The sequence below is a fragment of the Amphibalanus amphitrite genome, unplaced genomic scaffold, assembly GCF_019059575.1.
Source record: "Amphibalanus amphitrite isolate SeventyFive unplaced genomic scaffold, NRLGWU_Aamphi_draft 000923F_arrow, whole genome shotgun sequence".
Lineage (NCBI taxonomy): Eukaryota > Metazoa > Arthropoda > Thecostraca > Balanomorpha > Balanidae > Amphibalanus > Amphibalanus amphitrite.
This window is the reverse complement of record NW_024882417.1, coordinates 149-135,267: the sequence shown is the minus strand read 5'-3', so window position 1 is coordinate 135,267 and position 135,119 is coordinate 149. Positions and strand designations below refer to the sequence as shown.

The 135,119-nt window shown below is 47.9% G+C and overlaps 6 protein-coding genes and 1 long non-coding RNA gene across 9 annotated transcripts; 3 read left to right on the top strand and 4 right to left on the bottom strand.

Annotated features, from left to right (window-relative positions):
• The first annotated feature begins 26,399 nt into the window (after positions 1-26,399).
• LOC122368108 lies at positions 26,400-27,133 on the top strand. The gene is made up of 2 exons (XR_006254182.1): positions 26,400-26,637; positions 26,915-27,133. It is a non-coding gene; the product is annotated as an uncharacterized LOC122368108 (long non-coding RNA).
• Positions 27,134-34,065: 6,932 nt separating this feature from the next.
• On the bottom strand, positions 34,066-35,725 carry LOC122368107 (galactoside alpha-(1,2)-fucosyltransferase 2-like). The gene has a single exon (XM_043341754.1). The coding sequence runs from the start codon at positions 35,707-35,709 to the stop codon at positions 34,594-34,596; it is 1,116 nt and encodes a 371-aa protein (XP_043197689.1). The 5' UTR covers positions 35,710-35,725; the 3' UTR covers positions 34,066-34,593.
• A 10,825-nt stretch (positions 35,726-46,550) lies between these two features.
• Positions 46,551-48,864, bottom strand: LOC122368101 (tetra-peptide repeat homeobox protein 1-like). 2 transcript variants are annotated; one of them, XR_006254180.1, is made up of 2 exons: positions 48,292-48,359; positions 46,551-48,070 (listed from the first exon to the last, which is right to left on the bottom strand). XR_006254180.1 is itself a non-coding variant. In XM_043341741.1 (2 exons), the coding sequence occupies exons 1-2, from the start codon at positions 48,782-48,784 to the stop codon at positions 47,336-47,338; spliced, it is 741 nt and encodes a 246-aa protein (XP_043197676.1). In that variant the 5' UTR covers positions 48,785-48,864; the 3' UTR covers positions 46,551-47,335. The 2 variants fall into 2 exon arrangements, 1 of the variants encoding a protein (XP_043197676.1); XM_043341741.1 differs by lacking the exon at positions 48,292-48,359 and adding an exon at positions 48,779-48,864.
• Positions 48,865-53,450: 4,586 nt separating this feature from the next.
• LOC122368098 lies at positions 53,451-64,689 on the top strand. The gene is made up of 3 exons (XM_043341737.1): positions 53,451-53,693; positions 54,835-55,055; positions 63,044-64,689. The coding sequence occupies exons 1-3, from the start codon at positions 53,618-53,620 to the stop codon at positions 64,364-64,366; spliced, it is 1,620 nt and encodes a 539-aa protein (XP_043197672.1). The 5' UTR covers positions 53,451-53,617; the 3' UTR covers positions 64,367-64,689.
• On the bottom strand, positions 64,650-75,396 carry LOC122368100 (zinc finger protein 316-like). Of its 2 annotated transcripts, none has more exons than XM_043341740.1 (5): positions 75,158-75,396; positions 67,748-67,857; positions 67,205-67,372; positions 66,436-66,787; positions 64,650-66,112 (listed from the first exon to the last, which is right to left on the bottom strand). In XM_043341740.1, the coding sequence occupies exons 2-5, from the start codon at positions 67,830-67,832 to the stop codon at positions 65,764-65,766; spliced, it is 954 nt and encodes a 317-aa protein (XP_043197675.1). In that variant the 5' UTR covers positions 67,833-67,857; positions 75,158-75,396; the 3' UTR covers positions 64,650-65,763. The 2 variants fall into 2 exon arrangements, with proteins under 2 accessions (XP_043197675.1, XP_043197674.1); XM_043341739.1 differs by lacking the exon at positions 75,158-75,396 and adding an exon at positions 74,944-75,010.
• On the top strand, positions 70,286-72,280 carry LOC122368099 (thioredoxin domain-containing protein 5 homolog). Its single transcript, XM_043341738.1, has one exon. It carries the CDS (start codon positions 70,552-70,554, stop codon positions 71,722-71,724), a length of 1,173 nt encoding a protein of 390 aa, XP_043197673.1. The 5' UTR covers positions 70,286-70,551; the 3' UTR covers positions 71,725-72,280.
• An 18,901-nt stretch (positions 75,397-94,297) lies between the features above and the next one.
• LOC122368106 (vesicular glutamate transporter 1-like) lies at positions 94,298-134,514 on the bottom strand. Its single transcript, XM_043341753.1, has 14 exons — positions 133,614-134,514; positions 114,662-114,691; positions 114,214-114,347; positions 113,744-113,823; positions 112,857-112,975; positions 112,556-112,670; positions 110,738-110,912; positions 109,467-109,756; positions 108,731-108,974; positions 104,609-104,736; positions 103,946-104,030; positions 98,335-98,423; positions 97,714-97,920; positions 94,298-97,006 (listed from the first exon to the last, which is right to left on the bottom strand). The coding sequence occupies exons 1-14, from the start codon at positions 133,688-133,690 to the stop codon at positions 96,881-96,883; spliced, it is 1,899 nt and encodes a 632-aa protein (XP_043197688.1). The 5' UTR covers positions 133,691-134,514; the 3' UTR covers positions 94,298-96,880.
• Positions 134,515-135,119: the final 605 nt, after the last annotated feature.

Below are 135,119 nucleotides of genomic sequence, written 5' to 3'. Positions count from 1 at the left end.
TATGCTCATCCAATCAAGTTTCGATAAACCCGTTCATCATCATCTCCTGCGGTTTCGAACACGCCTGTTAGGTGGCTTCTGATGCTCGTCGAGGTCGGAATTTCCAAATACGCGTGGTGCGTCGGGCCGCGCGCTCTGAATTCGGCCAAGAAAAATGCGTCAGCTGATCATTGTCATTTCTGCCACTTGCGTGTGGTGAAATGGGGTCATAACTTATAAGACGGCTTTTTCATATCAATTATTTTACATAAAATCATATTTCAAACCATAAATAATGTTCGACAGCCAAATAAAAGAAACAATACCAATACGGGCTTACAGTTTAAGGCTCGACATTGTGTTGTCTACGATTAGACAGCTGATAACTCATTCCCGTACGTCGTATGGTCGTAACACTATAATGACCTTTGCTTATTGTCACAAGTGCGCCGCATTCGCGATTGTTGCCCGACGCCTGTTTGCAAGTGAGCCCAGTACAGTTGTTATACATATCTAAAAACCGAAAAACTTTTAGGCGAAAAAGGCACTATTCCAGGCCCATTTTTGATTTTTTTTTTGCGATATTAGGTAAAAACAGAAGCTTCTTATCCTAGGAAAAATAAAATGGGAAATCTTTCAAAGGTGGCACACTACCTTTAAATCAGCGTTTGTTATTCGAGCTATTCAGCGTCTGCAACCTTATTCCTAGACCAACAGAATTTCAGCGATATAACATGCAACAAGCTTTTAACATTTTCAGACGTGCCCGTAGCTCGAGCCCCTGATTAGCTGACCACAGAGCGTGGGTCCAGCGCCGGTGGCAACGTGCGTCTCTGTGCTGACGTATCATATTTCTGGTCCAATTTCTCATCACAAGGTTATAACATAACACTTTTTAGCTTCTTAGGCCAAAGGCTGAAGGCATTCGAACCTATAATGATTAGAAGATAGAATAAAAGCAATCTGAACAACTCATGTGAGATTTAAAGGCAAACAAGTACCTATTTTCAGTGAAATAATTGCCCTACTGTGCACGAACAACATAAGAAAGAGCGAACTGTCGTTATGTTCAGTTCAATGAAAAACAATACCGATTTCTTATCTGTATTCAATGTAAACGCGTTTCGATTATTTCTTATCAATACATTGATGCAATACAAATTTAATGAACATACACGATTCATCTAGCTGTCGTTAATAGAATTGTCGTTGTTTTGAACTGTCGTCAATCAAAGAACCGTCGTTAATCCCCCCTCTCCCAAAAAGTGGTGCAAATAAGATGCATCGTAGCCCAGAACGAAAAGTAGGTATGGGTCCGAAAGTGTTTAAAATTATGGTGTTCTTGTAACTTATCATAACTTTTATAACTTTAACTTTTTATAGGTACCCACAAAATTCTAACACTTTCTTTAAAACAGTCAGTAAAATGGTGCTCAGCTAAACGGAAAAGAGCATCTCGCTTTTTGAAAGTAGCTTACTAGGCTGTGCCTTGGCTTCCTAGTTTCTGCAAGTCGCATGTCTTAGTTTTCCTCAATCCAGAAGCTGCACAATACTGCTGGCAATTGAATAGTGACATTAATTTCAAAACATTGGGCAACCGAAGATAAAACAAGGTAGGTAAACAAAACGAAGGGAAAAACCCAAAAGCCCAACAAAGTTGGAAACTGAGGAAAACTGTCCGTACCAAACGTAGAGTTGTTGGATATAATTGAAGATGCAAGAACCCAACAAAGCACAAAATTCATTGGATATGAAATACCTGAATATAATCTTATTGATTCTGGATAATTATACCAAAATTTGGTATCAAATTGATACAAAACATATGACTAATCGTACCGCTTACGCAGCCTTATGTATGTCACTTGAGTTCGCTTCGGCATTCGTGCCTCGGTGGCGGCTAGCCAAATATGTATATATCGGCAATAACGCGTCTCCTCTTGCTACAGCATACATGTAAACGGTATGGCGGGCTTTAATCAAAGTGATATGAACAAGAGTGTGCCTCGATTAGTTCTTTTTCATCGTTCACAGTCATCAAATTGGAATCGATGAGAGATTTTAAAATTCGTTTTGTCTTGAATCTAAGGAACCTAAGAAATAAATGTTTCTTTATCTTAGCATCCTCTAACTATTCAACCATTTTTGAATGGATGTCTTCTACGAATTGGATGGTTTCGTGGTGGAGTCAGCGTGTCGTTCCGTGCAATTATTTTGGCGAATATTTATTGCAAACTGCAGCACGTGATGGTTGTTCCAAACTCCAAGAGAAAGGCTATTTTTTAGTTGGCCGCCTGCAGTTTTTCCACCGTCTGGCGACTCCCTGACAGCGCGGCTCGCAGCACCATCGATCCAGACCGCCCCTCATCAACTTCTACCCCTTAACTTGTCGCCTCCTCTGCGGCACGTGCCGGCAGGCTGGGGGTCGGCGGTGACGGCGGCGGCGCGGCGGCGGAGGGCTGACTCATAACGGCTCGAGGGCTGGCTGCAACGCGCCAACGCCTGCCCCCGCCGCACGCGCGCGCGCGTCCGACAATATAAACTGCGCCGCTCTCGACGGTCGTCGCTTTCGACGCAGTCGAGTGCAAAGAATGGATCCACGCCGGGGTTTCCTAGCGGACGTGCTCGAGAGAAAAACAGCCGATCGGCGCTGCGAGTGAGATGGCCCGCTCGGTTGGGCCGTATGGTCATTGTTCAATAGCCGGGAAAACATGCCTGCAAGTGGATGAGAAATGAAAACTGGCCGGCGCAAGCATGTGGGCACTGGGCGTGATAAGTACTTTTTACCCACGCATGTGTTATGATCGCACCTTTCATTTATGAATCACAACCTGAGCTATGAAACATATTGTACAATGTCAAACCCGAAGTGAGGTTTGTCTGAAGACACTTTTACAAAGAAATCATGATTTGTTGGTGAAATACATGTTTCGATGTTTTCTTCTCAAGAATAAATTACGGCTAATGTTCGCTCGCGAGGCACGAAACTTATTAAGCTACTCATAAAATGTCCCATTCTGCTACATAATAGCAGCTGAAAATGCTGTTCTACATAGATCGCAGCTAATTTCATTTGCACTAAACGGGTGTCATTTTTTATGTCAAACAGGACCCAGTAGCTCACAGTTCTTCACTTTTAGTCACCTACTACGTCCATTATACTTCAACAAGCATAGGCGGCGGAACGGGAAGGGCACCGGGGGCGGGGCACCGTGCCCCCCTTTGATTTTGGCATTTTAACATTAGCCCTATGGGCGTTGCATGGAAAGAATGGGACCAAAAGTCGGCAGTGACCCCCTTAATTGAAGGTGTTCCACCGCTACTGTCAACAAGATGTGCAACTGCCAATTGATTGTATTGTTTATAACACTTATAATAACAATGTAACTAACTATGTAATGTGTGATGTCGATGAAGATAAGAATGTTTCAATGCAATGCTTAATGAACTTAGGCAGCCAGTGTTTCAACGTTGCCTGCTAGAACCCATGTCCCAAGATTTTCCTTACGGATTGCTCTCCCTCCCTCCCTCTCCCCCTCTCTCTCTCTCTCTCCCTCTCTCTCTCTCTCTCTCTCTCTCTCTCTCTCTCTCTCTCTCTGTCTCTCTCTCCTTCCCTCCCTCCCTCCCTCCCTCCCTCCCTCCCTCTCTCTCTCTCTCTCTCTCTCTCTCTCTCTCTCTCTCTCTCTCTCTCTCTCTCTCTCTCTCTCTTTCTGTAGCATTTTGAGCACGACCAACATAATATTTTGTGTCCTCAAGTATTGAGGCAAATACAGAGCGTCCGGACAATTCATCACTTTAAGGAATCAAGTCACACCAAGCAATCCTAAAATTTGTATGCATAAATGCAAGATAAATAACTGATCTCAGTTCTTGCCGGATGGGAGGCTGGATACGAGCATCCCTGTTGATTTAACAATAAATAATGAAATATGACGCAAACACCACAGTTGAACACGGTCACAAATTGTCAACGCGTTCGATCCCAGATCCATCCTGTCCTAGTCGGGAAGTTTTGAATTTTCCGTTCATTCGCACGACCTGGGCTTGGCGTCACAGTGCCTTAGACGTGCCAGAGCTGAGAGCCAAGTGTCGCTCCGCGAAAGTGTTGTTAGAAGTAACATATAGTCTTGAAGAGTTTTCTAGATCTCTCAAAGTTTCTATGGAAACTCTGCCAAACTTAAGACTGCCCTAATGCCTTGGGTGAAGTGTCTGAGAAAAGGATGTCGGCCGCCGCCATTCGAGTGTTCCGGTTTCTAACGGAAAATACCCGCACATTGTCATCCACTGCCGCCAGCTGCTCTCTACTATAACAGATTCGTGGTTCTGACATTGTCGTCGACGCTGACAAGGGAATCACCGTCCGCCCAGACAGCTGATGCCGTTTTTTAAACTGATCGCCCGTCAGCACTGCCCCCAGTCTGCCCCCTCTCATCCAACCCTCAGTTCGTTAGCAAACTATCAACTCTTCGCCGCCGCCGCCGCCACCGCCGCCGCCACACGTCGGCTGGCGGCGGCGGGCGGCGGAATATCGACCGGCGGCGCGGCGGCAGCGGCGGTGGGGGCGGGGCCTGCGCATTACTTCCAGCTGAGTGGCTGGACGCGTCACCACCGTCCCAATCACGATCGAGACGGCGTCGGCCGACAGATAAAAATGGATGCGCGCCCGTGGCGTGTTGGCCGAGAGTTCAGAGGTAGCTGCTGAGACTACGGCTGTTGGAACTGTCGCAGCAGTCTCCAAGCTCCTAGCAATGATCCTGCAGCTCGTGGTTTCACGCGGAACGCTACTTTATTAGAAATGTCCTACCGAAAGGCGCTATTTGCCTGATTCGGAGTATCAAGTGTAGTTTGATTATCGTGATCGCTACATGGCACGCTTGCATCATCACTTGTAGGGCGCTGTCGCGATCAAGGGCGGAGAAGCATGAAAATTGTAGTACGTGCTCGGCTAGTAAAAGTTCATGGTATGCGACTGACTGTCGGGCGCAGTGGTGATATTGTTGGAGCCGGATGGAATGTAGTTGCGGGCAAATTAGGTGTTATTCTCACAGAGAACAGCGTTAACATTGAAAGCGCAGAAAATGGAAAGACAAGCGTAAAACCGCAACAACCCAGAGCAGAGGATGTAGAAATGTGCATATTATGTGTGGGTGCATATGCAAAACAAGCATTCATGTAAAACTGTAAGTAGGGGAGAGTGGGGTAAGATGCCCAGGGTGGGAAAGACGCCCCACCCCCTCTAGCGGCGAAACAAAAAATCGAACCTGGAAATTAATGTTCTTAGCGTAAAGCGGAAGCCTGCCTTGTTAACTGCACACAATTCACAAATTTGCGAAGCTCAGTTGGACAGCGGCTGGCTGGTGATTGCATGTTTTTTATTTGCTGTTTTCAAAAAATATTTTGGTGTCAAAACATTGTAAATATCAAAGAAGGTAGATAATTTTTGCGTCCCTTGCTATAGTCGTGATACATTAACATGCGTGTACTACTGTACTGTGTCCTAAATAGTTTGTTTCAGGGTGTAGTTTTATGGCTAACAAATTGTACTGATTTAATGTTACTTCGGTACCTTGGGGTAAGATGCCCCCTCTTCTGATGGGGAAAGACGCCCCCCTAAATCCGTAGGCTGTCCATCAAGCAGCCCGTCAAATCGTTTATTACATACTTGTGATGAGAGACAAAAGCCGATCTGGGACTATTGAGAGTCCAGTACGGTCGGGTGCTCCCCATGCCGGTCTCTCGGCCCACACAGCGACTTTTTGGGCGGCATCTGACTCTGAGAGCCCTCACGACGGCCTCTGTGGGCCCCATTATTGGCTCCAGGGCCCCTCACGACATCCTTTGAGGGCTCCCACGTTGGCTCCACGGGCCTCGCTGGCATCTGAGGTCCACACGATGGGCTCGAGGGCCCTCAAGCATCATGAAGACCTAGTTATAAGGGCCCCACAGTGGTCTCCGAACGCTACCACGGAGGCTTGTTTGGCGGCGCTGGACTATGATGGCCCTAACGATGACCTCTGAAGCCCCTTAAGCCTACTTTTGAGGGCCCTTACGATGAGGTTTGGTGTCTACTGCAGGCTCGAAGGGACTACTGATTCGTTCAGGCGATTCACGTGCTCATTTATGTCATTTATAGTGCAGGGGGCATCTTCCCCAACGCCAGGGGACGTCTTTCCCACCCTGTGGGGTAAGATGCCCCCTTTCACTTCTTCAGGAAAATGCTTAATAGCAAAAAAAGTTATCATATTTCAGGCACGAAAGTGTGATATTTTTGGAGAAAAATGATGTCGGCTTCCGTAGAAACTCCAAGTTTTTGCTTTCCGATCGTCATTTTCGAATAATATATGACATAGCAAAACCCTGGGCATCTTTCCCCACTCTCCCCTACCTACTCGCTACTCACTGCTCAGTGCTCATGTTTCGCATTTAGGTATTTTTTTCTTCTAGTAGGTAGGGCTCACTTATCAAGGGTTTACTTCTCTGCACTGGATTACTTTACGAAAGCTAATGCATCCAGCTTGTAACTTAACAAATGTTATCACAATAGTTGGAGCAAAACTGAGACTATATGATTGCACTAGGAAATGGCTCACCTAATACCCACCGGCGAACTGACAATTTGCGAATGAGTGGTGCCTGCAGTTTTCATTCATTTATCGCACGAAGAGCGATGGAGGCAAGTTGACAACCCGGATGGAAGTTCTGTTGTCGACCGAAACACTTCAAATAAGGTCATGCATGATGTTGAATTTAGTTGATTTAACTTTAGGTAACATCAATGGGCAAGGTCATGTGCTAGCCCAATACAGATCAAGCCATACGGTCAAGAAGCGCAGACTTCCCATAAAGAAGTCAACATGAAATCGTTCTTCCTTTTAGACAGACATCATGAAGGGCGCTTCATTTTTATTTCGCACAACAGATTTCGCCATCTTATTTGGTAACGACATTTATCTTTTTCCGAAAAGTGTTCTAACCACTCAGCTTTAATGTATACCTTTCCATATTTTTTATCATGACATCTGCATTTTCATGACCAACTAGCAGGCACCTATTTAAAGCACACTTTCCCTGCTCAGCTCACGTCTGGCCGTTTCTGGAGCAGGACTGTCGGCACCCGACCTTTCCCGCTCCTGGCCACCGTCTCCAATTTCTGTAAATCCGGCCGCGTCTCTGGTCGCCTCTGATCTCCCCGCTCTGGCCAGATGCCGCCGCCTGACCCCCAGACTCCGAGGGAGGCCAGACGACACCGTCCGCCGCCGTCAGCGACACGATAAAATCACCGCGCCGACGGGGACGACCCTGCGCGCGACGCCGCGCCAAGATTTGTCCGCCTCGCATTTCACGCACTCTCTCACCCTTTCGCAGGTAAGCCGGTCTGATCCGCAGGCGAACGGCCAGCGCCGAGGGCGGCCGCGGCTGAGCTGCAGAGGCGTCGGCCTGTGCGCGATCCCAGATGGAGGCTGGAGAGCTGCGCCCGCCCTCGGGTGCCGTTTTTACTGCACAGGGGACTAAGCCGACTCCCAATGGGTGTCACGGCTCTGAGAGTTCGCAGTGTGACGGACCGAGTGGTAAGCCACCTACAGCGGTGTGATGAGGGCCGTGAGGCAGGGGGATCGCAGATGATATCGGGCGATAAAAGGGTATGCGTGTGAAAAGAGAATAGTCACTCATATGTTTCAGTATGTATAGAACTGCAAAAAAAACCTGAGAGGACATCTCTGTAATGGCCTCGGGATAAATCGAGTACTTAGCATGCTATAAGGAAACCTCTCTTCAGAGCTCGAACTGATTTGTGACTGGCGAACTTTTAACTGCTTATTCATACGAGCAGAAACTTTTAATTAAACCGGCTAAATTGAAGTCGCTTGTCATATGCCTAATAAGCGAAATTAAACCAAAAGTCAGCATTGCTGACTAACAAGTTGGTGCTCGCTCCACTTGAGTTAGTGAAGCTACAATTGTAGGGGAAGTTGGGGGAACGCCGAAGACTTTTTTTCTGACGCCCGTAGCACGCAAGGTAGACAACATACGCTATTCTTGTTGGCATCATTCGAGAGGCCAGTCTTTTGCCTTTCAAACATACCAGGCGCATTTGATGAATTCGCATACCGTTAAGCGCACAAACTAAAAATATCAAAGAAGTGACTTTTTCGGCGTTGCCCCGGACTGCGGGGAAAGCCGAAAATGGGAGAAATGATCTACGGGGAATGCCGACATTGATGTTTTGCCATTTTATCTCAAACTTTATCCAGAATTCATCAAAGCTGACACACGTTTCAAGAGCTTGAGGACGCGGTGCACACTGGAAGTTATAATTGTGTGATATAATAAGAAAATGCCAGGTAAATCATTCCTTATAGGTAACAGGCCGTTGTGTCGGTTGAAAGTGTAATTTGTGTGACTAAAAATACGCGTTGCTATTCTACAGCAGTAAAGTCCACGTAGCGTGCTTTTAACACGTGCGTAATCGCACGTTTTCGGCATTACCCCAGCCAGCCATACTTTCATTTGCAGGCCCATAACTTTTCAACGTGCTGTATAAATTTCAAATAGGCAGCACACTTATGCAAAGACATGCTAAAGATTACTTGACCGAATTGGCCAGACAAACGGTAGCATAATGAGTAAAAAATGCAGCTTCAAAGGCGCATGTAGTACAAGGGAAACGTACCTTGAAAACGCTCTTGGCGCCCTCACAGTCGAAGTATTCCGAATGACGACTCGTAACAAACATGCGATAATTGTAGTCACTTAAGCTTCAGAGCATCACTGACAGGTGGCATCCATGTTTTACGGTTTTCGAAATATCTCGAATTTCGGCTTTGCCCCAACTCCGGCATTGCCCCAACTTCCCCTACTTTTAGTTCTTTGGACGCTTTTTGTAGCGCATTTTGAGACGCAAAACGATCATCCATATTACTTACTCTCAGCTGGAGATGACATTTTGAATGGCATCGGTTTTTATCGTCCACTGAGCGCCGCCATAACAAGCCAATTAGAGTCGGTTTTCCGAGCGACCTCCTCTCGAGCCGCCATCATGGACAGAATTCGACTGTGGCCTGGGGCAGTCCGGACCGAATTTGACTGAAGTGACGATCCGGATTTCGGATAGAATTCGACTGTGGCTAGCGGCAGTGCGGGCGAAATTCGACTGGAGCCGGCGGCAGTCCGGAGAGACTTCGACTGTGGCCGGCGGCAGTTTGGACAGCGACGGAATCTGGTGCGGCCTAACCGATAGTAGTTCTTCTCGGGGCCTTCATTTATCAGGTGGTGCTGGGTTCCGGGCATTATGGCATAGCACGATATGCCTGTCGGATGCATTCATGGACTGTAATATGTTGTGATTTCTTTTTTCTCCCATTATTTAGTCTTGCACTGGCCCTAGCAATGTCCAATCTCCATCATTCTTTCTCATTTTTTTTTCATGGCTGATCAAATTCAGTAACAACGTCGCTGGGGTAATCACATGACAAAAAGTGGCTAGGAACGAAACCTATCATACTGACTTCAAACGTAACTGAGTTTAAGTAAATTTGATGTGCTTTTTACACATACCTATCAAAATTCAAATAACCACAACCACCGCTTAGGGTCATCTGTCCAGTCTTTCGCTGATATGCAGTCAGAAAACAGTCCTTTATTTGCTCGGAGGCAGAGAGCAGACGAGACTTTCATCGAGTTGCCGTCAAGTACTTTCAGTTTCCCCTATCGGGAAAGTTTTTGAGAGTATCAACACGGATATCCGTACAAAGTTTGTGATTTTCCATCAAACGTGACTTGACTGTGTTTTGTTTTAGTTAGTGAAGCTGGTGTGATGGCGCATTGATCGAAGCAGGTTTATCTTACGTTGCGTCGGTCGTTTATCGGAGCTCTGGCCTGCATTATTTGCCTTTTTATTTTATGTTTTGATAATTAAGTACACAGTGCACTTAAATTTAAGATAACCATCTCTTCATGCATAATGAATTGTCCTACTTGTGCATAATTGAGCGAAAACCTCACGAATTCCAGTTGAATATGAATTTATTAATTCTATGAAGGTGACATTTTCTCATGTGTTTGTTCCACACCACCCGTGATATCTCAGCAACCACTTATTTTTATTGTGCTATTTAACAGAAAGTACAAGCTCACATGCATAAACACATTAACCACATGTACCCATACGAACCGCCGGTGCCGCTCAGAGCCTGTGCTCCCTGGCGCGGCGGTTACAGCGCCCCGCCGGCTCCCTCTGCGCTGACCACTTGGTTATATAGGTCTTTGTGGAGGTAGAAGAATATGTAGCCGTTTCTCTGGTGTCCCTCGCCCATAATGTCGGCCTCCACTGATATCATCCACTCACGACCATACTGCTGTCAGCAAACCGCAACATTGTACTTACCTACCTCGTCGACGGGGTTGAACGCGAGAGCATCGGGGCGTTTCAAACACGAACTACCAACTGAAAACTGACAAACAAGCAGCCCAGGAACAGCCAATTCCTACCTCTTGGTTACCAGAACGCATTACATAGCATTATAATTGCATGTGTTTTGCCTTTCATTTGGACACTGTGTCGAAACAGGGACCGTGCCAGTGAAAATAAAATGCCTTAACATTGGTAAAGCGTGAGAGCTACACGTGTTTAAAGTGTAAAACACGCAGTGGTTTCGCCCATCGCCACGGCAACTGAGCACGCCCAGCTACCTGGAGATTCCGGCTACAGTGCGGCGGGGCCGGCGCAGCGCGGGCGCCATGTTGCAATGACCGGTGACCGTGTGACCCGGCTGGTCACTCCGCGGCGGTCGGCGGCGGTGACGGGATGATCCGTCTAGTGTCGGTGGTGTCACCGGTGTCACTCTGCCGTGTCACTCAGCCGCGACACTAGGTGATAATCGCGTCAGCTTTGCCAGCGCTGCAATGCGGAAAAGCAAAAAGTGGGCAGTCATGGCGCTTGGGAAACAAACATCCTGGTCTTTAGAATAATACTTTTAAACAAAATGTTTTGGAAATTTCGGCTTTCGAGAACGGGCTGTGAGTACCAGATTTATATTTATCGCACGTGTCTCATGAACCAGGATCAATTCTGAAGTCGGTTTTGTTTGATCCTTTTCTTGCCTGTCTCATTAAAATGGGTACCTACCTAATGCAGCAGGTGCGCCGTATAGATATAGGTAAGGAAGCGCAATTACCTGGCCCGTAAGCAGAAATGCCTACCTACCAACCTCAATTATTACTCATTTAAACGATATCACTACTCCACAAGGCGTGCTGATTTCTCAGAATACACATGTGTGTGGTTCGAGGGATGTTTGCCACAAGTGCACGTCGTTGGCGGTTTTGCGACTGTCACTTTCTGAGGCCCCACGTTCCTGCTGTTCCACCACAGACCACCGTGTCTCCGCCGGCGTTCAGCCTTTCGGCGTCTACATTTCCCTCCCATATGCGCGACACAATCTAATCTCACCATCTTCAATGGAGATCATTCCGATTGTGAGGGATCCATTTTCACAAACAAGGCAAATCCCCTGCTGTCGGCGCTCGGTGTCTCTCAAACTTCTGCTGCTCCAACGACACAGCGCGACACCCGCAGGTGGTTTGAGAGCCTCAGAAGACCACACCCAGCGGGGGAAGCGAACCGTGCTGCTCGCTCCAAATGCGACAACCTGAGCTTATGAAAACGGTTAGATGGAGACAGTTTTTGACGCGATGGAAATCGTTTCGCCTGTGTGATGTATAAGAACTGGGAGAGTGTTGTGGGGTAAGAATTGCTTTATTCACTTTTGCACAAATGAAAATGGCACAAATGACTGAAAGAATGTTGCGCACGCATGCTTGTTCCATTGAAGGCTTTGAAGCGCATGACAGATGGCTTAAAGTTTGGGTGCATCTGGTACATCTAACAATTACTTATTTAAAACGAAAGCAAATATAATTCAAAATCAACCACCAAAGATACGAGCCAAGCAATGTGCTTCTCACTTTCATATTTGAATGATTCAGCTCCGTTTAACAGCCACCTGCATAATGATATCATACAAACATAGCGTCCAGCATTTTTGCATGGAGTGGTGCTGCCCAGCCCATGTTCGTTCTATCAAATGGTGCGTCCCTAAATTTATACCCTAAACATGCTGTCAGACTTTGTGCATCACACACTTTGACTCTCGGAATATTTCCCTTGCATGAGTCCTGCCATGTTCTTGCCTTCTTGTTTTGTTAACTTTTATCGGTTGTGGAGCCTGTTCAAGTTTGGCAGCAACGACCAGCTCAAAATTCAAATCAAAATGTATGTACTTTGTAGTCGCAGATTAGTTGAGAGTTTGCGAGCAACAAAACTGATCCTTTGTCTTTGTAAATTGCCTCTTTATCAATGAATTATCTACGAACCACTGCAATCGCCGAGGCTAGCTGGGCCGAAACCAGTGCTCGTCCAAACAGCCAAAACCTAACTGGACGGGATGCTGTCACTTGTCTCAATTGAGATCACTTGGGTTGTGTGACTCAGTACCTACTAGTTAGCTTGTGCTTTGTGCTGAGGTGGGTTTACCGTCCTGATGAATCGGTGCCTTTTGCTGTGCGCATGCATTGCTGACCCCGTATATAAAGCGACCCTTAACCCTCGCCCGCACATGGGGGGGGGGGGGGTGGTTGCCACCCCCCCCCAGGTAGTCTTTCTGCTCTGCACTCAACATTTTTTAAACTAGAGAGCTGATTTTTGGTATAGCTGCTCCTCTATCCTTTCTTGATGTCCACTGAAAATTTCAAGTTTCTGTGTTTTTTGGTTTTGGAGATATGACATTGTTTGTCAGGTCATGTCATGACCCAAATGGCCAATTCTCAACATCTTGCGTTTGCCATGGGCCTTGTGAGCTTTTGACACCTTGATTTCGGCCATTTTTGCCAGTCTTACCTCCCACCTATCATGGAACATGTTGTTCGACGATGTACAGGGGTCAAGGTCATGGTCAAGGTCAACCTAGGTCATCTAAGATAATTGCGTTTTAGGCAAGCTGAATTTACTTTTTGTGAAGTTTTTTTGCCTGCATTTTTGGTAAAAGCTTCTCAGATCATGATTTCATGTAATATGGACACAAAAACAATCGGTGCACACATCAGTATACACACAGACACACACAGACATACAAACACATATAACTGACCTTGACCTAACTTGACCTGAAATGACCTCAGCAGCAAAAATCTGGTCGGGTAGTGTGACAAAGAGGTTCTAGCTGGCTTGGCACCAGAAAACGGCATCGTCATCGGTATATGATAAGCAGCGCACTTGATATCCAACGGTGACCCAAAACAGCAACATTTTTTAATTTGACCTGACCTGGAAGGTCAATGACTGACCTGAGAAGGTAAAATCGGGTATCATTGGATTCGTCTCTTCCCAAAGAATCTTTTTGGTCTTTACCGCTAAGCTCTATCTCCAACAGGAACGAAACGGCGCGGGGGGGGGGGTTGCAACCACCCCCCCCCCATGTGCGTTCTAGGATGGGAAAATGGCATGTGCGGGCGAGGGTTAAACCAGACAACTGGTGTCCATTGCTAGCACAAAAGTGCTGGCGCCCCAGTTCATACATTTTTGTATCACTGTTAAAATGAAAGAGTCTCTGGCTCATCGTTCTGTAGCGGCAAGTACAGATTTATCTGACCCTCTTTTTCTTAGTTTTTCTATATGAAACTTATGGAAACTGAAGTTTACAGACTTCTTGATTCATCAATACGTCTCAGTACCCGAGACTCTCCACTCTGCATTTCAGCTATCACTATGCACACACACACACACACACACACACACACACACACACACACACACACACACACACACACACACACACACACACACACACACACACACACACACACACACACACACACACACACACACACACACACACACACACACACACACACACACACACACACACACACACACACACACACACACACACACACACACACACACAGCCAGCGTCTCATCCTCTCCCACCTCTCTCTCTCTCTCTCTCTCTCTCTCTCTCTCTCTCTTCTCTCTCTCTCTCTCTCTCTCTCTCTCTCTCTCTCTCTCTCTCTCTCTCTTTCTCTCTCTCTCTCTCTCTCTCTCTCTCTCTCTCTCTCTCTCTCTCTCTCTCTCTCTCTCTCTCTCTCTCCCCCACATCTCCCTCTCTCAGTGGGAAGTGCGCCCTGTCACCAGGTAGGGGCGATGACAGGCCGACTGATCCGGCAAATACCCATCCGATTATCACCGGCCAGCTCTGTCGGCGCCCTTTGAGCGGACCAGAGGGCCACTCGGGGGCGGCGGGCGCCTCTGATCCGACCCATGAGACCGCCGGACCCATTGTCAGGGGAGCATCTCACCGCAGACACTCGCCAGAAGACGCAAAGACGAGCCAGCCAGACGACCCAGCCGCTGACGGGTAGGGATGTGGGAGAAGGGTGTTGATCGCTCTTTGACGAGCGAAGATATGGCAAAGTGAGATCGGCTTGAATTCGAAGATCAGTAAAGACCTGGTGTTGATTGATCTAAATACCGAAATGTAGAGCGTGATACACTAGCCTAATATGTGCAGAGCTTGTTCAATGTTCATGTTCCGTAAGCAATTGATTGGAGTGGCCAATCAAAAGTCTGTCGGGACAACCGTCTTATGAAACTCTATCTAGCGTTTGTGCATCCATAACGCTCGATCTGAGGTTGTCAGCCAGTCGTTCTGCCATCGTGTCCGACCTTCACCTGGCCACACCGGCAGCCAGATCACGCCCTCAGTCAGCACGGCGCGCCGCAGCAGACCCGGCGCATTGTCAGCTAATGCGGCGCACTGGAGCGACGCCCGCCCGTTCGAAGCCAATGGCTCGTGAGCTAATAACGAGCCAGAGCCCGGAGGCGGCGGACGTGGCGCACACAGTCGTCGCGGCTATATGAAGCCGGGAATGCGGCCGTTCAAAGGTAGCAGTGTGCCTTATAAAGAGGGCACGGCTCCGAGACATTTAATGAGCTAATAAGGCGGTGGGAGGTTCATATTCGAGGGCAGTCAGCCGCACCAGCTGACGGTCCCGATGGACAGGGTGGTTTCTAGAACAGCAGGTGGCTGATGCTGCTGAAGGCTGAAAAAGCTCGGAGCTTTTGTGATCTTGAAAGAAGTGAGCTTCATAAAGTTCCTTGGCTTGGCCCGCTGTAAGTCTGATATTGTTAAAAGGCACCTACTTATTGTTCGTGTATTGTGCAAGCGCTTTGAAAGCCGAAATACGTGTTCTTGTTCACTTTAGATCCAGTCCTTTCAAAATACAATAATCATTATAGGTGGCAGTCAATGTAGTAGGCAGCAACCAATAAATTTATGAATAGAACGTCTTCCAATACCGTTCCAATAAGGCATTGTCACGCTTAGGCCAAGAAGTCGAGGAACTAAAATCCGTAGACTTGTGATATTTGGCAATGCCTGATGTCGAGAAAGCTGTTCTGGTGTTCGACCGAACGCAGCACATTGCCCACAAATGTTACTGAAAACAAAATATTGTGAGCTATATAAAATAAGTTGACGAATACTTGTGCTATGTAAATATATGCCAAATGGTGCACTCCATCGACGACCAGTTCCAGATGGCACTGGTCTCTCTCAGCTGCATCCTTGCATACAGCTACGTCTCCACGGCTCGATCCCCCGCAGCCTCTCCCGTCTATCTTCGTCTTCCCGTCTTCCCACTCATGGGTCTCCCGCCTGTCTGTCTCCCCATATGCGTGTCTTCCGCCCATCTCCCAGTCTCCCGTCCCCACCTATGTGTCTCCAGTCGGTGATCTCTGTGGCAGTCTCGGTACACCGACTATCAGATGGCCCCCGGACGGCTGAATGCGGCTACCTCTGACAGCCGTCACCGGCCACCACGTGACGTCACACTGACAGCCGTCAGTCGCGCCGTCCAGGTGACGTCACACTGACAGCCATCACTCGCGCCGTCCCCGATGGAACACAGTGATACGGCCCCAAATCCTTGGCCGCCGCGGTCGGACAGAAGTTCCCAGGCCGGTCAGCTTCTCCACTGGGACAGAGTGGGGGAGGGAGGACTGGGAAGAGTGACAGGATGGGGATATTGCATATAGGATGGTGCAGCGAGGAATAGGGGGAGGGAGGGGCCATGAGTAGGTAGTAGAAAGTGATCGTGACTGCCACATTGCACTCCTGCATATGCCTTTTTACTTATTTCTTGTCGTTATCTCCTGAAAGCAATGAGTGAGATGAAATGAAAGCAATAAATGAGACTCCCATGCTTCCTATGTGTATTGTGTAGGTCTGCATAAAAACCTATGCACCCCAGGGACGTAGCCAAGGGGGGGGGCGGAGGGGGCGCCCGCCCCTCCCTTGGGGTTTTCAGGAGGCCCCCCGAAAGGATTCAGGCCAACGTGGGCCGAAGGCCCACGTTGGCCTGAATCCTTTCGGCCTGAATCCAACGTGGGCCGAAGCCCACGTTACCCGAAATCACGTCGGAGGCGAACGAAATTCACGCGGGAATCTAAAAAAAATGACGTCAGAACAATCAGGGCCCTCTGACCAGCCTGACAAGTGACAGCTAGGGCCCTTCTCATCTCCTGTGAATAACCACTAGTGTCTGTGTCTGACCGCTAGGGCCCCTCTGACTCCTCAGTAGAGAGGAGGCCCTCTGTGGGTAGGAGGCCCTGTGTAGAGAGGAGGCCCCCTTAGAGAGGAGACCCCCTGTAGAGAGGAGGCCCTCTGCAAAATGAGGCCCTCTGTAAAAAAGAGGCACTCTGTAAAAAGGAGGCCCTCTGTAGAGAGCAGGTCCTCTGTAAAGAGGAAATCGTCTGAAATAAGAAGGCCCTTTGAAGAGAGGAGGCCCTCTGTAGAGAGGAGATCGTCTGAAGAGAGGAGGCCCTCTGTAGAGGAGGACTCCCTCAGTAGAAAGGAGGTCCTCTGTAGGTAGTAGGCCCTCAGTAGAGTGAAGGCCCTCTGAAGAGAGGAGGCCCTTTGCAGAGATGAGGTCCTCTGTATAGAGGAGGTCCTGTGTAGAAACGAGACTCTGAAGAGAGGAGGCCCTACATAGATAGGAAGCCCTCTGTAGAGAGGAGGTCCCTGTAGAGACTAGAGAGGAGGCCCTCTGTAGAGAGGATGCCCTCTGTAAAGGAGGCCCTCTGGAGAGAAAGACACCCTCAGCAGAGAGGAGGCCCTCTGTAGATAAGAGGCAATCTGTAGAGAGGAAGCCCTCTGTAGATAAGAGGCCCTCTGTGGGCAGGAGGCCCCCGGTAGTCAAAGACAGCGTCGTATATTAAGTACATAGAGTGGAGGCCCACTGTAAGCAAATTACCTTCTGGTTTCTGTTCCCTGCTACTCTCTATAGAGAGTTCTCAGTTCTCACTATAGTAAGAACTGAGAACTCAGGAAACTGTACAGAATAGACTCCCAACTGCGTCGCCGCCCACTGTAGGAAGGGACAGGGGAGGAGGTCCTCTGTAAACAGAAGGCCCTATCCTATGTAGACAAATTATTTGTATAAATGCGCTCAGAGAAATCATGCCGGGTGCAGTCAACGGTTTTGCCGTCAACGGTTTTACCTGCAGTGGCCGCAAAAACTGCCAAAATAGCCGATATTTTCGGAAACCAGTTTTCGGCAATAACTTTCGTCTCAAAATTTGCACGAACTTCCCTTTACCAGCATCGTGTTCCTCTCGTCAAGACGTGTGGAATGAACTATCAATTGACCTTGAAAGGTCAACTTGAAAATTTGGCCTCAGGTCAAGGTCATGACCTGACCGATAAGGGCTAAGATCCATATCAGTCCATCCGTATCGTCGAGCCAAACACATGAACTAAGGTGTATTCATCGCTCTAGCATGCCTTTATCAAAAGTTATTCGCGAAAAAGTCAGATACCATTGGTGAACTGAGATGACCTCAGGGTTATAAAAAGGGGTCACGGGTGCCATTTTCATGCTCAGTGTGTCAAAGATACTAGTAATTCAGTGTTTTAGAGTGTTTATAAGGACTTCCGTCTAAAAAGGCGACTTTCAATTTAAGGTGGCAAAATTGACCTGACCTTATGTCATCGATATCAAAATTCCAAGACATACATTTTTTTGCATTTTGTCGCTCTTGTGCATTTGCATCTCTGAAAGTTTCAAAGCGTCAACTCCGTGTAGCTTTGGCAGACATTGAACTTTTTATGTAGTGAGGTCATTTGACCTGACCTGGTGACCTGACTTTAAGTGACCAGGGTCTGAAATTTTCACAATATATGTAGAAATGATGTAGGATAAAGTGTGCCGCGCCGCCGTTTTTTGAGATATTCACGGTAAACTGCAGGGGGTGTTTAACACCCCCCCCCCCCGGCAGGGCGCGGGTTAATGCATGAACACAGCAGCCCATTTCTGTAATATATAGGTACCTATGGCTATGTTGGTATTTTTACGATGGATGCAATTACCCAAAACATTTATCAGACCGTGATGATATTCCCATAGCCATGCTTCGCACAACTCATAATAATTTATTTGACCGGGAAATTAATATATACCTATCCATCGATCGTTTGTTTCATCTACGGCGTAAATGAAGCAAACCACCTGGACCTAGGAAAATTTACTAACGAAACCATGTTTTACAGCAAGTAAACGTGGCATCATTCACACAGAAAAAAAAAATTGATAACCGTATAGTTTCAATCTCGCAGACGTCAGTCAGGTCAGAATCGTGACAAGCCTATTGGAAAATATAATGAACTGTGTCCTGCTTCGAGAAAACGAGTCAAAACCACCCAATTCTTTCTGAATTACGTCAGATTATCTGATCTGTAAGCGGCAAGCGCCCAGGTGGCATTTACTGACAGGGGCACCGGGAAGGATCATCTGAGGTGAGGTGAGGTCATCAACAGTTTTTAGCCCATAAATCACGACATGATGGGTCTAAATAGTTGTTAGTGTACCAAACCGTTCGCCTGGTCATGACGCGCCGATTGGTACCCAGCGTGACCTTCCTAGGTCAGATTTTGAAGTTGACTTATCTATGTAGGTCGTTATAAACCATGTTATTTGTTATGACCTCTGGTGACCTCAATATTGACCTGACCCAAAAAAGTTGTTTACAAAAGTTGTAAGTCGTTCAACGAACTATCAAACGCCGTTGCCGTTTGTCGCTACGATTCGTGCTTTTCGAGTTCTGACGGGGGCCAAAAAGGCCCCCGCCCGATTCAGAGTCTTTCAGAGCCCGCCCGGAATACGGCTAAGCGCTTGAACGATATATGATAATACACAAAGTATTAAGGGGCCCTGACACTTGCATGATTTTGAGGCACGCATTGGCACGAATCGAATCGTGCCCGTGCGCAAACTAGTCGTGAACTGACGTGAAGTGTGCGTTAACTCGTCGTGACTTCGTGCCATGTCGCGGCAAAAACTTTGAAATGTTCAAAGTTTTGGTCACGACAAAATTTCGCAACCGGATCGTGAACTATGCGCAAACTGTTCGTGAACTCGTCGTGAACTCGTCGGGACGGTGCGGGAAGTGCGTAAACTATGCGCAAACTATGCGAAAAATATTCGTGAACTCGTCCTACCAGCCCGTGCCAATCTGTGGATCTCGGCTTGCTTCGCAGCGCGAAATTTGGGATTGTTTGGTGTTTTTCCCGAGTCGATTGGACGCCTGGATGGGAAGTAATGACCGAAAATGTATTTAACGGGTCATTTCAGGTCAAAGAGGTCAAACTAGGTCACACGGGCTCATGTTAGGTCACAGAGGTCAAATTAGGTCACACGGTGTCAGGTTAGGTCACAGAGGTCACCATGAGGTCACGATGGGTCACGCCAGGTCGCAGAGGTCAGCCAAGATCACGATAGGTCAGTCCAGGTCAAACTGGTCACATTAGGCACGGTCAGGACATTTGTGTCACTGGAGGTCACGATGGGTCTTGTCAGGACACGGAGCTTACAGCTTTACATTAGTGAATGGGAGGTCCCATTTCTATATGGCATCCCCAAGTCGGCACAAATTGCGCAAACTTGTCGTGCCATTGCGTGAAGTGCGTAAACTATGCGCAAACTATGCGGAAAGTATGCGTGAACTCGTCGTACCAGTCCGTGCCAATGTGGACACTGATGGGCACGCATTCGTAAATTATTCGTGAAATCGTCGTGAACTGGTCGTGCACTAGTCGTGAACAGTGCGGGAGCCATCCCAGTTCGTGCACGAAAATGGCACGGCCTGCCACGACAAAATCGTGACCAAAAGTCGTGCAAGTGTCAGGGCACCTTTAAGCCCTTGTTACACTGCCGAATTTTGGTACACGAATGTGCACGAATATGCAAGTCATCCTATGTCGCGGATCGATTCGGGATCTTTCTTCCACGGTCTTGGCATTTCGCAGACCAGTCGGTGCCCACCGCGCGACTTTTACGGTTCGTCACGACCGCCACGAATATTTCATGAAAAATGAAAATTTCGTGGCCGTTCGCCGAACTTATAATAAACGAACATGATCGCCAAACACTCGCCGAGTCACCGCCGACATGTCGCTACGTGCGCCGACTTGTTGCCAAGGTATCGCCGACTATTCGCAACAGATTCGCCATTCATTCGCGATGTTCGCCGAATCATGGATCAGCTTCGACCCGCGCACGATTAGGGGGGCCCCCACCCGTTGTCTGCAAATCGGGCTCTGTCGGCGAACTGTTCGCCTCTGTCGGTGAACTGTTCGCCGATTTCCTACACGACGTGATTCGGCGACAGGGTCGTGGCCAAAATTCGGCAGTGTAACACGGCCTTAAAGGCCGTGATCTCTGACCGTCATCCAGTATCCACCCATTCCTCGCAGATCATCCCCCTCGGCTGCGGTCCGGCCGCCGCCGCCGCCGCCGCCGCCGGCGCCCGAGTTTTTTTTTTTTTGCCAGTTACCATGCCACTCGGAGACTTGTGATATGCGTATGTTTCTTACCGCGACAGCGGTAAGAATAAAGAAACATACCAGTGCGCTGGCCATATGAAAGCTGAACAAAAGTCTGCATTATGTTGTATGTAATTATGTAGGCATGAGACCCTCTGTAGAAAGGAGGCCCCTTTCGGGAGGAGGCCCTCTGTAGCAGGGCGTATTTTAACATGTTAACTGGGTCGGCAATTGCCGACCCAGTCACGGAGAATGCCGACCCAGTGACAGCCGTTTGCCGACCCAGTTGCCGCCCCCTCTAGGATGCAGCACGCACATGCAGGCCAGGTGCCGTCATTCATAGTGAGGCTGCTGGCCTCCAAAATGATAATGCCGCCTCTTAAAGTGAACCAGCCGTCTATAGAAAGTGATCATCGCGCAACTCAATGTGACAGTGCCGCCCCTAAATCTGTTAGTAGCCCCACTCAATGTAATGGTGCCGCCCTTCTAAGCATCTGTGGAGCCCCTCAATGTGATGATACCGCCCCTCAAGAAGATGATGCCGCCCCTTTCAGTATCGGTGGCGCCCCTCAATGTGATGGTGCCGCCCTCAAAGTGCCGGTGGCGCCCCTGAATGTGATGGTGCTGCCCGCCAACGAGTCGCTGGCGCCCCTTAACCCTCGCCCATGTAGGGGGGGGGTTGGTGCAACCCCCCCCTGAGGTTTTTCGGAAATAGTGCAAAAACGGCGGCGCGCAGCGCCGCCAAATTTTGGGTACCTTATGGGGCAAGCCTTGCGCATCTTTTGATAAAAAAAATTTGACCGGGTCATGTCAGGTCACGGAGTTATGACGTCACAAAGGGAACAGCCTCCGGCCGGATTTTCACAAACTGAGTGCCAACGCCCGAGGTTTCCTGCCGGTGGTACGGACATCGGTTGATGGATCGTGATGAAACTTCCCATGCATGTTGGGGCAAGTATTGGCTATCATATGGTATAAGAAACTTGACCGGGTCAGGTCAGGTCACGGAGCTATGACGTCACAAGAGGAACAGCGTCCGGTACTATTTTTGAAAAGCGCCCGAACCACTATTTTGCTAATTCTTGTCACCTCAATGGGAATATGCAGCAATATTAGCTTCTATAGGGAGCAAATAGACCTCCCAAATCCAAAAATACAATCAGATTTCAAAAATTTAAATTTTGATTTTTCGAATTTCTGCCGCCGACTGTGACCTTGCCGACTTCCGGCCGCTCCCAACGCGCCATTTTTAGAGCTAGGGAAACGAAATACATACCAAACGATAGAGAATTGATCAAGGAACACGATAGTGAAGGTTTCAAGTCGATATCTCCCACTGTTTTGCCGCAATCGCCGCGGAAAGTTGACAAAAGTCTATTTTTCCGAAAATTTGACCTTTGACCGGTCAAAAGTAGGTCAAATGTTGACCTAGGACCAAAAAATATACCACCAATCGCGAGATCTCGTTGAGAGCAATCCGTTGGTCTTTTCCGCTAAGCTCTACGACGCTCCGTTTTCAAACGCCAAGGGGGGGGTCGCACCAACCCCCCCCCCCCTGCATGGGCGAAGGTGGCAGATCGCCGTTTACGGGCGAGGGTTAAAATGATGCTGCCGCCCCTAATAGTGTCAGTGACGCCCTTCGAAGTGTCGGAGGAACCAACCAATATGATGGTGCCGCCCCTCTAGATATCCACATAGCCCCTCATTGTGATGGAGCCGCCCCTCAAGCAGATGATGCCGCCCCTCAAGAAGATGATGCCGCCCCTGAATGTGATGGTGCTGCCCGCTAACGAGTCGATGGCGCCTCTCAAAATGATGCTGCCGCCCCTTAAGTGTTAGTGCCGCCCCTTATAGTGTCAGTGACGCTCTTCGAAGTGTCAGAGGAACCCACCAATGTAATGGTGCCGCCCCTCTAGGTATCCACATAGCCCCTCATTGTGATGGAGCTGCCCCTCAAGCAGATGATGCCGCCCCTCAAGAAGATGATGCCGCCCCTTTCAGTATCGGTGGCGCCCCTCAATGTGATGGTGCCTCCCTCAAAGTGCCAGTGGCGCCCCTAAATGTGATGGTGTCTCCTGTCAACGAGTCGGTGGCGCCCCTCAAAATGATGCTGCCGCCCCTAAAAGTGCTGGTGCCGCCCCTTAAAGTGTTAGTGGCGCCCTTCAAAGTTTTGGAGGAACTCATCAGTCATCAATACAATGTTGCCGCCCTCTAACTTTCTGTAGCGCCCCTCCATATACATAATGCTTCTCAAACCATCCGTGGCGCCCCTCAAAGTGATGGTGCCGCCCCTTACAGTGTCGGTGGTTTCTCCTCAAAAGTCAAGGTACCGCCTCTCAAAGAAATGCTGGTGTCCCTCGAAGTGTCGGAGGCGCTCCTCAATGATGTTGCCGCCCCTCAAACCTTCCGTAACGCCCCTCCACGTCATGGTGCCGCCCCCCAATGTGCTCATGGCGCCCTTAAATGTGATAGTAACGCCGGTCAAAGTGCTCCTGGCAGTGTCGGTGGCGCCCCTTATAGTGTCGGTGGCGCCCCGAACAGTATCGGTGGTGCCCCTCAAAGTGATGATGTCACCCTCAAACAAACGGTGGCGCCCTTCGAAGTATCGGAGTCCCTAAATATCATACCTATTGCCACCCATTAACCATCTGTAGCGCCCCTCCATATGATGAAGCCGCCCCTTAAAGTATCCGCGGCGTTCCTTAAAGTTACAGTGCCGCCCCTTACAATGTGGGTGGCGTCCTCAAAATAAAAGTGATGTTGCCCCCCTCCCCCCCCGAGTAATGTTGGCGTCTCTTCTTTAAGTATCGGAGGCGCTCCTCATTGTCAACTGCTCACATGGCGCGCTTCAATGTAATGGTGCCACCCCTCAACGCTCAAAGAGATAATTGCGCTCCTCACAGTGTCGGTGGTGTCCCTCAAAGTGGTTTAAGTGCCCTAAAAAAAAATTGGTGGCGCGCCTCAAAATGATGCTGTCGTCCCTTAGCATATCTGCAGCGCCCCCAAAATGATAGTGCCTTCCCTTAACCGGCGCCGGGCTGAGGTTGTTTGAACCCCCCTCCCGACCCCTGTAACTTGGCTACTTGGGCCACGTAGCGACACGCGGTAAGCGGTATTCGAAGGAGTGTTAAAACTACTTGGGTTAGTTGGTTAACCGTACTTTGGTTAGGTCAAGTCAAATGTCAAAAATCAGGTGACCAGAGGTCATCAATGGTGAAATGTGGGTGAAATGTTGTCTGTTTAAACATTTATTGACAAACTGGCGCATAACTCGTGGAAGAATAGAACTACAGCACCGCGAAAAAGCGCATTCGATAGCTCTTCAACGTTCCTATAAAGTCCTCAGACTTGACCTAACATCAACGACTTAACCTCCAGAGCACAACTTGTTTAACCCGTGTCGGGCCGGGGAGGGTTAAAAGGGACAGTGGACCCCCTCCGCTCCTCTACTGAGCTGTTTTAATGAAGAACCTTTTTACTTTAATAATTATTGACTCACGAAAGTTATGACATCGTTTTTTTTCAGTACTGCGCTCCTCTCGTCGAGATGCGTCGAATGAACTATAATTTGACATTCAAATGTCATTTGGGAAATTTGAGCTCAGGTCCAGGTCATGACCTGACTGGTAAAGGTCATGTTGCATATCAGTCGATTTGTATCGTCAAACTGAAATCATCTAAGGTGTTTTCATCGCTCAGGCATATCGCATGTCTCTATCAGAGTTATTGAAAAAAAACCTGCTGAAGGCCTACCAATCCATGACCTGACATGACCTCAAGGACATAACGAGGGGTCGTGGGTGGCATTTTTCCGATTAAGTGTGTCATTTTTAATTGTTTTCTGATGTTTAAATTCGTTAACTTTGACATTTGTCTACCTATAAAAAGAGGCGCATGCCCCGACTTTCTCCCATTTCCTTATACCTAATGGAAGGGTCGCAAAATTGTCCTTACCTTTGGTCAAAGACATCGCAATTTCGAGACTTACATTTTATGTACTTACAGTGACACACTGTTTGTCTTATCAATCGCTGAAGTTATAAAGGGATCGTTCAGTCGGTATATCTATGGTGAGCATTTGCCTGTTCCGTAGCTCAGTTGGTAGAGCACCGGACTCCCCGCATTGTCTCCGCTTGCGTTTTGTCCGCCGGCCGAGCCGGAGAGAAAGTTACCGAGTGAAGGTCATTCAAATTTCAAAAATTCAATGACAATGTCACTGGGGTCACCAAAATGTTTGAGTAGGTAGGTATAACATTCATTAACTGGGGGGGGGGAGGGATGAACTTATCTGTGCAATACGCTGTTCATTACGCGAGTAACTAATAAATAAAAAATGTATGAGTTCATCCTTACTCCACCCGCTCTCCCTCTCCATAAAAAGAGAGTTTAAATGTGTTGCATTTTATTTATACCTATGCAGAAAAATAGAGACGTCTAAGGATATGGCCGAATATCAGCGACCCTTGCTGTGTAAGCAATGAGGTATGACAAGTGGGGTAATGGCCCCGTCCAGCGCCCATAAAGTGGGCACCACTCGTGCGACCTGCCGACCACTGTTCTAGATAGAGCCATAAAACGCGTGAATGTTTTAAGCTTGACGATACGGATCGACTGGTATGCAACATGTTCTTTTTCTGGTGAGGTCATGAACTTGACCTCAGGTAAAATTTTAATTTTTTTTTGTAAAATCAAATTGTATTTCATTTATCGCATTATGATGAGAGAAAAACTATATCCCGGAAATATCGCTGAGCTTAGGTTGAATCTGAAATCATTACTTAGAAAGAGTTATAAAAGAACCGTCGAATGTGTCTTTTTTGGTCATTAAATATCAGTAGGTATGCCGCCCCCTCAGATGCCAAGTGCCGCCCCTATGAGTGCAAAATGCCGCCCCTAATTGTGATTGCCGACCCAGTGAAAATCCCTTAAAATACGCCCTGCTCTGTAGAAAGGAGGCCCCCGGGATTCCTCCGCCCCTCCCTTGGCCAAATCCTAGCTACGTGCCTGATGCACCCACTTATGTGTGATTTTTTTGCAGCTTCAGTCGTCTAAACTGTGTCGCGAGGCTCCATCCGCGGCAGAGACCTATTGCACGAGCTGTCTCCTCTTCAAATGGCCCGTGCTCACTCAGGTGGGTACAGTTATCGGATTCGCCGTCCGTGCTTAGCGCGGGGCGCTCGAGCCCCTTGACCCACGTGTAATTATCGATTTCTTTCAGCCTCCTTAGATCAGTGAAACCGGCCCTGTATCGATTTTCCTCGTGCCTGGCTTTGAATGGCTCCGCCAAGCGGCAGTAATGGTCTGAGGCCGACCGGAGCCGCGCCGAGACAGAGGGTGGAACTGAGACGGAGACAGAGAGCTGAACTGAGACTCAGACAGAGTGCGAAACTGAGCACTGAGACGAAAGGCGGAACTGAAAAATGAGGCAGCATTCGCGTTACACTCGGAACTGATAATTCAGACAACGTATGTACATTCGTACTACATTCGGAACTGAGAACTGAGGCAGTGCTCATACACACACTACCTACCTACTGGGCCCAGTTTCACCAAGCTCTGTTTGGGGTAGTTTCGGCGAAACTACCCCAAACCAGTTTCACCAAATGGGGTAGGTTCTGATTGGCCACTTCCAAACTACCCCATGGGGTAGTTTTTATTTTACCCCAAATTTGCCATGCAAACAGATGCTCACGGTCCGTGAGCATCTGAACAAGCCAATCAATCAGCTGTTTGCCGGCAATTCTACCCCAAATATCCGACCAAAATTACGGCTGACATTCGTGGGGTAATCTGTGAATATGATACGAATTGTGAGCAACAATTGACAGTAAAATAGTAATAAGAACATATTTTATTGAAGTCCAATCACCTGTCATGTTTGAGTATGCATTATTCATAGCATAGATACTTCAAGTTTCATCCAAATATTTTACTGCATGTAGCCTGCACCACCTATGCTTGTGATCTGCATTGCAACACCCAAAAGAAGCATTATAGATGTCGCCGATAGCTGAATGCCAGGATTTTTACTTTTTTAACTATTAAAGGTTTTCCTTCAACAGTGACCTTGAATACCGGATGAGGAAGCCTTGAAATATAAACAATAAAAATGCACATTCTTCACGGTGGTTATCTACATGCTGACGATGTGTCTTGTTGAAATGATCATAGTACTTCAACTTGTGTGATCTATTCAAATTATCATTCGAGGTATCTATATGCCTTACGGTCAATGTGCAAATATCCAGCAAATGTCAAGACGCTAACAACTGAAATAAAAACCAGTATAGCGCCTTTTGGGGCGACTAACGGAGCGAGCGAGAGGGTGAGCCTTGCACGTGCGAAATTTCGAGGGGGTACCTCCAACTGACTTGTGCACGGCACCCTACTAACCGGTCTCTAGCGATGTGCCAAATTTGAGCACAATCGGCCCAGCCGTTCTCGAGATCTGGAAGCGGCACCCTGCACGTGCGCACGTGCAAAATGGGTCCCAACTGACTTGTGCACGGCACCCTACTAACTGGTCCCTAGCCGTGTACCAAATTTGAGCGCCATCGGTCCAGCCGTTCTCGAGATCTGGAAACGACCCCTGCACGTGCGCACGTGCAGCAGCACCCCAACTCTGGCACATGGATATGCAGTGCCTAGTGGGTGCCTACCTACATGCCAACTTTCAGCGCAATCGGCCAAGTAGTTACCGAGATATTGCAACAATTACAAAACTGACACCTCTTCGTTTTGCACGTGGCACGTGCATAAGGGGTCACCCACATGCATCGGGAATAGTCCAATGCTTGGTAGAAGGAATGAAGCTACCCTACAAAAATTACCCCGTGTAAATCGGTCAAGTGGTTGCTGAGATATAAGCCTCGCAAAAGCGTCCGCACGGCCGGCCGGCCGGCCGGCCGGCCGGCCGGCCGGCCGCTCATACTCAGAAATTTCCGTTAATCTAAGGAAAGACTACGCTCGCTTCGCTCGCTCCGTAATAAAAATGCCGTACCTAAATCAGCAAGAGAATGTCGTGCATACCTAGGTAATTCTCATTAGAAATAAAAAGCAAATGGTGCAAGTAATGCGTAATAAGCAGTTGTTAAAAATACCAGGCCAAGTGGATTCGATACTTTCCATATCTATTTTTTTATTTTTGTCGCTGTTGTGCATATCTCAATAAAGTTGCGTTAAATGGGCCGTGCATCTGTAGGTACTGTATGTATTTTGTAATGCACATTAGAAATAAAAGCATCTGGTGCAAAAGATTCGTAGTTAAAAGTCGCCAAAAATACCAAGCAAGGTGTATTCGATACTAGTAAAACATGCACTAATTTACTGAAACATTCTAATTATAAAACACTAGGTAAACATCTAATCTAATCTAAATCATCTAATTTAAACCACGGTGACTATAAATAATTTAAACATCTAATATAAACATCAAATTTACTAAAACACTTATTAATTTTAAAACATTCGATACTATTCGATAATAAAACATGCCATTGTTCTGTAACCTATCCATCAAGATTCGCGGTTGTGCATTGCCATTCCTTTCTCAATAAAGTTGTGAATCTTGGAAACTGAGGTGCCATTGTGCCATCGTTACCAAGGTGATTGGTAGACAAATACAAGAAGCCAAATCAAATGTGTTCTTCATTTCACGCCGTCGTGAAATGAAATTCTCGACCAATCAAAACGTTCCGTTGTTTTGCTGATGCTGCTTGCTTAGCAAACATTCACAAGAGACGCCGAAACTACCCCATGGGGGTAGTTTGAGCTGGGCCCAGTTTCACCAAGCTCTGTTTGGGGTAGTTTCGGCGAAACTACCCCAAACCAGTTTCACCAAATGGGGTAGGTTCTGATTGGCCACTTCCAAACTACCCCATGAAGTAGTTCTTATTTTACCCCAAATTTGCCATGCAAACAGATGCTCACGGTCCGTGAGCAACTGAACAAGCCAATCAATCAGCTGATTATCGTCGGTTCTACCCCAAATATCCGACCAAAATTACGGCAGACATTCGTGGGGTAATCTGTGAATATGATACCAATTGTGAGCAAGAATTGACAGTAAAATAGTAATAAGAACATAATTTATTGACGTCCAATCACCTGTCACACTTACACATTATTCATAGCATACCTACTTCAAATTTCATCCAAGTATTTTACTGCATGTAGCCTGCGCCACCTATGCTTGTGATCTACAACCCCAAAAGAAGCATTATAGATGTCGCCCATAGCTGAATGCCAGGAATTTTACTTTTTTAACTATTTAAGGTCTTCTTCAACAGTGACCTTGAATACCGGATGAGGAAGCCTTGAAATTATATAAACAATAAAAATGCACATTCTTCACGGTGGTTACATGCTGCGTCTTGTTGAAATGATCCAAGTACTTGTGTGATCTATTCATAAGCGTAGGAACCATGGGTGCAAGGGTGCAGCTGCACCCACAATATTTCTCAAGTGGGTGCAGACAATGTATTCTGCACCCACAATAATCTGAACAAAAACCCCTTTTCTCATCAGCACTACTTCTCATGCAGCACGGCAAATTCAGGATATGTTGCCTACTATCCATCTTTCGAAGCATTTGCTTCTTTGATGGTCTTCAAAACTTACATTTGTGCTGAAAAAAGGGAAATGGAGCATGTGATTGAACACATACCTATCGAACCGATGACCCGCTGTCAACATTTTTAGCCCGATATCTTCGAAAATGGCTAAGTTGGCCGCTTTAACTTTTTGCGGTAGTCAATATTGACAATATTAGCCCTCGCATGTGTGCGGCGTTTTCCAGCTTCTAATGTGTAGGGGGAGGGGGGGGGGGGTCGGTCGGACCCTTCTGCCGTTCGGCCCCTGATCGAGCTAGAGCTTCGCAGAAAAAACGAGGGTGCTGCCCGTGACGAGAGGAAGCCGATGATACCCAATTTTAAGGTCCTAGGTCATTGGTTGACCTTCCAGGTCAGGTCAATATTCCAAAAGTCGCGGAAATCGGGACCTGCTATAGAACTGCGTAAAGTAAAGCTGTTATCGGGTTTTTCGGGGTGCTGATCACGAATATCTGATGTTAGTTTTGATCACAGATGATTTCTTCATGCATTTAGGCCAGATCGGGTCAGGTCAGGTCAGGTCAGCCATTAGGCGTCCTACCGGCTATCCATAGTAGGTGTCAACTACCACTGACGGCGTCGTAGCATGTTACGAAGGCACTAAAACTACTTTGTAAACGTTCAAATGGATGCTAAATTCGAAATCAGCCCGATAAACTACCCTAGAAACATGTAAAACTCGAAAAAGTGAACCGAGGTCATCAAAGGTCAATGACCTGACCTGACCTTCAGGTGACCTTGACACCCACCGTGATGCATGGTAAGAACATCATTTCACATGTTTGGACGTCTACAATCACAAAAAGACTGGAAACGCGCGGATAATGTGAGCTGACATACGCCCAATCGCGATTCCGGCCGAACATGGTCTCGAGAATCAGGTCACAGGTCAAAGGTCTTTTGGGTCAGGGTCATGAAATTTTCAGAGTAGGTGTAAAACGGATCAACTCGAGGGTATTAAAAGTTTTTTCGCGATCGGCCGCTTTTTGCGCGAGTTATTTGCAAAAAAAAAAACATGGGGTTCATCTGACCACCCTACACATGCGAGGGTCAATGCTTCCAAATGCACTTATCGGTCGGTACTTTAACGACATGGTACACCCTCAAAGCTCGTAGCGAGCCTTCGCTCGGGTGTCGCTCCCTACCCCCCCCCCCCGCTTTACCGGCCATGGTTGGATTTCTGCAGTCTGCAGTTGCACCCATGCACCCACAATGTTCCAGCCGTTCCTACGCCCATGTCTATTCAAATTATCATTTGAGCCTATATATGGCCTTGATTTGAGGCATCTATGTATTACGGTCAATGTGCAAATATCCAGCAAATATCAAGACGCTAACAACTGAAATCAATATAAAAATGCCGTACCTAAATCAGCAAGAGGATGTGTCGTGCATACCTAGGTAATTCTCATTAGAAATAAAAAGCATATGGTGCACGAAATTCGTAAGAAGCAGTTGTTAAAAATACCAGGCCAAGTGGATTCGGTACTTTCCATATTTTTTTTTTTTGTCGCTGTTGTGCATATCTCAATTAAGTTGCGTTATGTGCCGTGCATCTGTAATGTATGTATTTTGTAATGCACATTAGAAATGAAAAGCATATGGTGCAAAAGATTCGTAGTTAAAAATCGTCAAAAATACCAAGCAAGGTGTATTCGATACTAAAACATGCACTAATTTACTAAAACATTCTAATTATAAAACACTAAACATCTAATCTAATTTAACATCTAATCTAATCTTAAATATCTAATCTAAACATCTAATCTAAGCATCTAATTTACTAAAACACTAATTAATATTAAAACATTCGATACTATTCGATAATAAAACTAGATAAATAGATAGGTATTCGATACTGTAACCTATCCATCAAGATTCGCGGTTGTGCATTGCATTCCTTTCTCAATAAAGTTGTGAATCTTGGAAACTGAGGTGCCATGGTGCCATCGTTACCAAGGTGATTGGTAGACAAATACAAGAAGCCAAATCGAATGTGTTCTTCATTCCACGCCGTCGTGAAATGAAATTCTCGACCAATCAAAACGTTCCGTTGTTTTGCTGATGCTGCTTGCTTAGCAAACATTCACAAGAGATGCCGAAACTACCCCATGGGGGTAGTTTGAGCTGGTGAAACTGGATTTTATCCCATGGGGTAGAATGGAAATCTACCCCATACCGAAATTACCCCACTTGGTGAAACTGGGCCCTGGTGAAACTGGATTTTACCCCATGGGGCAGAATGGAAATCTACCCCATGCCGAAATTACCCCACTTGGTGAAACTGGGCCCAGGTGATAGTAAAGCGCATAGCACTGATAACTAAAAAAAAGGCCTCGAAACTGCAAACCATACTAGCTCATGCAGTGTCCAAAGTCAAACCACGCAAGGAACCGTGAACTAAGAAGGTATACGTATCGCATTTAAAACTGAAAGCTTAGACAGCATATTATGCCAACTTCACTAACAAATTATGGCCAAATGGATTTCGAATTCAGACAGACAACCAATCAAAGTCAAAATCTGAAACGGCCTTGCATAAGACGGTATGATATGATAACACATTTGGGCATGTAAATATTTAAGGTCTGCGCTCCTTCTGTGACGAGTCATCAGCAATAAGCGTTGTCTGACCTCAGTTGACCTTAGCTGGCCACTCCCTTGGGTAAGCGGCGCGCATAAATCAAAACCTTAGTCAGAGGTGGAGAGAGACTTTAACACAAAGGCAGCATAAGAAATGATGAAATTATCGGATATCCACGATGTTGTCAGGATCCGTTATTTTATAATTTCCCGTCAGTTTTAACATTATAAGCCAACGCCTGTAGATGATCTCAGGCCAGCAACTTAGAAAACGTGAACTTCCTAGTTCTTACAATTTGGTAAGCACTGCTTAATCTAAAAGTGCGCATGAAATCGACTGAAAATTGCGTGCTGACCAGGAGAATAAGAGTTTTTCGAATCTGACTATGTGCCGGGTCTATAGGTGACATAAGTTATCAATTACCACCAAGACTTCTTATTAGCAGTACCTAATTATGTTTCCCCTTAGGTGCCTCAAAGGGAATGCGAAATTTTGTGTCATGCATTTAGGTACTTACGTGCCACTGGCATTGGTCCTTACTCGTGCCGCGAATGCTTAGATTCTGCATGCGCCCCCTGGTCGGGGGCGAGGTCGGAGTCCCCCAATGCTCATGTGCTAGGAGTCCCCCCATACCCTCCCCCCTCTTCAGGGTGGCTGGTGGCAGCGTCCATTTCACAATCCACAATGCACATTATCGGTCTTCAACACAAACGATAGATATGATGGGGTGGATCCAAGGGATGGATCAACACAAGCCTTTACCTACTGAGCGAGACTGCGCTTGGCATAGATGTCGCTAGCTACTGGCTCATATGAGCTGTGTGAAACAGGCATTCAACCGAATTTACTATAGATGTCGCTAGCTACCGGTACTAGCAGGATTGCGACTACAGAATGGTCTCGGTCGGGTCGGTCGTCATGGATTGAAGGCTGAACTGAAGGTATGTGCATACAATATGCATACAGTAAACATCCTACATACAGACCTTAACTTACATGCTTCCCCTGGGCTCAGGTGCGTTTTTGCGTTCGTCCATCCAGTCCTCCGTTCGTTCGTCCGTTCGTTCGTCCGTCCGTCCGTCCGACCGACCGTTTGTTCGTCCGCCCATCCATCTATCCATCCATAGACATATGCATGCATAGGCACACAAATGCACAGGCCGTCCGTTGTGTCCATCCACAGAACATTCAAATCCTTCTCCTCGACGCTGCAACCCTCAGTCCGGGCTGAACAGGCAACTTTATCTCATGCGGGCTGCTCCCTTGGAGCGGCACCGCTGCTCCCGAGGGAGCACACCCGTAGACGGGTGCAGCGAGTACTTGGGGGGGGGGGGGGGGGCTGGCCCCGGTGACTCGCTAGGGTGTCTGCCCAGACCAATGTCTCCCCCTAATTCCTATCATCCTTCCGGCTCTGAAATGGTCTTGTTAGACCGAAAGGTATAACCCAACAAAACAAACAACACAAACGCACACATGATAACTCACTTGTGTATCGTGGTTAGGAAATGAACTATATAGTATGTACAACTACTTCTCATGCTAATGGCGGAGAAGGTTCGTCTACGTATTTGCATCACATAATAAAGTACATATACATTCTTGTGTGACTTTGTCGGCATCGGCCTCAATTCGCTAGCTCGAATATTCTGCGGCGATTCGTTACATTGGTATGCCTTCACTAATATCGCGGTCCTTTGTGCTTTGTTACCGTTATCTGCAGGAAAAATTGCGTAAGCTCAATGAGTTGCCCCATTGGTAAAAGCCATGAGTATCAAAAGTTGCGTTGACTCTTGCGCAATTTTCCGGGCTCGATCATTTATTTGTATTAGTTGGGAGCAAGGCTCTTTCGGTCTAACGCGACCCTTGTATTGTTATGAGATGGAAGGGTAGGGCGGATACATTGCGGCTGAGCGGATCATCAATTCTGGTGTGCCGCAGCGGCAGAGACCGTCCCGGAGCCGTGAGACGGAAGTGTCCCGCTGGGACCGGCGGTAACACCCCACCCTGCCACTCGAACGGTCAAGTGCGCCACACACAAGATTTTCCTCATCTTTGGAATGATACAACTCATAGCCACCGCTGCACCGGGCTGTTTGGCGTGGATTACCGTCAGCCAGAAAAAGGTAATGTGAGCTAGTCTGATTCAGTGTGGCCAAATTGGTGATGTTGCGGGGAAAGTCACCCCTAATGAAAAGTATAATGACATCCTCAGAAATTTTAAAATTACATCATCACCACGTTTTTGTCGTGAAAGCATACCTAGTGTAGGAATAAAGACTAAAAATGTTCCAATGTACGATTCGCACCGCCATACTCGTATTGTCGCGCTTGCAATGTTGTTTTTGTTACATCTTTAATGACAATATTTGGAGTTTTTTTTTTGTACTTTCCACCAGAACTTGATGTCAGGTATAGTTTTTCCACATTACCTGTAAAAACTGCACCTAAAATGAGGCTGAAGACGAGTTTTTTTTTAAGACATCCTAGTACGACTTTTTTAATACATCCTCCCCCTAACGCTAAACCAATTTGGCCACACTGGTCTGATTCAGTGTCGTATAACGGGTTCTGCGGTCGTTCCTTTACTGCTCCGTCTACCTCCGACGATCTCGGCGGCCTCCGCGGTAGTCTGCGAAGTAAACGCCTCGATCCAGGTCCAGTTGAGGCCGGCGTGCCGCACGTTATTCTCCACCCCCGTCTTCCGCTGGCCGTAGCCGGTCGGTTTAACCACCTCACCGCCACTCATATACGCCCCCCAGAACCCGAACGTGCCGTGGGTGATGATGAAGTGGTTACAGGCAGCCAGCAGTGCCAGGTCGGCACCGGGACGTGACTGAACCCCATCACCGGCCAGCACAATGTCTGAGGAGTTCGCTCGGGACACGAGCTCGCGTCGACACCACTCCAGATCATCGGAAACGACCACAAACAGCGCGTCTCGGTGGCGGCTCCTCATCAGTGCCAGGGCACGCTCCAGGAAATCTCTATCCACTAGCCTGCCTTCTACCATCTTGGGCAGCCACTGGGCGTAGTCAGTGCGGCGGACGTGCACGCCGATAAAGGTGGGTGAGGTCATGTTGACTTGGCGAGCCAGCTCGGCCAGGCGTCGATCAGCACTCAGGGGTAGCTCCGGTCGGAAGGTGAACTCTCGCAGAACCCGGTCACGTATTGGGTGGAACAGATGTACTGAGGTCGGGTACCCTCCGATTAGATAGCTCTGTTCGTCGTCTTTTGACGCGTTCTTAATCAGCGCATCGATGCTTATCTCCGTCCAGTTGTACTCACACCCGCGGGGCAGGGCTGGGGTCGATAGCGGTTCGAAGTACTTTTCGAGAATGTCTTTCATCTCAGCAAGCAGCCAGACCGGTCGCTGAAGGATGTGACTCGCCGCCAGAAGCGTGGCGTACTCAAACATGATGTTACCGAGTCGACCACCCTTGGCGGCGGAGATCAGGCACTCTGACGGCGGACAGGCTGGGGCTGCTGACCTCTCCAACCGCTGCTCATCCTCCGGCGAGGGGCGCGGTCCTTCCAACACCTGAGGTCGGCTCTTAGAGAGCGCGTACAGTGCCAGCAGGGCAGCACAGATCAGGAACAGGCGAGCGATGGACCTCCGTCGACCCGCTGTCAGACACCAGCTTCCGAGGTGTCCCAGCGCAGACATCGGGCACCGGGACGGAGATTGCGGCGGCTGGACACCTGGCAAACTTGGCACTGATGCTGAAAGGAGAAAACAGTTTGAAAACTCTGCATAGTTAAGACTGTGTGGCTTCTAACTGATGCCTAAAATTGCTTCTAGATGTATTAGATAGCCTTGTTACACGCGCATAAGCGATGGGTTCGGTCGCATGTGGGCCGTAGCACTTTTATTTATAAGAACTACAAAGGAGAATCAAGCAGCGTGGTGAAACAGATTAACGGTTTGGGTATTTCACCAACAACATATGTTCCTTCTCAGTACACTTTTTGCCTGTGCTCTTTTCCGTTTTATTATGCCATGGTACGCGCTGCAATCCCCGGTCCTCGGTGTTATGTTTCGATGGTGCGTTGCAGTCTCCACTCTGTTGGGTTATGTTGCGATGATCTGTTGCAGTCTCCTGCCTGTAGCGTTATGGAGCGATGGTTTATTGTAGTTACCTGTCTGTGGTGCTACGTTGTAGTGGGTAGCTACGGTCTCCTTTCTGTAGTGTTGTGTTCTGATGGTATGTTGCAGTCCTCTGGTGTTATGCTGTGGTGATCAGCTGCAGTCCCCAGTCTGTGGTGTTACGGTGCGGTGATGTGTCGCAGTCTCCCGTCTCTGGTGCTAGAGTGCAATGGTCTGTCGCAGTCTTAGGCTGTGGTACGCTATGATTCGATGATTTGTCGTACTTTCCAGGCTGCCGTGCAATGGTCTGTTCCAGTCTCCATGCTTTGGTGTTACAGCGTGGTGATTAATGGCAGTGGTGAATTTAGTGCTCAGTTGTCTCGCATTTCGTGATAGTCAGTTGCAGTCTCTATATGTGATCTTGTGGTTCATCGCATTAACCAAGCCGCGTTGTTATGGTCTGTTCCTGTGGTCTCCGTGCTTTGTTGCTCTTGTATAATGTCATGTGATGCTTTGGTAGCCAACGGAGGTAATTAGGGTGCCCACCACCATTCAACTCTTTGCCACCAAGGTAAGCTAGGAAGTCAGAAAGCTAGGAGGCCTAGATCACATAGAACCTTGCATCCATCGCTGATTTTGACCTCACCTTCACTTGGCTTTCGAAAACTTAAACAAAGTATGCCAATGGATCGTCCTTTGAAAACCTATGAATGGCGTTTTCCCAACATTTCTATGGCCGTCTGATCGGAAGGTAGACTTTTGGCAAAGACTTCTTCCACCAGCAGTGCGCGTTTGACTTCATGGGCCCCAGCGGTACGTGGGTTAACCCTCGCCCGCACATGGGGGGGGGGGGTGGTTGCCACCCCCCAGGTAGTCTTTCTGCTCTGCACTCAATATTTTTAGAGCTAGAAAGCTGATTTTTCGTATAGCTGCTTCTCTATCCTTTCTTGATGTCCACTGAAAATTTCAAGTTTCTGTGGTTTTTTGTTTCGGAGATATGACCTTGTTTTTCAGGTCATGTCATGACCCAAATGGCCAATTCTCAACATCTTGCGTTGGCTATGGGCCTTGTGAGCTTTTAACACCTTGATTTCGGCCTTTTATACCAATCCTACCTCCCACCTATCATGAAACATGTTGTTCGACGATGTACTATTGGTCTCAAGATAAGGGTCCAGGCGGCCTGTAGGTTTGATGCGGTGAATACCTTCACCCTCGCCACAGCTCGAGTGGGGGTAGGGGAGGGGGTGCATTCGGCCCGAGTCTGACAGCGGGGTCGTTCGCCGCAGTGTGGTGTCCAGCGGCGCAGTCGGAATCAGGCGGAATTATGCCGGCGGCGGTAACCGGTCGAAGGGCCTGGCTCAGTCGCGTCTCGAGACGAGTTACCGAGCAGGGTGTCAGCGATAGATGGGAGGGGGTGTGGTCAGGGCGCCGTTTGCCCACCAAATCGGCATGCTGTCAGTTTGCTGGCGTTTCTCATCTTCTCATTGGTCATTGATGGACCACACGTGGTGTGTGCGATTGACCAATGAGAGACTAAGAGACGCCTGTAGGCTGTAACTGGCTTCCATGTATTGGAAAACCGACAGCAAGCTGAAAAACGACAGTGCATGGGGCGCACTAGCTTTGAAGGTCACTCCGCAAAAGCATAACTTTCCATGGTTGAGGGTGACGGGTGTTACCTACCCCAGACTTCTTGCGGCCGATTACTCTCAACAAGGCAACCATAGAAAGCTGAAAAATAGCACACCTGACTTGATTCAAGCCGATTCTCTGGTGACACCAACGACCAATTACATTTTCAATTCTTGTCGAGTCACTGACCTATTACCTCATAAAAGACTTCACTCGGTTCTAAAACATTAGGGCTTGGCAACTCCGTCATTGCTAGGTCAACTTCTGCAGGCAAATAAAATTCTTTTATATTTATATTATATTTATATTACTTTTATATTATATTTATTAATTTTTTATAAAGCAGTCAGGTAAAGCTAGGTCAATGACGTGACCTCACCATCGTAATTCAACAAGGGAAATATTAAAATTTATTTTGCTGAAAAAATGATTTAAGACTATCTTTGGACATGGAGTCGTGCTCGTATCGCTTCACTCCTTGCAAGATCGATGCTCAACTTTTGCGTTTTGAACCATGTGCAACGTCATAAATGACGTTACATAGATATCGGTGTTTTTTGTCATTAACTACCGTTCCAACTGAAATACAGGGTGGTTATATATTAAACCGCGAGTAGGCAGAACAAATCTTTTAAACGTCGAGCCGTTAGGCGAGACGTTTAAATGATTTTTCTACCTACGAGCGGTTTAATAATTTTATTCCCTACCGCCGATATCTTTCGAGCGCTAAATGATAAGGAATACATTTTATATAAAAATACAACAGATTTCGTACTAGACGAAATGTCTACTAGACGTTTAACAGTTTATTAATCGCCTAAACGTTTTACAAACCAATACACAATATTACACAATATACACAAAGTTACACAATATCTGATAGTTTTCTCTCTTTGCACGTGAAGCAATTGTAAACACTGTCTATGGTGCGGGATAAACGCATTTAAACATCCACGCGCTATCCTCTAAATTACAGGGTGATCAATAAAAGATGACATAAAGTGAGCCCCCGCCAGAGGCGTAAGACAATGTATTGCATAAACAGCTCACCGTTGGAATGATAAATCTTAGACATTTTACATCGCACAAACAGAAATCAGTTGTGACACTGGCCTTGGATGTCTTCAGTGGCCGTATTCACAATCACGGGTTAAGGGTAGGGTAGGAGTAACGGGTAACGGGTTATTTTTGTGGTCATATTCACAATCGAAGTTTACTCCTGATGGTCGCCCGGCGCCACGCAGACGGCACCTGGCCTGTGTGGTGCCGTCTGCGTATGATGATGACGAGATGTCAATCGAATACCAACTTTTTGGCATACCGATACCAAACCGATACCAACTTGGTATTTGGCGTTTCGAGGCTAAAACATTTGGTATTTTGTTGGTGTTGTGAATCCTCGCTAATGTAAAAGAGACTGTGACTTTGGTAAAAAGTTGGCATTTCCCTGATATTCCCAAGTCGGTTCGGTTTCGGTATTTTCCCACGGTTCCTGTTGGTATTTGGTTTGGTATCGGTATCACGACTTTCTGTAATTGACAGCACTAGTCCATATATTCAAAAAAATGCCTTCCCAGGTTTCTATCCATTGCGAACGTGAATACTGGACAGATTACTGAAGAATTGCTAGACTCTCTTCACCTTCGAGCAACTGAACAAGATCCAGCACCCCTGGTCACTCTGCAGTCTGGATTTTTCGTGCTTGGACCTCACCGTTTAACCTCAAGCAACTCAAGTTGCGGAGCGAACTCAAGAGTCCAAGACCCTTGATGAACTGAACGCTGCCGTGAGTCGTCGAAGGTTCGTCTGCACGATAGCCGGCGATCATTTGGGGCTCCAGCGGGGGCTTACTTTATGTCATTCACTAATGAACACCCTGCACTAGTGCACGTGACCTGACCTCAGAGGTCACATGTTCATCTGACACTTTTAACATGATTGTGAATCGCTGGGTGTTGTTTTTGTTTGCAAGGCTTTTAGCTTAATTATGGGCGAAACGGCGTCGAGGGTCCAGCACCCCCCCCCCCCACACACACACACTCTAGACCCCTCTCGGTATTCAGGAAGTCGATAGGTCCGACGAGGAATAACGGATACAACGACAACGAGGCACGTGCACTCTTGAAATATGCTTGTTCAGTATGGATTTGATTTTTGAGAACGTTTCCTTGCCTTGTCTATAAGCTGAAATTCGCCAATCAGTCTTATGTATTACCTAGCTGCATCGTTTCGAGTCCCATCAGTGGGAATGGCTTCTACACTCTACACTATTAGTGCTTTCTTGGAATGATATCACGTTCGATAGAAGCATAAAGCGAACACATAACGAACGGGGCGAGATTAAGATATTGTTTAATGGTTAACCCTACCGAAGGTTTAACAATGCAGTTATTGAAATGAACTGTTCAACAGTTGTTCAGCGCAATAAATGAGATTATACGAAACAGTAGGAAATTAATAGTTATGAAGGTTGAAATATGCCACCGTTAAGATAATGATATAAACAGCGACGTTGGCGGCGGTATGCCGATCATGACAACATTATAATTGCTACGTCTTAAACAAATTGCCACGTATTGCAGCCTAAGTTGAAACTGCAATGAATGATGCGTGAGCTATATGGTCCGGCATAAGTTTTATCCTCTAAAAAAATATTCTCTCTAAGTTGCTACATAGGGGACAGCGAATCTTTTGCGTTCAGTTTATTCCCCACGAACAGGGATTTACATTACGAACGCAAATTTGCATGTTGGTAACTAGGTTGTGCAGTAAATACGGCTGGATTTTTTTTCCTGCCCGTTTGAGCTGTAACGACAAGGCGCCGAGGCTAGCAGCCGGCTTCTGTTTGTCCAGGTCCTGCTGGACGATAGCCCGAAGTTCGTCGATCAGGATGAGGTCTGGATGGCAGCCGGCTAGCATGTCTTTCCTTCAGAAGTCTGGCACGTTCAATTCGCACCACCGCTAGGCCTTGGCAGAGCGATGAGCTGGCGCGCCGTCCTGATTGAAAATGCATGTCAACATGTCATTGACCATGCGTTGGCCTAGCATTGGGCCAAAGGTAGGTAATGAGCCTCGGAGAGCTCTTCCAATAGCGTCTCACGGTCCTGTTTGGAGATGTGATAGCGCTTCAGCGCGAGCCGTTTGGCCAATTTTGTCGCGAACTATTGGCCCCTCTTCCCGGCCGCCTTTTTCAATGCGACTTCTGTAACGTTTGAAATGGTAGGCCCACTCTGCAAACTGGAACGATCAGTGACACTGCCAGCAGCCGTATGCTTATCCCACCAACACCGGGCTGTGCAGATAGTTCGTCTATAATTAAGACTTGCAAACAAAAACAACAGGCAGATGTCCCAACCAATCAGCAATGACACGCTGTGTCATTTCGGCCTGGAACATGCCGACTGTCTGGTTCAGCTCCCTTGATAGAAATGTCAGACCTTCATGTAGCGACGCAGCCTTTCAGGTGGACAATCTCTGTGAAAATGGCCGTAGCTCGGTGATCCGTGACCCGAGGTCCGTTCGTCACCTCATGTTCTGCCGCCAAGGACCGTGCAATGCAGGAGTGCAGCCTGAATCGTCATCCCTCAGGTGTAGACACGATTAGGAACCGGAAAGTGTTGTCATGGGTAGTGGACATAACTTTTGCCGACCCATGTAGTGTCGTCCTGTAGCGTCTTTCATTGTCAGCGAGACGCTACATGGAGTTAAAATGGCGAGCGGCTCTCCCGCCGGAATGGTAAGCGCCCTTCTCTGTCAAACGCGGCGCTAGTTTCCGCCTAAGCTCCACTGGCCCGCTCAACTGCTATGTCATGCGGCACAGTCTACAAGTACAGGTGACCGGTCGCGAGATCGGAGCTCCGTAGCACCGAGCGAGTGTGGCGAAGGTGGGGGTATTCACCGCATCAAACCTACAGGTCGCCTGGACCCTTATCTTGAGACCAATAGTACAGAGGTCAAGGTCAGGGTCAAGGTCAACCTAGGTCATCTAAGATAATTGCGCTTTAGGCAAGCTGAATTTACTTTTTTTGAAATTTTTTGACTTCATTTTTGGTAAAAGCTTCTCAGATCATGATTTCATGTAATATGGACACATAAACAATCGGTGCACACATCAGTATACACCAGGGATGCGGAGCCGGAGCCGGAGCCGGAGCCGGAGCCGCCGGAGCCGGCATATTTTGCCCGGAGCCGGAGCCGGAGCCGGAGCCGTGAAACAATATAGCCCGGAGCCGGAGCCGGAGCCGGAGCCGCCAAAAAAGGGGGCGACTCCGGCTCCTTTTTATTTTTTTTGAAGAGGAAAAACAAAATAATTGACCTATGTAGTTCGGTTTGACAGTATAAGGCAGTAAAACATATGGTACTATTGGTTTCAAGATAAGGGCCCAGGCGACCTGTAGTTTTGATGCGGTGAATACCCTCACCCTCGCCACAACTCGAGTGGGTGTGGCGCTGGCTGGTAGGAGGGGTGCACTCGGCCCGAGTTATGGCGAGGGTAAGGGTATTCACCGCATCAAAACTACAGGTCGCCTGGGCCCTTATCTTGAGACCAATAGTACGTCATGGGCCATCAAGTGAATGAAAAAAGCCGAATATCCCCAGCATCCCACAGTACGCAATCAACGTCCTGTCTGCTCCTCCCCCCCCCCCCCCCACCCACGTCTACTGCATCCCCAGAACATGAGGACCGGTCATCAGGTGACGGCCATTGTTTTGAAGCCAGTGCAGTGGACTGCGACTCCCAACACCGTCTCTTCCCACCCCACCCTACCCCCCCCCCCCACACCCCCAACCCCCAATGCAGCCGAGACGGGTGTCAGCTTACGATGGTTCAGTGAACTCCGATTCGCGGCGACTGCGTTTCCAATGTCCTTTCCAATGCTTTCTAGTCCTTTGTTCTGCCAGTTCTCTACGAGGTGCGTTTGCGCGGGGACGCGGTGAGCCGGTCATGGCAAAGAGTAACGCGGCCGTATAGTCATAACATTTTGCCACGTGCTTATATACCCTGTTCGCTGATTGCATGTGCTGTTGAGAAAAATAGCCTTAGTTGTTAGTTGTTATGCAAATACAGAAGCTACGTACACCAATCCAATTTTTCTTCCACCCGTATTTAATTGATTGCATAGGAGATGTACTGAGTCGGAGCCGGAGCCGCCGGAGCCGGAGCCGCCGGAGCCGGACCATTTTACTCGGAGCCGGAGCCGGAGCCGGAGCCGCCATAACATTTCACCCGGAGCCGGAGCCGGAGCCGGAGCCGATTTTTTTCTCCGGAGCCGGAGCCGGAGCCGGAGCCGTCTGAAATTTCCACGGCTCCGCATCCCTGGTATACACACAGACACACACAGACATACAAACACATATTATTGACCTTGACCTAACTTGACCTGAGATGACCTCAGCAGCAAAAACCTGGTCGGGTAGTGTGACAAAGAGGTTCTAGCTGGCTTGGCACCAGAAAACGGCATCGTCATCGGTATATGACAAGCAGCGCGCTTGATATCCAACGGTGACCTAAAACAGCAACATTTTTTAGTTTGACCTGACCTGGAAGGTCAATGACTGACTTGAGAAGGTAAAACTGGGTATCATTGGATTCGTCTCTTCCCAAAAAATCTTTTTGGTCTTTACCACTAAGCTCTATCTCCAACAGGAACGAAATGGCGCGGGGGTGGCAACCACCCCCCCATGTGCGTTCTAGGATGGGAAAATGGCATGTGCGGGCGAGGGTTAAGATCGACGCTGATTTGAAAAAAATCGCATGGTTAAAAAATATGCATTGCTGAAAAAAACGAATAAACAGCCTAGCATAAAGTTAGAACGGCACTTAGGGGAATAAAACAAAACATAAAAAGTTTACACATTTTACAGGTGAATTTAGGGTAAAAGCACCCAGGCAAATCATACATGAACACACACTTGCCATTATCATAATTCAGTAGTTTCAATTACTCACCTGTGCCTTTAATAATACGAATACACCTCGCACAGTAAAACTTTGCTGACCGAATCAGTCAGCCTCCGTCGCTCAACTGAACTGTTGTCCATCTTTTGCAGACGGTGACCTTCAAACCAAAACAGGATCTGGCCGGTGCTGATGGCTCGTAACCTTTCTGCACAGGGTTGAGCCACTTAAGTGGTGGGGTGGGAGCCACAAATGATTACACTGTGCTGCAGCACATGCAGACTGACAATATAGCTAGTGATTCATTGGTAAGGTACTCGAGCTGAACGGCTCATGGAGACGCCAGAGTAAGCAAACGAACAAAATGATTGTCACCCGGCGATGACAACAATCGATGTCTGACAATGAGAACATATATATTTGTTCCAATCATTGACAGCCGAGGCTATAAGATAAGTAAGTGCAAGTCGGTAGTAAGGCTAAGTATCCGTTCAATGTAACTTATGTAACGGCGCTAACGGCGTAGTCCGGTCTATTTCATTGGGAACTTCAACGCGCTGTTCGAAGGTATCCCGGCAGGTGGCGTTCCAATCTAACCACGACAGATGTCGCTGCGAACAGAAACAAGGCTCTTCGACCTCGAGAATGGAGCCTCGATTGGACAAGAATGCTAGATATTACCATTTAATTGACCGCCTTTGAAGTACGTAAGAACAAACGACCCAATCGTTGGCAAAATGAAATAATCAAAAGCTCCTTTATGCGTAGGTATGTAAGCGTACGCTTGGTTTGTTTGTTTGTTTGTTTGTTTGTTTGTTTGTCGTTTCGGTAAGAGGAATGATGCGGTTATACCGCATATTTATTGCTTGCGTCCAAACATTTTTCTCCTTCCTCATCTGGCGTATATGCCTGTTATCAAACATATCGCTATTATGTAATTATGTTGGCACATGACCTTGAAAAGATTAACGGGTTTTCAAGTTTGCCACGGTGTGAGACCCTCGTATCGATGTGCTGAGCTATCCGGTTTTCACTTTCCGATACATCTTGAACTGAAATACACGCCAGCTTCAGAAATCATCATCGTGCTGTCTTATGGTTTCGTGAGATATCGCTCCAATGTGGCATCGCGCTTGTTGAATTTATATTGAAGATCACATGACAATTATTGAATTCTGTACATGAACAATTTTAGGTACTTGCACATACTAAGGTGGCTATGGAGTTTCCACTTAACCCTATTCCTGGCGGGCTCCGCCGGGACAAGAAACTGGCGGGGGGGGGGGCCGATTCGGCCCCCCCCCCTGAGATCTCGAGAACGAAGCAAGATAGCGACAAGCGGTAAACGGCATCGGATACGCACGGCCAAGATCTACAATTTTTACAAAGGTCATTTTCAGGTCAGGTCAAAGATGACGTCACAGGGGTCGAAAAAGTCAAAATGGCGGCACTAGATATGGAGAGAGTTTTTCTCGAATAACTTTCGAATTAGTCAAGATAGGAACAAACTAAGGGCATCATCGTGATCCTCTCGTCAATCCGCATCGAATGATATATATGTTGACCTCGAAAGGTCAAGGTCAAAGGTTGACCTCAGGTCACGTGACCTCGAGGTCATCATGTATATCATTCGATGCGTCTTGACGAGCTGAACACAATGAGACCATCCACGCGTCTGTATCTTGTTCCTGTACGGAGTTATTGGCCAAAAACCTTTGGTGACCTTTGATGACGTCACATGACCTCACAGCTGCCCAACAGCAAAACAGACTTCAAGGTAGTGAAGGTTGATCGTATATGAAGTCATGTATGGTATATGGGGCCATTCCGACCCGTTTTAGTGGTAAAAACAGGGAGTTGATTTTTCCCCCATTGACTTATAATGGGGAGGTCGCGAAATTGACCTGACCTTAGGTCACCGATATCAAAATTCCGAGATATACAAATTGCACATACTGGTACCCTAACCAAACCCTGAAGAGAAGAAATTGATCGGTCAAAAACTCTAGCTCTGGCGTGATTGCAAACTTTTCTGAGGTAGCGTCACCAAACCGCCTCTGGTGACCTGACCTGAGGTCAGATCAACTCAAAATTTTCAGACATGTTGCGTAGAAGCCTTTTAGGAAAAGTCAGAAAATTTGAGCTTCCTAGCTCAACGCGTTTGGGAGATATAACCAAAAAACCTCAGGGGGGGCTCCTGAGGCCCCCCCCCCCCGCCAGGAATAGGGTTAATGAACTGCAAAGTGCAAAGGGCAGGCTAGTCCTGTAAATATTACGCAAATTGATTATCAATTTTTCTTTACCTTAACAAATTTTACTACATCAAGGAAAAAAGTAGTGTTTACAACACTGGTGGAACCAGCCGTTTTCAAAGGGAGAGGCTAAAGCTGGCCAAAAGGTCAGGTTTCCGAAGGTTATTGATGACAAAATTTCCCGCGTTTGATATACGTGCACTAATTGCAATTAGTGCATGTTCGATCCCATGGGATCGAACATGAGGATTAATGGCTTATCTCACATGCATGTCATCATTTTTTTATGAATTGCGGTCCAGGAGAGATTTTAAAGTGGCGAATTCGATTTGGAAAGGGGGAGCGACCGCCCCCCCCCCTTTGCTTTGACCGCCCCTAGCCCTGTCTTTGGCCCTTGGATCCGCCAGTGGCTTGCAGTACCTATTTTTATCATGATTATATCAAAAGTAGTTACCAATAATAAGGCATCATGATAAAAATAGAAACAAAAATGTACATATCGACAAAATGCAAATTATACTCATTACAGATGGAATGGGCATTTTATACAATATTACAGGAACTTAAGAAAGTAGCTGATGTTCAATGGCTTTAAGTAGGCATCCTAGATAGAATGATAAACGATTTTGTATTTGTCTCTTGGCAAATAGAAATTTGCTGCTTTATTAAAACATGGATGACATTCAGACTGTCCATTGCAAACACTAAAACACAATAGTGTAATGTCATCCAGCTCAACAATGATGTATCTAGTCCATGATGATCAAATACAGCAAATTGAACGCTACACATTCATTGCATGTTCTATGTGCATTTTGCATGCCTGTATACTTGTGCATATGCTCACATGTAGATGCGTTGCTTAGGTTTTTTCTCTCTTTTTCTAAATGGTATGCGGGACATAGGTACACATGCATGTGAATGCAGTTATACACATTCCGTACGTGAACATGTTTGACACACAACATGAGCAGATGGCCGTTTTTACGACTGAAGGCACGTAGTACGTACAATGACACTGCGAAGTCAGTCTCCGTTCCCACATTGATAGCATCGGTCTCATCCATCCGGGTTGGCCAGCTAATCTCATGAGGCAAAAGTCCAGTATCTGTCGCTGTGCTTTCACGTTTCAGTCCAGACCGCAAGCGCCATCACATGAGCCCACACGAGTTCGGCAAGGCCAGATTATCACCACTCACAGGCGATGGTCTATCTTGAGGCTATCTTGAGGCAAGACATTTTTCTCCCGTTTGCACTTCGGAGTAAGGGTAAGCTTCCAATGTCTCCGTCTAAGAATCCCACGTCTCGGAGACTTGGATTATCAAAAGGCAGTGAATTGTATCTCGTTACCAACTCCTCTGCGATTTGCTGCGCCCCTCTAATGGTGCTTTATCTCTCGTTGGAGGGCGGTTTGAGTGTTTTATTTCTCGTACGAGGGCGGGTCGTTGGTAAAGCTCGGCACCCAGACCGGGGTGCCGGTGATTGTGCGCAGCGCTGGCCTCGGTAGACTGTCCTTCACTGGCGCGCGACCGTTAACTCCGACTCGATTGGCTGGATCGTCTCTGAGCCGAATCAGACTGTGGTTGGGCACACCAGCCGGGCCACCGATTGGGCCGTCCAGAGGACCGTTCAGTGGTCCATCCAATGGACCATCCAGTGGTCCATTCAGCGGTCCGGGCTGGACCAGACGAGCTCCGATAGGTCCAGACGGTCCATTCAGTCCTCCCGGTCCTCCCGGTCCTCTTGGTCCTCTTGGTCCTCCTGGTCCTCCAAAGCCACCAGGACCAGCCAACGGTCCACCCACACTCGGACCCACCAGACCCACCGGCCCCCCAGAGACGCCGTTCGGTCCTAGAGGACCTCCTGCGAACCCTGACAGCTGCGCTGGCTGCGGGTGGACCGGGACCGGTGGTGGCCCGGAGCCGCGTCTCAGAGGACCTGGCGCCGGTCCCAGGGTGTTGCCCTGGAGCACCTGCACGCGTGCAGTGCCGGGACCGGCAGGATCGCCGTGCTGAATGCCGTACGAGGTGGAACTGTGACCGTGAGCGCCGTCATTTTTCCGGATAGTGACGAAAGAGACGGCTCCGCCGCTGATGGGTTTGGTCACTGCCGACAGCAGGAGGGCCAGCGCCGGCAGGAATAGTGACCGCACGAGCTGGGGGACAGTGGGGGATGAACGATGTGTCAGTTACATTCATGGAGGAGGAACATCGGTGCAGATACTAATTTTTACAGGGTTCTGATTCGTTTGCTTTGGGACACATATATTTCTTTCAATGCGATATTTTCAAACACGTGGTAGCGCTCCGATTGGAAGCAATAACATTGGGGAAATGGCGCATTAGTTTGAGCAAACTCGAGTTTACTTAGCCTTACTTTCTTTTATCAATATATCTGCGTGTCTTCCCGTCTATTCAAAACAAAATCGAGCTATTCGTTTTTCCAGTCTACTCCACTTCTTAGTCAAACAAAATTAAACACAAAAGTAAAGATATATTCACTGCCAATTTGCTGAAGGCAAAATTGCTACATTTTTTTGACACATACCTATCTTTCTACCAAAATAAAGTAGCCTTTTATTAGCTTGTTTTAACTTTGTAGCTTCTTAAACTTAATAACTTTTTAGCTGAGCCTTTTACATAACAAATTCAACTGTATTCGATAAGCACGTGTATAAGCATGCAACTACCGAAGTAATACGCGAACGTAAAATAAACATAGACAAGCATTTAACGCTTGTTTTGGCTCCTCTTCCTTGCATATTTCCATGAGTTTCCTTAGACTGCTAAACGATAAAGTCTAATTCCATCTTCCCATGAATAACTCTTTCCCCTCGCACCAAGAAACCCCTACACCTGCTTACCTTCATCTTATCACCTCAGTGCGGATCACTAGACCAGCCAGACTGCCGATGACGGTTCGTTTAGCAGCACCGGCCCCAGGAGCACTGGACCGGTCCCTTCGAGTGGACGCCGCTTTTGACCGATCTCCACGTAACCGGTTTGGCCGCATCATTGGCCGACGCAGCTGCAGAGAATCGTCTCCGATTGCGGAGTTTTGGTGTTCTGGTAAGTACAGGTGGTCCTCATTGAGCCCGCGGTGGTCCTGCCTGGAAATTTTGCCAGAGAATTGAGCCGGAGAGCCCTTCAATACTTAACCTGTGGCTGTAGCATTATTACCATCGCTAAAATTCGTTATTGTAATGGTAGCCACATTGAATCTGGTAACGGTTAGTTTGTTTGTATGTGTTATGTAATGGCCCTTCTATAACGTTGAGAAAATGGTGAGCTTTCATATTTCTGGTGGTCTTTCCCCTCTCAGTTTAATCCTTTTGATATCGAGCCGTTCCCGTCATTATTCGAGCTGGTCGGTTTACCACAGTCGTACACGTATCGCAAAACGGAGTGGGTGGGGCTTGATCACTGTTTGTTTTGTATTTATAACTGTTGTGCACAATGTGATTAACACATACTGCATTTTTACTCATGCACTGCAAGCTGCTTTCATTTGACTGCTTGCCGTCTCAAGCAACATATTTTTTTTAGAACGAAACGGCGGCTAGTGTTTTTCTAAGGGCTATAAGACTCAATTATTTGTCTAAATATACTAGCAGGAAGTAAAATACATGTCTCTTTATGCTTATCTGCGAGTAGAAACTATCCGGGATTTGTCTCTCACTAAACGAGCATGGGTGCTCATTAGGTTATTATAAATGGTGTTAATCACAAAGACTAGAGAGAGAGAGAGAGAGAGAGAGAGAGAGAGAGAGAGAGAGAGAGAGAGAGAGAGAGAGAGAGGGGGAGGGAGAGAGATAGAGAGAGAGAGAGGGAGGGAGGGAGAGAGGGAGAGATCAGAGAGATAAAGAGATAGATAGGTGGAGAGAGAGAAAAAAATAGAGAGAGAGAGAGAGAGAGAGAGAGAGAGAGAGAGAGAGAGAGAGAGAGAGAGAGAGAGAGAGAGAAAGAGAGAGGGAGAGAGAGAGGGAGAGAGAGAGAGAGGGAGAAGAGCACCTTCACAAGTATGTTAGAGTTCAGTTATGCAGCGCAATAGACGATGTCTGTCGAATTGATAACAGGAACCGAAGATACCAATAAAACAGGGATGCTATGATGCAATTGCAAGCTTGTCCGATTCGAATCATGAAGCCGAAACAGCGTTCCGTCTCTAGCTCCAAAGGGCGTGTTTGCTTGAGCCATTTTTGAACTCAACTCCGAAGTATGATTAAAAAACACACTGTGAAAAAATGTGAAAAAAGAAATTTACAGAAATTCATAATCAAGCTATGCAGTATTCTCATTTTTCAAAATTGGTAATTGTTTAACATTTTGATAACATTGCACACCAAAAAGTGATAGGCAATGAAAATGGTTTAAGATTTCTTATCGTAAGTTATCATTTCATTTATTAAAGTCATGCTGAGGGTGCAGTACCTGTGTTCTTCCACGTTCAGTGACGTCTGCAGACTCGCACCGCTATTCGCAAACCGGTTTCTTTGATAACGGATGAAAGATACGATCAATTTACAATCACCAACTCGTTGGTTAAAAGTGACAGCTCCTTGGTTGCTCACCGCGCTATACCATCTACAAAAGTGACGATACAACGAACGTTCGACACGGTACCATTCCTGACGATAATTCAATTACAAACTTGATGTGCGTTGCGTGCGTGCGTGTTCGTGTGTGTGCGTGAGTGGTGTCCAGGAGCTGCGTGTACGATGGTTTATAGCTCACCAACGTGGCATACGTGGGAATCCTGTGCCGCTGATACGAGTATTCACTTGATTGATGTTCCAATATATTGAAGAATTTGTCGACGAAGAAATGGATAAAACGGGTTCGACACGCATGCATAGTGCGTAGTGTCCATACGCGTACGCGCCTGTGAGAGCCTTCGTTATAACAAAGACGCAGTTGTTTCCCACCAAAAACCTCCAAGCCGTGTTTGCCTTCTTTTACAGCTTGCCTTTGGATGATGAACATTGAATAACATGAATCAATAAAAAAAATCTTCTAAAGATAGATAAATTGTTACAAAAATGTCAGCCATTACTTCATACATAGCTCAGCAAATCTAACTTACATAGGACAGTAATAAGCGCTGGGTCTAATTCCTGCGACATATGCTCATTTCGAAACCTGGGAAGTCATGTTTGCGCACAAACCACCTGAATGTAATAACATCATCATTTCTCTGTAACATGTTACTAATCCCTGTGTGAAACCGGATTCAACGTCACAGAATAACAGGCATATCTTACGGATAACTTTACTGTCTATGCAGCTCGCGCGATAGAAAGCTTGTCGCACAGGACCTCAGGACGTTTTTTTGGGTTTTCCCCCTGGTGGCATCTTCCCTTTTCCGGCTATTCCACTTATTCTATCGCTGAACTCTCCCTGAAAGCTCCACAACCTCTCTCTCTCTCTCTCTCTCTCTCTCTCTCTCTCTCTCTCTCTCTCTCTCTCTCTCTCTCTCTCTCTCTCTCTCTCTCTCTCTCTCTCTCTCTCTCTCTCTCTCTCTCTCTCTCTCTCTCTCTCTCTCTCTCTCTCTCTCTCTCTCTCTCTCTCTCTCTCTCTCTCTCTCTCTCTCTCTCTCTCTCTCTCTCTCTCTCTCTCTCTCTCTCTCTCTCTCTCTCTCTCTCTCTCTACTCTAACAGTTACCACCGTCGCTAAATCTCTCGACTCCACGGCTCGATCATCAGTGAAGCACTTCTTCCGTAGACGGCCGTATACTCGTGACCCAAAGACCGACAAAACTCGTACTTTCGGAGCTGCTCGTGACTGTCGGCTTGGGCTTAGCGCTGGAAGAATGCGCGACTTGATGACCGACAGCGTAACGGTTGTCTCTGCAGATAATGTTCTGGCACGACATTTAGGCCTTTTCTGCTAAGAAGGATCGATAGGGTAGAAATATATTGAATACACCATTTCAACAGCGCTGAACAGAAAACTGCAAACTTTACACTGAGCAGTAATAGTTACATTACCTACCTGTTTTAGCATCAGTCAACTCAGAGCACAATTGTGAGGTAGCCCTTTGTCTTGGTCTAGCGCTGACTGCATTCTTTTCGCAGTTTACCTGAAGCTGGTGGCGATTCTCGGTTACCAAGGGAGAAAGCATATTCGTCTTAGTGACACCTAATGACATTATTCGGTTTATAAAAATGCGCATCATACTTTAGCAATAGCTTCTGTGGGCAATTACGTCATGCAAACTATTCATGGATTGTGAAATTTGCTGATTTAAGGATAGGCATGCACTATGCAACTGCATACCGGTCAGGTCCTTCTAGCATAGCTGATCAGTGATCACTTTCGTTTCGGTGATTAAAACTTTGGTTATCGAAACTGGTTTACTTCCTAGTGGTAAAGGAAAATGTTGGAGCAGCATGAGCAAAATACTGTGATGCTTTGCACACCCTGCTAGATGTTGTCGACCCATTGCACGAATGCAATCTCAATTCAATCAACTTTTATCAATTATCGCTTCCACTCACCCATTGATCTAATCCGGAATGAGTTCGATGCCCTCCAGCGTCAAGCAATCTGCATTCTGAGACTTCCATGGCCCATTCATAACCCACCTGCTTTCATTCCTTGGTGAATATGAGCATATCTCCAATAAAACTGGCGGTACCGATTTTTACTGCAAGCTCGCCTGTTTCGTACCACAGAAAATCTGTACCTACATTATTCCACGGTCTGACCCTCAAACGGTGCGTCGTGGGACATCGTGCGACGCAGTGTGACGTCACGTCTCTCCCATTGACGACTCTCGCCGCTCGCGCAGCGGCTGCACACGATTCTGGATAGGACGGCCGATAATCCACACAGCATCAGCAGTTATAAGCATCTAGCAACATCTGACACTCGTGACTGAGAAGGGAAGAGATGGCTAGCGCAGATAAGCCGAAGACGACGGAAGAAATGCTGAATGTGAATTTCCAGCTAGTTCACATACAAAACATTTCTTGTTTGCCCTTGAAGCTGCATTCACATTGAAAAGTGAAATCACAAGGCTATCAAACGCAAGTTCAAGGGAACAAAATAACATTGAATTTTACCATGGCATTTGACTAGTGGAAATTAATCATGTAATGAAAACTTAAGGTTTATCTTGACTTATCGTTCCTGACATAACCCCAAAATAACGTGTTTCATTAGACAAGTGCTTTACAAGCCTAGCTATTGTTTAATTCTGGTCATGGAATCATACCCCGCGCTCGCAGTATCCCGGACGACGAAAATTCTACGTCGTCCGGCCAATCCCGTTCGAAGTCGGCGGGGGCTGGGCCGCGGTTATCGAACGCTATTGGCAGGACGACGTAGAATCTTCGTCGACCGAGAGACTGCAAACGCGGAGATAGACTTTAGGAAATTTCGAAAAACAATTCTCTTCCAGTGATGCATGCGTATATCAAATCAAATATTCGGACGAATTCCGGTCGGCTACAAACCTCCCTTTTGTCAACAGTCAGCAGACATGTCACGCACAGGGCGGCATTGAGATGGGGTATTGGACGGGGTGAGGGGAGGGGCGCCGGGTCGGGTCGGGTCAGTCAGCTGGCTGGCCAAGGTCAGGGCCGGCCGGGCTGGCATACACCGCCGTGACACCGCCCGTTTAGTGACCGGGCATTGACGAGCGCCGGTGGGGCGAGGGGTGTCTGTGCGCTGCGTGCGGGTGCCATGGCGGACCCGGCGGCATGATCTTCATACCCGAGACGAGCTCGATGGCCAGTGCAGCGGCGCCTGAGCCAGCGGTCAACTGCTCCAGTCATGGTAAGTGGCAGTGCCGCAGGGAACTTGTTCTTTGACTCGCTTACGGGACGTAATTGCTGCCCAGATTGTGCTCTTATGCTCCTTGCTTATGTTGGGCTTACGGCACTTCCCAGGTATATGTTATATCGGACGACGGTGAAAACAGGGCGCCTGGGGCGATTTGATCTAGGTTCGTGAAATTTACACGTGACGTTTGGCATGTAGAAGGCCGACAAAGGGGGAGAAGTTCCAAATGTCACGTGACTAATATGCCCTCCGGCGCCCTGTTTTCACCGGCGTCCGTTATATCTACCTAAACTTTTATAGAAATAAGATATAAGGTAGATGACTCAAAGCTGACCATTTAAATAAACAACCGTTAGCATGGATTTTTATCCTGGACCTGGCAAGCACAGCACATAAAAAGGCCATTTGGCATTTATTTGTGTGATAAGCATGAACATATTGTTATCAGGCTTTGCTTTACGGGCAATCAGCGTGTTCCCTGTTACCGCTAAACTACTTGTAACCTCTTAACGCCTTTGCTGAACCTTTGCATCACCGACGGTTTGGGAGCGTATCCGTTTCTAGAAATTCAAGTGACGTCCACTTCCTCATTCAAACACTCCTCTGCTGTCAGTTTTCAGGGCCCTCCATTCGTGACTCTCATATCAATTCCGAGTCCTCCATTGCTGAGTAGCATGTTTCGCGAAGTATGACAGTGAGCTTCATTTTATCGGCCAATTGAATAGCAGTATTGTAACATTTCGGCATGCCAAAATAGTTAGTCGATGGAGACTGCGATACTAGCTCGGCCACTAACATTACGCTTTCGTCTGTTACGTTCTTTAAAATAAAAAAATGTGCAATTATCCCGTATCCGACCGAAATTGTCCTTTATATCCACCACCAATCCCAATCGATTGCCATTCAGCGTCCTAGGCAGCCAGGCTGCTGATGCCACAGTCCACACCTATCCCGTATCATACTTCCGTAGGGCTATGGTGGCAGCCCGGCTGACAATCTTCAGTACATCCACTTCCACAGCATCAGCCCGACTTACGAGTACTCGTATATGCTCCTCTTCCCTCTCCTCCCCACAGCATAGATGGCGGCCCAGCTCTTTAGTAATCTCGGCCCGACTGACGTTCCCCTCCCCCAGCATCCGATGGCGGCCCGGCTGACGTCGCCTTCACGGTCGGCGTCATCACAGTGGCGGCGGCTTTCTGCGTCATCAGCGTGGTGTCGCTCTGCCACTGTGTACGGCACGTGCTGGCCGGTAGCGCGACCAAGGACCCGGCCGCTCCGGAGACCCTGTTCTACACAGAGGATGAGGTGGAGATGGCGGAACTGAGGCACTTCCCGCTGCCCCACGCGGGCCAGGTGAGACGAGAGACTGGGGAAGGTGACGGTGGGTTATGGGAATCATTGCGGTTGGATCAAATGAGAGAAGTTGGCGTTATGGTCTAATTTCTAATCACTTAAGTAGGCGATGGTGTTATGATGTTTGGTGTGATCTTGTGTGCATTGGGCACCTCACTTTGTCAAACGCCATTGCTTTTGCCATTCCGATTCGATTACATAGCCTGTATACTGTCAACTGCTTTCAGGCTTCAGTTCATTTTATAAAAGCGTTTCGTCGGTATAGTTTATTTTACGAGCAACATGATGATACACGATTATTACCCGTCCATTTACGTGCAATTCTATATTCAAGTTACAGTGAACAGTAAACACCTCATAGTATCATGAATTTCAACTAGTGAAACCATAATAGACAGCAGCTCGCACTGACCTCGCACACTGATCATGACTTCACCACAACAATGGCAAATCGATATGTAGAGCCGACAAGTCATCGTTGAGACCCGAGAATGGATCAAAACTCGCTAGCGGCAGTGAGTGAAGGTCTGAGTATCGGAGGCTAGGGCCACTAAATCGGCGGTGACCGACCAATGGTGACTGGTAGAGGCCACCAGAGAGGTAGGAATCATCAGAGTGGTAATAGGACGCCTTCGGAGCGTACCTTGCCGGTTTGGAGTAACGCGGTCTGAAGGCAGGTCTCACCCTCTGTCGGCGACCAATGACCGGAGCTGAATTCACCAGCGGACCCCTAGGTGTTAGGGGACCCACGGAGCCCAGGTGACCCACTGGGCCTGCTGGAAAGTAACGAGTCGGACGATTGGGGATTTGATTTGGGAGCTGATGTGATTTCACATCGACATTACCATCATCGTTTGAGTGGACGACATTGAAGCTGCTTTGCGAATTTATAACGTTCTGACCAGGGTTAGTAAAAAGCACCTGATTTCCTTGGTTCGGAAAGGGAGCTCTAACGTTCCTTCCCCTACCAGAGATGATCGCCTGTCCCACTTCCTCCAAGGAAAGGCCATCGTCTTGAGATGTGCTGAAACTTTTCTTATCTCGAGAAAAATCACCGGGAGTTACGGAGGGGATCTGAGGGACCCTGTTGCTGAAGTCGGGACGAAGAATGCCGTTCAAGTGACCGACCGCGGGTGGAAGTATGTTGACCTTGTTGCCTGTGGAGGGGCTGGAAGTGCCTCCGTCGTCTCCCGATCCAGAGCTGACGCCCTGCTGGGGCCCCGATAGCGGCACAGGTCCCGGCAGAGGGACAGATCCTTGAGCACCCGGTCCCGGTGCAAAGATGATCTGCTTCTGGTCGTCTAGCTGCCGAGACAGGATGTCACTACCGTGAAGTCTGTGAGCGAGAAAATCCAGCGAAGGACGAGCACCTCTCAGCACGTTATTGGTCGAGCCGTCGTCTTGAAACGCACTATTTGTTAGCTGGATTCCGGCTTGAAGGCTGTTTGGTGTTCGCAATAGATTATGCTGACCGACGAAGGGAGCGCCCAGAAAGTTCGGGACACCGTTCACGGATGATGGCCCGGTTTGCGCTGCAGCTCCGACATTCGTCTGGTTCTTTTTGGAAAAACTGTCGGCTCGGACCAGCGAGAGAAAAGCCAGAACGATATAAACCTGAAATGGAGAAAGGAAAATATTTATGACTGCTTCTGTAGGCATTTAAGCCAAACATAATCGATGAGAAACACATTTACATTCCATGCTTATGGTAATTAGGTGAAGGCATTTGCACAATAATTTCGATTGCTCTTAACAAATTAGGTAATTATTGGAATATAATGATTGTTAAATCTTTTTATGCTCGTAAAATATGCATACGTTTGGCGATGGCACATAACATGGCACACATGAGCTGCTAAAATTTCCTCCAAGCGAGTGAAGTGGCAGTAAGAAAGTACGGTACTCTATCTTTAGGTCTCGCGGAAGCTGAATTACCTTCATGGTGGTGCCGGTACTGCCGAGGACGATGAACAGTGACAACTGATAGCAGTATCGATGGACCCTTAAATATAAATCCTCGAAGAAAGACCGTCTTCCACTGGGCAGGAAAACGGATCAGAGTCGCCCAGCAACGCTGGTATGCGATCGGAATAGATCGCCAACGCATTTTATCAGTGTTGGAGCTGCGGCAGCACGCAATCACCTGCCGGGATCTGCCCTGGGTCTGCACGTGCGGTGTTTTCCCTCGACCAGAAGCTGTAACGTCATTATCTGACGTATTGCACACCTTTGGCGAACAATGCGTAGAATTGTAACAATTGTAATATATCAGAACATATCTTATACCCTGTTTTTGAAGCCAAGCTAACATGAAAATAAGCATCAATTAAAGGTAGTGTGCCAGCTTTCTTGGACCATATGGAGTTAATGACCCGGATAAGGAGAACCGGATTTTTAGAACTTATCCATACCTTCAAAACTTATGGAAACGTCTTAAATTCTTCAAATTTTGAGTACCCCAGTGCGAAATTCGCCCCGACGGGTTGTCGGTCGTACCCCAACCACATTTCACACCACTATGAACAATAAATGCACACACTAAAATCGCTATTACCGATATGCTCATCCAATCAAGTTTCGATAAACCCGTTCATCATCATCTCTTGCGGTTTCGAACACACCTGTTAGGTGGCTTCTGATGCTCGTCGAGGTCGGAATTTCCAAATACGCGTGGTGCGTCGGGCCGCGCGCTCTGACTTCGGCCAAGAAAAATGCGTCAGCTGATCATTGTCATTTCTGCCACTTGCGTGTGGTGTAATGGGGTCATAAATTAAGAGACGGCTGTTTCATATCAATTATTTTACATAAAATCATATTTCAAACCACAAATTAATGTTCGACAGCCAAATTTAAGAAACAATACCAATACAGGCTTACAGTTTAAGGCTCGACATTGTGTTGTCTACGATTAGACAGCTGATAACTCATTCCCGTACGTCGTATGGTCGTAACACTATAATGACCTTTGCTTATTGTCACAAGTGCGCCGCATTCGCGATTGTTGCCCGACGCCTGTTTGCAGGTGAGCCCACTACAGTTGTTATACATATCTAAAAACCGATAAACTTTTAGGCGAAAAAGGCACTATTCCAGGCCCATTTTTGATTTTTTTGCGATATTAGGTAAAAACAGAAGCTTCTTATCCTAGGAAAAATAAAACGGGAAATCTTTCAAAGGTGGCACACTACCTTTAAGCCGAAAGGCAATTAAGCTTCAAATGATGATTTGAAAACGGAGCGATGAAACCCTTTGCTTGATCTTCCATGGCTTTTAATTTGATTTGGTGGGTAGCGACTGAACTTTTTTCGTGACTCAAACCCTCAGGCCTCACCGGACCTATTGGTCTCCTACATAAGCCCCGGCCGAATGGAGGATGGGGGAGGGGTGTACAACCCTCCTCGCCGTTTCGCCATTTATTAGGTTAGAGCCTGGCGAATAAAACGAGCGTGTGTGCCACTACGGTACCCAATTTTAAGGTATCAGGTCAACCGGTGACATGTGGTCAGGTCAAGTACCGTAAAGTGGGGCTATTTGAGACAGTGGGGCTATTTGAGACAGTGGGGCTATTTGAGACAGTACGGCAGTGGCTTAGTAAAATTGCTGTAAAATTAAAACCGTTTGATATTTCTTATCAATTTTTGCTCAAGCTGATGTGGAATTTAACACGAATTCCATGGATAGGATTTTTGAGAATTTTTGAAAATTTTTGAAAGAAATTTGGCATCAAATGAGAAATACAGAAAAACCACAATTTAAGTTATACGAAAAGCACCCCTACCTGCAGCTTAACATGGTTGAAGTTTAAAAACTTCGCAACCGAATCTATCGTAACTATCGGATTACTTATGGGCTAAGCACATATTACATGAAGACATTAGATATTGTTAGCGGTAGTGACAGTTGTGTAACCCGATGTCTCAGAATCCCGATGATACCCACCTCGTCAAACCTCAACGTATACCAAATACAGCTGATGATTGTGATGCCAAGGCCCTAAAACAGGTGATATGATGCATCCTAAAGACTTACCGCCATCTGCCTAAGGTGTATCAAACGTTCTACCTAAGGAACACCGATGAATCGGCCATGGTTCATGGCACTGTTAGCAGCAAGGTAAGTTGTAACTTAATACGACCATCCAGTTTGTGACGATAGCATATGTGCATTGTGCAATGTGCATAGAATGTGTTTCATCAGTCACTGACGTGGTCGGTAATCGACCCATGTTTACTCTGGTTGACCATAAGCACCATTGAAGGTTATTTATCATACATACTTACTGTTAGGTTAGCCTTCAGTATACGTACTTGATGCGGTGCGGTAACCGGCCATTCGATACAACATACAGTGATCTAGGAAAATCGATATAAAATCAAAACCGTTTAACCTTTTTCTGTTAATTCTTCACAGGCTGATGTGCAATGGAACAATTGATCATGCATATCATTCATTCAACCATTTTGGAAACTCGGCTTTCCCCTTTTTAATGCATTACGGTGCGTTTAATGCAGTAGCGAGCCTGTCTCAAATAGCCCCACCAACTTTCGGCCTATATGTTTTACGCCGCCAGATACAAACACAACAATTTTATTTGAAAATTTCACTATCGCTTATCTTAGAAATAGTCCTAGTTAATCATCCTGTGATTTTTAGAGCTTAGGATCACATCATATTATGACAGCCCTAGCATAAAGTAATGCAATTTTTTAGCAGACCGAAATGCCGTGTCCAACGAAAAACGAAAAATTTGATTATAAGGGTTATATAGCAGTGGTTGAAAGAAATACTTTTTGCCATAAGTATCAAAATTTAATTTCCAATCGCATGGCATTAAAAGAATTATCCCTAGCTTGACCAATTTTCTTCAATTTCCTTGCAACTAAAACTGTCTCAAATAGCCCCACACTATGGGGCTATTTGAAACAGGCTTCAAGTAAAAAACTAACTTTATTTATGGTTACTAGCTGAACCAAAATTGACCTATCTGAAAGCGGTTACAGTGAACTACGTTTTTGCAATTTACATGCTATAGGAAATATCAACCGTTTTGAAGGGAGAGGCCAAAAACAGTAAAATCCGTTTCAAATAGCCCCACTTTACGGTACCCCAAAGCAAGGCACGGCTTGAATCAACGGTCAGGATATGCCAGTTTTCAGCTCCCTATCCCTGTTCTTTTCGAGCTATTGCGAAAAAAAACTACGGAGGGGTTCAGGCACCCATTTGGTGGGGTTGCGCCCCCTTGGATCGGCGAGGCCTAATATTTTTTCCGCTTTATATATGGTGTCACGTTAATCTGTGTGCTTGTGGTGCAGCAATTATTACGGATCATAATTGAATAAAAATGCGCTTCTGCAAGAAATTAGTTAAAGGGACTATCCCACCTTTAACATGGGGTTTGAACTTTGAGTTGAGATAGCCAAGTTTGCGGCGAGGTTCAGAAACCACTATCTATCTAGGTTGCAACCCCCGCGGCCTCTTGGTGTTGAAGAAATTCGTTCCCTTCATTTGAAAATGGGTCTTGTACAAGGCCCTATCTTCAACATGGAGCGACCGTTAGTGTGACGTCACCTCGTTTAGTCATTCTGATTTAAATGGGTTTGTTCGTTGAAAAATCGCTTAAAACTTGGTCTGAACTTTGTTGTGGTGCCTACAGAGTAAAAAGAATCAGCTTTATGACAGTAATGTGGCCTGGGGAAGGAGGTAATTTTGGGCTGTGACGTCACATATTTGAAAGTTTGTGTTTGGAATATGGGAAGCCTAAGATGTTTAATGAAAAATAAATGCCAGAACCATGTTCCTGGTTATCCAATCTATAAAGTCGGGCACAATTTAACTGGTTTTAACAACATTTTAGAAGGTGGGATAGTCCCTTTAAGATGATAAATAATAGAATTAAACCATTGAATGAAAAAAGTTTTCTTAATTTTCACAGTCCTGTCGAACTGGACACATCTTTCTCGCAGTGGCCTGAAGTGAATGCGTAGCTTTATACAGACACCAGCATTGCGTTTTTTTATCAACTGCAGACCGGGGGTTTTGCGCGTCCATGTGATAACATCTGACCGTTAGTGATCGCTGTGGAATTAAGGATGTTTGATGAAAAAATCGCCCCAAAGCGAGTGGGCTAATTCCTCGGCGAGACAGTATACACCCACATTACATGTGTCAGTTTGGAACAGTTCAAAGCCAAGTGCAACGGGTGCAAGTCATAAAACAGACACTTTTACCTAAAATCTGCCACTGTAAGTGCCACCACTACGTCATCGATGACGCTGCAATTGATTGAGGAAAGGAAATGTGCCCGCAGAATACGACTGAGAAACTTCCCCTGTTCCTAAAAAGGCCAGGAGACATACGGATGTAGCTGGTTTTAGAGGTCAGCTACCGTTACGCTAAATGCCGTCTGGGGAAAATCGATCAGTATGATCGCATTCCCCGACGGTATAAGGATCCGCTGTGAAAATATTCATAACGATTACGGTTCATCACTAAAGCGGTGACGTGATCCGAACCCTGGAAGGATTCTGTTAGCCCAGGCGGGACACGGGTCGGTAACAATTAGCAACATACTCCTACGTTTTTGGAATTGTCAGACACATATTCATTTCAGAGTAGCCATCAGTTAAGCTTTAGCGTCGAGTCTATAGGCTTTCTCACACAGACAGAACGAGATGAAAGGCGTGCAATGCTCCTCATCGTTTCTCCTCTAAACGCGCTAGAGCTTCAGAGGATAAAACAAGTGCGTTGCCGTTACCAGACTGCGCATATGGTGCTAGAGTTTTAGATCTTCGGTCGCCCGATGATTTCTGGCCTCAGGTCAACGACCCAATTAAGGGTCGGGGTCCGGTTTTTAGAAACAATCTCGGCAAAAATGGTCGCAGGGCTTCGGTTCTGATACCATCGCATTTGTCGGGCACAATGGAGTCCAATTATATGCATATTGTGGAGGAGGTCGGCTGGACACAATCCACCACAAACTGGACCCCTACCTTGCGCCGTTTGACCCGACCTCAGAAGTCATCGTTTGACTTGAGGCATGCAGATTACCGATGATTAGTCGCTGCGTCTCTCATGGCGCACACGATTTTTTTTTTCTCGCGAAGATCTATAGCTCATAAGCCAGCTTAAGAAGTTAACGATAACTTCTATGTCTTAAAACCAACCGGCCAAGCCGAAGCTAAAAATGAGAATTTGCCGAAGATGGGGAAGGTGAAACAGCGATAGTTCATGGTTGAATGTCTTTCCACGTACTGCAATGGGTTTATGGTAAACAATAAGGCGCATGGTTGTCGGTTGACCTCGGTCCCCAAACGATGCAAGGTTTGGATGATGTCTGTTGTCATCGTTTTCGTTGTGATGAACCTTGCCGCGCCAATATTTTTCTTTTGGTATCGACAAACGTCCGTAAATCATGGTTAAAATCATACAGTGCTTCAGGTTCGCACGGTCCGCTTGTCCTATATCATTTCGTGCGTATATACCGGATTCTGTCTCGGGCACCTAATCCAACTACACTTGGACATAGACTGGTATTTCGCTCAGACATCCGGTTCATGTACCCAGACACCTGCAGCTCGTCCCTGCTTTGTCTTAGCAACTGTTGTTAGCGTCGTTTCGCGTGCGGCGATCGACAATATCAAGATGACCCACATTACGCAAACAATGAACACAATGCACATAGAGAAACTGATCGCATGTCATTTCTGACATCTTTCTGATACAACCGATCAATCATAAATTCACAATGCCTCTTGGACATGCTCCTGTCATGATTCATGTTCGAAGGCGAGCTTACCGAATTCCATACTATTCAGTGAGCAGAGGTCCAGGTGCATTTGCTGATTCATGACTTTTGTAATACGGCCGCGGGCCGACACATCATATTATGAGACACAAGTTCAACAGAGGATTTTAACCCATATGTGCCGGTGTCCAGGTCACTCGGCAGCTTTTTATCAGGACGCTGACAAGCGCGTCCGTCTTTCCAGGTGCCGCGAGTTCGCACGCCCCCTAGCCCGAGTCCGAGCCCGATGAAGTTCCTGCTGTCGCCGCCAGAGGCGCGGCTGTCGCAGACTCGGCTCATGTCCAGCCGGGCGGCCCACCAGGCGGCGGCGGCGGCTCGCCGAGACCCGGCGCGGCTCACCTGCTCTCTCCCCAGCCTCCACACTCTGTCCGGCAGCCGGGCGGCGCACGGCGCGGTGGAACACTACGTCGAGATGGCGCTGGTGTCTGCCATGACGGCCTCCTCCAACCACGATCTACCCGGCCTGGCACCGGAGGAACCAGACGCCAGTGAGCCCCTGCTGCCCCAGCCGGCGCCGCCTAGCATCCCACCACGTGACTCATCCTCTCGTGGCAGGCGCCGGCTGCAGCGGAGACGCTACCCACGCACACCTCTGCCCCGCGCCGCGCTGGCACCGGCGGCCTCTGCTCCACCCGGGCCATCGCATGGCTCCGTCGACACCGACTACCAGTCTGCCTACGCTCCGAGTCACATTACCGACAGCGACGAACAGACAACGAAGGGCGCGGTGGCACCGGCGGCGCCAAGATCGGCGGCGAGCAAGGTGTCTACTACGAGGAAGGGCGGCAGACCGGGCGCACGGGGAGCGGGAGGACCAACAGAGCCGAAGAGGGAGGGCTCTGAGCTGATCTTGGTGAGCCGGAGAGCTCTGGAGAGGCTGCTCCGTCGACCTCTGACGGCCGCCGAACTGCACACGGGCGGGCCGGGTCGTAGCGTACAGGACCAGGGCACGGGACGGAAACGGCACAGGACCGACGACAAAGGCAAGAACTGGGAGCTCAATGGGATACAGGAACAGAATCGAAATGGGAACCATGAGCAAGATAGGAACCAGGAGCGGTGTAAAAACGGAAATCAGGAGCAGGATGACACAATGCACATCTCTGGACTTCAGCCTCTGGAAGACAGCGCAGTTGCCAATGAGGACAGCATCCCGATTCGGTACGAAACTGCCGGAGTTTTGGCAGACACGGAAGACAATCTTGCTGACTCGGTCGGGACTCTTGGAGAAGCTGGAAACACGGGTGACACCATCACAATAGCTCTGGAGGGTACTGAGACACTCGCCGACACCACGGAAACACTCAGAGGTACCAGCGAGACACTCGAGAGTGTCTTCGAGGGCACACCGGAGACTCTGGGAGACACGACGGCAGCTGCGGAAGGGTCGGAGACGGGATGGATACCGGAGCCGCCCTCACCAGAGTGGGACCCGAGTACGGAACCTCGTCACCGACCGGCGACGCTGCTGCTGGCGGTGGCGACTCGTAGTCACAGCGTCGTGTAGACCTCACATCACCAGGAAGAGCGGTCAGTAGCTGTTAGGACCACAGGCACGGTCAGACATTGAGCTGTACGGCCCAGTTGAGCGTTGCCATTTACTAAGGTACGTTGTCAGGGGTGCGTGGTGAGTTATGTGGCCCGAAGATGACCGATGGAGACCTGTCAGTATTCCCAGTTCCCGATGGTAGTGCTCTTAGTAATTGAATACAGTTGGACAACCAGACATCCTTCAAAAGGAATACTGCTGTGGATTTGAAGCCGGTCATTGTTATATTACACGCTGTATGTTGCACAACTGTTTGTAAATATATTTATATTCAGCAATCATTTCACATTTTTGACATGTGCCATAACGATGATGACGAAAATCAAAGCTTTGTTCAGGGGACCTCGATTCAAACGGTGGTTTGACGGAACACTGGACTTTGGGTTACCTCCGATTCTATGTAGTATAACACTTCGTGCCATCCCGACCCACAGGAAGACAACGTTCCTATCGTAGTATCCCTCCCGAAATCGTAAACCCCCGGCCCAACTTATAGCTGCACTATTTGGTACAACACAGATTGTTGTTGATCTCAACAAACGGTACAGCTGTCATGGACATACGCAAACACAAGGCAATCTACTAAAATGTTATCAATGAGTTAAAATATTGCAGCCATCCTCGGCAAACGCCCACCAAAATCCAGTCAGATAAAGAACTAAGGACCTAAGGGACACAAAAATCTGGCCCTTCAGCAATCAAATAGTCATGCGCAATAGGTATGGCACAGTAAAGAAGTGGAAGTTTGTATATAAAGGAGCGAGCAGTACCTGCATTCGAGAAGGGGTACCATTTGGGTATGTCGCAGGTAAGCTGCTCGATAGAAGACTCTACTTGCTGAAAATCACGCAGATCAGAACTGCAGGTCACACTGGCGTCACATCGCTCGTCGCACGACAATATAAGCAGCTGGCTCAAAATGGCCCACCTGCCCAATAAAGACGACTAAAGCAGCCGACTAATATGGCACGATACCTGTAGTCATGCAAGATATTAGACATTCCACCAGCCGGTATCTGTCGCAGAAGATAGCCTATCTATGGAGTCGATGGCACTAAAAGTACAATCCTAGCAATAAAACTGTTAATCAGCTAAAGGCAGCCTGCAGTGAATTGTGGCAGTAAAACAACGCCACTTTGTAGATACAATAACAGCTGCATGTCATGACTACCGAAAAGAACTCCAGATCACAAAAATTACATCAAAACAGCAAACATCAGCTGCACTACAGCGTTTCATCTCTAAAACACACCATAGCTAAAGATCGGGACTGGTATACAAGCAAATCACAATCCCTGCACAATGAAGTATGAACCACCATCCTACCGACCCCTCCCACCTCCACCCACTCCCCACTACTGATCATTAAGCTCCATTTCCACACCTACCATGGGCACTCGTTCGTCCAGAACCATCGCGCCGGGATCCGTACCGTCCAGTACCCCCGCCGCCGCCTCAGCGAACAGCTGGTCTGCCAGGGACGGCGCGCCGGCCGGGGGAGAGTCGGGTCGCGCCGCCAGCAGCTGTCCGCCGGCGTCGGCGTCCTCGCGGCCGGCGGCCGACGTTAGAGTGACGTTGTCGAGCAGACGGCAGCCGCTCGTGGTGTCGTCATCCTCCAGGAAGGCGTCGTGACGCGCCAGACCGGGAGGGAGTGATAGGTCGAACCCGGACGAGCTGTGCTGGTCGGTGGTGTCGGTCGATTGACTGTGGAAGAAGGGGGTAGGTTAGCTAATTAAAATTGATTAAAAGACGGCGCTCATCAAATTTAGGGTAATCAGTGTCAATGCATGATCAGTTTCTAGGTTCCTGCCTCGCGAGCAACACAACAAAATGAGCTGCGGGATCGCTTACCTGAGCTACATACATGCACGTAAACCCTGGTAATCCCGGATATATAATTTCTCACCTCAACCAAACATTAAATCACAGACCCCCCCTCCCCCCATTATCCCTGGTCTGTCCCACACCTCTCCCACCCTCATCCCTGACCTGGCCTACCCCATCCCCATCCCTTCCCCATTTCTCACCTATCCGTCTCCAGCTCCGCCCCATCCGCGTCTCCATCCGTCGGGGACCTCACAGGATCGTCCTCAATCTCACTGTCCTCCCCCGCCGGAGGACCGTCCTCCGTCCTCGTCTCCTCGGCGGGGGCGGGGGCGGGGGCGGGGGCGGCGAGCGCCAGGAGCAGTGTGGCAGAGTGACGCCGGTGCCGCCGCCGCCGGTGACTCTGGAGGTTCTGACGCGTGAGGAAGCGTAGCGGACACTCGGGGCACGGGTGAGGTCGCTGATCGGGCGCCGCGTGGGTCTTCTTGTGACGAGCCAGCCCTGAGAGGAAGGAGGCCGAGTAGCTGCACTGGTCGCAACGGTACGGCTTTATACCTGTCGGGAGAAAGGGAACAGTTCAATGAAAGTACTCGTTTGCTGTGCTCAACAGCACCAGGGCCAGGCAAGGTAAATTGTGAAATAGCATCGATAAATAAAAACAGATGAAATAAAAGCGAGACATATGCAAATAAAGTCAATGAACAAAATGTGATGGCTCAACATAGACGAGTCGGTGCCACATTTCCACAAACTATGAGACAATGCATCACTCATTTTCGTTATCCGAAGTAGGCAGTACGACTACCTACTTGATACGATGGCTTTGTCACCTCTTATTATTCACTAATACGTAAGTCCAAATTCCTATGCATTGACCCAGCTGAGCGTTTTCAGAAGAGCCAAACGTATAATAACGCACACACCAGCCAAGAGCTGAAGGATCTGCCTTACTAGCCGGGAAGTTATACTAACCCTTATGCAGGACGGCGTGCACCCTTAGCTGCTTCCTGTGCTTGAAGCGGCGTCCGCACACGTCACACAGGTGGTCGTAGGTGGTTGAGTGGGAGCTCATGTGGTCGGCCAGGTGGGAGACGATGAGGTACGACTTGTCACACTGCTGGCAGCGGAACCGGCCGCCTTCTGACGGAGCAGGGGAGTGAGGTTAGTGTTAGAGTCACGGTAGACAGTGTAGCGTTACGGTTAGGATTTAGGGAGTTGGAGGCAGACACAGCTCACGCGTAGCTGGGGGGGGGGGGGGGACTGTGGGTGTCATTTTGACATACTGTGGGGTACTACGACCTTACACAGTGAATATTCAAGACATCCAGCTACATCGCCACCAGATGCTACCAGAAGACACCAGACACAAGATAGAAGCAATGTGATAAAAATGAATAAACTGGACAATATGAATTTGTATCATCTGGCAAATAAAAAATAGCAATCCCCAGTGGCAGCTCTTAAGTTCAACTCCTGTGGAAAGTGAGGAGAGTGGAGAGAGGAAAGATTTCTCACCTCCTGAGTGAGCCAGCACGTGCTGATTCAGGTAGTGTTTGGATGCGAAGCTGCGGCCACACAGCGGGCACGGGAAGGCTCCCATCGTGACCCGACCGTCAGCTGCCCAACTGAAAATCGGCACAGACAGACGGTGAGGCAAACTAGAACAATTGTGATCCTAAAATGTAGGAAACATAGGGTCTCGTATAAAATGTAAAAAGTGTTCCGGAACTGCTAAGCAGAAAGGTAATTATCGATTGGTCTTACTCGACATAATGTAGTTAGCGCACGCATAATCACACCGACCGACCAAATCAAGTTAGGTTGACGCATGAGTGAGCTGCGCTAGTTCAGGGGTAGATAGCCTCCGGTCTGCAGGACAGATGACACCCGGGACTGTCTGACGTCCACTTTGCCGCTAGCGTCTGCAAAATTTGAAACTGGCTTCTACTGACCAAGTCTGTCCAAACTATTGAATGATACATCGTAACACATATGATTTATTCTAAGTAAGCAGCACATTTGATGCTATGCTTGGTTTCTAAATATTGCGTCTCATTGCGGTACATTGTACGAGCTGTAATTGTACGGCCGTTGAAGCTGTTTACCACATGGTTCGCCCGTCCCACCGAACGCTTCCTGTCGGTTTCATCCGGTCCACGCACAAAAAAGGCTATCGACCCTGCCCTAGTTGATATCCCTATCTGGGACTGAATCACACCCATCCTTCCTGTCGCAATAATAAGCACGGGGGCAGGAAGTAAGAGCACACGTTTGATCGGTAGCCATTGTTACCAACGGAAAAATAGGCGGTTGCGGTTATTTGGAGGCGTGTGAGTTACCCACAACTTTCGACAACCACGCAAAAAAATGGCGTGAATACAAGGAGTCTGGCTGATAATATAATAACCCACATCCAGAGATTTATCTGGCGGCAAAACTGGCTTTAAAAAAATAGGTGAAATAATTTCGTCACAATCACAGAGAGCTTTGGTTGAAGTCGCAAAAGGTGAGTGATACTTTACCTACAGACTACAGTGTTTTCTGAAAGTCCCCACAAGACGGCTATCAACGCCAAATACAATTTCCTATTCTGAACACTGAACAGAACGTGACTATACATGATACATCAATCCCATTCCCACACCATTGTATTTGTAAAAAGGGAGATTGATACAACACGATACATCACGTACAATATACGTGGCGCAATACACATTGCGATGCATAGTGCATACCCGATAACAACCTACTTCAGCATGCAAAGTTTGCATGCTGAAGTCGGGCATGCAAACACTGTTGGTTGGACCTGATCAGCCAGATAAGTTGCGGCTCTGTACTGGCCCAGCACTATTAGCAGGCAAGTACCGTAAATAAATGAGAACATAAATTATGAAGGCTACAACTTTTGGTATCGCATATTTTTTGCTGTATTATTTCCATTATATTTTACCATTAAATAATTGTTCAAAAGCAATGAAGACTTTGAAAATATTTGATCCAAAAAAGTATCTGACTTCCTTATAGTTCTGTGACGTGTTGTGTATGCGCCGAGATTGTCGAAGGCGGAGCCGGCCTCTGTAGCGCGTTGATACTGATAGCGCCAAGATACCTATAAGAAACAGGTAGGTCCGATGTTTTGAGTAAAGCCACAGTAAAGCCCTGGTGACGTCACAGACGTTTCTTAAATGGAGAATTTCGCCTATAAGAAAAATATTTTACAAACGAAAATTTGTGTTCTATTAGGAAAAAATACAATCTTTCAATTTCATCATGAAACTTATATAAATTAATTACAAAACTTGAAATCCTGTGAGTGTTTGTCCCAACCCCCTGCTATACCTTTGGTCATGTGACTGCCATGATAAACTTTGCGTTTTGCAATGTTATGACTAAAACTTTAGTAATAAATGTTACACGTGTATTATTTATGATGTCTTAGGCAGCAATCGTGTAATTATATTCCTAAAATATATACAATCTGTTGAAAAGAGGTCACGTGATGTTACCAAATTGTGCTCGGACAGCATCTTCTTGAACTTCGATTTTGAGTACTTTGTACCTTCATTGAGGCCTAATAACTGACGTTTTTAGTTATGAAATGAAGCAGCGAAGCTAACGAGGGCAAAATTTAATCATTTTTGCACTTTCAGGCCGGGCTATCCTGGCATGAACTTCAGCCAGTTTGTGTGTTAAGCCTATGGTGAAGGGAAAACTTCACGCCCGGCTGACGTCACAGACCTCGGCTACCAAATCGTGTCAGCGCTCGTTCACTTTGGGCCTGTTCCAGCGCCTCCAGTAGAAATTCTTGACTGGAGGCTCTACCAGAGGTTTTACTGGAGGCGCTGGAACGCAATCTGGAGATTTCTGGAGATTGGCATCACATATACCAAAAGAATGACGATTGTTCTCTCTTGAAACACAAAATTTGTTTTCAATTTTATTAAGAAAGATTAACAAAATTATAGCAATGTAATTTTCTTTACATTCAAGTTGTAAATTAATCAGTCAAAAGTCCTTTGTTTACATTCGTGATTGTCACATGTGCGCCATAATTGTAGACCAGAGCCTCCAGAGAAATTTGGACCTCCCAACTCTCTGGAGGCTACTGGAGGTTTCTGGAGCTTTGGCGAGAGCTTTCTGGAGCTTTCTGGAGGCGCTGGAACGCTCTCTGGAGGTTTCTAGAGCTTTCTGGAGCTTTCTGGAGGTTTCTGGAGGCGCTGGAACAGACCCTTTGTTGCCGGTGTTCAGTGGTAGTGGAGGTTGAACTTACTCAAGTATTTTGCTACACAAAAGTGCACATCAACATTAGAATAATCACGATGAAGATAGTTTTGTTATCACTTATCTGTATTTACGTACGCTGTTTCGCCGAAGAAGCTGAGGTCTCGACAAAGCAATACGTCTCGACTGACTTTGAAAGCAAAGTGAAGGAAAACAATCATTTTGTTAAGTTTTTTGCCCCTTGGTGTGGCCACTGCAAACGACTGGAACCTACGTGGGAGGAGCTGAGCAAGAAGTACAACACTGATGACTCAGAAGTCACCATAGCAAGGGTAGATTGCACCACTGACTCCTCGGTTTGCTCAGATAATGAAGTCACAGGATATCCCACTCTAAAATTCTTCAGCAAGGATGGTGGTGAACCCGTGAAGTACAAGGGTGCTAGAGATCTGCCATCTCTGGAAAAGTTCATCAAAGAACAACTGGGTCAGGAGTCTGACGAGGATGAGGATGAGGAATCCGCTGAGGTGCCAGAGCCTGTGAAAGGTCTGACCGAGCTAACTGGGAAGACATTCAAGAAGGCCACTGAGAGCGGCAGCTACTTCGTCAAGTTCTACGCTCCTTGGTGTGGTCATTGTCAGAAACTTGCCCCCACTTGGGAGAAACTGGCTGAATCTCTTGCTGATGACAAGTCTGTCAACATTGCAAAGATTGATTGTACCACCAACAGGGATACTTGCTCTGAGTATGAGGTCAAGGGATACCCTACACTTCTTTGGATCCAGGATGGAAAGAAAGTCGCAAAGTATCAGGGGGATCGCTCTTCAGAGGACCTGAAGAAGTTCATCACCAAGATGACTGGTGCTGGTTCTGAAGAAGAGCCAAAAACTGAGGAGAAGGAAACTGAAGAGAAAGGAAAGGCCCCAGTGGTAGTTCTGATGGCTGATACCTTTGAGAACAGCATCAGCCGTGATTACACCTTCATCAAGTTCTATGCTCCATGGTGTGGCCACTGCAAGCGTCTTGCACCTACATGGGATCAGCTAGCAGTGAAGATGGTGTCCAACCCCTCAATCAAGGTTGCCAAGGTTGACTGCACTGAGAACGACAACAGGCCTCTCTGCTCCAAAGAGGGTGTTTCAGGATTCCCGACAATCTTCCTGTACCATGATGGAGACAAAGTCACAGAGTATGAGGGAAACAGATCACTGGATGACATGGCCAATTTCCTCAAGTCCAACATGAAGCCTGCTGCCAAAGATGAGCTCTAGACTGTGCCAGTTTCATTCCACAGTTTTCAAAACCAGATCTGTCATTGAAGGTCATAAGTGTTGAACTCAATGGTTGACTGGCTTCATTAGACTGCTGGTCAATGGTCAGTTAAAACTGTGCCTGCTCTGCTACAGCAATATATGATGAAATGTGAACATCATGCTACTGAAAAATACTTGAGCTTACCTACCTTGCTTATTGCTGCTTCAAATAATTTCCCAATGTTATGTTATGGTCTTGGGGGCTGGGGCACATCTAGGTACTCATGCGTAGAAGTGATTATGATCATGAGCATTGGCAGAATAGTTGGATCAACTTGAGATTGTGACTGTGCTGTGGGCCACTGAAGGCCAAATGCTAGCAGTTCCATGCACAATTATGCCCATGCTGAAAAAGTTGTAATTCAGATTTCAGAGTTGGGCGCCTGTCAGGCTGTGTGATAGTGTGACAACTCATTTGGCATACTCAATATTTGGTCAGCAACTTCACCATGCACTGAAGACAGTTTGTCATGCCATTCATATTTGGTGTTAAAATACATGTTCCATGATTCACTTTTTTAGCTGAATGGTGTGTGGTGGACAGCCTTGTCATTGAACAGCAGAAGATGAGAATGGAAAATTTATTATGGGAAGAATAGTACGTTTCAGGTAGAAGCCCTTATATATTGGAAACTTGAATCATCATCTTGAACATGCGTTTTTTTTTTAGTCACATTTAGGAACCTATCAATTTATTGAACTTCCTTTCCTTGGACAAGTGAATTAAAAGTGCACACTGTTGGAGGAGTGTAATCGCCACGCCGATTGTGGATTGCTCTTGATCGTCAATACATACATACATACATACAGGTTTGGGTACCTTAAAGTATTTATCACAATTACACGAATTGTTTGTTTTTAAGATTCATTTGGGTTCATTCGTTCATTTGAGTGACAGATTTAAGTGATTAGAGTGATAGCAGATAATGTTAACCCTCGCATGTGTGCGGCGTTTGCCAGCTTCTAATGTGTAGGGAGGGGGGGTCGGTTGGACCCCCCCTTGCCGTTTGGCCCCTCATCGAGCTAGAGCTTCGCGGAAAAAACGAGCGTGTTGCCCGTGACGAGAGGAAGCCGATGATACCCAATTTTAAGGTCCTAGGTCATTGGGTGACCTTCCAGGTCAGGTCAATGACCCAAAATCGGGAAAATCGGGACCTGTTAGAAAGTCGTAAAGTGTGGCTGCTAAGGGGTTTTTCGGGGTGCTGATCACGAATATCGTGTTGGTTTTGATCACAAATGATGTCTTTAAGCATTTAGACCAGGTCGGGTCAGGTCAGGTCAGGTCAACCAGTAGGCATCGTGACGGGTATTCGTAGTACGTGTCAACCGCCTCTGACAGCTTCGTAACATGTTACGAAGGCACCAAAACTACTTCGTAAATGTTCAAATGGTTGCTAAATTCGAATTCAGCTCCAAAAACTAGCCTAGAAACATGTACAGCTCGAAAAAGTGAACCGAGGTCACCCGAGGTCACCAAAGGTCAATGACCTGACCTGACCTTCAGGTGACCTTGACACCCACCCTAATGCATGGAAGCAACATCAAATCACATGTTTGAACGTTTGAAACCACGAAAAGCTTGCAAACGCGCGGCTAATGCGAGCCGACATACGCAGAATCGCGATTCCGGCCAAGCATGGTCTCGGAAAAGAGGTCACAGGTCAAAGGTCATTTGGGTCAGGGTCATGAAATTTTCAGGGTAGGTGTAAAATTGATCGATGTGAGGGTACTGAAAGTTTCGTCGCGATCGGCCGCTTTTTACGCGAGTTATTCGCGAAAAACCATGGGGGGTCCATCCGACCCCCCCTACACATGCGAGGGTTAAATAAGTACGTAATAAATAAATAGGAAAAGAGACGGATAAAAATGTTCAGAGCCTTATGCTCATGTCAAATACAGTACCTACTTTTCATCATTTATGAGGGCCAGCCAATAATTTAAATGCATCTTATGACTGGTTTCACTGCATTGAAACGGCAAAAAGCAAATAAATGGTTTTGTTCAATTTTATCTTGTGTTCCTATCATTTTAGTGACCTTTGAAAATGGAAAGGTCACCCTCCCACAACATCCAATTTCGATGTAAAATGAATCAATATGAGCTGAAGATGAAGTAGAATTAGAATGAAAATTAACTCCTAAATAACAAGTTATAGAAATGTGTCAGCCAGAAGTGTCTGAAAATAACTAGATTGTCATTGTCACCTACAGGCCAGTTTATGTAGCCTTGTACACACTCTGATGCATAACATTTGATCCCAACCTTTTTTGTCAAATTTCACTTGAAAACTTTCTAGCTGATTTTGGTAAGTTTTGCTTGCATTTGCATTCTTACATACTTCATCATTTGAAAAACACTTGTTGCCAAGAACTTACATTTAATAATGCTTATATGCTTAATATACTGCTTTAAGGGAAAGAAGACAATGCATTTGATTAAAATACCATTTGTTGTTCATTTAAAGACAGCTCCAAAACTGTCACAGACTTCAACTTTATCAAAAGTAAAAAGGCCCAGAGTGCATTGAGATTGAAATTTGAAGCAGTTTCAAATATGTGCATATTGTTAATGAAGGTCAGGTGTATACATGCATATATGAGACCCAATAAGTGGGAAAAAGGGCTAGTCGTGTCAGTGGTCCATCAAAATAGATCAAAATATGTATTAAACATTTTTATCAATGTCCAACTGGAAGCAATGCAATTTGGATCAAGCACCATAACCTAACCAGTGGATCAAGTGATAACCAGGACTCTCATGCTGCTCCAAGCAGCCAGGTAGTGGCAACTGGCAATGCTATGTGCATTGGCCAGGAATTGAACCTGGATGGCTGAATCTGGACTTGGAGTGGCCATTCGGGATAGGCCAAGGCCCTAAAACATAGGAGAGGCGGAAGAGGTGCCCTCAGAGCTCATAGAAGCGTACACATCACTGAATTATCCAAAAGTAAATAGAAGAAACTAAAAAAGTAATTTGCCTATGGACCCTAATAATTTGCAAGCTACATAATTTGAAATAATATTATTTAAGTTTCCCAATTTGTGTTGGGATACTCCAAATACAAGCCCTCAGGTCCTTCATCAGAACCTTCATCACATCACTTCATCACAACCTTCTGACGCAACATGGCTACAACTTCCCCTGCATGGCCACCAAATCTGGAGGCAATGAATTTACTGCATACCCCTAAGCCCTAGACCAGAATGCTCCCCATCCAACTGGTTGTGGTAGGGTCTGACAAGATTCATTTATTTCATTTCATACACTGACACAGGGCTACAAAATGAGCTTTACAGCAATAAAGGTGACAATTGACAGAGTTGGGCCAACAACATATTCTCTTTTTGCAGTAACCAATTCTTAATGCCCTAGATACTCTTCCGATACCCACCTCTAAAAAATTCAAATTTGCAATATCTAACTATGCTGATGCACTTCTTGCCTTTGCTCTTGCATTTCTGTCCTGCTTATTGAGAATCATTGGAAGAAAATGGCATGACAGCAAAACCGTCGTTAGAAACCCTATTTTCTTCAATGTACTGCCGTCCAGTTTCATTGCCATTGTATAAAGTAAAACAGTTTAATTAATAATTGTAACATATCTTGATCTATATTGATATTGATAGGGATAAAATATTTTTGTTTCACATATGTCTAGAGAGCGTCAGATCTGTCACCGATCAAGATAAACATTAGATGGTGTGAGCGCCTCAAGTGTTCCATGAAGAAATTAGTAGTTGCTAGGTGGCAGCACAATACAGTCAAGTTTTAAGATACGCGCACCGGTAGCATGGATGAGTAATGAGTATCGATGTCCAGTATTAGGTATAGCTCCCTCTCAACTTGTGACGGAGTAGGAGCTAGTAGGTAGTAGGTAAACACCATAATCGAACCTTGGCTTACTCGGGAAGCCTCTGTCAGGCCTTCGGGGCCCTCTCGGTTGCTGAAAACCAGGGGCGCGGGAACTACTTTCCGATCCGACTGGGGGGCACACCATAATAGAGATTAACCTAGGGTACAGGGACCCGCAGTTGCTACTGTACACATATATTACCAATTTAGAATTGTGCTATTATTTGCTAAGTGTTGGCCATTGGAGAAAAGAAATGTAGCGCAAAGTATGGAGGAATACCACATGTTTGCTCCTAGGACGTATGTTTTGTATAATTCCTCTTACGGCAACAGATATTCTTTCAAAACTACAATCGTGCTATTTTTCTGTGCCGGTTGCCTCCCCAGAGCCCGTCCGTGGTATCGCCTATAGCTTCCGTTCCCGCTACGTGAATGAAAGTCACGTGACTACTACACGTTTGCGCTCAGTACTAACACACCTAGCCCGAGGGCCGGTCCGTAGCGGGGAGGGGTAGAACGCCAGAGCTCCAGTGCAGTGGAGGTGGTGGTGGCCCGTATCATAAAGAGGCAACCGTAAGCAGAACTACAATTGCCGCAGTATGAAATTATGATAAGGTTTTCTTTAAATGTATTGATTGACAAGAAAGTGCAATGCTTATCCGATATAATAAAACGGTGTCCAAGGCCTTGGAAGAACTGTAATGCATATTCAGGAACGTATAAATTTCTGATACAGGCCATGACCTTTCACCTTGCCTCCGGGGAGGACCGCTCAGGAATCCACACGGCCGAACGAATCGAGGCCTCGCAGCGCGGTGGCAGACGAGGTGGATAAACCATCGCCAGATCTTTCGGTTACTTATGTTTCCAGAAGAAGGGGGTGGAGGGTGAGGGCTGTTTTCAACCCACTCATCAATCCTTTCCTTATTAAGTTATAGCTTACCGAAAAAATGCAACACAAGGCCGTCACGAGATGTAGCGAAGTGCCTCAGCCACACCGGTTTTGAGTAAACCTTAAGCATTGGAATTCAGGCCAGTGATCCTGAAGCATTATTTTATTTTTGTCGTGCATAAGCTGGGGTGACGTGGGCCAAGTTAATTGCAAAGAAACGGTTTTAGTTTCAGAACATTTCTGAGGCTAGTCGCGCCAAATAGTATACGTTTGTTGCAAAATATCAAATAGAATGTTGACGTGCTATCCAGATGATGGAATTTATGACACAACAAGTCCAAAAGTGGCATCGTTAGTCATCCTGCATACCATATAAATCGATTCGTCACCTCGGTTTGAGCTCTTCTTTTCGCGGATGATCGATTTCGTTTTTTTTTGGAGGGGGGGGGGGGTGACAGGTTATGAGCCAGCAACCACCCTCCCCAGTCCCCCCCAACAGCAATTGTTGACAAATACTGTGATGATTTGTCTATTTATTATAAAAGCTGTCAAATTTACCGTATCATTAAACTTTTATTGAGTTTGTATTTCACACTTATCTAAAATGAAAATTTTTATCACTGGCCTTTTTATGAATGGATGGTCGCATGAATGAACGAATGAATAGCTTTACATCATTTCAGCAGCAGCTGAAATCAATCCTAAAATTTGATCTACCAGTCTGCAACGGAAAGGTTTAAAAACCAGTGCAAGTTAAGTTATTAAGTGTCTCATAGCTCCTCAATCTTGAGCCGCTTCTCTCACGATTCATTTTATGTGATGCTTACATTGTTCAAGAAGTCATAGCATTCGAGCTCGTTGGTCTTAAAAACTGCTATCGAAGTAAATTTAAGCCTTCGGCTTTGGCAATTAAAAACCAATCGATATTAAATCCTCACCCATTAAGGCATTTTTTCAGCGTCTTACATGTAACGGAGGGGCGTAGAAGCCCTCAGCCATTCGGCCCTTGATAAAAGAGCCAGATCTTCGCTGAAAAAGAAAAAAAAAAGAAAGAAAAAAGAGCGTGCTGCTCGTGACGAGAGAAATCCAATGTTTTTAGGGTCCTGGTCATCGCTGACGAGAGAAAGCCAATTATTTTATGTCCTGATCAATGTTGAGATCCTAGGTCATTGGTTGACCTCCCAGATCAGGTATATAACCCAAACGCACGGAAAATTGGGTCCTGCTAGAATTTCTACAAGTGAAGTTTGCTGGGACTTGGCTTGCTTCTGACTCCGAATTTGCACTTGCTTTGATCAAAGATGATGTATCAAAGCATTTGGGGTAGGACGGGTCACGCCAGATCACCCATTAGGCGTTCCGCCGGCCATCCATAGAATGTTAACCAGCTCTGACAGCCTTGCAACATGTTGCATAGGCACTATAACTGATACCTAAGTATGCCTAGTTTTCATATGCTAAAATGGGTGCTAAATTTCAAACCAACACTTCCTAAAAACCACAGTAAAAAGGTGTAAATTTAAGGAAGTTAGCCGAGATCATTTCAAGTAAATGACCTTAACCTGAGTTTCACGTGACCGTGGCACCCACAACAATCAATGAGACAAACATTAGATAGTATATTTCACAATCACATGTTGTCACGTCCCTAATCATGAAACGACTATGGAAACACACAGAAGATGTGCGCTGACTTTCAATTGCTATTCTAGCCTGACATGATCTTGAGAAAAATAATCACAGGTCAAAGGTAATTTGGTTCAGGGATTTAAAATTCTCGGAGAAGATGCAAAAATTATAAGGGCTATTTAATTTTCCGGGAAGTTGTAAAATTGATTACCTCCAGGGCACCAAAGAATCGTCGCAATCCTTCGCTTTGCCGCGATTTATTGGTGAAAAACAGGGGGCTACTTACCTCTACTTAGGTATATGTGTGGTGAGGGTTAATATTCATTTTATCCATGTTGATGAATGTGCGACAATTTCTACATGGACTGAGACCAGTCCATATGAGTATGTTTTTCTCACGGACAATGACAATATAAAAACAAAGCGAATAAAACCAAACGTTTCGGACAACAACATGCGTTCGTCAGTGAAGAAAAATAAGTGTAGGTTTAAAGGCTGAAACAGACTCTTTCCGCGTTCAGGAAATCGCATGCGAGAGCCTATTCAAATACATTATAATTCTTCTCGCATCAATCGCTTGCGATTGCGTGCGATTGAGGCGAGCGTGCTTCCATGCATTTGAATAGGCTCTCGCATGCGATTTCCTGACTGCGGAAAGAGTCTGTTTCAGTTTTAACATCGATGAGAACTATATGCGGCACCGTCTCGGTCTGGCCAGCCGGGTTGCCGATAAAATACACAAATGTTTATAAGCTTCCATGATGTGCTTAAAAAACTGTTGAAAATATATATTTAAAAAATAAAGATTACTACATCATCGATTTTATCGAAAGAAAACATCTATGCCTAGTTACTTATTTCTCGCCACTGACGGAGGCACTTTTTTGTGCGAAACGTCTGGTTTTATTCGTATTGTTATTGTCTTGTCATTCCCTGCGAGAAAAAAGGATAACTCTTCAGTTATCAAACCATAAGAGTGAAACGGCTTAATGTAACACTTCAGTGTGTATACGAAACCTATAAGTCCCTAAAAATAATTCTATTTACAGCTTTTAAAAAGATACAGCTTATACAGCTTAGGCATAATTTTTTTCTGCATTAAGATAATATTCATTTATCTCCACAGAATATGTTCAATTAGTGCTGCTGAAGTTCGCTTTCGAAGCGTCTCCTCCAGGCATTCCACAGCCCTCTAGTGCCATTTTGGATCACGGAACATGGCTGGGCGCGGGACAGGTTGTCTGCGAGCTTGGACGGACCACGTGACCACCTCCTCCCCTCCCCCTCACTCCCGTCCCCTTCCCCAGCAGGGCGTCCGATCTAACCGCGCCCCAGGCAGTCGGCTCGGTCCGACCCTCACTGGTCGAGCCACGGCCCGGTGCCGCCTGAGTTTGTGCCGGGTGCAAAACTGGAGCAGTAACTAGCGCTGGAACTAGTAATCAGCACGACCATCGTCAGATGGCAGGAGTGAATGGAATAAGCGGTTCCAGGTTTCAGAAGGAATGGGGCAGGAAAAAGCGCTGAAAACAATGTTTTGCTGATACAGCCATAAAAAGTTCACTGAATTAGGAGAGCAGCACATCAGTTTAAAGCCCGTCAGATGGTGGTTTTAATAAGCACACAATCATTTCCCAATTCGCCTCCAACGGTGTCACAGGCCAAGAATACGCTGAAATACTAGTGTGTACAGAAGCAACTGCGGGTCCCTGTACCCCCAAATCTAGTTTTCTCACCGGTTTTAGGCCACTTATTTTTCACCCCTCGGCCTTTTTAACAAAAAAAAAGAAAACATTTGCAAACAAAGTGTGGTATTCCGTCTCAAAGCTGTGGGGGCACCGCCCCCACGGCCCCAGAGTTGGGGGGGGGGGCAAGCTGCCCCCACTGCCCCCCCGGCTCCCGCGCCTATGCTGAAAACTCCCAACGACCAGCAAGCATATGGAACGGGCGGCGACCCTGCGTGCTTCGGTAGGTACTAGGTAGTTCAGGCCAGAGTAGGTATATAGATCACCGTTCATGGGCCCTATCCATAGGCGCGGGGGCCGGGGGGGGGGGGCAGTGGGGGAAGCTTGCCCTCCCAACTCTGGGGCCGTGGGGGCGATGCCCCCACAGATTTGAGACGTAATAGGTACCACACTTTTTTGCAAATGTCTTCTTTTTTGTTGTAAATAAAAGCCAAGGGATGAAAAATAAGTGACCTAAAACCGGTGAGAAAACTGGATTTGGGGGTACCCGAGGTTGATCTCTATTATGGTGTGCCCCCCCCCCCCCCCAGTCTGAACGTAGTTCCCGCGCCCCTGGCCTTATCAGTAAAGTAATCTTGGCTCAGGCGGCACTGCCTCGCGCTAGCTCAAGGGCCTTTTGCTAGCTCATATAGCTTATGCCTGGCGCCCACAGGGCTATGTCACGCACTTGGAGGCCCTCTGGCTGCTGTTCGGCGCCTGGAGCGTCTTTTGGCAGATCTCGGGGCCTCTTACGCTTGGGTCGTTCCGTGGTTTCGGTCACGGTGACTGTTTCGGTATTCTACGCAATGATATGTAGGCGCATATACGCGTGTGCCTACCCTACACGCACTTTGGTGGTAATTCGGTGGTCTGGAAGATCAATCCTTGCAAGCTGCATACGCTCGGAGGGTGCTCAGGGGGCAATGTCTCTGGCACAGAAATCGGAGGGCCTCTTTATTGCTCATATAAAAACATCGATCGATGGGGCCAACCCCTTGAAAAGGCCTCCCATCTAGCTTCACATTTATGCCGCCTATTGTCAGCCTAATATTTAACCCGCGCCGGGCCATTGCTACGCGACTTCCGCGCCGGGCCGGGGGGAGGGGGTGTCTGAACAGTGAACACCGCCCGTCTAACTCGGCTCCTGGGCCACGTAGCGACATGCAGTAAGCGGCATTCGAAAGAGCGTCAAAAATAATGACGGAAACACTTCCGTCATTTTTTGGTCAGGTCAAAGGTCAGGTCGCCAAAGGTCATCAAAGGTCAAATGCAGTCAATTTCAACAACTTTGGAAACTGCCAACGGCTAACTCGGGAACCAGTAAAGCTACAGCGCTGCGGAAAAGCGCATTCGATAGCCCTTTTACGGAAATTTCTGAGTATTGTTCTCAGATTTGATCCCAGGTCAACGTTTAGCCTCCAGAGGGCAAAAACTGTAAAAATAGCAGTTTTCACGAAAATGGGGTTTCGTCAATAATTTTTGACTCAAGAGAGACACGACATTACTTTTGGCAGCATCGTATTCCTCTCGTCGTAACGCGTCGAAGAAACTATTTTTTGACCTTGAAAGGTCATTTTGAGAATTTGACCTCAGGTCAAGGTCATGTCCTGACCGGAAAGGGTCATGCTGCATATCAGTCGATCCGTATCGTCGAGCTGAATACATCTGACGTGTTTTCATCGCTCTAGCACGTCTTTATCAAAAGTTCTAGCCAAAAAACTGCTGGTGAGTGGTGACCCTTATGACCTGAGATGACCTCAGGGGCAGACAGAGGGGTCACAGTTGCATTTTTTCCGATTCAGTGTGTCATTTTTACCTAAGAACCGATGTTTGAGAGGGTTTTGAACATCATTTGTCCAAAAAAAGGCGCATTTCAATTTTCTCCCATTGACTTATAATGGGGAGGTCGCAAAATTTACCCGACCTTAGGTCAACGATATCAAAATTCCGAGATTAACACTTTGTACCTACATACTGTTACTCTTATCAATCGCTGAAAGTTTCAAGGCGATCGTTCAGTTGGTGTAGCTATGACGAGGATTGAAACTTTTTCTGAGGTGAGGTCACTTGACCTGACCTGGTGCCCTGACCTTGAGAGCCCTGGGTCTGAAATTTGCACAACATATGCGGAAAAGATGCATAAACAGGTGTGTCAAAAACGGCGGCGCTTCGCGCCGCTGTTTTTGAAATATCTGCGTAAAACCGCAGGGGGGGGGGTGTTCAAACACCCCGGCCCGGCGCGGGACGGAGGCCGTATCCATGACATGGTTTCCGCCGTTACTTACGGCGCCAGGGAAACCGACTCGTGATTGAGATTGATTGATGATTGACTCGTGATTGAATATCAGCGGGACTCGTACTGATTGACGCGACTCGTGATTGAATATCAGCGGCTCAGTGTTGCACTTCTAATTATATTATTGGCTCTATGTATGTTTACGAGTATAATTATTTTTTTTTATCCGTAAAATTTGACCTCCGTAGCTGCTGTTCCTAGGCACACAACAATCAACATGAGCTTTAGAGTGCAGCTAAAAACAACTTCCTCGCGTCTCCCCATCCTCCCAGAATGGACGAAGTTTAGAGCCGCTAGTCCATTGCCGTTTATTGGGTACTGATTACTGAACTATCTATCGAAGACACCGGCTCAGATCGGTTTCTGTTTCAGTATCGGTGTATCGTTGTTACTTTTACCGAAAAAAAAAATACAGAACATCGGCTAAAAAATGGTAGGCATCTAGGTACTCGTAGGTGTTAAGTGTAACAGTACAACAACAGTGTATCGTTTAAACAAAGCGTCCCTCTTAACTCTAAACAGCTGAGCTCAGTGAAGCTCTCGCACAGCCAATGTCAGCCGTTTTTGACCCCGCCGTCTAATTGGCTGAAACAAGCTCTAGTAAAGCGTCCTGTCTTCCTGCACAGCTACATTGAAACCGCGTGGTATGTCCTTCACAGTCCGCTTCAAGTTTCGACGAACCGACCGACGGTGAGTCATGCGTCTTTGGAAGGGCCTCCGGTTTCTTCTGTTTGCATTCCCGCCGACCCTGCCCCTCCAGAACCATCGTCGAAGACCCGACCTGCCCTTCCTGTGATCGTTTCCGTGCCGCAACTGTTTCTCTTCATGCTCCCCCGAGGTTGTCCTGCGTTCACTGCGGAGATGTGGTTCAATCCTGTCACCGTATTCTCTCAGACTCTGCCTGGCTGTTGATGTCCAACCATCGCTGCTTGAGGTCCCAGAACGACCAAGTTGTTCTCCCTGGTTCTTGAAGTCATCTTCAGGGCTCCGGAACTCGTGATCAAGGTTCGGATCTTCGCTCTCCTTATTCTGGTGCTCGTCCTCTGGGTTCTCAAACTCGCTCATCAGCCGCTTATGGCGGTCCCAGGCCTGGATGCTGGCTGAAGGTCGTGGATCTCCTCCTGGGAACCAGCGTATTGAGCCTCGATGGGACAGCCGCTGGTGGCTTTTTGTCCTGGACGAAAGTGATGCGCGACCTGGCTCAGAGTCAATGAATGCAACGTCTCTAATCTCGGATGGCGGGACATTTTTGTCATTCTTGTCACCAACAGCAGCAGAAGCATCCACAGCGCGACTCTTGTCTTCTACAACTCTCTTGTCTCCATGCAAAGGCTTCGATCTCTTCACAAGCGCGTCAAGCGCCGCGTAAATCTCGTCAGGCGTGGTCTTGCCGCTCCTGAGCATCTCTGCCATCATGTGACTGAGCGTGGGTTCGAATCCCAGCTGGATCACGTTATTTCCGGCGACCTGACTGTGCCTCTCGCCGCTGTAGTGCTCCCTCAACCAGTTCCAGTTGTGCCACCTTCGGTGTTCGAACGCCTCCTTGTCCCATGTTTCTTCGATACGAATGTCCACCTGAGAAAGGACACGGAAAAGAGTCACTGAGGCTCAGCTGAAGATGGGAATGTCGATCGGCCATATATGAAAATTAATGCGAATTTTAGTTTGTTTTCCTGCGTTGCAGCGTATGCACTTATATCATACATCATAACAGCCTTCTAAGTGACGTACCAATCATAGCCTTACGAACGTCTCCGTAAGTGCATTTTATCTGGTGCTTTAGGGTGCATTCTATCTGACCCCACCTTCCTGAGTACGTCCTCTTCTTTGACCAGCCTCCGGAGGTTGCCGTGCTCGTCTCTGATCGGTGGAGCGGCCGGCAGTCTCTCCTCGGTGACGTTGTGCAGCACCTCAATGACATAGTTGTAGGGACCTTCGTCCTGAAACAATCAGTGCAGGATCTGTAGTGACACGGTGCTTTCAGAGGTTGTACGGAGGTTGTCTAAACCAGTTGCCCGATCAATTTGCCTGTCCAACAAGCTAAAAGGATGCTTGCATGCACTGCAACGTGTTCTTACTTCAGATGCTAACGAGTGTTTTCCAGCACAGTATAACCACAAGCGATTGAAATATGTAGGGGAGAGTGGGGAAAGATGCCCATTGCCCAGCCCAGGGTTTGACTATGTCATATATTATTTGAAAATGACGATCAGAAAGCCAAAACTTGGAGTTTCAACGGAAGCCGACATCATTTTTCTCCAAAAATATCACACTTTCGTGCCTGAAATATGATAATTGATAACTTTTTTTGCTATTAAGCATTTTCCTGAAGAAGTGAAAGGGGGCATCTTACCCCACAGGGTGGAAAAGACGCCCCTGGCGCTGGGTAAGATGCCCCCTGCACTAAAAGTGACATAAATAGGCACGTGAATCGCCTGAACGAATCAGTAGTCCCTTCGAGCCTGCAGTAGACACCAAACGTCATCGAAAGGGCCCTCAAAAGTAGTCGTAAGGGGCTTCAGAGGTCATCGTTAGGGTCATCATAGTCCAGCGTGGCCAAACAAGCCTCCGTGGTGGCGTTCGGAGACCACTGTGGGGCCCTTATAGGTCTTCATGATGCTTGAGGGCCCTCGAGCCCATCGTGGGGACCTCAGATGCCAGCGCGGCCCGTGGAGCCAACGTGGGAGCCCTCAAAGAATGTCGTGAGGGGCCCAAGAACCAATAATGGGGCCCACAGAGGCCGTCGTGAGGGCTCTCAGAGTCAGATGCCGCCCAAAAAGTCGCTGTGTGGGCCGAGAGACCGGCATGGGGAGCACCCGACCGTACCGGACTCTCAATAGTCCCAGGTCGGCTTTTGTCTCTCATCACAAGTATGTAATAAATGATTTGACGGGCTGCTTGAAGGACAGCCTACGGATTTAGGGGGGCGTCTTTCCCCATCAGGACCGGGGGCATCTTACCCCAAGGTACCGAAGTAACATTAAATCAGCACAATTTGTTAGCCATAAAACTACACCCTGAAACAAACTGTTTGGGACACAGTACACGCATGTTAATGTATCACGACTATAGCAAGGGACGCAAAAATTATCTACCTTTTTTGATATTTACAATGTTTTGACGCCAAAATATTTTTTGAAAGCAGCAAATAAAAAACATGCAATCACCAGCCAGCCGTTGCCCAACTGAGCTTCGCAAATTTTTGTGCAGTTAACAAGGCAGGCTTCTGCTTTACGCTAAGAACATTAATTTCCAGGTTCGATTCTTTGTTTCCCCGCTAGAGGGGGTGGGGCGTCTTTCCCACCCTGGGCATCTTACCCCACTCTCCCCTACTCTGAAGGCAAGGTGGTTGTTCACCGTTCGGAAATCTACATAGACACACGCACCGAACAAATCACCATGTGTAGAGTAAATATTTGATTGCTGAACATATAAAATGGTGTGGAAGGCACACTATCAGCTCAACGACAAACCTGCGATATCTGCCTCTGTTTGCGCGCCATTTCGCGGTTACGGCTGGCATCCATAGGCGGTGCTGGTGTCAGCTGGCGAACGCCACCGTGGGTTCTCAGTAGACAGTTGGCACATCGAGGTCGGAACGGGCGGCCCGCGCCATACACAGCCAGCACGTCATCCATTTTACGCCGGCGTCGTTCGTCCTCAGACGGGTAGAGAGATTCTTCCACGTCTCTCTCCAGCTCACCTGAGGGCCAACGAGATAAGGAGCGCAGTCAAAGACGAAAACGCAATAACGGATAGACAACCGGACGTATGTATAACTAACCGCTGATAAAATCTGCTCTTGTGCATGTATAGTCAGACGTCCAGCCGTATAAGCCGTGATATGGTGGACAGAGGATATTTAAACCCACACCATCACATTTTTGCTGATATGAAACGTTCATCCTAATTTTCAACGTTTATGACCTAAGGTCATGTCAATTTTGTGGCCTCGCCATTTTAAGTCAATAAGGAGGTGAAAATGCACCTCTTTTGGGCAAACTCTTTTATCATCATTTCTATTTTTCCGGACTTTGAATGGGCAAATTCATATGTGGCTCCCCATTATACCTCAGAGGTCATGCCAGGTCATTAATGGTCACCAAAGCATTTCGACAATAGATTGTGATAAATAATATGGATGATAAAAACACCGTAAATAGGCTTATTTCAACAATAGGAGTTTGCTAATATGCAACGTGATCTTTTCCGGTCAATTCATATCCTTGACCTGAGGGCCATTCAGGCTGACCTTTGAAGGTCATATGAATAACATCCAGCGCGTCTCAAGAAAAGTAAAAAGATGGTGGAATAGGCGATCCATGCATTTGCACCAAAAACTTGTTCACAAAAAAAAAATCTACACAACATCTATTTGTACAGTCTTCTCCCCTGTGAGCTAAAATGCTCACCGAGATGCAAAAAAAGAAGGAGAATGTTTATGCAATAATTACATCAGCCATACAGTGCAGTCAATGTAACAGAGGTGCTTCTTCCGTTTCTCACCTATGTAGGTCTCCGGCTCTGACGTGTCAAACCCAGCTGCCACCGCCTCCACATCACTGATCAACACCGGTCTGACGTCATCTCCTACGTCATCGTCCGGGATCAGGAACGGTCCGCTGACCCTAGCCTCTGCTCGGGGCAGCGGCTCAGCCGGTGGACCACCGACCCTAGCCTCTGCCTGGGGTAGCGGCTCGGCTGTCGAGCCGTCAGCTCTTGGGTCGCCTGAATTCGTAGCCTGTGAGGTCCCCCATCCATCGGAGGATACCGTAGTTGTGTATTGAGATTCCCGCGTCTGTCGGTAGATGGCAACACTGCGGGAGCTGCAGCTGTTAGCAGTAGGGAGCAGCATCAGCAGTAGCAGACAGGGCAGTGCCCTGGCCGGTTGTTGACCATAGCGATTGCTGTGATTTGTTTCCATAATACCGAATCCCTTGTCTTCGGAAGAGTTCGCTCATCGCACTACAGAAAATTTCATAATTGACCTATTTTATCCCACACATCTTGATGCTACTCGTGCCATTTTTTTCCTTTACCGTCTCTTTTGCATCTTGCATCATTCGTCCAGCTACATTACGGTTTTCCTCTTAAGTTTCTCTGATACGTTATTTTGTTTCACCACTGGTCACTTTTGTCCCCGTAACGCAACCGTCTTTCCAGTGTCACCACGCACCTTCTGAATGGTCGCACCAGAGACACTATCAATTCCGTTCGTCAATTTCCTGTCCACGCACCACAGCAGAAGCCAGATGTCTGCCCCCTGTCTCACTGCCACTGTTCCACCGACGGCCACTCTATCCACACTGTGTCCAGACATCTGACACACTGCGCTCACGTGGCGCCGCGCGTGGTCTCACTGTCCACATAGCGTGTCGATCCGAGCCACGCGCGCTCAGTGAAGCACACAACGTCGGTCAGCCCGCTTCCGCTTTCTGTCCAGAGACGCACAGGCGCGGGTTATGTCACAGGTCGTGACATCATGACCCGGTGACGTGACTGGTCGTGACTCGTGACGTTTTAAGGCCAGTTCAAAGGTCGTGACCGTAACTCGTGGAGTTAGCAAGAGGTCGCGATGTTAGCAATGGTCGTGGTTGTATTTGATACAATGACTTCAATACATTTTGCAAGGCCGTAAAATATTTTGCCACGTATTGGTATTTCGTCAAGGCGCTATTTCATCTATTCCTCCACATTTTATCATGTAAAATATGTCGTAATCTGCTTAAATATGCCGTTAAATACAACATATTTTTTCCGCTTACTAATTGATATCAAAATAAAATTACTCTTGCAACCAAAATAACCAATGTCACATAAATAAAACCAGCCACTGTCATGAGGGGAGCTTTGGCTTAAGACTCTAACCAGCTGGGCAAGAACTGCAATTTTTCATAGTCTCTTCCACCCCGATGTGGCTGAGAACGAGTTACTCAACCGGTCGCGGGGTTAGTAACGCCTCTCTGCGTCTGCATTCGTGATCCGTCCTTTTCCGTGACATGCAACTGGTCGCGGTGATGACGATCGTGCCCGAAAGTGCGCCGTGCAGTGCTTGCCACGGAGCTCATAGCACGAGCTTTGGAAAGGTGATGTAGTTTAATTAAATTGTCACCAGCCTCCCGTCTATCCCCAGTAAGGCAGATACTGGACAGTCGCCAGCCTTCAGCCTGTCACTAATCAGTTGCAACGTCAACAGTGAACAGGCATTGTCCTGTCACCAGTAGCAGACACTGGACGCCTACAGTCACCAGCCTCCCGTCTTCTAACAGTCTGTCACCAGTAGGGCAGCCACTGTCCTGCATATGTAGTCACCAGTAGGTTAGACATTAAAACCAAACAGTCACCAGCCTCCAGCCTGTCACTAATCAGTCGGACTGTCACCATCCTCCGGGCTGTCACCAGTCGGGACAGACGCTATCCTGTCACCAGTATAGGACAGTCACTGGACACTGACAGTCACCAGCCTCCATCCTCTCACCATTCGGCGGTCGGCTGCCGTCAGCCGTCGGCAGCCGACCGCGAGGAGTCCATTAGACCCACCGGCCCTTTGTCTGTCGCTGGCGACGGGCTACGCTGGTGCTGCGGTGGCAACAGCCCCGGCCCGGCTGACGCCGCACAGACAGGGACCGGTCGGTGCAGCGAACAACAGCGACGAACAACCCTTACAGACATGGGGAGAGAGAGAGAGAGAGAGAGAGAGAGAGAGAGAGAGAGAGAGAGAGAGAGAGAGAGAGAGAGAGAGAGAGAGAGAGAGAGAGAGAGAGAGAAGAATAGGGAGAGAGAGGGAGGGAGAGAGAGAGAGAGGGATAGGAGAGAAGAGACTGAGAGATAGGAGAAAGAGAATGGAGAGAAAGAGAAAAAGATCGGAAAGGAGAGAGGGATTGATGGAAGAGGGCTGTCCTTAGGGCTGCGCCCTTGTCGATCGAATTCATTTTGTGACTCCCCGTTCATTGTTCAATCCTATCATTTTACTAAAAAATAACTTTTTTTGAAAGCTTTCTCTTCATGCTTAGACCCTTTCCCTTCCTTAACCCTCGCCCGCACATGCTATTTTCCCATCCAAGAACGCACATGCGGGGGGGGGGGGTTGCCACCCCCCGCGCCATTTCGTTCCTGTTGGAGATAGAGCTTAGCGGTAAAGACCAAAAAGATTCTTTGGGAAGAGACGAATCCAATGATACCCAGTTTTACCTTCTCAGGTCAGTCATTGACCTCCCAGGTCAGGTCAAACTAAAAAATGTTGCTGTTTTGGGTCATCGTTGGATATCAAGTGCGCTGCTTAGCATATACCGATGACGATGCCGTTTTCTGGTGTCAAGCCAGCTAGAACCTCTTTGTCACACTACCCGACCAGGTTTTTGCTGCTGAGTTCATTTCAGGTCAAGTTAGGTCAAGGTCAATTATATGTGTTTGTATGTCTGTGTGTGTCTGTGTGTATACTGATGTGTGCACCGATTGTTTATATGTCCATATTACATGAAATCATGATCTGAGAGGCTTTTACCAAAAATGCAGTAAAAAAAACTTTACAAAAAGTAAATTCCGCTTGCCTAAAACGCAATTATCTTAGATGACCTAGGTTGACCTTGACCTTGACCTTGACATCTGTACATCGTCGAACAACATGTTCCATGATAGGTGGGAGGTAAGACTGGCAAAAAAGGCCGAAATCAAGGTTTCAAAAGCTCACAAGGCCCATAGCCAACGCAAGATGTTGAGAATTGGCCATTTGGGTCATGACATGACCTGAAAAACAAGGTCATATATCCAAAATTAAAAACTACAGAAACTTGAAATTTTCAGTGGACATCAAGAAAGGATAGAGGAGCAGCTATACGAAAAATCAGCCTTCTAGCTCTAAAAATGTTGAGTGCAGAGCAGAAAGACTACCTGGAGGGGGGTGGCAACCACCCCCCCCCCCATGTGCGGGCGAGGGTTAATCTTATACATCACGCTTGTACTTCATATCGTCTACTTCCTCCATCCCCATTTCGTCTTTTCCTGCTCCACCTCTTCTCCCTCTACCTCAATCTCTCTTTCCTCCCTCATTTTTGCTCTCTCTCTCTCCCTCTTCCTGCCTCTCTCCCTCTTCCTCCCTCCCCTCTCTCTCTCTCTCTCTCTCTCTCTCTCTCTCTCTCTCTCTCTCTCTCTCTCTCTCTCTCTCTCTCTCTCTCTCTCTCTCTCTTTCCCTGTCTCTTCCCCTCGTTGTTCCCGGCGCTATATCTGTATCCCTGCCGCCGTGGCTCCCCAGCCGAAGCTGTCGCGATACGCCGGCTCGTCTTATCACCTTACACTTGGCTGCCTCCGGATACGGGCCGCCGTCAGACCGGGGCCGACGACGCCCGATCGCGGCCCACAGCTCCGCCTCTGAGGGAGCTGGGAGCTGGAGCTGCCGGAGCTGGCTGCTGGAGCGGGCTTCGGAAACCGGCTTTTTAGTTTAGTTTAGTTTATTTAGCATATCATCCACGGGTAAGATGACCCATTTATAGACAAAGTCATCAGAATAAAAACACACAAACGCAGCAAGGTGAATAACAATGCAAAACAGACACAATATCGACACAAACACACCTCTGTTGGTCTACTTCTCGCGCACATAGGTGATCACATGCTTTTTGAAGTTCAGAGCGCTGTGGTTCCATATGTCAATAGCCCGGTTTCGGTCGAGAAACGCGTTACAAAGCTTCGGCAAGCGACAGAATGGACTATTTCTGACCGTGTTGACCCGAGCATACGGCACATGGAACAGCGTCCTATTCCGGAGCGGGCGAGGAGGCACTGCCAGCGGAAACTGTTCCAACAGGTATGACGAGTCCACAGCATGACGGTGAATGTTGCGGATGAACATGATGTCATGCTGTTCACGCCGCGCTGCGAGGGGGGCCATGTGGAAGCGCTTCATCAGGGCGTCGTACTCAAGGGACACGTCTGTGTCTCGACATCTACCGCTCAGCCACATCAAAAACTTATGCTGAACGCGCTCAATGCGTTTCATGTGCGTCTCTGCCGCCCCTCCCCACACCACGCCTGCGAACTCGAAAATGGAACGAACATTTGCGCAGTATGAAGCCAGCACAGCCTTTACATTGCACTCACGGAGTGACCTGCCACGCTTGCCAGTTTGGAATGATCGCATGAGCACGCCTAGCGCCCTGTTAGCCTTACGAACAGTAACATCTACATGTTCACCAAATGTTAGCTTCTCATCAAGGTACACACCCAGGTCTCGCATCACACCAACTCTCTCCAACTGCTCGCCTCCCACAGTGTACACACCGACAGTTGGAGCATGCCGAAGTGTTAACGTTAACACTTTACACTTGGCCGGGTTTAGTGTGAGTCTCCATAGTGTAGACCAACGATGCAAACTGTCCAACTGCCGCTGTAAGAAGTCCGCATCAGCAGGACAGTCTACCTTGCCATACAGCTTGACATCGTCGGCGAATAGCACACAATCAGTTTTCACGCAGTCAGGTAAGTCGTTAATGAAGCAGGCGAACAATAACGGGGAAATTAGTCCGCCCTCCGGGGTGCCTGACGGTGCCGACGCCCACTGCGAACACTTGCCCTTCACAACAACGCGCTGTTCTCTTTCCGAAAGGTACGACTCAAACCATGCAAAAGCTTTGCCTGAAATTTGATATGAATTTTTGAGTTTGTGAAGAAGTAGTTTGTGGTTAACACTTTGGAAGGCCGAACTAAAGTCTGCACACACAGAAATATTGAGCGATGTCAAGCTCAATATACTCGTAAATAGTTCAATTAGCTTCAAAGTTCTGCTTCACTTAGTAAGATATCTTTAGTTTAAGTATTTTCGTGATAAATAAGCAAGGTATCCGTCGCACAACGCCATAATAAGTAAAGGCATCAAGAATAAGTTTGTTTTTATACGACGTTTATTGGTTATCTAACAAACATCGGCAGTTTTATTACACCACACAAGCATCTTTACGCAAAACAGGATAATGTAACAGCATAACAGATGTTCAAATACCTAACTGATATGTTTCCATGCAAAGCAAGTGTATCCATACGCGAATGAGTGTTGTGTCGCACTGGTAATTGCGGTACACATCCAGAGTACCGTTCGTTTACGTCAACCAGTGTAAATTTAGCGAAATTTTGAGCTATATGCTGACGGCGGCGGCGCCATTTTCGCAATCTGTCAGTTATGCGCCGGGGACCGCGGGGGCCGGCGGGGGAGTGTTGTGGCTGCAGTGCGCAGAGTGGGTTTGCCCATTCTTGTGCGATCAGTGAGATAAAACAGTGCTGTGGTGTTTATCTAGTTCGATAATAAGCTGAGTAATGAGTGACTAAGTGAATAATAAGTGAAATACTGCATTGTGGTCATCGTCCGATAACTGCAATCAAGACCGAGTCTGAAATCTGAAGCGGAGCGACATTGGAGGAGCTGCTGGAAATTATCCAGCTTTGTCGGAGTGCTAAGGTGGGCTTGTAATTTTTCAACTGAGCTGCTGTCGTGTTATGAAAATAATGGATGCACTTTCATGCTTTTCTAGGGTTAATTAGGTATAGGTATGCTAATATTTTGACAGATAGACAACAGAGAGCCGATGGCTAATTAAATGAACGATAATTTTGGCGCAGTGAAGTAGTGCGTACAGATGATATATTTTTTATCTATTAATTAATTACAGGCAGTTGACGGGAGACGGGCGGTGGCTGCGACCTGTAGCGGCGCCCATGCGTTGTGAAATATCAGCTTGTATACATGATAAGATATATACGCTAATCTAACTTTTATTTCCGTCAGATGTGATGTCGATTCTTAACAATAAACGACAAACAAACAAACGTGTTTGCAGCATGGGGTAGGCATTGAGCATCACAATGTTTCGTTGCATTTAGCTTGGCTCGCGGCTGGCGACAACGTCCCGCCGCGTGTCGCTTGCGTTACAAATTTTGCGGGCCCAACATTAGCTTTACCAGAAAAAATCGTTATAATAACCGTCATATTTGTGTAAATTTACCGTCATGAATTTGTGTACGATTATCACGCGAGTGTTCCTTTTGGTACTTTTTACCAAAAACACATATTTGTGCGTAAATGTAACGCGAGATCCGCGGTAAAGTTACACTGAAAGCGGTTCTCCTACACAATAGTGAAGCACTCCGAAGCTAGCAAAACACACATATAAGTGTTCTTTTACCCAGAAAACAGAGTAATTTTACACCAAAAAATGTTCCTTTTGGTACTTTCAATTACACCGTTTTTCCGCTCAATATTTCTGTGTGTGTGTATAAATCACATCAGTTTGAGAACCAGCAGCGATGTTGTTCCAGGCAGCGTTCAGCATTGTGAGCAGGTTCGATGCACAAGAGCGGCCCGGCATGAACCCGTGCTGTCGGTCTGACAGAACAGGCTTTACATGTGCGTACAGAACCTCACAAACAACACGTTCCACCACTTTCCCAAACATCGGCAGTAGCGATACGGAGCGGTAGTTGAGCGGTGAGCTTTTTGTACCTTTCTTATGGATCGGCACAATGTTTGCACGCTTCCACACCTTGGGAAATACGCCCTGGTCAAAAGACAGCCTGCACAGTATCGCCAGCGGCGCCGCCAACTCGTCAGAACACTCTCTAATGACACGAGCGCTGACATTATCAGGACCGCACGCTTTTCCAGGGTTCATGCCCTTGAGAATGTTCCTGATGTTCTCCGACGATACATGTAATTCCCGCAGTGGGTTCAGGTCATATACAGGCGCTTGAGGTACATCGCTGACAGACGTGTCTGCAAACTTGCAAGCAACAACTCTGCTTTGGCAGTGTCGTCCGCTACTTTCTCGTTGCCGTTTACAAGTGGTGGGATTTCACTGTTTCTACCTTTGACGGTTTTTACATACGACCAAAAACGCTTAGGGTTGGTTTTAAGATCATCGGTGAGATTCTTCAGGTATCTTCAGGCTGAGGTTATTTCGGTTCGTTTTGTAGGTCTTCCACGGTAAATATGAATCTGAACATGGAATAAAATTGGTCACTGCAACATAACCTATGCATTCGTCGAAAGCCATGCTTAGCGAGGCGAGTGGATGTTCTTCACTGTCCGTTCAGCCAAGTCAAGGGCGTGCATTGTGAAATCATTTTGTCTCCGAGGAACCAGATAAACTCTTTATAGCCATTGCACAACATGTATTCATATACATTCCACGCCAACTAGAGGACACATAGCGCCTGTTGTGCTGACAGTTTTCGGAACACACGCTGGCAGACTGCGTTCTGGGGCCGGCGGTGACCTCCGGCCCCACTTACCACATCACTTATCAACTGTGGGTTTGAGTGGTGTCAGGTCGAGTGACCCGCCCCTCACCAGGGTAACCGGTATGGGCTGGCTGAGGAGGCGACACCGAACACTGTTATTGCTTCCGTAGACATTGATACAGACGGTCTAAGGAAAGGACAACTGCAAACACGCACACACACAGAGCGAATAAGACAGCGAGAGGAAGGAAGAGAAGGGGTAGAGAGAGGACACAGGTAAGGCGAGGTTATACACAGACGATTAGTGGCTACCTATGCGACGGCATTTGAGTCGATTAGTTGATTCAGTGGGGAGCTGATTAGAATGTATCTAAAGCACCGGTGAAAGCGATTGATTAGAGTTGGAGGCTGGACACTTATGACTGGCTAACATAAGACCTAGGACGGGCAGTGCGTTTCCCAATAACATCTTCCAAACACCGGACGCAGTTTGCTGAAGGCTTACTCACACGTGACCAGAGATGTTGATTTCGCACACATGTGTCATGATGCTGGCATCTGCAGATGCCAGATTCACTTTCAAACTTCTTGAAAACATTTACCTATATATAGAGCACACCCTACAGCGCACCACTACGGGCCTGATGCTATCTGCCGTAGTTTCTGCTTACGAAAGAATATGTTCCGTATTAAGTCTATAAAGCAGTCCGTTGCCTGATAGCCCAACAAAACACTGTATAACATCTATACATTTAGAAAATGTTCAGATGATCTAGCAACCAGTGAATAACACTTTAATTTTAACACTGAGACACATGAAGACGTCGTAAACCCACGCTCATTCATAAAATGTCTGTTGAACACCACAGCGAGACAAAGAAACACACACCGAGTACTCTTACTAAGCCTACAACTATAGTCAAACAAAGTGACTCTTTCAGAAACGCATCACACAATTACCTGTATGCAAAGTACTTGTTGATTTTTCATACAATCAACAGAAGTTGATAACAGAAGTTCATTTTCTCCATACCCTTGCACACACGATAGCATGTTCACAATGATACGAATGCGGCGAGCGCATCAACAATAACAGTGTCATCAAGACAATTCGACCGAGTTTCGTAGTAGGGCAACATTGCAGGAATGATCCTGAATGTTTTTCATCATCGCCTTCTCCCCAGCATCATCGCTTAGATCATCAACTTGAAAATCAACAGTGTAAGCACATCGCGCACATGCAACTCTTCAATGCAAACGCGCACACACGAACACATTTACTTGCTCTACGCGCGCACGTGTTCGCCACTCACTCATAAATATTCAGCGTTACATGTCTTAGTTCTTAAGAACCATGTTATCACACATCCTCTAAAAAATGAAAGAATGCCGAAACTGGCTAAAAGAAAATTAAAAAAGAAAACATTTTGTTTGGTTCAAATATAAGCTGATGTAATGACTAACAGCATTTGTTATAGTGAATCATTTGCGTAATGAAAAAAAAACTAAACTAAACAAAGATGCATTTACCTGGTACACATCACACCAAACGTTACAATCCTGCAAGCACATGCTTTAAACGTGAAAACCACTATCACAGAGGCTTCAGACGCTCAACTTTAAACATCTTACAGATATTTTAAACGCAACATTTTTCTACAAAAGGAATATCGGATCATACAGAGGGAAGTCTTGAGATTTTTCACCCTACCACCTATTCTTACTGAGAAAGACAATTAGTTTCAGTTTCATCCCTGCAGATACTGAAATAAAATGGTAGGTATTCAAAGATAAAAAAGCGCAGATGAAGGCTACTTTTCAAAATCAATGATTACTTAAAAGAAAAAAACAAAAATGACTATATAGGTTGACACAAATTGGGCATAGCATGCTTTGGTAAGCTGCCGATCTCAGTTCCATATAAAAGTCATAGAAACGTTCACAGAAAATACCACATCAAAGTCATAAAGCGGGTAAATGATGAGCGAAAATGATAAACCGCAAAATATTATCGCAAATCGTAAAAAAAACGTTTAATCAAATGAATGATCATAGACAAATTAACCGCTTCTATGTTCACGACAGTTTCGGGTGCCATTAAAAAAAGAGAAGACGTTTTGCCTCATGCTGCGGTATTTATGAATATACGAACAACTGGAAGCTCTTTGGATTTGCCTGCAGTGGATTTGAGGGCTCTAGCAGGAGCCAATCCGCGACACAGCACTACCGAAGACGACGGAGCCTAAGCTGTTGTTTCGCAGCTGCACTGTCGCTGCTGGGTCGTATGGCTGTCTGCAGAGAGCACTGTTTAATCCCGTCCCGCAGCGTCCCTGCACATTTTCCCTATGTATTTACTAGGAGCCTACAGCGAGCGAACCGTACCCAGACCAACTGGAGCCACCACGGCGCAACTAACGCTGTGTCGACTGTCAGAGAGGCAGTGCTCGTCCGCCGATTTTGAGTCCGATGTCCTATGACCGGAGCAGAGGCTTGTTATGCTCATCTGAAGCTCTGGCCGGTGTAGTCGGCGGCCGGCGGAGCGCCGCTCGCGAAGGGGTTGGTGGGGTTGGCGCTGAACACCGGCGCCTGGGGCTGCTCGAACTGACCCGGGGCGGTCATCGCTCCCTGTGAACACAACGCGTCGGTGTAAACAAAATAATGTTCCATGAAGTGGCATGAGGAAAGATATATGAAACAGACTAGTGGTGTCAATCGGAACTTGAATCTTCGGAATTCCGATTTTGTCCCATGTCCAATTCGGAATTCGGTTGGACAATGACGGCAGGCGTTGGACAACTTTGCACAATCACTTGCTACACCTCAGCATTTTTATAAAGCAATCGTGTTTAACACTGATTGGCGAATAGACAGCTCAGCTTTTGAGATGATTAACACGTTAAAGCTGGTAATAGTAAATTAGGTAAATAACAGTGTTGAGTGTAAACTATTGCGTAGGTTTCGGACATCTTTGGACAAATGGCTGGCTTGGACATTTTTGGACGGACAATCGACGTAAGCATTGAAAATTGGACGGACATTGGACATACATTTTCTGGAACTGACACCAGTAAAACAGACGTTGCGATTTGTCAATGTAGCATAACACAATATCACTCAATTGGCATAACTACGTGCGATCAGCTTCGCAGAAAACGTCATAAATAAACGCACAAACAACATGTATTGATGCCAAGAACGTTTATCAGATATGTTCAATGTTCATATATCATTGCTTAGATCGTATACCTCAGCAAGCTTCATAAGATTATCTTAACGTTCTAGCAAATGCCAACAAAGATAACAATAAAACGTCGCAATATTTCCCACCCTACCTGAGCATATGCAGTCTGTTGGATGTATTGAGCCTGTTGGTTGTACGGATTGGTGGCCGGTATGGGCGCAGCGGGCTGGGGGTACTCGGCTGGAGCCGTGTGACTGAAATCGGCCGCAAACTCTGGGGCCGAGCCGTCCTGGCCCTGACCGTCCAGAGCTCCATAGGTGATGACCCGACCGGACCCAGCAGGATGCCCGTTTGGCTCCTAAAGGGACGAACACAAAAAAATAGTCAGCAGTGCACACACTGTGCAAGGGGGGAGGAACAGGTTGATATGCGCATACATTCTCAGTTTTACCGTACCGTACCACTTTGAGTCACTGTGAAACTGAATTCATTCACTGCTGTTTATTGCTGCCTTTATTATAGTTTACGTCACGTTACTGGTGCTGCTGGTGATATAAAAGTGTTTCTATGGCGTTACTTGACTGCAGGGGTCTGTATGACGTCATATGAATACCGCCAACAAATGATAAGCCTCCGCCCCGTTGAAGACATTTATGCAAATAGCTCGCGTACTGCCACGAGGTAAAAATATACAGGCTTCCTATGACTATTGCCCATTACCCAATGACTTAATGACCACTATGACATATTCATAAAAGGTCAGTGTTGTTACCATGGGCGGTTTTTTGTCGAGCTGCTCCTCCTGTCCCAGCTGAGTATGTGCCGCTTCATCGGGTGGAACCGCCCAGGGCTGCAGCTCTCCTAAAAAGACATCGGCGCATTGTCATCAAGACATTACACAAATCCACGAATTGTTCGATACATAAAGTACATATAGGTTCATAATCTTGTATATTTTTATCAAAATTGATTTGATCAGTGTTGTGTTGCCTCTTCACTGTGGCCTCGTGAGAGGCGGGCGGCCGAAAACAATCACCGGAACTGCCGGACATGTATTCTGCCGCCGCACAACAAGATGCCAAAAACCCACGTGACCAACGCCTACGCCGCCATTCCCGGAAGTCCACCCCGGACTTAGTAGTGGGCCGATGCCGGTGACTAAACACGAGACGAGAGGGCGGTGAGCGTTCTTACAATCGTAGTGCCTATCAAATAAGAAACTAAGCACGACTACAACGCGTGGGCATGAAACGTCTACATTTTACAAATCACCTTGGCGCCGGTTCGGAATTTGCAATCAGCTGACACGACTTGGGTCTTCCCTAAAAATAACAAAGCAACCTCGCACAATTCTGGCGCAGCTGATACGAACACTGAACAGCGCAACTAAATTCACGACACAACACCACCCCTCTCTTTGAGGGAAAACACACCCTATGAAAACACCCAGGCACAGGTACGGTGCTGAGCTAAACTGTACACGCGCAAACTCGCCTAACCTACGGCGAGAAACGCTTCCGCGGCCTACGCACCCTACGGCTGCGGCGCGGGGCCGCATGCTCGTCAGGGGCGGCACCGACTGGCGCCGCTGGGACAGGACTGGTACCCCTGGGCGGCTCGGGACACACATCATCGGTAGGAGCGGGGTCCACGGTCACAGGGGCTGGGCCAGTAGGCTCGGGCTCGCCCCCGACTGGGTAAAAGGTCACCGGCACCTCGCGATCAGCTTCCCCCGGGCGGCCCGGTACCAGGCGCCTGGCATGCACCCGCTCACCTGTGGCCAGCCTGTCGCTCACCTGTGGCCAGCCTGTAGCTGACCGGACCGGTCCTGCGGCTCACCTGCACAGAGCGCTGCCCCTCGACCCGGCCCGTCCCGGGCTTCCGTACTCGCACCCAGTCGCCAGCTTCCCATCGCGGGGCGGCCGTGGCGGTGCGGTCATACCGGGCCCTGTAGGTCTCCTGGTACGACTGGTGATGCTGCCGGACAGCTCGATCCTCGGCAGCACGGCCGGACGGGGTCACATCGGACGGGGTCACATCGAGAATCGTCCGCGCCTCCCGCCCCCTCATCAAAACAAAGGGCGACACTCCGGTCGCCGGGTGGACCGTGACCCGGTACTCACCCAGGAACTTTCTGACAAACGTCGAGCGCGGCTCCCTCGCCAGGCGAGCCGACTGGATGGCTTCCTTAACCGTCCGGTTCAGCCGCTCGACCATGCCGTTGGTCTGCGGCGAATAGGGCGAACTAAACGTCTGTTTGACGCCCATGCGACCCAAAAACTCGGCGAGTCGGCCCGACCGGAACGCAGGGCCGTTATCTGACAGTAGCTCCAGCGGCACACCTTCGCGAGCGAACACTGTCTCCAGGAACTGGCAGATACTGTCTGCCGTCGCGTCCTGGCAGAGCGCGACCTCCGGCCACCGGCTGTACATATCGACGAGCACAATGCCGTAGCGCTCAGACGACGGACCTCTCATGGGACCGATCACGTCCACCATGAGGCGCTGCCACGGTCCATCTGGAAGTGGGATGGGCTGGAGGGGCGGCCTCTCCCTCCGCACGTGCCCATCGTGCTGAGAGCAGACCTCACAGCTCTTCAGCAGGTCACGCACCTGCCGGTCCAGGCGCGGCCACCAGAAACGCTCACGAAGCCGCTGTTTTGTGCGGACCACCCCCTGGTGGCCCGCGTGCGCGTTAGTCAGAACGCGCTCGCGCAGCGCCGCTGGCACCACCAGCCGGTCACCGCGGAGCAGCAGCTGGCCATGTACGGACAGCTCGTCCCGTACCTGAAAGAAACCAGCTGCTCGGGGGTCAACGTCCCTCTGGCGGGGCCACTGCCCGGACACGTACCCACGGACGACGCTGAGACACTCGTCGGCCGCCGAGGCGTCACTGAGCTCCTCCTCAGAGATGGCTGCTGCCACCGTCAGAGCTGCAATCTGGAGATCGTCATCATCCGGCCACCAGGTCTCGGCTACCGGCAGCCGTGACAGGCCGTCGGCCACGGTGTTCCGCTCCGAGCGGACGTACTCAACGTCGAAAGAAAACTCGAGCAGGCGGGCCTCCCACCGCGCGACACGCCGGCCGACGCGCGTGGAACCCTTGGGACCGAAAATAGTACACAGAGCCTGATGATCCGTGCGCAGAGTGAATTTCCGCCCCCAGAGATAGTGGCGAAACTTCTCACAGGCCCACACCACGGCCAGCGCCTCCTTCTCCACAGTGGAGTAGTTACGCTCGGCCGGAGAGAACGACTTAGACGCGTACGCGATGACCCTGGGCGACCCCGAGGCGTCGATCTGCGTCACACACGCGCCTGCTCCGACGTCGCTGGCGTCGGTCGTCAGCACCGTGGCGAGCGCGGGGTCGAACATACCCAGCGCCGGTGACTGACGGATGGCGTCCTTGACGCGCTGGACGGCGCTGGACAGCGCCGGCGACCACTCGAACTTGTCAGCGCGCAGCGCAGCTCGCAGCGGCTCGACCAGGTCCGAGTACCGCGGCATGAAACGGGCGTGGTAGCCCGTGGCTCCCAGGAAGGCGCGGAGGCCCTTCTCGTCCTGTGGCTCTGGAGCCTCCAGCAGCGGACTGATCCGCTCTGGGTCGATCTGCACACCGGCCGCTGAGATCCTGTAACCGAGGAAATCAATGTCACGGCAGCCGGTGGCACTCTTGGACCAGTTCACTTTCACACGGTGGTCCTCCAACCGCCGCAGCACCTGCTTCAGGCGAGCGTCATGCTCCGCCTGGGACGGTGCGTGGATGATGATGTCGTCGAGGTACACCTCCACCCCGGGGATGCCCTCCAGCATCGACGTCATCACCCTCTGAAAACAAGGGCCGGCACTCGCCAGACCAAAGTTTACACGGCGGAACCGGTACAAACCCTTGTGGCTGACAAACGTGGTCAGGTTCTGGCTGTCGGGATGCAGCTCCAGCTGGTGGTACGCGTCCTTCAGGTCCAGCCTGGAGAACATCAGCGAACCACGGAGCCGATCGAGAACGTCCTCAATCCTCGGGAGAGGATGACCATCCGTGATGACCGCCTGGTTCACCCTCCTCATGTCAACGCAGAGGCGGATGGCACCGTCCCGTTTCCTGCCAACGACCAGTGGTGAGATCCAGGGAGACGCGCTCACCTTCTCAATCACACCCTGGGCCTCCAGCTCATCAATCCGGGCACTCACTGCGTCCAGCACAGCCAAAGGCAGGCGGCGCAGTGGCTGGCGCACTGGTGGTACCCCTGGGTCAACTGTCACTCGGTGCTGGTACCCAAGGATAGCGGGTTGGGCCCCCGGAGAGGCTGGTAGCTCGTCAGGAGGGCTGGTGGGTTGGGCAGGCTCAGGAGAGGACACACAGGTGGGGTTGGTGGACACACTGCACACACGGTTGCCCACAATACAAACATCAAACACTTCCATCAGGTCAAGGCCCATCAGAGCGCGTCCTGACGGCACAACATACACTTTGACCAACTCGGTTTTCCCCCGGCATGACACATGAACACTTTTCACCCCCAGCACATTTAGCACGCTCCCCCCGTAGGCACAAAGGCTCTCCTCGGCTGCCCCGAGATCACCCTGCACAGAGTCCCTCGGCAGGATGGAAACTGGAGACCCTGAGTCCACAGTGAAAGTTACCTTGAGCCCCTCTACCTCAGCATCAAGGGTCAGCGGCACGGCACTAGCCCCAACAGCTAGCACCTGGACACTAGAAACCACACTAGCACCGCAGTGCTGGGCAAAGTGGTTGGTCTTACCGCACTTGGAGCACTTCCTACCGAACGCTGGGCAGCTGCGGTCACCTCTGCGATGTCCAGGGCGCCCGCAGCCCCAGCACTCAGGGCCTGCTGTCTGCTGCTGTGGTTGCTGCCGTCTCGGCTGCTGCTGCCTCCCCTGCGGAAGCTGCTGCCGTCCTTCCTGCTGCTGGGCTGGGACCGGGCCGAAGCGTCGGCGTCTGGACCCCCCTCGCTGAAACTTCTGTGGCTGCAGGGCCTGGACAGGCACAGGCACGGCTGGTCCCTCGATCACCCTTGCTTCTCGTTCAGCAGACTCCAGGGTGTCGGCCAGAGTCAGGGTCTTCTCCAGAGTCAGACCTGACCCTTCCATGAGAAGCCGCTGCCTCAGCTTAGAGCTCACGGTCTTCTCAATCACCTGGTCTCTGATAAACTCGTCCATCTGGGCACCGTACTCACACGTGCTGGCCAACTGGCGCAGCACGGAGACCCACTGGCTGGTGGTCTCACCTGGTTGCTGCCCCCGGCTGCGAAAGCGGTAGCGCTCAACACAAACATTCTGTTTGGGAGCGAAATGGGCCTCGAGGCGGCGCAGGCACCATTGGAAGTCGTCCTCGCTTTCCAGCTTCTCCATGGGTGGCAGATTCTCAAACACCCGCTGCCCCTCCGTCCCTAGACAAGTCAGGAGGACAGCTTGGCGACGTGCGGGAGGGAAAGCGTCACCTCCGACCGCACACAAAAAGTTCTCAAACATCCTGACCCACCGAGGCCAGGGAATCGCCGGCTCAGCTCCAGCGGTGGGCAAAAACGGCGCGGGAGCCGCCGCGAAATCCATGGTGAAAAATCACTGTTCGAAGTCCTCAGTCGCCACTTTGTTGTGTTGCCTCTTCACTGTGGCCTCGTGAGAGGCGGGCGGCCGAAAACAATCACCGGAACTGCCGGACATGTATTCTGCCGCCGCACAACAAGATGCCAAAAACCCACGTGACCAACGCCTACGCCGCCATTCCCGGAAGTCCACCCCGGACTTAGTAGTGGGCCGATGCCGGTGACTAAACACGAGACGAGAGGGCGGTGAGCGTTCTTACAATCGTAGTGCCTATCAAATAAGAAACTAAGCACGACTACAACGCGTGGGCATGAAACGTCTACATTTTACAAATCACCTTGGCGCCGGTTCGGAATTTGCAATCAGCTGACACGACTTGGGTCTTCCCTAAAAATAACAAAGCAACCTCGCACAATTCTGGCGCAGCTGATACGAACACTGAACAGCGCAACTAAATTCACGACACAACAATCAGCCAAGTCTGTTATATGCAATTTGTTTCTGAACAAGAATGCCAGACTGGAGGGTGTTAACTTTATTAAATGTAATGGTAAGGCTTGAAAGTTTGATTTTAGGGGAGAAAAACCATTATTTTCATCAAATGCTTTCCGGGCAGTGATAAAGTGCAGAAAGTTTTGGCAAGGCGCGGGTCTTATTCCTCTAGATAAACGTAAAACAGCACATGTGCCTAGGCTAAGTATCCATACAAGTAATTTGCTCGGACAAAAAAAATGTCATCCTAATATCATTGGGGAGCACGACGTTTTTGAACAAGTATGCAATTGACTTTTCTTCTGCCTAATTATTACATTACTTACCTGAAGCGAAGAGTCCGTAGAATATGATGCCGATGAAGTGAATGACACCGGCCACGATGAACACCTTCTGCCATTCTTCTCTGGACTGAAAATTGACACAAACACAGCGTGACTGGCAGGTTCAGCGAACTAACCACACAGGCCATGGTCGATGGGCTCAGTAAATGCAAACAGCCATTAACCGGGCGTGTGCACAAGAGTCATACAGCCATGTCCATGGCGGCAAATACTGGCGACGTCAGAAAAACAACCGCCAATAGATGGACTTATTCGCTGTCATCCAGGATGAAGTGCTGCCCTATTGAGCTCCAATGTTTTCCATGGTGCAGTTGCTAATTCATTGTGCGATGTGTACCAGCCCGCTGATCTAAATATTGATAGAGTACTTATGACTCAGAACCATTGCCGAAGACTCAATATTTGAGTTTTCCTCAGTTATACTTTTAACGTTAAGTTACTAATGTGTGATCTTTTTTTAATATTCACTGAGTTGAACCAGCACAAAAGAAAACGTATGTGCAAAATGACTCAATCGAATTTATATACATAGACCTAAATGAAGTTTAAATTCAGTAAGTTATATTCCTTATCCATTTAGCTACTTGTTGCTTTCGTATATTTTTTTCCTTCAGGGTCCCACCGATGTATCACCTCCTGGCTCACCTTATGCATTGTCATGTTGGAGGTGACGATGGGGCAGATGAGGCCGGACAGGGTGCCGCAGCCGTTAGTGATACCCATCAGGATACTGGCGTACCGTGGAGCAATATCCAGGTGGTTCACGTTGAATCCTGTACAAAACAGGTCATAGTTAGCTGCGCGGAAGGCGTCTGAAATTGACGCAATTTGCTGTAATATTGGCTAGATTGTTTGGTTTATTTACTCGCGAGTCTTAATGCTACTCAATATCTTCTTCAGTATAACATAGAGAAAAATTCATCTTGGAAATAAACGAAACGGTCTATTATTTTCAGCAATACTAATAATTTTAAGTCACTTTCCTTATTTTCCGCCTCCCCTCTTCCTCCCTAGCTTAATTCTCTTCTGCATTCATTATTTATCTTCTCCTTATTTCCCTACCAAAATATAAAGCTATGCTTATCCTGTTAGACGCACCATAAATCAACCTCTACTGATTGATCGACATCATAAAATGCTGTCGCCTGTTATGCACAGTCACTGTGGTTCGAGCTTGTTTAGAGCCTCTGTCGGGACTCGGTCGGGCCCGGCAAATGACGTATGACACGCGGCGTGGGTCGAGCTCAGCTGACGCGCAGCGCGGCTGCCAGCGCGGCCGCTCGTTACGGGGGACTGATTGGGCCCGCCGGAGGCCGCGGCGGCCGCAGGGGACACATCGGACCGTCCGCTGTCGCCTCCGCACCGCGGCACTAACAATCTGCCGCAGACCGCGGCTGCTGCAGCTGCTGCTGCCACACACCGTTGTTACGCTATACGCAGGAGAGATACGCAAGACTTGAGATGGCCATAACTTATATGGACCACTGTAAGTACCGGCGGCACCTCGCATGATACCAAGACCCTGTTTCAAGGACTCTGCTGACAGGCTACTGGCGTATTTTGCGAGCTGACGTCAGCACTGGGGTAATTTTGGCGCATGATTGCCGCAGTATTGATTGACGTCATCAGTTTAGTAGATGAAGTTGACGTCCAAACATCTCCAGTAGTGTCAAATTTTACTTCTAAGCTGAGGACATCACTCAATATCGAGGCAAGCATGCGCCGCTGCAGCCCCAGTGCTGGCATCAGCTAGCGAAATACGCTAGGAGCGTGCTGGCAACGGTCGTGAGACACCGCCCAGCTTTCAATGGCGGTGGACGCAGGTAGCCCGCAAGGCACGTATGCAGTGCGGTACAGTCTACTTCCCAGGCAAAGCACTGCTGCCATCTGTCGGCAGAACAAACAACTTATACCTCTGCCTGCCGCGCCGCATAACATCACAGTATTGCGGTACAGTCTACCGGTCAGTGAAGACTGCTCCTGTCATCTAGCGGGAGATCACATAACTTCATGCCTACGTCGGCTGTGTGTTTTCCTTTCCCATAGATAAGAACATGGGAACAAGTTGCTGCCATTCCCTAATGTCCTTTGCATAGACGTCACCATCAAATTGAATTCGTTGTAAGCAGTAAGCACTTTACTTATCCCACTTGTCTGTCATTGAAGTCATTGCCTGCAAAACGCTGCTTGTTACATGCGTTCAAATTATATGATGTAAATATAAATGAGCCTTGCTTTATGACCACAAATTTCAGTGCTCAAAATGCGAATTGTGATTAAACAGGCATGGACATAATGCATTTAAGCAGTTAAAACTCAGTCAAACGATAAATATCATCACCTCCTAGAAGTTCTGACAGTTTGGGGAACGGCTCCGGATCTGAGAGGCGTTTCCCCCGTGGCCTTCTGAGTGAGCCATTAAGCTGTTGATCTCAATTTCCTCGCCGTAATTGTGCCGTTGAAATAACGTCTGCAATCAGGCGATAATCGGCCGGATAAAAACGTCTCGCCATTCTGGTCGGCAGAGATTGTCTGAATTGGGTCGCCAGATATCCTGTGGCAATCTTCTTCGCCACCTTTCTCGCTAGACGGATTTATTATTGAGCGGCAAAAGCAATCGCATCGTCGTCGATAAAGGACCGGAAATGACTGCCGGCTGGAAAGGCGAGCGCGCGACGCCGCGGCCGCCGCGGGGAAGGGGCTGTCGCATCGCGCTGCTGTCTCCGCATTTCTGGGAGGCGAGCAGCGGTGCAGCGGCGGCGATCAATATATGCGGCGTCCGCCGGGCGCGCCGCAGTTGACTCGACGGATCGCTCGTCCGGCCATCAGCGCGAATCGTCATCGGTCTCTCCCGACCGGTCACGATGACAGCCGGCGGCCGAGTGCTCAATGAAACCCGAGATTCGCCTTCGGTCGTCAAGCTAAGCGGCGACCTCGCCTGGACGCCGAACTCTCCTCGCCGATAGAGCTGCGGCCAGTCCACCTCTCTACGGCTGATTTACTGCACCGCATTTGCCGCGATTGCCAGAAACTGCGCCACATCAGTCGTGCCGACCCGACCTGTCGCGCAGCGGCCGCTCCCATTAACCCTGAGCGGGTGCTAATAGTCCTCACCGTTTGAATAATGAGCTAGAGGTGACAACAGGGCGACGGCTACCGTAATTGAATCGCTTGGGAGGCGGCTCTATCAAATCACTCGTTCTTACTGTCGTCTTTATCTGGCGTGCCGGTCCCCCGGGAGCGCATTAGAGCAGTTCCAAACCGATCGGAGCGGCCGGCGTGAGGAGAAATCAGAGGAGCGGAGGGGCGACCACGGACCGGACCGACGACTGGACCGACGGATTGGACTGTTTTTGGGTTGTGGGTGGATTGGTGCTCGAACAAAGGCCTTTTGTTAAAAGTTAGTGGTAAGGTTGTGATATGTGTATTTATCTTGCAATATGAATGCATACCAAAACAATCTGGTGCCTTAACTGAAAATAATTTCTAGTTTTTTTTTTTTTGTTGAAGCGCATTCATTCATTGAAAATGGATTAAACGGGCACTTGAAACATGGACGGGCAATCATTGTCGCAATAACTTCCCTGCGTCATCTTATGCATGATATTTATTCACTTCCATCAACTTACAGCAAAAAAAAAAAAAAAACAGCACAATATCAAGAACTGCTTCCGTGGAAAGCAATCAAGGTCATCCCCAGTGAATCAGCAAAACATCGCTGGTGCCATTTTCGAAATGCCTGTGCCAATTGTTTTGCCTGTGTCGGTAGCATCGCGGTCCACGTCTTCTTTGCTTATCCTGAGGAACGCTTGTCTATTATTTTAGCGCGTCACGCCTATCTGGAAGTGACTGGCAATGGCAAGCTCTAAATGTTGTTGAGTTTGCATGCATATTATCAAACGTTTCCAGAGTGTAATAATACACCTTCCACTTCCGTCAAGAATCTTCAGCCGGTGGCTGCTCCCACCCGTTGGGCTCTCAGTGCCACTCACTCCGATTTTTGTCCTCACTAAGCGATGTTCTATATGCACGAGCACGTGCTGGCATCAGCGGGCCCGCGCCTGGCTTGATCCGGCGCATTTGACGAGGCGCCCTCCCATTACCCGTTGGACACGCGGTGCCGGTGTCAGCGCGGCGCCGTCGAACACGACAGCGACACGCGTCTCCCGTCGTCGGGTCGCCCTCCTCTCCTCCCCGCGGCGGCGGCGGCGGCGGCGGAGCGCAGGGGAGGCTGTCTGGAGATGGTCCAGACCCTAGCCGGTCGATAGTTTTCGGCGGAGGGTGGGCCTGGCCCGGCCCGGCCCGGCCCGCCCGTCCCGGTCCACATATCTGGGTCACTGACGCTATTGATCCGGCCCGGAGAGGCCCTCCGAGAAGACGATGGCGAATTCGCGCGATCCCGTCCCTCCGGAGTAAGCCAATTTCATATACGCACGGCTAATAGGGAAGATGATTATTAAGATGGTCGTAGTAACGACCAATGTCCGAATTAAATGGATTTGCAATGACTGTTCGAGATAGTCGAGATGATTTTAGCCACACGTGTTCTGAAAACATATTCAGAGACACATTCATGAATGGTTCTAAAAACATAACTTTCTCTATTCAAAGATTACGGATTACATATCTTAATCTTAATAATCTTATGAATTATTAGTGTCGTACGGCTAATATGCATTAATTACAATGCAATAATAGGGCAACGAACGATCATTGTCGCAACTAAAACCTCTCATAGGACTGCAATGAAGGGAGCTAATCCCTCACCTGAGATAGCGAATCCGGAGAATCCGACGGCCAGCATGAGCGCCACGGTGGCTCCTGTGGACGTAGTCGAGTAGGCTACCACCAGCAGGAAGGTGCCCTCCATGCCGAACCCGCCGCAGTTGAACAGCTTGCGCACGTTCGTGGTGGAGAGCAGGTTGTTGCGTCGCAGGTAGTCGGCCAGTTGGCCGCCGATGGGTACCACCAGGGTCATCAGCAGGTGGGGCAATGCTGATAATATGCCTGACTGTGGATGGAAGGGGCGAGAGACTGGTCAGTCGTCGAAAGTTAGGAGTTGGGGAGTGTTAAGACAATTAAAATGCTATATGAAGGATTTTGACAAGGTGTCCGCAAGCCAGGTCGATTTCGATTTGATAAGGTTTTAGCATAGTTAGTGTGTTTTAGCATTGCTGCAGGAATTAAATGTTGTCAAATTGGTAGAGCCGTTGTCCAGCGTATTTGGCGTGGATAAATTGTGCAGCGAATGCCACCATAAAACTGTTGACGACCAAAGTATGATTTTAGGAATCAGATAAATAAAGGTAAGGAAACATAAAAACTGTTTCATATTCACAACGGATATCTCTTGACGGTCATTACTGGCATTATTCATGTGTTGTCAGGAATACGAATGCATGAATACATGATAACGTACAATAGTAAATGATATTGGACGGGCGACTTTGGCTTAGAGCTGAGGACATAACAACATGCTTAGGAAGCTGATGTCGGTGCTTACCTCGCTGGTGTCATAGTGGAACACCTCCTCGAAGTAGCGGACCTGCAGCAGGATGAGCAAGTAGAACGTCCAGGACCGGGCGATGTTGGCCACCAGGATCGCCCACAGCGGCATCGACGTGAAGAAGGCCATCCACGGCGTGGTAGACAGCGTGGGGATGCTCTGACCCTTCTGGCCGGCCAGACTGTCCTCGATGAAGCTCAGCTCGCGCTCGCTGATGTTCGGGTGGATTGCTGGCTTCTCGAAGGACAGCCACAGCCAGAAGACGTACCAGACCAGCGCCACAAAACCTACGTGAGGAAGTGAGGATGTCATAGTTGCTAGCAGTGGGGTTTTAGCTTAAAATAAATTTTATAAAGAGTCTTACGTTGTAAAAATCACGTTCGTGCAAAAGTAGACACTACGTTAGTTCCCATACCATCAGCTCATTCTGGTCGCAACTATTAACGTCATCACTGAACTTCTCCCCAGAAAGGGAAACACTGACAACGACCCGCCAATCACGCTTTTCAAAGGCAGCCACGCGCTAAAGTCGGCGAGCGACTCCACCACCGTTTCAGCCACCGCGGTGCGGGGGAGCTGGGGGAGCCGACCCTCCTCCCTCTCCCTCTTCCTCTCTGCTCTGTCTGCTCCCTCGGCGTCGGACCCTCTGCTGCGGTGTTTATCCGTCATATGGAGCCGGGATGTCGACGGGGCGCCATTGACGGAACGGTGCCGGCACGCTGATCTGCCTACTAGCCCCCGTCCGGCCCGACCGCAGTCATCAGACCTCGTTTTGCCGCCGCGCCGCCCCCCGGCCCATTCTGTGTGGACTGCAAGTCAACAGAGCGCCGCGCCCGCCGGCTGCGAGGCGCCGATATTAAACGGTCCAACATGCCGCGGTCGCCGCCACCGAACGGGAACGGCGTCCACGCAGCGCCCTTCCCTGCATAGTGACCGCCCGCGGCCACTACACAGGGACGCTGGATGGGCTCACGTGTTTTGCTTATGAACAGGACGTTTCTAGGAAGATGTTCGTTGCCTGGCTAGTGAAGTAACAATTACCGCAGAATTAAGAAGCAATATTATTGACTGCTAAGATCCAAAACGTTATGTTGAATCAAAACGGCGCGAATTTTACACACCTAGCCCATTTCGATATATTTTCATACATCAGAAAACTTTGAGTTTCCCTAGATGCTTACAGCTTGTAGGTCTACTGTCATAAAAATAAACATAGCAAAGCTTTATGAAGATATTAGAGATAACGGTTACCCCGCCCACTAACTGACCGTAGAAGTAGAATGGCGCCGGCCAACTTATGTTGTCCGTGAGCAGGGCCGATATGGGCATTCCGAACACAGCTCCGGCATACGAGCCGCAGAAGGCCAGCGTGGCCAGGCGGGAGCGCTCCAGGGGCGGCGCCCAGTTGCGCCACATGCCGTGGCAGGCCGGGTAGGTCACTCCCTGCAGGAGACACAGCGGGGTGATGGGTGGGGCTGTCATACCTAAAACACAGGGAGAGGTGTGGCCAGATATTTATATGAGCTAGCAATTTTTGGAGTACGGTATAGATACTAGATAGTGCAGATCACTTTTACGTTCTTGAAAAAAGTGGCCTTGAGATGCGAGTTGAATCTCTCAATACGGAGAACAATAGAAACCCCAACAACCTCTCTCCGAGTATGCAATGCGGGCTCGCCCGGTCGGTAACGGGTTCGGGCGCCGTCGGCCGACCAGTACACCGGCCACGGTCTCTGAGCTAATGGTATCCACCGCCGACGAGCCGCTGGCACCAATTAGCGACCGTCTGTGCTTAGTCACCGTCTGTCACACTGGATCTTGTCACTGTCAGCAGGGCCCGGCCACTGTCAGCAGGTCGCTGTCACTGTCAGCAGGTCGCTGTCACTGTCAGCAGGGTCCCGGCCACTGTAAGCAGGTCACTGTCACTGTCAGCAGGTCGCTGTCACTAGGTTGTCACTGTCAGCAGGTCGCTGTCACTGTCAGCAGGCCACGTGGAGCCCTGCCACTGTCAGCAGGTCACTTGGAGCCCTACTGTCACATTTGATCGTATCTTTTTTCAGCAGGTCACTCGGAGCCCTACTGTCACATTTGATCGTATCTTTTTTTCAGCAGGTCACGTGAAGCCCAACTGTCGGCAGGCTACTGATGATGCAGGGCCCTGTCTAACGTAGAATCATGTTACTGTCAGAAGGTCGCGCGAGTAAATTTCGTTGTCAGCAGCTCAAGTGGGGCCCGGTAACCGTGACACGGCCCGTCACGCGGCTCACTAAACACTGGCTGCCCAAAACCGCCTCCTAACGGATTTGTGCTATCAAACAGTCATTGTTTGTTATCATTAGGCTTTAAATCTAGCTTACATATCTTCCATAGCTGCGTATGGCTACTGGTGCAGCGCGTAGGCACTCGCTACCAAATGCACACGCATCAACGGTAAAATACATTTTACACATATCGCGGAATATTACCCACAGTTCAATTTTCAGTTAGACCGAAATTCGGCATCAAAGGGTATCCCAGCTCCGAGGGGAAGTCAAGAGGGTTGAGCTGTATTTCATTCAGCGTTGGACTGTCGGCGGGCGGCCCTCGGAACGACTGCAGCGGCGCCGGTGACTGGGATCTTTTGAGAGCTCGGCGGGCGTTCATCAGGGTCCGCTATCATCCTGATCCCCAGACAATCGCTACCGAAATGGGTGACAGATATGATCCGTGGTGGAGCGCGCCGCCAGCCACCGGCACCGCCGCCGTAATGAAGCCATCCATAATTTCACGGGCTCTTCGCCACCGCGCGCCGGCCGCCCTCCTCAATCCTTTCTCCTCTCCCCTTTCCATAGAGGAACCGCGGGCATGAGAGGCGGGAAGTCATCTGGGAGTCAATTTAACGACATTGATTTGATGTGTCTGTTATTATGTCGGTCAGCATGCCGGCATTTGTTCTTCGAAAGATTGGATTATTTTAACAAGTACAACGTTTGCAAATCCCTCAATGCTTTTTCTGGATCCTGCTCCTTGCTTTTTTGGTAAAACTGGCTTCTGATCTAATGTGGCAGGATTGGGTGCATTTTATTGTATGACTGCATGTTACTCACCTCCACCAAGCCCTGCAGTATCCTGAGAACGATGAAGATGCCGGAGCCGGCCATAGCAGCCGAGGGAAGAAAGAAGTTGAGCAGGCCAGACATCGCAATGGCGGTTCCAAACACCCTGCAAAGTACAATTATTCTTATTATGAGCGCAATGCATGCAATCAAAGACGAGCAGTATACAGCGTGTCAACGAAATTTTTACACTGAAATGAAAAAAAAAACTTTGGCAAGACATCAGCACACTAAATAAATCAGTTATTAAATAATTCATCTAATCTGGTTTCATAGTGACTTGTTTGTTTACCTGTTCGGTGGCCATTTCGACGCCAGGAAGCCTCCGGGGATTTGTGTGACCAGATAACCCCAGAAGAACGCACTATCCACGACGCCCTGCTGTCCCGTGCCCCAATCGACATCGGGTAACTGGAACAGACGCGAATTGGTTGTTATACAATACAATACATAATGGTTGTAGTTCTTTTCAATTCATATTGAGCACGTCTACTCCGTAATCCTTTTCTTCACTTTTTCATTATCTCATCTATCTCTTTTTATCTCCATTTCCTCACTCTTCCTTTCTAAGGCACATAACTACATAGAGAGGCACACTGACAAACATTCATATGCTGCTGTTGGCGCTCTCGGAAGCATGGTACACTGCACGTGCAAATACAAGCTTCTTTCCATTCTTTTGTGACATCTTTTTATTTTCACCCTTCTCGGAAACCCAATAACTTTCGTATTAACCACGCCACGCTACCTTCTATTTGTGAAACCACAGGGAGCTTCTTTAATCGTCTTTGATGAACTCTTTGCTTTGAACGGAGAATGCAATTTTCTGTGGCGAAGCTACGTGACAGCTTAAAAAGTGACATTTTGAAACAGGAATGGTGGAAATGTCGGTAATAATGTTTGCTGTATGAGATATTCAATTATACTACACAAATTAAACGACTTTTCTTCCAAATGCATCATGAAACAGAGAAGAATCAGCGCACCACATAACCCCAACGCTCTAATGATCATTTCAACATTGTGAGGACTGCATAAATGTTCATCTAAAGCTTAGGTCTACATCAAATTTCAAAACAATTGGCAGAGCCCTTAGAAGAGTTGCAGCAAGCAAATTAGCGTAATAAATATAAAACAAAATTTACAAAGATAGACATTTGAATAAGAGAACATACTTACACCTGTTATTGTTTCGTTTGATGTCATCTTTCCCATGGCCACGCCCAAGTTGCACCGGATTCCGAACGATATGAGGAAGCCTGAAAATAGAACATCATCGATGCGTGTTTCGGGAGATAAGACCTGCAGGCTCGTGCAATTCAGTCGGTCGGCATTATTTCTTAGTCATTATGAGCTCTCAGCATCATCAAAGTATCCCATTTCGCCCGATATCCCCGGCCAATCATCGATATAATGCTGTTAGGAGCATAATAAAACGGATCAGTCCGATAAACGCTAAATGAGATGCGTGGAGTATTAGCGAAATTGTTTGCGCATCGTACCATTTCATTTAGAAGGACGCAACGCAAGGAAGCTGCGTTACGTTGTCTTTTGGCTTTACAAAGGCATCATGGATATTGACAACAATGATTAATTAAGACGGCCGGCAATGCGCGTTTTTAGGCCTTTAGCAGCTCAGTCTTACTCACCAATAGAAGCCAGCCACGCCAGAGTGTATCGTTTTGACATGTTTGGTCGGCATGGGCAGTTGGGTTCCACGAACTGGTCGACCTTGCGTACTTTTGGCTTGTCATGATTAACAGGAATCCGCTCCCCGTTTGGCCTTGAGAGAAGAACAAGTTTAGGTGTGACTTTGTCAGAGCATGGTTATTATGGTGAATAGCTTGTTGCCTACATACATAAAAGAAAAGTTGCTTATTTTGTCTTGCAATGAATATTTGAAGTTCTTTCTCTCATGCAAAATACATCATCTCACTTTATTGAGCCGTTACATGCCTCACAGTGTAAAATAAATGTTACTTATCATACGTATAATAGAATACAAGTCATACAAAGTTTTATTTTAGGATAGTACAGCCGTTTGTCAGCTGCCTTGGGTGTAAGATGCATTGTAAGTTGTAGCTTCGAAGTACTTACCCCAGTTCAAATTCCTCGTAATTTTCTTGTCTGGAAGAGGAAAAAAATCAGTCAATTTGATGAACAGTCGTCGATAAGAGCGGAACGTTAATTTCAATGTTTTGCAAAACTAAATTTTCCATCAATCTAGAAAAGAGACTAATCCATAGCCGACACACACACCAACGTAAAGCATACCGTCCCTCAAATAGCCTCAGCTGACGTCACTGTCTATTTTGGACATACGTCAGGATTCATTGTATCAGTGCACATCGCCTGCATCGTCACGCTCCGTCGATATAAAAGCTCATCTGATTGCTGTCCATTATCATCGGTCCGCAATTTTCACCGCTAATGTCTTTTGTCCGGACAGATCAGGTCTGTGAGGCGTGTCACGCGATACCTCGGAGCCCTGCCCGGCACTGCTTCTCCCCTCTCGGAGCACGAGAGCCTTTCGAGCTCGTCAGCAGATGCAGTGCTAACGCAGGGCAATATGGGATGATGAACAGAGGCGAGGAGGAAACGACGATATCAGCACTTTGAACGGGTGCCTGTGTAAGGCGACGTGTTGGCTGGCTGCTGTGGAACTTGAGTCCGGAATGCTGAGCAGGGAGCACGATACATAATATATGTGTGATGCGCTACTTATCATGATCACCTGAGATAAACCTGGCTCTCAGGTATAAATATACCTTTTTACTACGGACGACGTTTTTAGGACAGCTATTACGGTCAACTACTTTGGGATGGTTCAAATGTCCACCCATTAGCCATTACCGGCGGCCGGCCAGATAGTTATCATTGGAAAATGGAAGATTGATAAGGATAATTCTAAATTGATAAGTGACGCATGAATAAAGCAAGAACTGGAACCTTAGCATGAATGAAAAATGATGTGCACGGGTTATGTCGTAAAAATGTAGTTTTCTCATGTCTAAATCGATGTAAAATTAAGGCAGTCATTGGTCGCTGCGTGTGCTCAGTCGCTCTTTTTCACGGAAAAGTCTACCCGATAAACCCATCTAGGTTCCGTTCGAGTTGGACCGGATTAATGGCGCTACATCAGCGTTTAATCTCCAGTTAACAAAGCCCACCCGATCAATCACATCGCAGGCCGTCGCCCACGGCTTTTCGCCAGCCGGACGCTGTCGGCCGCCGCCACTGAATGTAATGAACGTCGAATATCTCCTCAACGCCGGCGCCCGATTCCAATTCCACCTTTAATTGCGTCCGCCAGTCGACTCAATAGACAGTGTTGGGAAAGAACTGGGAGCAATATTCGCTGAGAGCAAACAATGCGGGCAGCGAAGCGCGTCGCTATTACCATGACAACGGCAGCTGTCAACAACGCGCCGCCGTCGCCGCAGCGCGCCACGTCGGCCGCACGGAGACGAGCCGGGCTTTTTGTGACGGCCGCGCCCCGTTGGCACGTGCCCCGAAGACAGCCGCACGTGCCCCGGAGGCCGGGGAGATATTGGGCTTGTCATGTGGGGAGGAGATGGGGACCGAGACAGAGCAAGGTCCCGATCAGTCGCGGCTCGCTTTTTTGGTAGTGTTTCTTGGTTCCTTGCTTCTATTGCCATCAATTATCGACGTCAGTTATTTACTTCTTTGTCTCACCCTCATCAAAAGCTGAATGCCATTTTAACGCAATTTGAAGAAACCTTAGGTACTGATAAGACTATATTCAAGAGCAAGCAAATTAGCTATAGCAAAAATGCACTATTTTCATGTTTCCGAGAATTCGGTTGCTAATATCGCTACAAAGGCAGCATGTTTTCATCGCATACCTACTGATACACCTCTGAAAGACTTCAAGTGGCATTCCTTATGAACTGCAATGAACCTCGCTAGTTGCTCGATATAAATGAGCCAAATATACTACTTTTGGGAGTGTAACACCCCGTATCTCTATTCCCCAATCAAATGTCAATTGCCCTAGCAAATTGCTGAACTGAGCAAGCGGCTGACAATCGGTCGCTTTGTTGGACAGTTCAGTGAGACATCACCACCAGCTCACCCTACACCCGAAACGCCTGTGAGCCCTCCTCACTGCTTTTTCCGATGGTTTAAGCGTGCAACTATCGGTCACAGCGGGCGCCGCAGTCAGCGCCGGCTTATAATAGCGGCAAAAACGGGCTCTCGCCTCGATTACCGAAGATTGATGCACGGTACGGTGGTAGGGAGCCATGCGGGAGGGGAGGGACACTGACTCTGGGTCTCAGGGAAGCGGGGTGGGTGTGCCGACCGACCTTATGAAGACATATCGATATGCGTGGGCCGCGGGCGCTCTACGGTGCTAGCCGAGTGGGCACCTCAGCATACATTTGCGGCATTAGCCCTAATGATCTTGTGACCAACTGCATCGAGTGTATTCGTTAACTTGTGTACCACATTAATCCGATAAGAAATGTTTCAAATGGTGTGAATTTTAATCCCCGATCACATAAGAATAAGGAAAAACTATTTTGGTTCTTATTTCTTTGTCGTTGAGTCACTACTGAATTGCTGAAAAAATCGACTGTCTCGTGCTGCTTGCTCGTCATTGTCATAGGTGTTTGATCAATGGTCATTGGAGTATTTGTTCATGGCTGGATCCGGTTTGGTCAAGGGAAAGCCATGAACGAAATATAATGCATCTAACTATTACTGCATAATGATTTGTTTATATAATGAAACGCCTCAAGATAAACTAAATATACGACATTTAGCGTGTTACTGATGCACGGCAGACATGCTAAGTTACATATGATTGTAATTTTATGCTCGTTAAGAACTACAGCGAATAATAATAGGTAATATTTACCCCTAATTGAATATACCCTGATATTTACCTGCCAACTAGCATAAGTGTTTCTGCCTTTAATGCCCCTTCCATCCACAGGTCAGTGCGACTCGGTCAAAAACTGACCAACCGCGGGAGCGGGGAGGGTTCCGGTTGGCTCATTGTTATTCACGGGTGGATATTTTTCCCGTTACCAGCCGCCATGCCAATACCAGGCCTGTATCCGAGCCGACTTATTGAGAGGTGCAGTCTAGACGTTATGAACGAGCGCGTGGTTTATGACAGGGGCCAATGTCGTCGGAAGGGAGGGGCACTGTACTGGTTATGAAGAACAAGGTATGCTCAATTGCTCAATGACTATAGGCGGTGGACGGTAGATGGCGAAACGATGGCAGTGGACGGCAAACGACCAATAGTGGATGAAGAGGCCGCGCGTGGACGTTGGATAGTAGGGAAGAAAGAGTGGAAGACAAACAACACAAGATCGTAAAGCTTTCGGTCGTAAGTAATGATAAACGCGCAGAGTTTTAACCTACTCTGAGACGTTTCCACGCAAGAAGAGGACGACGCAAAGACACTTCTGATTTGTTATGCGTCGTAAGTCCATTTTGCTCAAACCCCGATCTAGCGAAGTATGCTATGCTCTTAGCTAACGACCTCTCACCGTGTTTTTATCTCTCTGGCCATGTCGAAGACTTTAAGAAGGCTTCATTGCAGCTTGGGGTTGATCCCTAATCGTGTTCAGCAGATTAAATCTGCATAAAACAGTGATAAATATTTCCCGGATCCACCGGCGGAGGAGTCGAATGGGGCCTTTAGTTACCGAGCGGAGGCGGGGACGCTGAAATTTGGACCTCATTCAGCTGGAACAAAAGGACTTTATGCCGACGGCAGTACTGGAAGAAGAACTGATACTGCCCCCATTAGCTTTTAGGAGCATCAGCAAACCTGCGGGGCAAGTTTTAGATACATCTTCGGCTTAAGACTTATATGAAGGGGAAAATGAACTATCATCTTACTAAGCTATAAAATAGTCGTCACCGTTATTTTGCCGAACCATTCACAGCAGTTGCAATCGTTTCCAACTTCTAATTCCCGTTACATAACCCTATCTCCCAGCCTCCCGAGCTGCCCAGCTCCAACAAAGGCTGGCCGACGCGTCGGTGGGCTGTGGGGAGCGGTGGGTGAGGAACGACCACTCCCCAAATCACCCACCCGGCCCACCCCGGCCCGGCCCGGCCCGGCCCGGTCCGGGCCTCGTCTCTCTCCCAACCCGAATCTGGCGGTCGATACGGGGCCTATGACGTCACCGTCCGGCGGAAGTTTGGACGCGCCGTCGGGCAATAGACTAATGCAGGCCGAGGGGAAGGCTCCGCGCCCTCCGAGCCGCCGCCCTCCGCCGCTCCGTCGCCCGGCCCGCGACACCCTAATGAATTCTATGTGGTATCAGGCCGAATGTGGCGTGGGCGTTGTCGAAGGAAAGTGCAGCTGAAATGAATCGCAGCGACCCCGGTGATGGAGTGAATGAGCCAGAGAGCACTGGAGAGAGCTGGGGTGGCCGTCTGCCCGCCTCCGTCCAAACCCTGATGGCTCCTCTGTTTAGCATAACGCTGCCCCAAATGTACTGTGACGACCCCAAATTCAAACCAACGTTCAAGAAGTGGCTTCAGGTGGGTCTGGGGATGTCTCACAAAATTAGGTCTCTTGGGAAAAGCTGGGGTCTTCTAGCTCGAGGCAGAAGCTAGGCCGTCGAAATGGAAATTAGAGGTCGACTGTTCACGCGAAATGACCGACGGCGGCGCGGCTCGGGCTGTGGGCTGTGGGCGGTGAGCGGTGGGCGGCGGGCGATGGAGTGGGCGTTGGGCGTTGGGCGGTGGGCGTTGGGCGATGGAAGGTGGACGGTGGGCGGTGGACCCCGGGCGGTGGGCGGTGGGCGGTAGACGGTGGGCGGTAGACGGTGGGCGGTGGGGATGAGCAGTGGGCTGTGGAGCGACGACTGGGACAGCCGCGTTGGGCGGTGGGTGGTGGTCGGTGGGCGCTAAGTATTGGTGGGAAGCGATGGACACTGGGCAGCAAACGGTGGTGGAAGCGGTGGTGGTTTCGATGGGTGCTGATGGCTGACGAGTGACGATGATCACTGGATAGTGGGCGGTGCCGGTAACGGGGACGGCAAGCTATATGCGGGCTGGAATGACTTGCACTGGTCGTGGACGTTGACGAGCTTCAGACGACAGACGACAGACGACAGACGACAAACGACAAACGACAAACGACAAACAACAGAGGCCAAACGGCAGACGGCAGAGACCATGCAGAGTGCAGACGGCCGAACGGTGGACGGAGATGGCAGCGGAGTCCTGGGTGCCACCATCCACCACCATACGCCACCGTACGCCACCGTACGGGCGGCAATCACTCTGTGCAAACAGCACCGGACACGGCCCGCCACTCGCGGCACGGCAAAATAAACAGCATCGCGATCAGCGATCAGCGGCGGGGAGGGGACGATTGGGGAGGGACGCAGGGGGAGGGGTGACGAGCGCGCAGAAGGGATTGGACAGAGGACTGGGAGTGGGCAGAGGAGAAAACAGGCGATTTGATAACGGTGTGAGTTATTGTTTTGTTTTTTTAAATGGGTCAATGAAAGTTGGGGATGATAGCATCACTGCTCTGCATCCAGCTGGTGGCTAGCGCTTAGTTGCCTTCCTAATATCTAATTAAAACACCTCTTCAGATGATAAGGGAATGATCTAGTAAAATGGAGCAAAAATATGAGCCACAATTTTCATTTAGCATGGTTTACCATAGTTTTCTTTCAACTGCATTGGTTTGTTAGATACGCCTGCATAGCCCTTTCGTTGACCAACGTCCTCAAACTTCTATCTCCAGCCTCAACATTCTGCGCCCCTAGCTTCTCGAACTTTCCATCAGCGCCTGAGCCACGCGGAGCCTGTGGCGATATCTCATCTCCGGGACCGCCGACAGGCTGCAGCGACGCGACGCGCGACGGACAGAGCGGGGGGCCTGGCGAGCCATTTCCAGCGGCAGAGCGTCTCCGTCCCCGCCCCCGCCTCCCCCCTCGCGTGGGGGAGGAGGCTGTCATACCGTCTTCCTCTGTCAATCCAGGGCTCAGCGTCGGATCAGTTGGCCCCATGGCGGCAGATACGGTCGCCGCAGTGCCTTCGTGTGCGTGCAGTCATTAGATGAGTCAGATGAGTCAGATGAGTGGTTGGAGAGTCAGATGACTGACCAGATGAGCTAGATGGCTGGTCGGAAAGTTTGACGGCCGATATCTGTCTAGATGCAACACTGCTGAATTAGCAAAGTCAGATAATAAGCCCTATATGAGTCAGTCAAACTGGTCAAAGTCTCATGACTGTGTTGATAATTCCAATAACTAGCCAGATGGGTCAGATGACTGACAGGAAGAGTCAGATGACTCGCTGAATGAGTCATATATGCGTCAGTTGGTGCCACGGCGATGTTGGCCAAGATCAGGCGTTATTACGGCTCCCCATGAAGATCGGAATGTCCCCAGGGCCAGATCGATCCTCGCACGTCGTCTCTGCACAGCACGGGGATAGGACAGCGATTAGATGCCGGGAGGACAGCTGTTGGGAGTCGGTTGGACAACGACTACCTTGTTATTTGTTAAATCTTACTTCATTATCAAACCATGCAGCATTTGGTTCTGCTCAAATACCTATTAGTTCATCATCATTTCAAACTCATTATACTGATGAAAATGTAACCAAAGAAACCGAGACCGATTACCAATCTTATTATAGGCACGTTCTGTTGTCATAAGGCAGCTGACTATCGACAGCACATGCATCAGGTGTAATAGACAAACACCGCCCCCGTGTGTCCCCGCACGGCCCCTGTTGACAAAGTACCGGCGGGGCTCGGTGACAAGCCGTTTGGCCGAGCACAGTGCCATTGAGCGGGCTGCTGTTCTCACACAACTGGACATTGTCCAGCGGGAAGGCGGGCAATACACATCATCGATCATAGTACCGACGAATAAGGCGCAGAACAGCGTAGGAAAGACGTAACGGATCAAAGAATGTGTCGCCAAAGCGCGGCGACCGACGGCAGTCAGCGGTGGGGGTGTTAATGGAGGGCAGGTTAGGGTGCGTATTGCGCAGTCAGTACACATTACGCAAATCACCTATGGAAACCAAAGCAAGAAACATCGATAGCAGACATAACTGCGTATGCCTTTACAACCTCTGGCAAAGTGCGAGTTCATATTGAATAATGGGCGTTGCGGTTAGCACTTTAGTTATTTCCCCAAAATAGTTCACATTATAAAGTTAAATAAATGTACTTCCATCACTTTTGAAAGTTCTGAAACTATAAATCTGTCAGAAGTAATGAAACAAAAAGTAATTAAACTCTTTACTAAAAATGAAAGGCTGCATATGCCGAAAAAAGGCACCTGCGAATGAATGCAGCATCCCAGTGTCAATGCCAGCTCGTGCTTTTCATCCACAGAGGCTAATGGTTAACCCGCGCCCCAGTGGCGGTCTCAGCCATCTTCGCCCTAGTGGGGGGGGGGCATATGTTACCACCCACCTCTAACTCAAAAACTAAGAGGGCTAGAAAAAACACTCGGTAAAAAGCAATCGATAGCTCTTAACCCGCGAGTTGCTGGGGGGGGGGGGCGTTAAACGCCCCCACTTTTTTCGCCGGGCCATAGCATAAAAACGGCGCGCCGCAGGCGCGCCAAATTTTGGGTACCTGTAGGGAATTGATTGAAGTTTGTTGTGACAAAGTTTCAAAAAATCGGTCGGAAATTTTTTGAGATATCGAGGTTTTAGTGACGTCATGATTTCTGAGTTTTCGACCAAAAACGGCATATGTTCAAAAAATCATATAAAATCACAGAATAGACATACAGACATGCCGTAAACGCCATTAGACTGCCAATACCATAAACAATCAAATGGCTATCTTCGATTGTTGATTATCGTTCCGCATTTTCCAAAATCTTGAAGTGAATCTTGGCAATTTCTCGTGACTACTTCACGACCATGATACATGCATTTCCTAAATTGAACTTTTTAGCCATACACGTACACATATGGTAAAATGAATGTCACCATCGTGTTCTACGCCCCAAATTACCCATAAAACATGTGTCACAGGCTGCGAATATCAGTTTTGATTTTCGGGGATATGTGCCTACCCGGTTGACCTGACCTTGACCCTGACCTATGCTTGACTGACCCCTACATGGAGCTGACACTCTTGTAGGCCTTATATGATGGATTGTGCACCGTTTTGACAGAGTTTATGACGAGAGGCGCCCTTTGCGAAGTCCTGAAGTCCATGCTACTGAAAGCCCGATTTCAGGTGTTTGACCTGACCTTGACCTGACCTGTGACCTTAAAATTCAACTTTAAAGTACTCATCTGAAGCGTCTCGTCGCGTTCTTTCGTTTGCCGCCTCGTGCGTTTCGCTGCGCCTATTGGTTCTCGAGTTATCGGCTGGGGGCGTTTAACGCCCCCCCCCCCCAGCAAACGGTGGGTGGCGAAATACCCCAGCAACTGCCGGGTTAATGCGTACGTTTGAAAGTATTTCGTTCATTTTTCATCTTAGAGCAATATTGGGGTCACTGGAGGTCATCAAAGATCAAAATTTGTCAAATGTCAAAATATTTTTCCAAAAACATGCATCTATCTCAGGAACTATGATAGCTAGAAAAACGCATGGAAAAGCAATCGATAGCCCTTGAACTTTTCTTTCGATAAGGTCATCATCAAAATTGACCTCAGGTCAACGGTTTAGCCTCCAGAGGGCAAAAACTCCAAAAATAGCTGTTTTCACGAAAAGTGTTTTTCGACAATAACTTTTGACTAAAAAAAAGCCACGACATTTCTATTGCCAGAATCGTGTTCCTCTCGCCGAGACGCATCGAATGAACTATAATTTGACCTTGCAAGGTCAACTTGAAAATTTGACCTCAGGTCAAGGTCATGACCTGACCGGAAAAGGTCATGTTGTATATCAGTCGATGCGTCTCGGCAAGACAAACACAATGAGACCATCCCCAGCGTTCTATCTCTTTTCAATCGCGAGTTATTGGCAAAAATATGTTTGTAGCCTCAAATGACCTCGGGTGACCTTTCTAGAGGCTATCAGCAAAAACGACACCTTGGTCGTCATGGGTGGTCCAAATCATTGTGATTCTGAAAAATTTGGACTGTTCCTATGCGTACACACGGATCTAGAGGCATTTTCATTTTTCTCCATTGACTTATAATGGTAAGGTCACGCCACTGACCTGACCTTAGGTCACGGATATAAAAAATCCGAGATATACAAATTGTAGGCGCCCATAGCGTCATGCAATCCACCAAGTTTGAAACCTTTCTGACAAACACTGCAGGCTGGACATGATTGCAAACTTTTTTTAGGCTGGGTCAGTTAACTTGACCTGGTGACCTGACCTGACATGACCTGGGGTCAAAAATTTCACACATTGTCCAAAATTGATGTACAAAAAGCTACTCCAAGCGGCGCGGCGCTACGCGCCGCGGTTTTTTATTCACACGCGAAAAACGCTACAGGGTGGTAACATATGCCCCCCTCCCCACACTGGGGCGAAGGTTAAAGGTTTCAGCAGCAGTCGCCGGCCTCTGGTGCCCCATAATGACGTAATAATGACGTCAGGTAATTGAGGACGCGTCCAGGCGTGACTCCATCAGTGGCGAGTGGTTTGGAGTGGTTAATATCAGCCGACGCGCCGGCGGCGGTGCCCGAACGATCGCTGTCAGCAGAGTGGTGGGGCGGGACGCCGAGAGGGCTCCCTCAGTTGGTGCCACCACACAGTGCGTCCCTCCCTGAGCGGGTCTGTAGAGTGTGGTATAGGGGGCAGAGGGTACGGTACGGGATGTTGTGTAAGGCTGGGCACCATAAACCGCTCTAAGCTGAGCCGTATCTTGTTAGCGACGGTGTCCAGCGATACTCCATTTCGCCAAGTCGTGCCTTTCCGGGAGGTCATCATTTAGGCTGTCTCTGGCGCCTGGGATGCTGAGTTCAGTGAGCGGAATTCAACTGAGCTGAGCTAGGCACGGCAGCAGTTTAGCTCATCGAGCCTCAATGATCTCCACAGCAGTTTGGCTCATCGAGCCTCGGTGTCCGCAGCAGTTTGGCTCATCGAATATCGAACAGTACTGAGCTCAGCAGCAGTTTGGCTCATCGAGCCTCAGTGATCTCGAGAGCAGTTTGGCTCACCGAGTCTCAGTGATCTCGGCAGCAGTTTGGCTCATCGAGCCTCAGTGATCTAGGCAGCAGTTTGGCTCATCGAATATCGAACAGTACCGAGCTCAGCAGCAGTTTGGCTCATCGAGCCTCAGTGATCTCGGCAGCAGCTTGGCTCATCGAGCTTCACTGCGGCGCCGGCTCTAATCCTGCCCCATCGGCAGCCCTCTCTGAACGCGATTGTCGGCTTGGCCGGGCCCACCGAGACGGCCGAGACGGTTTAACTTACGACGCTAAGAGGATCAACAGCGATGAATTTTGAGGCACGTATATCAGCACAATGCCGGCAGCGAGGCCGGGCCGCGCGCGCGTCTCAGCGCAGTCAGAGGAATTACAGTGACAATTTGTCGGGCTTTGTCGGCGGATTTTGACGGAGGAGGGGAGGGGAGGGAGGCGGAGGGGCGGAAATGGGCGATACTAGGGAGGGGCGGAGCAGTGCCAAGGGAGATATAGCTGTCAGGGGTGGGGGAGGGGTCGCTGCCCCAGAAACGAGGTCCTTGTTGATGGGATGTTCTAATATGCATAGCGATCTGTGATCAGAAGCCAAAAATTAGAGCACAGAGTTTCAATTGAAAGCATTTTTCCAGTGGAAAGGCCTGCAGTGATAAACAGAAAAATGCATATGTGAGAATTTCGAGTCGCCAATCATGCCATTAGTTCACACACAATTCAGTTGTATGTCAAAAGTAGTAAAGCAGACGAACAATCAGTCGATGAACAATGACATATGATTTTATAAATCAGGTTTCTGGAGAGAGAAAAGAGATTATATGCAAAAAGTAAAAAAAAGAAAGGGAGTCAAAGAGACGTAGACTAAGACAGCGACAGAGAGACAGACAGATGAGAGAGAGAGAGAGAGAGAGAGAGAGAGAGAGAGAGAGAGAGAGAGAGAGAGAGAGAGAGAGAGAGAGAGAGAGAGAAAGAGAAAAAGAGAAATGAGAGAGATTACAGCAGCGGACACCCCACGGGGAGCGGAGATCACATCCCCAACAAACCCAAACCCACACATAGAACATCATCGCCCTATGAGACTGACGTTTCTGCTTCATTTGGTCTCCGTAAATGGGATTTGGATGTCGGCCGCTGATTACTGCCGCTGACTAATGAATGCCGGCGTTTCAGCTGCTTTTAGGTCACCGCGCAGATATGTGTCTCTACCCATTCATCCTCAGCTGAAACTCTCTACGGAATTACCACAGATAAGGCAGTCACCTAATGGGGTGAAGGGGATCAAGGCAGCAAGCATATCAAGTTGATGTAAAGAGATATAAGCAGACGTTTATGTTGACAGATCTGGCTAATAGGACATCCAAATTTGGATGACGTTTGTAGCCCTACCCCGAAAATGCTTGTTTGTTTTCAAAAACGCTTAAGTTTCTGCCTCAGACACAATGGCGGTGTTTAGCCTGGGACACAATGAGTGAGGCACTAACGCAAGGTGTGTTCTTAATTTATGCATTATATCAAAAGATACATTTTAAGTGAACAACAGGAAAATTACTTAACCCGCGCCCCGCTGGGCTATTCAGCCATACGCGCCCTGCTGGGGGGGGGGGGGGGGGCAGATTCTGCCTCCCCTGTCTAACTTCCGAACCGATAGTCGTAGAAAGACAGGGAAAACGGCACTCGAAAGCTCTCAACAAGGCGGATCTTCATAGCCCAAATTTTTTTGCTTAAGTAGGTCAGAGGTCAGGTCAAGGTCAGGTCAAGGGTACAACATGCAAGTTTCTACAGTATCGGCCTTGCACCGTAGTTGCCGAAGAATGGACTGAGACTGATTGCCCAAAACGTGTTCTTAGACTACCAAGACAATATTCGTTGCATACAATGTCATTCAATGGTCAAGGTCAAGGTCAGGTCAGGTCAGATCAGGTCACCAAAAACAAAATACAGAAAAGGGCATGTGCGACACATATTTTATGGGTCATTTTACTCATAGAATTCAATAGGCACACACAATAAGTGATATGGACCACCTCTGGATGAATTTCAGGTGGAGGTCAGGTCAAGGTCACGTCAAGTGAGGTCAAATTTTGAAGTTGGTTGTTAAGGCCTAAAAAGGTGTCTATCTGATGCAGTTTTTCACGGCGAATCGAATGGTGCTATTTTTGGTTCCGTAAGAGGTCTAGAACTTCTAAAAAAAATCATTTTTTTTCAAAAATTTTGTGTCGTGACGTCATAAAATTTTGAATAACTCCCACATTTTTGAACCGATTCTTCTAAAAATTGGTATGTAGGTGCACATAGACCACTTCTCTGACATATATTCAGGTTTTTGCGATACACTCAAAATTTTGGATTTTATCATTATTTTCCCAAAAAAGTCAGTTTTTTTTAGAAAAAAAAATTGGACCAAAATCCAAAATTTTCAAAAAAAAACGAGATACCCATCTGATAGACAAAGTAGAATCACGTATAACCTTTTTTGTTACGTCTTGATTCCTTTGAAAATGAAGATGTTAGCGGCGTTTGAAATTTTGCCGTTTTTGAGGCGAAAATGGCGAACATGACGTCACTAAAACGTCAATTTCTCAAAAAAAATTCCGACGGATTTCGCTCAAATTTTCAGGGAACGTGTCAAATTGATGTATGATAAGGTACTGAAAGTTTGGCGTCGCTGGCGTAACACGTTTAGAAGTTATTGGCGAAAAACGGGAGGGGGGGCAGATTCTGCCCCCCCCCCCCAGCGGGGCGCGGGTTAAAAAGATATCCATCTAGATTTTAAATAGGCTCAAACAGTACTAACACAATAGACCAAACTAAAATCTTTGCAGGTTTTACGTTTAATTTAGTTATATCACGTTACTTTCTAGCTCCTCTGGTAGTGTCGCCGCTGTCGCCCGATGCGGTGTCTCTGCTCGAGCTGCAGCTGTCGACGCTGTGTCATTGCTATGCAGCGCGGTCGGACGAAGAGACTCGTTACCCAGGAACGAGCAGAAGATGGGATTTTCTACTTTCTTGTGGCCGCCCGCGGGCATATTAATTGCGGCTTTTCTGGTACGCACATCGACTGCGTGATATTGGGCGAGAGGCAAGGGTGATGTGACTCCTTGCAGAGGGGAGAGAGGGGGTAGAGAAATGGAGGGAGGCTGAGAGAGGGGAAAAGATAGGGATAGATAGACGAGAAGAGTGATAGAAGGGAAAGGAGCCTAGAGGGAGGAATGAAACGTAGAGATGAAAGACGAAAAAAGAGAAAATGAATAAACAGAGAAATAGAGAAGAGGAAGAGAGAAAGAACGAGAAAAAGAGGGAAAGATATAAAAAGAAAGGCACTACGGAGTACAGGCAGCGAGTAATTGCACTATTATGTATGTACGACAATGCAGGTCCGTGGAAGCAAAATGTGGATAAAATAATTGCTGAAAATTCGGAGGAATTATCAAAAATGGCTAAAGCGGTTACATCGAGCAGAATGAGGCGCCAGCCTCATTCGTGTGAAATGTGTGAAATAAACAAGCGGAGATACTTTCGTACGCCTCTTCACTTTCGTTTGCGCTGATTGAAGGACATCATATATGCAATCGTCTTCCAAAACTTCAGCGACCAACCGATATTTTTGGGACTTTACTAAGCAGTATCACGCTTCATGAGCAACTGCCGGAGCAGCGAAGATCCCACAAATTACTCTTTGCTCCGACACATCCGTTGGGCCTAGAGGTCTGCACCGGCCGGCTGCAGCCGCGGCTGGCTGCAGCCCCACGGCTGTGGGCCGGGGCGGCTGCAAATATCTCCAAGAACACGGCTACGGCTGTGGCCACGGCTGTGAGATTTCAAGCTCAATCTTAAGTACTCAAATATAAAATTTTAAATCCTTAATCTTACATTCTGATAAGCAGCCTAGCCTGTAAAAATCATGCAAAGGATGCCCAGCAATATTGAAAGTGGTGAAGCCTTTGAAAACCTGTAATGGTTTTACCATTTGCTGTAGAAGAGTTTGCACTCTGGTACAGAATACTAATTATAGGCACCAATTGTTCCTTCATCATCAATAGCTTGACAGTTTCAGAAAATGCAACATGTTGCTGTCACATCCCCCTCAAATCAATCTCAATCTTACCTGGTCATTAGGAGAGCACCTTACAGCTATTGAAGATGAGCGTTCAATAATTCTTTCAGGTAATAGAAAAAGAAATCACGCCTAGGTAAAGGCAGGTAAAGGCTTCATAAAATATTATCTAAAATAACTCTTAGATGTACTTCTGGATTTTCGGCAAGTCCAATTACATAATATAAAACTGGCGCTTTATGTTCTAACTGGCGTGTGAGTGACCGCTAACAGAAAATGCTGATCAACGAAGCCAATGGAATTAGATTATAAGTGAGTATGAACCTTATTTACGGTTAATTCACATGATGGTGGAAACCCTGAACACGTAATTCACATGACGGTGAAAACCCTGAACACAATATTTCTTACGCGAGCTGTTGATTTTACTAATATAATGACGTCTTCCTCTAAAAATGTAAAAATTTGATAATTGATATTTGTTTGAGAGCAAATTTTTAACTGTATAGCATTATTATTGATTAATTATGATTTCTATGGCTGTTTATGGTGACACAAAACAATTTATTGCCACTTCTTTGCTTTTTACGTCATTTGACTCAAGTAAAATTTTTGATTGAAAGAGCAATCGCACGTCCTTGGGGATTTGAGCGAAGATCATTATTTGGAAAAATCAAAATAGATGAATGTTTTTCTTTCTTGGATGCTCACTAGTGTTTTGATGCCTTGCATATCAAATTAGTTGGAGACTTGCTCAGAAGGTTGCTTCAAGCCTGGCATATCACACCCCAGAAAATATGCAGGGTAAGAAAGAAGCAAGAGTTTTGACTAGACAATCACTGTTTGTCCATCAACTTCAGTTTCATTTTCCATACCTAACATTGATAATGAAAAGCATCAGGGTCTGTTGTTCTGTCCCACAACCATGCTTCAGGATTTGGCATTAGATGTCTATTCTACACTGCTAGTGCTTCTATTCTGGTTCGTTGTTTATGTTTTCTGTTGATGTAGGTACCTACCTTACCTAACCTACCCATCTTTCTTAACCCCTTGCAAGGGCTTGTGTAGGCATGCGATGCGCATCAGGCTTCAGGCCTTCGGCCTAAAGCCAGATACACAACCACTTAGCCTATGATGCTTCATGAGCTTGAGAATCTATAGCCCATTGCAATGTGCTTTTGGCTATATGTTTCAACTAAAAACAACTTATTATATACTATTTGGTTGCATTTCATCACGGCCGGCTGACGGCTGGCTGCCCACAGTTTGCCACGGCTGTGGGCGGCTGTGGCTGTGGAGCCACGGCTGCGGGGCGGCTAGGCTGTGGAAAATTGCAGCCGTGCAGAACTCTAGTTGGGCCCCAGTGCCCCGGTCCACCCTCAGGCGGTCGTGCGTTGTCAGGGGGAGGGGTGCGGCAGCGGCAGCCCAGGAGCCAGATAGCGATTGGATTGTCACTATTGCGTTAGGCTCGGCCTGGAATGAGATCAGGATGTGTGCCGTCAGTTCTGGGGGGAGAGGATGGGTGAGGATGGGGAGAGGTGGGGGAATGCCCTTCAACAGTGGGTCATTGAGAATTTTGTCCAATTTATATTCTAGTTCGTTTGGTAAGCAAGGTAAGCGAAATTGGTCGGTTCAGCAAAAAAGTTTCGAGAATTTTGATAACAAATAATTTGCATATAGGTAAGTCACCTGGGGTCACGTCTGGGCGATTTTCAAGGACAAGATAAGCAAACTTCTAGTAGCCGCCAACATCAATGACCTCATCAGACAGCTTCAGAAGGCGTAGACTAAGATCTCGCCAGCAGTGCTTCCCACCTGCGTCCAGCATTCTGGGACGCACACCTACGCCAGTGAATCACAACAAATGGTATATCAACAGATAAAATTGTCGAGCTTTGTTCCTCCGTCCAAGAAGAAAAAGAATGCTCACGTAATTACTTTCCGCCTTGTATATGCAATATATGTATATGAAAATGCATTGAATATAATTAGCCTAGCTGAGTAATACGGATCGGTTGATATGCAATATGACCTTTTCCTGTAAGGTCTTGACTTGACATGAAGCCAAATTTTCGTTCATTACGTGTCTCGGGGGATTATCGTTAAAAGTGATTGAGAATTATTAATTCTGAAGCGGCGGGAGAAGGAGTGAAGGGTGTGCAACTGAACCACTTTCTGGAAATATTGGGTTGCACACAGATAATTTTGCACCCCTAGCATTCATAAGCTGCGCTTCAAGGAACCCATTCAACCGTTGAATGAATTTCTGTTGAAAGCTGGTGCCCGGGTTCTTAAAACTGATATGCCCCAACATGCAGCTCTGAGGGAGCCACACAAGCTTTTGGGGCCCCATATCGGTAACTCGAGGTCCACACCGGCCTCTGAAGGCGCTATTCCGGTTTTTCTGGGGCCCCCGCTGGGTTTTGAGACCCTGTGCTATTTCTGAGGGCCCATGCAGGCTTCTGGAGTAGTAAAAGAATCTTACCTGGACTGGACCCCACACTAACTTCTGAAGGTCCCACTACGTTGCCTGAGGCGGCTTCTATGGGTCCTATACCGGTCTCTCAGGCTCCCTTCAGTGGCCTCTAAGACCCGCCCCCCCCCCACGTACGCTTCTGGGGGCCCAATCTAGCTCTTGAGGCCCTCACACTGACTCCTGATAGCCAAAGCAGGTTCCCGTTATCCCTTTACCTGCTATTCGGGACTACACACCGGCTTCTTGAGCTCCCCACGCCGGCTTTGTGAGCTCTTAACGGGTTTTAGACCAAACCCTGACTCTGAAGGGTCCACGAAGGTCTCTGAAGACCAATGCAGGGTTTTGAGGCCCTTACCGGCTCCGCCGGTCTTTGAAAGACCCTTTTTGGCTCCTGATTGTGGCCGGGGCCTCACACTGACCTCTGACGACCCCATGCCGACACAATCTCTTGGCGTGTGTACTGCATCGTGTATACTGACTCAAAGTGGCTCATGTCTTGAGGCTGAAGAGGCTTGAAAAGACCCTATACCAGCTTTCGGAGCTCTTACAGAGTATTTACTTTCTTGTACTTACATAGGCTGGCCTCTGAGGGTCTCCACACAGGCTAAGATTCACAACAGCTCTTGGAACCCCATGCTGGCTCCTGGGGGTCCGTGTCAAACCCTGGGGCTGTCTAATGTAACAGACCACTTGTGGGTTGGTCGATCGATTGCCGAGATATATGAAAATCGCCATGGGGTCGGGCCTTATCCGGTATTTCTTCCAATCGCGAATTTACTCGCTAGCTCGCTGCGTCCGCTTGCTCGTTAATCAATGCATGCTGAATATCCCTGACTATAACAAATCACGAAAGCTGTATATTTTTAAGAAGTTTTTTTTTTGTTGAACGTTGTTAATTAGCATTGTACAAATATTAGTGAACGAATTTGATAATTCGATGACAACCACGCTGAGGAATCAAAGAGACCAGCAACTCCCGGAGGGCCCTTGGGATTTAGGGGGTCCACGTAGAAATGTTCTCACCCCATCCAAAAATACCTTCCACCGCCACTGTTTCCACTAAGTCCGTCTATTTTTGCGGTTTTTGCCGCCAAGTGTTGACTTGAAGTAAAACCTAACGACATGCTAGCCAAAACAAGCTTTGAAATAGCTATTGAATATGCCTTTCTGCTCTTGAACCTGTGTCAGTGAAGAGCTATCGAATATACTCGTACTTCGTAAAATCTTTACCTCTGATTACCTTCAGTGTCCGTAACATTGGTCTGAGAGAGACAGAGAGAGAGAGAGAGAGAGAGAGAGAGAGAGAGAGAGAGAGAGAGAGAGAGAGAGAGAGAGAGAGAGAGAGAGAGAGAGAGAGAGAGAGAGAGAGAGAGAGAGAGAAAGAGAGAGAAAGAGAGAGAAAGAGAGAGAAAGAGAGAGAAAGAAAGAAAGAAAGAAAGAAAGAAAGAAAGAAAGAAAGAAAGAAAGAAAGAAAGAAAGAAAGAAAGAAAGAAAGAAAGAAAGAAAGAAAGAAAGAAAGAAAGAAAGAAAGAAAGAAAGAAAGAAAGAATGAAAGAAAGAAAGAAAGAAAGAGAAAAAACGAGTTTGCCTCGGAAAGTAATCATAGAGAGCTTATGGATTGCTTTTAAAACGTCTTTTTTGTCCTCAGTTTTTGTTTAATCGATTGTTATCCCACTACTGCAAAGCTGGCAGAGACCTTCATTCATAAAGACTTTCATTCATAAAGGGTTAAAGACTTTCATTCATTCTTGTTCAACATGTTCCATCGCAGAAGAGATGCAGAAGATAGAAAAAGCAGAGACAGGGGGATAGCCACTGGATAGCAGGTGCAGAGCAGGAAATATCAGGATGACAGCCGGAGCCCGGATGATTGTTGGTTTTTGGATACGGTAGCTTTGCAAAGCTATAGGAAACGGCAGCTCTTCACTTGGAGTTTTATTTAGACGATAGTTCTTATATCAGATCAGCATCCTTGTGCCTTGCAGCCGCTCCTTGCACAAATATACATGCCGAGATGCGTTGACTTCACACTCCAATTATTTTGCTTGGATGTATAGCTAGCTGTAATAGGGAACGGGATAATAACCGATTTTTTGTGAATGGCACTAGCCATAATTAAGCCTTTGGGTGGTCTCAGTGTATCGTAACACTAACAATAGTTACTCAAACATTTTACTTTTAGAACTCGGTAGGTACATGTAAAATTTCAAGACGTTGGTAAAAACGATCCCAAATTGGTTCAGGCATATTTCTAAAACCTCGCTGAGCAATCATTCATAAAGTTACTCATCTAGGGACATTACTCTTTTCATGTCATGCATGATTATGCTTCTTACCAAACACTTAAAGTTTCATTCGACAAAAGTGTTGCTGGTTAACAACACTTTCCCAGCCTCAAGTGATTGCCCAGGCCTGTGCCATATCCCAAAATACTTACGGTTTGACGGTTTCTTCGTACTTGAACTTGAGCCCCTGGTAGATGTTGGTGAGAGTATCTATCTGGTTCCGGAACATGCTGCTGGTTTTGGCTGGCACTGGCTGGCTGGTGGGCGGCTCGGCAGGCCTGCCTTCCCCGGGGAGCGGTCAGAAGAGGAGCGGAGAGCAGCGGCCAGCGGACGAGCGGGAGAGGTCAGCAGACGAGCTCTCCCAGCCACCGTCTGCCGGCCAGCCGAGCGACCTGGCCACCGAGCACCAATCACCGTCCAGACCGGGCTCCAGGCGACCAACCAGCGGCGGCGGGGCGGGGCCTACTGGCGCCGGACTGGCGGCAGCAGCCGCCGCTCTTGGAAGCTCGGAGCTTCGGCCGGAGCGCGGGCTGCGACAGCCAATGGCAACTGAAGCCGGCCAGCTCAGAGGTCTGCCCGCTGACGTCAGACGCTGCGGCGGAATCGACCCCCGGCGACGACACGGTCGAGGTGCCTCCGTGGAGGCGTCCCAGCGCTGACCAGATTCGGGCATCACTTATATATGCAGAGATAGAGTGCCGCTGTCAGGGCTTGGGACACGCCATCCAAGCAACAGATATTTCTCACATGGAGGCAGCTTCTATTTGTGGTCAGTGGGCGATGCAAACCACGGCGCAGTCAAAATTGGGGGGCTATTCTAGTCATCATTTATTGGAAATCAGAAATCCTGAGGCCTTTGGAAAAGTGGGGCGATGTAGGAGCTTTGATGTCAGAGGAGCATCAATATGCAACGGGCAGATCATTGTTAATAAGCGTCGCGTCCGCGCAGTTGATTTTAAGGAAAACGTTTATCATTTGGCGGGCAAGTAAATGGGCTCATAATAGATTTACACAACCAACTAACCAAAATTTAAACTGAAACCGTCGGACACTTCATCAAGTCGCGACTTAGACAGTCCGACTTTCCACACTCACGGACTAATTACTGCGAGCTTTGAAACTTGAAATTGTCTTTGCAATTAGGGGCTAAAGTGAAACTACATACTCATCTTCTGACACTAAAGGCTCCTTCAGTCTTCTGGTGGACAAAACTTAGAAACCCAGTGGCGGATCCAGGGGGGGGGGGCAAAATGGGCATTTGCCCCCCCCCCCCATGGCATAATTTTAACATTACGCCTATGGACGATGCATGGAAAGAATCGATAATTGTTTGGTTTGCCCCCCCCCCCCAAAAAAAAAAAACTCTTAGTTGGATCCGCCCCTGTAGAAACCTAGTGTTGGCCCAGTACATTTATAAACCATTTTCCATTCTGTCAGGCACCAGAAACCTGCAGACCCGCGTACACTTATATGACTCATGTCGCCGTTTTCACGACGGCAAATTGGTACACATTTGGTGCACATTTGGTGCAGATTAGGTACAGATTGGGTCAAATTACATAGTTCAGTGTATCTCTTAGAAGCTATCAGCTAGGGTTGCACTAATTGCTTATGCCTCCTTTGTCATATTATCATGGAGTATCATCGTTAAAACACTG

Coding starts and splice junctions, on each gene's coding strand:
- LOC122368107 (XM_043341754.1), bottom strand. CDS start 35,709: ATGTCTGCGCTGGGACACCTCGGAAGCTGGTGTCTGACAGCGGGTCGA.
- LOC122368098 (XM_043341737.1), top strand. CDS start 53,618: ATGATCTTCATACCCGAGACGAGCTCGATGGCCAGTGCAGCGGCGCCT. Junction 53,694..54,834: donor GGTCAACTGCTCCAGTCATG/GTAAGTGGCAGT, acceptor CCCCTCCCCCAG/CATCCGATGGCGGCCCGGCT. Junction 55,056..63,043: donor CGCTGCCCCACGCGGGCCAG/GTGAGACGAGAG, acceptor CCGTCTTTCCAG/GTGCCGCGAGTTCGCACGCC.
- LOC122368099 (XM_043341738.1), top strand. CDS start 70,552: ATGAAGATAGTTTTGTTATCACTTATCTGTATTTACGTACGCTGTTTC.
- LOC122368100 (XM_043341739.1), bottom strand. Junction 67,373..67,747: donor CGTGCTGGCTCACTCAGGAG/GTGAGAAATCTT, acceptor CTGCTCCGTCAG/AAGGCGGCCGGTTCCGCTGC. Junction 66,788..67,204: donor GCACGCCGTCCTGCATAAGG/GTTAGTATAACT, acceptor TTCTCCCGACAG/GTATAAAGCCGTACCGTTGC.
- LOC122368106 (XM_043341753.1), bottom strand. CDS start 133,690: ATGTTCCGGAACCAGATAGATACTCTCACCAACATCTACCAGGGGCTC. Junction 113,824..114,213: donor GGCGTGGCTGGCTTCTATTG/GTGAGTAAGACT, acceptor TTCTATTTTCAG/GCTTCCTCATATCGTTCGGA. Junction 97,007..97,713: donor AACAGACTGCATATGCTCAG/GTAGGGTGGGAA, acceptor TTGTGTTCACAG/GGAGCGATGACCGCCCCGGG.